At 34.7% G+C, this 144179-nt stretch overlaps 2 protein-coding genes and 4 pseudogenes across 2 annotated transcripts; 1 reads left to right on the top strand and 5 right to left on the bottom strand.

The window, feature by feature from the left end:
• Positions 1-45264: 45264 nt before the first annotated feature.
• On the top strand, positions 45265-46230 carry LOC100731089 (olfactory receptor 52N4-like). Its single transcript, XM_063255678.1, has one exon. It carries the CDS (start codon positions 45265-45267, stop codon positions 46228-46230), a length of 966 nt encoding a protein of 321 aa, XP_063111748.1.
• A 10276-nt stretch (positions 46231-56506) lies between these two features.
• Positions 56507-57443, bottom strand: LOC100731361 (olfactory receptor 52E4-like; annotated as a pseudogene).
• A 7099-nt stretch (positions 57444-64542) lies between these two features.
• Positions 64543-65524, bottom strand: LOC106026614 (olfactory receptor 52E8-like; annotated as a pseudogene).
• A 25569-nt stretch (positions 65525-91093) lies between these two features.
• On the bottom strand, positions 91094-92047 carry LOC100731915 (olfactory receptor 56B1-like; annotated as a pseudogene).
• An 8811-nt stretch (positions 92048-100858) lies between these two features.
• On the bottom strand, positions 100859-109821 carry LOC100732185 (olfactory receptor 52N4-like; annotated as a pseudogene).
• A 22330-nt stretch (positions 109822-132151) lies between these two features.
• Positions 132152-133136, bottom strand: LOC101787779 (olfactory receptor 52P1-like). Its single transcript, XM_005001675.3, is given in 2 exon segments — positions 132152-132337; positions 132339-133136. Coding segments are annotated over 2 exon segments (966 nt in total). The 5' UTR covers positions 133119-133136.
• Positions 133137-144179: the final 11043 nt, after the last annotated feature.

Below are 144179 nucleotides of genomic sequence, written 5' to 3'. Positions count from 1 at the left end.
AGAGAGAAGGGATAAACTCTGTTATCCCTTATTGGACCAGGTACTTGATGTACATAGTTACTGGAAGGTAAGTCTAGAGAAGAGGCTTGTCTATTGTTGGAGCCCAAAGGTGTTTCTTCCTCACAATGTATGAGGCTTTAAGAACCTAAACAATACCAGAAAGCCCATATATGTTGGTAAACAAGATCAACTGTCAATTTTTGTTACTGATTTCACAGACATACAAACTAACGAAAGAAACAGAGGTTGGTGGCAGTCACAGCTCAGAGCCAGTAAACCCTATGACAGTTACAGAAGAGAGGGGTAAGTATTAGTCTTAGCAGGCTTGCATATGAAGAGTCTTGAAGACTGATATGTGAGCTTATACCTGGGAATGCAGAATAGCAGTGATCTAAGTTTTCAGGTAACCTAGCTGAGGTCCTACTTTTCTTTAAAAAAATAAAAAAAGTAAGGTGCAAGTTTTGACTCTACTCTTCTTGTTGTGATTTGCGTTTCCTGGACTCCCACTTGATTTGAGTTAAGAGTGTACACCACATCTAACACTTACTTTCTCATATTCCTTGAGGATCCAAGACATTTCAAAGGAGTAGAATCTTTGAGTTTTTATGGCATCAAGGTAAAAAATAAGTTAAAACCACAAAACTGAAAATAAATCTGTGTTTCCCTCTTTTGGTAATGTTGGCTTGAACAAGTCAAGATTTTCTGGGAATGCTATATTTTCCTTATCTACCCAAAAGAAATAAACTTTTTTCAATGTTGTAAAAACTTCAAAAAAGTACCTAAATTTATTTTTGGAGCATAGAAGATGTTCAATGCATTGCATGTCTTATTACCACCATCTTCGTTTAACAAGGAAATAACGACATATTCAATACAGAATTCTTTCTGTAGTTTCTTAACCAATAGAATCTAGTTTTAGCTTTGCAGTATATGTAATAAAAACTAGTTTATACCTAATTTAATTTATTCCATTGTAGGGCAAACTTCTTTAATTTTTTTTCCTGTAAGTCTTTCAGAATCAGATGACAATAATTAGAGACTGGAAATCCACTTTCCTGAACTCTTGGAATTGAATTAGATGCATTCAGTTGTTCATTTCATGATTCAGCTTTGTTTATTGAGTTAACATGAGACTCTGCTCAACATAGATAAAAATATCTTGGTTATGAATACACCAACAGAGTGATTCCCATTCACTACATTTCTTGCCACTACCTGGTCTATTTACATGTCTACAGTTTTCAGTCGCTCATTCATAGCTAGGAGGCCTAAATGGTAATTCTTCAAGGTACCATCCTGCCCTTTAGGTCTCTAGTTCTATGCTTTTATGACTTTTATTTCTGTCATAGGTATTTCACTCAATCATTAATGTATGTTGCAAAAATTTGTGGTGCTGGGGAGCAAAAATGACACATAAAGTGAGTATTACGAATGAAAAACAAGACACAGCAAGCAGAATAGTATATGACATTATAAAAACAATCAAAATAAATATAATATTAGATTAACATTATGCTTTTTGAAAAATAGTAAGTGGTGGCAGATACTTGTGGATTAAAAGTGAGAAATGTGTGATAAATGGCAAAATTTTGAAGCATCTCTTAGTGCTTCTAAATCAGGAATATAAAAGAATCTATTATCACTCTACATGCTTTGGGAATTTTACTGGGAGTTAGAGCCACGAAATAAGAAAAAAACAAAGAAATATAAATAATATGACTATAAGGGAGTGTAAGAGAATCTACAAAGATTTGTTAGACTAAAGGATCTAACAAGATTATTATATACATAGCATAAACAGGTAAAAATTACAGAATGAGAAATTTTTATGAGTTGGATATGTGTCATAAAAGAGGTCATTGCATATATATATATATATATATATATATATATATATATATACCTGAATGAAAGATTTAATTCCATGAATGTATCAAGTCCTTCAATAAATTCATACATTGGATGTTACTCCAATTAAAATCCCAAGAGAAATCAATACTACTTGAATAATAACATTTATTTTTTTTTAAATGAACTTTAAAATGTTTAAAATACACTCTCAGAACAAGGTGGAGAATCTTGCTTCACTCCACTTTCTGAATTATTAAAATATATGTTTTTAAAAGTATTATGAGAGTAACACCTGATAAAAATGAAAAAAAGGCTCAGAACCAGGCTCATATATTTATTTGACATAGACATCATCACTAATCAGAAAAGATACAATAAGCTAATTATTAGTTAAAATTTACATTGATATTTACATAATAAAATATCATTTCATGAATATGATCATTTCACTGGAACTGGGCGTCAGGAAGTGAGTGTCAGTGCACCATCCCAACACCCAGGAGTTTGGGATCATCACTCCCACCCATCAAGGAACTTCCAGGCTTCCTGCCACACGTGATCAGCTCCCCAGGTATTTGGCCAGCCTGCAACAACTTCCCAGGTCCCTGCCTTGTTAGACCGGCTTCACTTGTCTTGGGCCAGCCTGCCCACTTGATCCTGGAAACTGAGCAGCTAGAGGTGAGTGTCCCTGCACCATTCCAAGCCCCATGAGTTTAAGATTATTGCTCCCACTGGCCAAGGAACGTCCCAAATCCATGCTAAACTCAACCAGATCTGCAGGTCCTCAACCTGCCTGCCCCACCCACAGTGACCCTGTCTCAATTCGGGGAACTGGGTATCAGGAGTCCCAGGAGTGGAGAGCATAGAAGACGATTGCCAACAGGCCTTGGGGAAGCCTTCAAACAACACTTGAAATGTGAAAAAATGAGAAAATGACAAAATGAAAGACCAAAATACAATCTCAAACTTCCAGCCCATCCAAAGAAACCTTAGGAGCTATGTACATAGAAGGAAATATATTCCATACACCTGAAATACCTAAATAAGAGCAACTAAATTGAAGAAGCTCAAAGAAGCTTTAAAGGAATTCAAACTGGAAATGATCTCCCAGGTAGAAGAAGAAATGATAAAAGTAATGAAAGAGATGCTGAACACATCTAAAGAAGACACAGTTTAAAAATTAGAGGAACAAAACAAAAAAAAAATAGAACCCCTGGATGAATAATATAAGAAAAAATCAGAATACATGAAGCAGATTCAAGAGATATACAAAAATCAAAAATTACATTGAAAGTTATCAAAACTACCTCAACAAAAATGAAGATAGAATATCAGACCTCGAAGACAATATTGCATCTAGTGAACAGGAAAGGAAAGATCTCTTAAAAATAACAAGGAATCAGTTAATAACAATCCAACATCTGCAAGATGACTCAAAGAAAAACAACATAAGTTTGATAGGGATAAATGTAAAAGAAAGAGACAACCCAAAGGATATCAAGAGGATATTTAGAGAAATAATAGTTGAAAATTTCCCAAACATGAGAATGGAAACTGACATCAGGATCAGGGAAGCATATAGAACTCCAGATAGCCATAACCAAAATAAAGCTACATCCAGACACCAGAAATCCAACAATAGAATAGAATATTAAAAGCTGACAGAGAGAAAAGACAGATCACCTATAAAGGAAAAGCTATTAGAATCACAGCAGACTTCTCAGCACAAACAATAAAGTCAAGAAGAGCATCGAATGAAGTATTTCAGATCCTAAAGGAAAATGATTTTCAACCTAGACTGATGTACCCTGAAAACTGTCCTTCAAAATTGATGGAGAAGTAAGATACTTCCATGACAAAGAACAGCTGAGGAACTTCATGATCACTAAGCCAGCCCTCCAAAGAATACTGCAAGAAAGTTTACATAGACTTAGGAAAAACACACTAAACAAAGCAGACAATTAAACAGAATGGAAAGATAAAGATGCAACAGCAAAAAATGTCAACAATAACCAATATACAACAGTTATAACCATTAATGTAAATGGTCTCAATGCACCAATTAAATGAAAGAGACAGGCAGAATGGATCAAGGAACAACATCCAACATCCTGTAGACTTTCTACAGGAAACCCATCTAACCCAAAAGGATCCTCAAAGACTGAAAGTCAAAGGATAAAAAACAATACTTCATACAACAGGAACCCACAAAAAAGTGAGGGTAGCTATTTTTTTGCAGATAATGTGAATTTCAAACCAAGAATAAACAGAAGAGATAAAGAAGGTCATTGCATGCTGATTAGGGGAAAATTTGAAGAGGAAGAGATAACAATTTTAAATATATATGCACCAAATTCCACACAAAGCAATTATTAATAGAAATGAAAAATCACATAATACCACAATTAAAACAAGAGATCTTAACACACCATTGACAACCAGGGACATATCAAATAGACAAAAAGTCAGCAAAGAAAGAACAGAACTGAATCACACCTGTGGACTTGATAGACATATACAGAATATTCCATCCAACAATGTCAGAATACACATGCTCATCAGGAGTACATGGGGAACTCTCTAAAATAGACCATATTCTAGCCCACAGAACATATTTAATAAATGCAACAAAATTGAATTTATCCCTTGCCTGTTATTGGATCACAGCACCATGTAACTAGAAATTAATAATAAAAATTGCAAAAATCCCATGAACACATGGAAATTGAATAACACACTCTTTTAAAAATTTTATTTAAAGAAGAAAAGACAAACAGTATAAGAATACAAATAATACAGAATTTCAAAAAACTTGTAAGAAATCACTAGTTAATAGATTACATATTGTCATCTTAGAAATAGCTGTTCAAGTTACAGGATAAAAGCATACAAAGTGAACATTCAAACGCTGAGACTGCAAATAATTATGTTCAGTTATCCAACAAAAACTTATTAATATGGTCATCTATTTTAACACACATAAACACACTTGCAGTTCTATCCTTTAGAGCACTTTTTTCCTCTCTTTTTTACAACAGCATTTACACACTTTGGGTTTTATTACTCCCATAGTTCTTATTACTTTTTTGGAAGAGAATAAAACCAAATATGACAAAACAAAGCAGTCAGTAAAAGCAAAGCATGGATATAGTACATGGTATCAAAACAGAATAACATACTCTTGAGCAATCAGTAGATCACAAGGGAAATTAGAAAATAAATTGAACAATACCTACAAGCAATGAAAATACAAATACAACTTACTGAAATCTGTGGTATGCAATGAAAGCTGTCCTCAGAAGAAAATTTATTGCACTGAGTTCCCACATCAAGAAAACAGAATGAATACAAATAAATAAGCTGATGCTCCACGTCAAACATCTAGAAAAAGAAGCGCAAGTCAAACCCAAAGCCCAAAAGAAGAGAGGAGACTATAAAAATCAGAGCAGAAATTAATGCAATAGAGAATAAGAAAACAATCCAAATAACCAATGAATCAAAGAATTGGTTCTTTGAAAGAATAAATAAAATTGGTAAGCATCTACCAACCTTGATTTTAAAAGGGAAAAACAAGCTCAAATTCATGCAATAAGAAATGAAAAAAGTGAAATCACTACAGACTCTGTAGAAATACAGAAGATCTTCAACACCTATTTCAAAAACTTCTACTCTTGTAGGTTCCATATCACAGAAGAAATGGACAGATTCCTAGAAACATATGAAGTACCAAATCTGGTTTAAGAAGATGTAAAACTTCTGAATTACCCAATTTCTATTAATGGAATTAAAAAGGTAATTAGTCCTTACCTACAAAGAAGTGTCCATGCCCAGATGGATTCACTGAGGAATTCTATAAGAAATAGAAAGAATACTTAATACGGACACTCCTCAAACTCTTCAATGGAATTGAAATGGAAGCAACCCTTCCTGAGTCATTCCTGGAAGAAAATATTACTGTAGTACTAAAACCTGAGAAAGACCCAACTAAAAAAGAGAACAACAGGCTAATGTCCCTAATGAACACAGATGAAAAAATCCTCAATAAAATATTGGCAAATAGGATTCAGCAAATTATCAAGATTATACACCATGACCAAGTGGGATTCATCACAGGCATGCAGGGATGGTTTACCATATGTAAATCAATAAATGTAATCCACCACACCAATAAAGCCAAAAGTAAAAATCACATGATCATTTCTATAGGTGCAGAAAAAGCTTTTGATAAGGTCCAACACTAATTCATGATAAGAACCTTACAGAAAATTGGAAAAGAAGGTCTTTACCTCAATAGGATAAAGGCCATCTCTGACAAACCAACAGCCAGTATCATACTAAATGGCCAAAAATTGAAGGGCTTTACCTTAAAAATCAGGCACAAAACAAGGATGTCCCTTACAACTGCTCCTATTTAATATAGTACTGGAAATACTAGTGAGAGTGAGTGACGGGAGTGGAGCCATTCCATAAATAGCGGGGCTCCGGTGGACGACATTCTGGGACCAGGCTTGACTGGGAAGTACAATGGGCCACAGGGACTTCAGTCAGTTGTTCCCTTCCCAACCAAGATTGGTGGAGTGAGCTAGGCCTGGGTCACATGACCCAGCTGAGTCCCAAAGATTATCCGAGGTCAAGTCCATGAAGTGGTGGTGCACACTAACCACATTGGACCAGTGGGTCCTTGGAGGTTTGGCTGGTCCAGAGGGGAGGCACCACAAAGTAATACAGTAGTACAGGCCACAGCAGCTTGATTGATCTGGAGGGGAGGGGCCAGCATATGCTGTCTCTGTCTGCAACTCATTAGCACACTGCAGTGTAAAGAGTCATCTAGCCAGCGTGCTTCCGGGGAATTGTAACCAACAAAGAAAAAAACTGGGGCGTCCTTTAAGAAACAAAAAAGATGGGGGAGGAAGCAACAACAAAAGTCCCCAGGCCCCAACCCTGAGAACATTGAGCCAGGACAGGTAAATACAAAGGAGAATGAGAACAGCAAACATGCAATATCAGACACAAGCACCAGTGGACATAAAGAGATATATTTGGGACCTCATAGACGAGTTCAAAAGTGAAATATTTAGCCAAATAAAGGAAGATATAAGATTAATAAAAGAGATACTAAGGACCCCTCAAGCAGACACAGACAATTGAAGGGAGGAACTCAAACACAGGAGAGAACCATTTGGTGAAGAATAAAAAAAAATAGAATATATGAAGCAGATTCAAAGAGATCACCATGAAATTAAAAATTCTATGGAATGATTGCAAATCAGCTTAAAGGAAAGTAAAGATAGATTATCCAAACTGGAGGGCAATTTTGTAATGTGGGAGTATGAAAGGGAAAATTTTTAAAATAACAAGGAAACAAGCAGTAACAATACAAAGGCTAGAAGATGACAAAAGAATCTATAACTTGAGAATAAAGAATGTGAATGAAGAAGCTGAGGTACAAACAAAGGAACTATAAAGGTTATTCACAGAAACAATTAAGGAAAACTTCCCAAACATAGGAAAAAGAAATGATATTCTGATATATGAGACATGCATAACTCCAGTCACCTACAACCAAAACGAAGCTACACCCGTGCATATAGTAATCAAGATCCCAGAAATTCAATATAAGAACAGAATATTAAAAGCTGTTAGAAACAAGAAACAGATAACCTACAGAGGAAGGCCCATCAGAATAACAGCACACTTCTCGACACAAGCCATCAAGTTAAGAAGAGTCTGGAGTGAAATATTCCAATCTCTGAAAGAAAATAACCTCCATCCCAGATTTATATACCCTGCTAAACTGTCTCTAGAAATTAATGGAGAAACAAGATGCTTCCAAGACAAAGAGAAACTTGGGAAATTTGTAACCACCAATCCAGCTCTACAGAAAATACTACAGGGCATCATAGAGAGAGAGAGAAGTACTAGGATTCCAGGAACAATGGCAGAGAGGCCTCAGTGAATGGAGCAGAAAACAGAATGAAGAAGATAAGGAGACAACTGATGGCAAAAAAGAGCATAACAGAAATGTGGCAGAGAACATTTTACTCAAAACTGTTATGATTGATAGTATCAAGTCTGAGACTATAGGCAACTACACTGAAGATGACAAGACTCTACGATACACATTCTGGTTTGATAACTTCCAGTTTTTGAAGTTCTATACTATATACAAAGTTATGTTTTTATTAATACTGTTATGTACTGACATATTCAATTATACTATGTCTGATGATACAGCCAATTCTATTGAGGATAACAAGAGACAATACCAGAACAACGGTAGAATAATTTGTACAACAATCTTATATGTTTACTTTGTTTCATGTGTTTATAGGAATATATTTGTTTTGCCTTGTTTTGTTTCATCTCTCCCTATAATATAGAAAGAATAGAAATCCATGTTAAGACTCATGCAGGTTTAGAATCTATAAACAGTTTATGAGAACTGATCTTATGACACATGATGAAATGAACAGATACTTTGAAGAAAAAGAGATACTAAAATACCCAGTGCTGACCCTGGAGTGTCATAATGTGAAACCCAGCAATAGTATTATTTTTGGTTCAGAGTGATATTAGCCTGGTTGGGTTTGTTCAATCAAAACATAATTGAAGATATGGATAACTGAATGTATGTTTAAGTATATAGAATTAATGACCATATTTCTAAGTTTTTGTTGGATAGTAGAACAGAACTGGTTGAAGTCTCACTGTCTGAATCCCCACTTTATATCCTTTACTTTAGTATCTTGAATAACTATTTGTAAGAGGACAATCTGTAATCACCAATTAGTGATTTTTTACTGTTTACTTTTTTCTTTGAAAGTATGTATTATTTATACCCATTTTCTATTTTTTGTTTTGTCTTTCTTTAAATAAAATTTTAAAAATAAATAAATAAATTAACATGCTGCATTGATTGAGCAGTACCTTTCCTCCCATCAGGAGGATAAAGACTCCACCTGACCCTAGTTTGCCTCTTCTTTATTTTCTCATCCTCTCATGGTCCTCAATCCGAAGAACCTCAGGAGCCATATGGATCGCAATATATGGCACCAGAATATGGACAAGGTAAAAGACTGAGGGCAAGGGCATGTGTATGCAATTTGAGGGACAATTGCATTGGCATAGGTCAATAGTCATCACTGGAGTGTATTGACATTGGCTTCATCAGGTGTAAAGAAAGGCATACTAAAATTCCCTTGTTCTCTATGGCCAGTCACAAATGGTCCTGAGAGAAAGCACTTCCCTGGGAAAAATAATGAAGTATATTGATTATATCAGTTAGATAACTGTGCGGCAAAGTTATTCAAAAGATTCACAAATGGATAAGGAATTATTTGTTGTATGCTTGATTCCAGTATTTACATTCCTTCTATGGATCTGGATTAGACACAGTCTTAATAATCTTAAACTTCTTGAAACAAATACAAGGGATCTGGCTTCAGGCACTGTTTCAAAATCAAGTCCCAAGCAGGGAAAAGATGGTGGCATGACTGCCACCCTGATAACTTTAACTGAGCCACAAGTGGCAACTCCTGCCTCTTCAGCTCAAACAAATGTTCCTGCATCTCTGGTTGGTACTTTCACCTCTCAAGGAGTACAACTGTTTTCTCTGCCTCTCCTGTAGTTAGTACTAAAGAAAACCAGACAGGTGGAGGAATACATGGAAGGTTTTCAACATATCTATCCCGTTACAGAGCTAAGAGTCCCCAATAATCTGGGGCAAGTAATACACCACCATGAGGCCATACTCTTTAAATCATTAAAAGAATTATTTATCTTGGGTTTCATAAAGCCTCTAGGATAGCAAGTTATGGCCCCAAATGATTGGAAAGGCATAGCTAAAACATGTTTAAGTCTGGGGGATTATTTGTTATGGAAAGGAATTTTTTTTTTTTTGAATAGTGCACAGACCAAGCCATGCACAATGCTGCTCAGAACATAGCTATTACAAAAGATATGCTAATCAGGGAAGGTGTCTTTGCTGACACAGGCAATCAGCTTGCTTTTTATATGCAAGTGTATGACCAGGTTAGAGTAGCAGCCAGGAGAGCCTGAAGGGAGCTCCCTTCAAGGGTGAGACCTGCCTGGATTTGACTTCTGTTAATCAGGGTCCAGATGAACAATTTCAGGATTTTACTGCATGTTTATTACAAGCTAGTGAGAGAGTTATAAGTGACTAAATTAATAGTCCCACAACTGATTTTTGAAAATGCAAACAAATGGTGCAAAGAAGCCTTAGGAACCCACAAAATAAAGCTACACTGTCTGAGATGATTCAGATTTGGGTAGATATTAACCCCTCATATGTACGTGGGGCCACTTTGACAGCAGCTACCACTCAGTTCATAAACTGGCATCCTTAAAAAAGGGAAAGAGGGTTGGGGATTCAGCTCAGTGGCTTAAGTGCCTGCTGGCATAAGCGAGGTCATGAGTTCGATCCCGGGCAGCAAAAAAAAAAAAAAAAAAAAAAAAAAAAAAAGGAAAAAGCAGGGTTATCTGTTTTTGTTGCAGAAGGACATATTGCTGGAAATCATTCTGTTGCTGCACCTGTGAGGGCAGCACAACCCTTGCCTGTCTCTTCCATATATCCTCAGACCTGCACAATATGTCGCTGAGGATATCATTATCAGAAAAGAGCAAAACAGTAATAAAAATATTTGCCTTCAAAGAGATGGTAGAAGGAAGTAAGTCCCCCCTATTTGCTATGTCAACCTCCCAGGAGACACTCAGATCTCTGGTTCCCATTTGCTAATGCTGGAGGGGTGGGGTGGGGGAGAGAAGACGGATAGAGGAATGGGATATTTGGTTCTAGGCCATGCATTAACATCAGTAGGTTCACTATTGCTTTACAAGGGGGAAAGCTGGTTGTTTACTTTCACAGCATCCTAAGTTCCAACATGGTGTGGATCTCAAGAGCTGCTGCTGGTTCTCCCCATGGAAGGGTCACAGTTTGCCAGACCACCACCCCTTACCAGGGAGGAGAGGTGCTTGCTTGGCTTTCCAGTGTCCTAAGTTCCAACATGGCATGAATGTCAGGAGCTGCTGCTGGTTGTCCTCCTGGAAGGGCCACAGTGTGCCAGACCACCACCACTTACCAGGGAGGGAAGGTGATTGCTTGGCTTCCCAGTGTCCTAAGTTACAACATGGCATGGATCTCAGGAGATAATGCTGGTTCTCTTCCTGGAAGGGCTGCAGTGTGCCACATTGCCACCGCTTGCCAGAGAGGGGAGGTGCTTGCTTGGCTTCCCAGTGTTCTAAGTTCCAACATGGTGGGGATCCCAGGAACTGCTGCTGTTTGTCCCCCTAGAAGGGCCGCAGTTTGCCAGACCACCACCTCTTACCAGGGAGGGGAGGTTCTTGCTTGGATTCCCAGTGTCCTAAGTTCCAGCATGGCATGGAACTAAGGAGATACTGCTGGTTCTCCCCCTTGAAGGGCTGCAGTTTGCCAGACCACCACTGCTTACCAGGGAGGGGAGGTGCTTCTGTCAGGTGTTTTTAAATTATTTGTCTCCATGTGTTGTTAACTGTTCCGCTTTTAACTCTTTGTGCTAGGCTCAAAATTTCCATTTACAAAATGTTCTCTTGGTCATTTTTTCATTAATACTTATCTCAAGTCTCTTTTCTTCAAGTGTTACTTTCTCATCTCTCATGGCTGTCACCTTAGCCATATTCTCTGAATATTTCTGTTCTGCCTTCCTTGGGTCTCAAGCAGTCTCATTTCTGCCCTGAAGTAAGTTTCAAGATTTTGCATTTCTTAGAATACCCAAATCAATCAAAGACCTTATTGAGCTTCTACACCTTAGTGAGAATGACTTTGTGCTATTTTAGTTCCCTATCACATCACACTATTGCAGCAGCTACAATTGCAGCCTCCGGAAAGTGCAAGTTGGCCAACACCACCGAGTATGTGATTTACATTGGTCCAGAAATCAGTGAAGCACCCAGGAAATCTTCAGGGTTTGCAGCCTCCTGACTGAGAGTTCCTCTGCTCATAGTGAGGGCTGAGCAGTCCCTAACAGGGAAATGCATGGGAGTAATCTTGGAGCTGGTGATTTCATTTGAACACTGTGCACTAGATTTGGATTTAGAAAGGTAAAGGTGCATTTCACTACATTTTGTGACTTCTAGCTCATTTCTCTTGCTGCTACACCCTGATTGGTTTGCAGGAAATAACATAACATTTTATAGTAATAAAGCTCAGTTGCTTACTTGTGAGTGGCAAGATCTTCCTGTTGAGGGAATTTATTCAGGCAGACATTGGGCAACAAGCTTTTGTAAAACCTGTAGCAACTTTGTAGTGTTAATGGGGTTTGTATATGAATATTTTTGGTACTTTCCCTGGGTCAGAGAAGGGAGATTATTTTGAAATCTCTGTGCTACTTCTCCAAACTGGGATTTATATAGTTATGAGCCACACAGAAATTTGTGATGTGATTGTCTTATGTGTGGGTGCCTGAGGAGTTTTTCACAGAAGTTTTCAATTTCCTTTATTTGTGATAATATACTGTCTTATTGATCTATTGTGGATGCTTAACCAATACGTTTTCAGTGTTTATTTCTGATCTGGTCTCATGATTTTCTTAGTGAGCTATTGTAGAAGATTTTCTTGGGGTTAAATGTCAATAGCTGTAGGATCCTTAGCACTGTCTCTCTTATCTGTTTTGTCCTTACCCAATATAAAATGGGATTCAGGGCATGGGGACAGCAACATTCATATTAGCAAACAGTATGTGGATGTAGTGAAGATGCTGTGGCCAAGGCAATGTGTCATGAAGGAGAAGAGGGTTGGGAGGTAGAAAGCAAGCATGACACAGACATGTGAGCCGCATGTGCTAAGTGCCTTGAGGCTAGCATCCCAGGATGGGAGGTGGAAGACTGCTCAGAGAGGAAAATCTAATCACAGAGAGATCAATGTAGCCCACTGAAAAGGCAACTAATCCATAAATGACATTGACCCTAATACTGCCATGAGCTAAATTTGCCAAACCTGTGAGTTCATAATAGATGTGGGGAATAATTTAAACACCACAGAAAGGCAATCTCACAAAGACAAATATGAATGGAGTCATAAACACTAAGTTCCTAAGTATGATGACTGTTCTGAGGATCGCATTGTAGCCGTCTATAGGCATGACTGTCAGCACCACAGGCTCCCATCAAGTACATATATGGATGGTGCACATCTGTGTGATGCAGACACCAAACTCAATCTCCATGAGATTGAACTAGAAAATTCCCATGATCTTGGGGATGGTGGCTGTGGACAAGCCCAGATCAGTACAGGCCAACATGTTCAGGAAGTAAAACATGGATTGGTGGAGTTGTGATCTGTCTAGATCACAAACAAGAGAGTGATGTTCCCCAGGATGGCTATTAGATATTCTGCAAAGAAAAAGAAGCCAATCCAGATGTGCAAATGCTGAAGACCTGGAATTTCTATCAGAAAGAAGATAGATGATTATAACTGGTTTTTTGGTGTGGTGCAGATGAGAAGAATTGGTTATAGACTCATTTCTTGCAGAAATTTTCTTCCTTCCAGTGACAGGCTTTAGCTTTTTTCATAGCATGTTGTCTATTTCTTGAAGAAACAGAAAATCCATTCTTTAACTCAATAATACATTACTGGAAATGAAGTGAGACAATATAAGATGCATTTAAATGCATACTTTCTCTTTGAAGTATTTGCTTTTCATTTGTAGAAGCTTATGCCAAAATTTTTTAAATACTTCCCTGTCTTTTGTCCTTTCTGTTCCTAAGAAGGAATAAATTAGCAAATACTTATTGTTAACCACATATGCTAATCAGTAAAAGATAACATCTCTGTGTGTGTGTGTGTGTGTGTGTGTGTGTGTGTGTGTGTGTGTGTAAAACATTACTGGACTGGAACAGAGGTGGAGACGATAGCTCAATCCGTCTTGTGATTGAAGTGCATGAGATACTCTTGGAAAATACACCTGGTAAATTAAGGTAGTGCTGTATGGGCGGGAATCTACTAAATCCAGCATCTGAATCTGTGCTATGGAATGAAATGAAGAAATATAAGTAGAATTGGAGATGATTATATAATTCAGGCACAAGAACTTTAATATCCCATCATCCACCATAATATTTTCCCTCCCTGATAAGAAAACACCACATGGTCCTAAATATTTGCAGAAATTTTTGTGACTTGTGATCTTCTCTACCTTCTTCATGTTTCATTATTGTAATCAGATAATCTTTTCATGCTACCTGGCACTTGGCAGTACCAGTGTCTTTATATTTTTAAGATTACAGACATAATCAGGCCAGACACTTACCTTCACTTGAGAAAAGTCTTGTTCAATATCTGGTACCAAAAGAGAGAGAGAGAGAGAGAGAGAGAGAGAGAGAGAGAGAGAGAGAGAGAGAGAGAGAGAGAGAGAGAGAATCTCATTTGCGTTAATGCCATATTGCCTGCAATATAATGATGGACAATTAGTATGTCTAAACTGGCCATGGAGGGACTCAGGCAGCTTATTCACCCACCCTCTTGATAAGCACCTACAGCATAGGCCAGGAGGAGAAGAGATCTCCTGAGATCCAGCCATGGAGGGACTCAGGCAACTTATTCACCAGTCCTCTTGGTAAGCATCTGTAATGTGGGCCAGGAGGAGAACAGAGCTCCAGATATTCTTCCATGGAGGGACTCAGGCAGTTTATTCACCTGCCCTCTTGTTAAGCACCTGCAGCTTGGGCCTGGAGGAGAACAATTACATGTAAGCCTACTGCCACGTGGGCTGAAAATCAAGCACCCTTCTATCTTCTGTTCGAAGGCATAGGCTCTTTTCATTGTTTGGTTATGTTTCTTTTGCTCTATTCAGTATTCTCAATTGATTTTATAGTGTTCTATTTTTGGTTTGATTTTACAATAACTAATTGACTGGACAACTGTTGTTAAGTTAAAGAGATATACCATAGTACTTATTACTACTATCCCAGTATCCTACTGTGAAATCCTGTACCAATTTTACTGCATTGTCTCGATTGGCTATGTTCTGTCTTGTGCTGTTGCATGTTTACTACTTTCAAAATTAAAAAAAAAGAAAGAAATATATGTTAAGACTCATGCATGTGTAGAATCTATAAACAATTTATGAGAACTGATCTTATGACATATGATGAAATGAACAGATACTTTGAAGAAAAAGAGACAATAAAATACACAGTACTGATCATGGAGTGTCATAATGTGAAACCCAGTGATAGTATTATTCTTTGTTCAGAGTGATATTAGCCTGCTTAGGTTTATTCAATGTCAACATAACTGTAGTTATGGATAACTGCATGTATGTTTAAGTGTATAGGATTGATAACCATATTTCTAAGTTTTTGTTGGATAGCTGAACAGAACTGGTTGCAATATTACTGTTTGAATCCCAAAAATGTTATACAGATCCAGTGCAATCCCAATAAAAATACCATCAACATACCTTATAAATCTAGAGAAATCACTCATAAAATTCATCCGGAACCAGAAGAGACGTAGAATAGCAAAGACAATTCTAAGCAGCAAAGGCAAGGCAGGAAGCATCACAATCCCTGACTTGAAGTTATACTACAAAGCAACAGTAGTAAAATCAACATGGTACTGGAATCAAAACAGAGATGAAGATCAATGGAATAGATTAGAAGATACAACCACAACTACAAACACACTCAGTTATCTTTGATAAAGGACCCAAGCAGGTTCGCTGGAACAACGACAGCCTCTTTAATAAATCGTGCTGGAAAAACTGACTCTCTATTTGCCGAAAACTAAAGCTAGACCCATGCCTATCACCATGTACTAAATTAAAATCTAAATGGGTTAAAGATATGAATATTAAAACAGAAACATTAAATCTATTGGAAGACAAATTGGGTAGAAACCTTGAAGACATAGGGGTAGGTAGAGAATTCATTAACAGGACTCAAACCGCAAGGGAAATACTTCCCAGAGTCAGTAACTGGGACCACTTCTTATTAAAAAGTTTCTGCATGTCAAAAGAAATCTCCAACATAGTGAAAAGAAAACCCACAAACTGGGAAAAGATTTTAGTGAACTCTCTCTCAGACAAGGCACTCTTGTCTAAAACACATAAAGAATTAAAAAAACTCATACCCCCAAAATTCAAAGATCTAATCCAAAAACGGGCATCTGAGATGAATACGCACTTCTCAGAGGAAGAAATACAAATATCAAATAAATACATGAAAAAATGTTCAGCATAACTGGTCATTACAGAAATGCAAATTAAAACCACACTGAGATTCCATTTCACTCCTGAAAGAATGGCCAGGATCAAGAAAACCAACAACAACAAATGCTGGAGAGGCTGTGGGAAAAAAGAAACTCCCCTACACTGTTGGTGGGAGTGTAGACTGATACAACCTTTGTGGAGGTCAGTCTGGAGATTTCCCAAAAAGCTGGGATTGGAATTCCCATTTGTTCTTCCTATTCCACTTCTAGGCATATTGCCAGAAGAACTGAAAGCATCATACCACAGTGATATATGCACATCTATGTTTATAGCAGCACAATTTGTAATTGCCAGATCTTGGAAACAACCCAGGTGTCCATCAACTGAGGAATAGATAAAAAAGTTGTGGTATTTCTATACAGCAGAGTATTACTCAGCTATAAAGAAGGATCACATTGAGATATTTATCAATAAATGGGCACAGCTTGAGACCATACTCATAAGTGAAATAAATCTCACATGTGTGATTACCAAATAGTTTCCCTAATGTAAGTAATGATTCCAATATATAAAATATATGGTAATCATGATTCCCCATTATGTGGCCTTGAAGCCTTATAAAGTTTTCACTTATTGATTGGGATGGCTTTATTCTGGGCTTCTTGATATGGAAATATTTGAATCTATAATATATGAAGTTATATTCAAATATTTCAAGGAAAAAGAAAGACACTATGGTAACTACTATTAAGTCAGGTTATTTGGTGGTGAAGCACTAGGTTGCTGAAACAGTCATGCTTTGACCTGTATTGTTATGTTGTTATGTCCTCTTTTATCTCCATCTCTCATTTATTCATTAAAAAATTATTTAGTTATTTTTATGGTATTTTTAATTAAAGGGAAAAAGTAAAAAAAAATAGCAGGATATATTATACTAACTTTTTTGATTTCCTATTAACTTGATTTGAAGTCCTGTAATACTTCTATCTTGTTTTGACTGATTAGACTCTGTTCTGTTCTGTATGATAGTATCAAGTTTGAGGGTATAGGCAACTACTTTGAAGGCAATATGATTCACTAAGATGCCCATTCTGGTTCGACTATTATCTTCTTTGGAAGTCCTGTAATGTTTACAAAGTTTAAGTTTTATTGGTTTTGTTCAACTTTATAATATCTAATGAGATAGACAATTCTTTTTAAGGAAGCAAGAGGCATTATGGTAACCATTGTTGATAACCTTGTACTCTGTTTTTACATCATGTACTATGTCTATCCTTGGTTTTGACAGCTTTGTTTTGCCATATTTGACTTTATTCTCTTCCAAAAAAAAGTAATGAGAACTGAGGAGCAATAAAACCCAAAATATGTAATTTTGTTGTAAAAATGAGTGGAAAAAAGTGTTCTAAAGGATACAACTGCAAGTGTGTTTAGGGGTGTTAAATAGCTGACCATATTAATGTTTTTGGTTGGATCATTGAACACAATTGTTTGCAGTCTCACTGTTTGAATGTCCACTTTGTATGCTTTGATACTGTGACTTGAGCAACTGTCTCTAAGATGATAATGTGTAATCTATTAACTGGTGATTTATTACTGTTTTTTTTTTGTAGTTCTGTTACTTGTACCCTTACACTGCTTTGTTTTATTTTGTTTTTTTTTCTCTTTTTCCTTTTAAATAAAATTTAAAAAGAAGAATACCCACTTTATATGCTCCACTTTAATATCTTGAACAACTATTTCTAAGAAGACAATCTGTAATCCTCAACTAGTGATTTCTTAATGTCTATTTTGTATTTTTTTGAAAATATGTATTATTTCTACCCATTTTCTGTTTTGTTTAGTCTTTCTTTAAATTCAGTTTTAAAAAGAAGACACTGTAGTACCCAGTGCTGATCACTGAGTGTCCTGATATGAAATCCAGCAATACTATTATTCTTTGTTCAGAATAATTTTAGCCTGCTTTAATTTGTTTAATCTAAACATAAATGAAGATATGGATAACTGCATGTATGTTTAAGTGTATTGGATTGATAACCATGTTACTAAGTTTTTGTTGGACAGTTGAACAGAACCTTTTGCAGTCTCTCTGTTTGAATTCCCACTTTACATGTTTCATTTTTTAACTTGAACAACTATTTGTAAAACGACAACATCAACTAGTGATTTATTACTGTTTATTTTTTCTTTGACCGTATGTACTATTTCTACCTATTTTCTGTTTTGTTTAGTCTTTATTTAAATAAAAATTAAAAAAAAATAACCGATTACACAGAATCTCCTTTCTGTGATGAGAAATGGAAAAATTTAGGATGGGGAATGACCTCACTTATGCCAGTCAGTGAGTTGCCATCATTTTTCCTTATATTTGCCTCTCACATTACTTGTTTATATTTTTGTGTTGCCAAAAAGTACTTTGTTATTTTAAATATATTACAAGTTCAGAATGTTCTTTGTTAATAAACTTATTATCATCAGCAATAATAACTGTCTACTCTATTGCTGTTTCCCTTGCAACCCAGTAACATCACTGTGACCACTATTGATGCAACAACTTTCAGTTTTTATGGACTTAAAACTCATTTCCTGTTTAATCAGCATTTTTATGTATGCTTCTTAGGATCTTCTCCACATTAAGCTCTGATAGTTTCTCTTCCTTTCTCTTTTGGGTACCCCAATTTCCTTTCTGACACTTAGTTCTCTAGTCATCTGTGATGAGCTCCTCACAGAGACTGGTTGCTCTCTTTTGAGTCAGAATATTTAATAACCTCTCTATTCAGGCCTCTAGACTTCTCATCTGTGATCTCCCCTGCTCCTGATTTTCAGATGTGTTGCAACCTCTTCCACTAGGATGACTGATTACACAGAATGTCTCTTCTGTGATGAGAAATGGAAAAATTTAGGGTGGAGAAAGACCCCACATATGCCAGCCAGTGAGTTACCAGGATTATTTTTCCTTGTATGTACCTCTAACATTACTTGTTCATACTTTTGTGTTTTCATGTATTTTCCTGAATTTGATGAAATTTTTTTCTACTCATGACCATGGATGTTTGCTGTGTCCTTCCTGTTAGTGCCTGATTTGCAGCAGTGATTCCCAGTTATTCTCAACACTCCTCTCTCCTCAGCCCCTCGGATATGACCCTATGTTCAGAGACTCTAAGTTACTGGAGTTTTGTCAAGTCACCAATCATTTTCATGACTGTCACTAGGGTATTCTTTCAGTAAAACCTTGGAGCTGACTCACCTAGGTCTGCTCAGCATCAGAGAAACTGTTAGGGATGGACTGGATGCCACAGACTTCAACCACCGACATGGGGGATTGAGTTCTTTATAGCCAGGGCCAAGGAATTATAGAAGAACTATCATCTCCTCTGAATAGTCTCCACACAGTGGGCTGTGTTGCTGACCTGGGATAATGAATGGAAAATTTCCATACCCCTGAGGATAGAGCTCTCTGTTTTCTAGTCAGAGGCTTTATAAAAATGGCCTGCTATCTATGCTTCCTCCAGAGTACCTGCTTTGAACAGGCCTAGGCATCTAGTCAGAAGCATAGAACCCACAAAACAACAACACCCTAAATCTCACTGTGATGCTATGTGAATAGTTACTTTTGACAGAAAAGCAGTGAAGACAGGAAAAAAAAAAGCACTGTAGGAAAAACTCAGTACCTCCTCAAAGTTAGTTTACCAATATCGGTACATGCATAAGAGGCAAACACATGATAAAATTTCACATTTGCAAGCTGTGTGCTATACCTGTTATAAGAATTATATAATATGATTTTATAAGCATTTAATTCATCTAAGTATCTATTATTAATACAAGCATAAATATATTTATACAAAGTGAACATTTTTAATGTATACATTAATGGTATTTCTTTTGATCCACCTAATTGCTCTGTGATTTTAGTTAAATTGATATTCCTTTCTAAGCCTTAGCTTTTCACACACAAAATGAGAAAAAAGTATACCAGCTTGTACCATCCCTATGGTACAACTTAATGCCAAGAAATTGTTCAGCAATTATTTGCAAGAAATTGATTAACAAGTAAAGGCTGGTATTAAGTATCAAAAAAAGTTTCCCAGTGCAACAATAAACTTAGTGCTTTATACATGCTACTCAGGCATTCTACCTCTCAGCCGAAATGCTCAGACCCATTTTCTTTTAGGAATCAAGAATTTTAACTTTAAATCTTGTTAAATAGCTCAAAAACTACTTCTTAACTACTCATACCTCTTGCTCCTTTTTATAGATTTGCAGGAGTGGGAATAATGACTATATACTTTCAGGTGCGTTTGCTCAGAATTTAGTGAAATAATATATGTGGTTAAATCAAAAATGTTTTTAAAGACAGATTCAAACCATTATTGAAATGGGCATTACTTTTATTTCATGTAGATTTTATTGGTATTCTAGAATCAAAATATAATAAGAAATAGAACAACTGTAGTTCACTTTTTAGTTTCCTAGATTGCTGAAATAGTTGTTCAAGAAATGTGTTTGGTGTGACCACTAGATGTCAGAAGTGCTCACATACCAAGACAGCATTCTTTTTTAATTTTTTTTTTTAAAAAGTTATTTAAAGAAAGACTAAACAAAACAGAAAACTGGTAGAAATGGTACATAATTTCAAAGAAAAAATAACCAGTAATAAATCACTAGTTAATGCTTAAATATTGTCCTCTTATAAATAATTGTTCAAGATACAAAAGTGAAATATATAAGTGAGAATTCAAACAGTGACATTGCAAATAGTTCTACTCAATTATCAAAAAAAAACTTAGTAATATTGTTATCAATCCTATACACTTAAACATACATGCAGTTATCCATATCTTCATTAAGGTTGAGATTAAACAAACCAAAGCAGACTAAAATTTCTCTGGACAAAGAATAATAGTATTGCTGGATTTCACATCATTACACTCCTGGATCAGCACTGGGTACTGCAGTGCTTTTTTTCCTTCAAAATATTTGTTCATTTCATCATGTGTTGTAAGATAAGTTCTCGTAAACTCTTTATTGGTTCAATGAATGCATTAGTCCTAACGTGTATTTCTATGCTTTGTATATTAGAGAAGGGAACAAAACAAAGGACAGAGCAAAACGTATTCCTATAGACACATAAAATGAAAAAGACATATAAAACCACTGTACAAATTCTACCATTGTTACTGTGTTGTCTCTTGTTATTTTCAATAGAATTGGCTATATTTTCAGATATAGTATAATTGAATATATCAGTACATAAGAGTACTAATAGAAACTCAACTTTGTATATAGTGTGAAACTACAAAAAATAGGCAGTAATCAAAGCAAAAGGAGTATTGTAGTGAGTCTTGTCAATTTCTGTATAGTTGTCTATACTCTCAGAATTGATAATACCAATTATAACAGTTTTGAATAAAATCTGTCTATAACAAACAGCAATAAAATAAACCAGGTTTAACTAAGGTGAATCATGATATAACACTATAAATTAAAGATGATTACTGTGCTATATGCTGATATTTTGGGGATAGCTGCTTGTGCCTTCAGATCTAGTGCTTGTAGACAAACTGGGACAGAATAAGTTTTATCTAAGCAGAGTGGCATGAGTAATATGTGTTTTAATTCCTAATATACTATTAACAATATCTTATGTTGTCTTTCTTAAGACTATTCCTCTCCTGTTTCTTCCCCAGGGTATGTTGTGCATTTTTGGGTTTCACAAACATTCTCGGTTTTAAATTAGGGGGTAAACCTGCTATTTTCTTAAGTGCTTCCAAACCTTCTCCCTCCCAGACTTGATCTCTAGCTTTATTCCATTGCTAATTGAAGCTAGTCTTTCTGACTTATCCTCAATTACTAGTCTAGTTGCCTCTATTACTCTCTCGTTCCCTGTCACATAGAGCATTGCTTTTTCATATTTGATTTTTGGTCCATATACCCTTTTTCAGGTTAATTTTATTTCCTATAAAGAACATCTCAGTGGACCCTATCTCCTGATCTACTACGTCTGTGATTCTCTTTCTCTCTTTTTTTATTTAAAGAACAAAAAACAAAACAAAATGGTAAAAGGGTACAAGTAATACAGAATTTCAAAAAAAGTAAACAGTAAGAAATCACTAGTTAATGAATTACATATTAGAAATAGTTGATCAAGTTACAAAATTAAGCATTCAAAGTGGACATTAAAACAATGAGACTGCAAGCAGTTGTGTTCAATGATCCAACAAAAACTCCATAATATGGTCATCTATCATCTATCTTACACACCGAAACACACTTGCAGTTATGTCCCTTAGAGCACTTTCTTTTCTTCTCTTATTTACAATAACATTTATACATTTTGGATTTTATTACTTCCATAGTTCTTATTACTTTTTTTGGAAGAGAATAAAACCAAATGTGACAAAACAAAGCCGTCAGTCAAAACAAAGGATGGACATAGTACATGATGTAAAAACAGAATACAAGGTAATCCACAATGGTTACCATAACGCCTATTGCTACCTTACAAAGAATTGCCTATATCATCAGGTATAATAAAATTGAACAAAATATTACAGAACAAATCCAATAGAACCTAAACATTGGAGACATTACTGAATTTTAAAATAAGATAATAGTCAAACCACAATGGTCATCACAGTGAATTTTATTGCCTTCAAAGTAGTCGCCTAGCCGGGTGTGGTGGCGTGTGCCTGTAGTCCCAGCTACTCGGGAAGCTGAGGTGGGAGGATCGCTTGAGCCAAGGAGTTCTGGGCTGAAGTGCCAGGTGTCTGCACTAAGTTCGGCATCAATATGGTGACCTCCCGGGAGCGGGGGACCACCAGGTTGCCTTAGGAGGGGTGAACCGGCCCAGGTCGGAAACGGAGCAGGTCAAAACTCCCGTGCTGATCAGTAGTGGGATCGTGCCTGTGAATAGCCACTGCACTCCAGCCTGGACAGTATAGTGAGACCCTGTCTCTAAAAAAAAAAAAAAAAGTAGTCGCCTATATCTTCAAAATTGATAATATCAAACAACAGAATAGAGTAAAACCAGTCAAAACAAGACGATGAGAGAAATCAGGGCTTCAAATCGAGTTAACAGGAAATCAAAAAAGTTTCTATATATATCCTGCTAATTTAAAATTTTTTCCCTTAATTAAAATTTTTTTTTAAAAATTTAAAAAGAGGGAGATTGAGATGAAAGGGGACATAACAACATAAAAATATCGGTCAGAACAGAACAATTTAAACAACCTAGTGCTTCACTACAAGATAACCTGACTTAATAGTAATTACCATAGTGTCTCTTTCCTTGAAAAACTTGAGTATAACTTCATATACTATAGCATCTAACATATGAAGACAGTGTGAAACCATTCAAGAAGATGAAAGTATTGCAAGGTATTTAGAACCAGCTAACAGAAAATGAAAAATAGTTTCTATGTTATCTTTTGCCTATAAAAATTTTTGTGTATACTATCACATATTATAAAATCTAATAAGATACAACATGACAAAAGCAATGGAGACAGAGGAACAACAGTTTGGTGGGATTTCAAAACAAGATAATATTAAGTCAGCACTAGCTATTATGATATCTTGTTTTCTTCAAAGTAGCAGTTCATATCATCACAGACAATAATATCAAACAGCCCAGAATGAAGCCATTCCAATTAATGAGTGAAAACTTTATAAGTCTTCAAGGCCATATAATTGGGAATCATGATTACCACCTACTTTTATGTATTTTTATCATTTCTTTCACTAGTGAAACTATTCGGTATTCATACACGTGAGTATGATTTATTGCACTTAAGAGTATGGTCTCAAGCTGCGCCCATTTATTTATAAATATCTCAATATGATCATTCTTTATAGCTGAGTAGTACTCCATTGTACAAAAATACCACATCATTTTTAATCATTCCTCAGTTGATGAACACTTAGGTTGTTTCCAAGGTTGTTTCTGGCTATTACAAATTGTGCTGCTATAAACATGGGTGCATATATATAATTGTGGTATGAAGTCTTCAATTCTTTTGGAAATATACCTAGAAGTGGAATAGTTGGAACAAATGGGACCTCCAATCCCAAGCTTTCGGAGAAATCTCCACAATGACCTCCACAATTGTTGCACCAGTTTGCACTCCCACCAACAGTGCAGGAGAGTTCTTTTACCCATAGCCTCTCCAGCATCCCTTGTTGGTAGTTTTCTTGATCCTGGCCATTCTTTCAGGAGTGAGATAGAATCTCATTGTGGTTCCAATTTGCATTTCTCTAATAAGTAATGATGATGAACATTTTTTCATGTATTTATTTTCCTTTTGTATGCCTACATCTGAGAATTGTGGATTCATCTCATTTGCCCATTTTTGGATTTGATGCTTAAATATTGGGGATCTGATTTTTAAAAATCCGTTATATGCTTTAGACAGAATTCCTTTGTCTGAGGGAAAGTTCACTAAGAATTTTTTCCCAGTTTGTGGGTTTTCTTTTCACTATGATGGAGATTACTTTTGACGTGCAGAAACATTTTAATAAGATATGATCCCAGTTGTCGATTTTGGGAAGTATTTCCCATGTGGTTTGATTCCTGTTCATGAACTCTCCACCTACCTCAATACCCCCAAGGCTTTTACCCAACTTGTCTTCCAATAGATTTAGTGTTTGTGTTTTAATATTCAAATCTTTGATTCATTTAGATTTTAATTTATTACATGGAGATAGGTTTTTGGCATATGGAGAGCCAGTTTTTCCAACACCATTTATTAAAGAGACTTTCATTCTTCCAGTGTACATATTTGGCCCCTTTATCAAAGATAAGGTGGTTAAGTGTGTTTGTAGTTGTGGTTGTATCTTCTAATCTATACCATTGATCTTCAGCTCTGTTTTTATTCCAGTACCATGTTGATTTTACTACAGTTGCTTTGTAGTATAACTTCAAGTCAGGGATTGTGATGCCTCCTGTCTTGCCTTTGCAGCTTAGAGTTGTCTTTGCTATTCCAGGTCTCTTCTGGTCCCAGATGAATTTTAGGAGTGATTTCTCTAGATCTATGAGGTAAGTTGATTGTATTTTGATTGTGATTGCATTGAATATGTATAACAATTTTGGAAGGATGTCCATTTTGACAATATGTATTCTGCCTATCCATGAACAACTGATGTCTCCACTTTGTGAGATCCTCTTCAATTTTTTTGCAGTGTAACATAATTTTCCCTATATAGATTTTTCACTTTTTTTCATGAGGACAATTCCAAAACATTTCACTTTTTGTTTGCTAGTATGAAGGATGTGGCTTCTCTTATTTCCTTCTCTGTGATCTTATTGTTAGTGTATAGAAATGCTATTGATTTTTGAGTATTTATTTTGTATACAGCTACATTGCTGAATTTTTATATTATATTTAGGAGTCTTTCAAAGGAATTTTGGGGGTCATCTATGTAGAGTATCATGTCATCTGGAAATATTGATAATTTAACTTCTTCTTTTCCTAACTTTCCCCCTTTTATTTCTTCACTTGTCTAACTACTCTGGCTAATACTTCCAGTACTATATTAATTAGGAGCAGAGATAAGGGACATCCTTGTCTTTTACTTGATTTCAAGGAAAAGGCCTCTTATTTTTGGCCATTTAGTATGATACTGGCTATTGGCTTGTCATAGATGGCCTTTATCATATTGAGGTTAAAAACATCTATTTCAATTTTCTGTAAGGTTCTTATCATGAATGAATGCTGGACCTTATCAAAAGCTTTTTCTTTTTTTTAATTTTATTTAAAGGGAAAAAAGAAAAAAAAAACAGTGTAAGGGTACAAGTAATACAGGAATACAAAAAAAATCAGTAAGTAATCACAAGTTAATAGATTACACATTGTCATCTTAGAAATTCTCAAGTCACAGGATCAAAGGATACAAAGTGGACTTTCAAACAGTGAGACCGCAAACAACTGTGTTCAGTGATCCAACGAAACTCTGTAATATGGTCGTCTATCATAACACATCTAAATACACTTGCAGATGTATCCTTTAGAGCACTTTTTTTTCCTACCTTTTTTTAGAACAAAATTTACACGTTTTGGTTTTTATTACTCCCATAGTTCTTATTACTTTTTTTGAATAAAATAAAACCAAATTTGACAAAACAAAGCTGTCAGTGAAAACCAAGGATAGACATAGTACATGATGTAAAAACAGAGTACAAGGTTATCAGCAATGGTTACAATAATGCCACTTGCTTCCTTAAATGAATTGCCTATATCATTAGGCATAATTAAGTTGAACAAAACAGTACAGAACTAAACCAATAAAATATAAACATTGTAAACCTTATACGACTTCAAAAGAAGATAATAGTCAAATCAGAACGGGCATAATAGTGAATCTGATTGCCTTCAAAGTAGTTTCCTATACACTGAAACTTGATACTATCAAACAGAGAAGAACAGAGTCTAATCATTCAAAACAAGTTAGTGGGAGTAATACAGAACTTCAAATCAAGTTAATAGGATATCAAAAAATTGTTATAATGTATCATGCTATTTTTTAATTTTTTCCCTTAATTAAAAAATAAAAAAAATAATTGTTTTAATGAATAAGGGGGAGATTGAGATAAAAGAAGACATAGCAACGTAATAATACAGGTCAAAGCATTACAGTTTCAGCAACCTAGTGCTTTACACCAAATAACCCAACTTAATAGTAGTTACCATAGTATCTTTTTCCTTGAAGTATTTGAATACAGCTTTGTATACTATAGCATCAGACATATCAAGACAGTGTGAAACCATTCAAGAGGATGAAAGTATTACAGGGTATTTAGAACCAGCTAACAGAAAATGAACAATGGTTTCTATATTATCTCTTCGCCTATAAAAATTTTGTTTATACTATCACATATTATAAAATCCAATAAGATACAACATGATAAAACCAATGGAGACAGAAGAGCAACAGTTTCGTAGGGCTTCAAAACAAGATGATATTAAATCAGCACTAGCTATTATGCTGTCTTGTTTTCTTCAAAATAGCTGTTCATTTCATCACAGGCAATAATATCAAACAGCCCAGAATTAAGCCATTCAAATTAATGAGTGAAAGCTTTAAAATGCTTCAAGGCCACATAATAGGGATTCATGATTACCACATACTTTTATGTATTTGAATCCTTTCTTACATTAGGGAAACTATTCGGTATTCACACACATGAGTTTGATTTATTTCACTTATGAGTATGGTCTCAAGGAGAGTCCATTTATTTATAAATATCTCAATGCCATCCTTATTTATAGTTGAGTAGTACTCCATTGTATAAAAATACCACAATTTTTTTATCCATTCCTCAGTTGATGGACACTTGGGTTGTTTCGAAGATTTGGAGATTACAAATTGTGCTGCTATAAACATAGATGAGCATATATCACTGTGGTATGATGCTTTCAGTTCTTCTGGGAATATGCCTAGAAGTGGAATAGCTAGAACAAATGGGACTTCCAATCCCAGCTTTTTGAGAAATCTCAAGACTGATCTCCAACAAAGGTTGTACCAGTCTACACTCCCATCAACAATGCAGGAGAGCTTCTTTTTCTCCATAGCCTCTCCAGCATTTGTTGTTGTTGGTTTTCTTGATCCTGGTCATTCTTTCAGGAGTGAGATGGAATCTCATTGTGGTTTTAATTTGCATTTCTCTAAAGACTAATGATGAGTATTTTTTCATGTATTTATTTTCCATTTGTATGTCTTCATCTGAGATTGTGTATTCATCTCAGATGCCCATTTTTGGATTGGATCTTTGAATTTTGTGGGTCTGTGTTCTTTAAAATTCTTTATATGTTTTAGACAAAAGTCCTTGTCTGAGGGGGAGTTCACTAAGACCTTTTCCTACTTTGTGGGTTTTCATTTCACTATGCTGCAGATATTTTTTGACATGCAGAAACTTTTTAATAAGAGGTGGTCCCAGTTATTGATTCTGGGAAGTATTTCCCATGTGTTTTGAGTCCTGTTCATGAATACTCTACCTACCCCTGTGTCTACAAGGTTTGTACCCAATTTGCCTTCCAATAGATTTAGTGTTTGTGTTTTAATATTCAGACCTTTGATCCATTTAGATTTTAATTAATACAGGGTGATAGTTAATTTTTGGGAAATGGAGAGCCAGTTTTTCCAACACCATTTATTAAAGAGACTGTCATTCTTCCAGTGAACCTGTTTGGATCCTTTATCAAAAATAAAGTGGTCGAGTGTGTTTGTGGTTGTGCTTGTATCTTCTAATATATTCCACTGATTTTAGGCTCTGTTTTCATTCCAGTACCATGTTGATTTTACTATGGTTGCTTTGTAGTACAACTTCAAGTCAGGGATTGTGATGCTTCTTGCCTTGCCTTTGTTGCTTAGAACTGTCTTTGCTATTCCAAGTCTCTACTGGTCCCCGATGAATTTTAGAAGTGATTTTTCTAGATATGTGAGATATGTTGATGATAATTTTATTTGGATTGCATTGAATCTGTATAAGAGTTTTGGGACAATGGTCATTTTCACAATGTTTATTCTTCCTATACATGAGCAAGGCATGTCTTTCCATTTTCTGAGATCATCTTCAATTTCTTTTTTCAGTGTATTATAATTTTCCCTGTATAGATCTTTCACTTCTTTCATAAGAGTAATTCATAAGTATTTCATTTTTTGGTTGCTAGTGTGAAGAATATGGCTTCACTTATTTCTCTCTCCATGATTTTGTTGTTAGCATATAGAAATGCTATTGATTTCTGAGTACTGATTTTGTATCCAGCTACATTACATAATTTATTTAGTATATCTAAGAGTCTTTCAATCGAGTTTAGGGGGTCTTCTATGTAGAGTATCATGTCATCTGCAAACAATGATAATTTAACTTCCTCTTTTCCTATCTTTACTCCTTTTATTTCTCTCTTGTCTAATTACTCTGGCTAGTATTTCTGGTACTATATTAAATAGTAGTGATGATGAAAGACATCCTTGTCATGTGCCTGATTTTTAAAGTAAAGACCTTAAATTTTTGGCTGTTTAGTATGATACTGGCTGTTGGTTTGTTGTAGATGGCCTTTAGTATATTGAGGTAAAGACTATCTATTCCAATTTTCTGTAAAGTTTTTATCATGAGTGAATGTTGGACTTTATCAAAAGCTTTTTCTGCATCTATAGAAATGATCATGTGATACTTTTTTGGCTTTATTGATACAGTGGATTACATTTATTGATTTATGTATGTTGAACCATCCCTGCATGCCTGGGATGAATCTCACTTGGTCATGGTGCATCGTCTTCTTGATGATTTGCTGCATCCTATTTGCCAATATTTTATTGAGAATTTTTGCATCTGTGTTCATTAGGGAGATTGGTCTATAGTTTTCCTTTTTAGTTAGGTCTTTCTCAGGTTTTGGTACTAGAGTAATATTGCTTCCAGGCATGATTTAGGAAGGATTACTTCCCTTTCAATTTCATTGACTAGTTTGAGGAGTGTTGGCATTAGATCTTCTTTGTATTTCTTGTAGAATTCTGCAGTGAATCAGTCTGAGTCCTGCTCTTCTTTGTAGGTAAGGACTTAATTATATTTTCAATTTCACTAATAGAGATTGTGTTATTCAGAAGTTTTACATCCTCTTGATCTAGCTTTGGTACTTTATACATTTCTAGGAATCTATTTGTTCTGTGTTATCAAACCTTTGAGAGTAGAGGATTTTGAAACTAGGTGTTGATGATCTTCTATTTCTATAGAGTCTGTATTGATTTCCCCTTTTTCATTTCTTATTGCATGAGTTTGATCTTTTTCTTCCCCTTTTAAAAGAAACTGGGCTAGGGGCTTGTCAATTTTATTTATTCTTTCAAAGAACCAACTCTTTGATTCATTGATTCCTTGGATTGTTTTCTTAGTGTCCATTGCGTTGATTTCTGCTCTGATTTTTATAATTTCCTCTCTTCTTTTGGCTTTGGGCTAGCCTTGCTCTTCTTTTTCTAAATTTTTGAGGTGTAGCATCAGATTATTTCTTTGTAATTGGTCTGTTTTCCTGACATGGGAACTCAGTGCAGTAAATTTTCCTCTGGGGACGGCTTTCATTGCATCCCACAGATTCCGGTAAGTTTTATCTGTATTTTCATTTTCTTGTTTCATTGTTTAATTTCTTCTTTAATTTCCCCCATGACCCACTGATCACTCAAGAGTGTGTTATTCAGTTTCCATGTGTTTGTGCGATTTTTGAAGTATCTTTTATCATTAATTTCTAATTTCAAAGTGCTATAATCTGATAACATGCAAGGGATGATTCAACTCTTTTGCATTTATTTAAACTTTTTTGTGAGCTAATATATTGTCTATTTTAGAGAACGACCCATGTACTGCTGAGAAGAATGTGTCTTCTGATGTTGTTGGATGTAACAGTCTGTATATGTCTATCAATTCCATTTGTTCACAGGTGTGATTCAATTCTATTCTTCTTTTGCTGATTTTTTGACTGGTTAATCAGTCCCTTGGTGTCAATGGTGTTTTAAGTTCTCCTGTTACAATTGTGTTACTCATAATTTGATTTTTCATTTCTGTTAATACTTGTTTTATATAACTGGGTGCTCTGGAATTTGGGCAATGTATTTTTAAGATAGTTATCTCTTCCTCTTGGAGTTTTCCCCTAATGAGTATATAGTGACCTTCTTTGTCTTTTCTGATTATTATTGGTTTATATTTCACACTGTCTGCAAACAGAATGGCTACTCCTGCTTTTTTTTTGGATTCCTGTTGCATGAAGTATTGTTTTCCATCCTTTGGCTTTCAATCTGTGAGTTTCCTTCTGGGTTAGATGGGTTTCCTGTAAACAGCATATGGTTGGATTTTGTTTCTTGATCTATTCTGCCTGTCTGTTTCTTTTAACTGGTGCACTGAGACCTTTTACATTAATGGTTATAACTGTTATCCTTTGGTTTATGGTTGACATGTTATCTTTCTGCTGGTGCATTTTTATCTTTCTGTTCTGTTTAATTATCTACTTTGCTTAGTAGTTTTTTCCTTTGTGTATCTAAACTGTCTTTCAATATTTTTTGCAGGGTTGGCTTGGTGATCATGAAGTTCTTCAGCTGTTCTTTGTCACTGAAGTATCTTATTTCACCATCGATTTTGAATGATAGTTTTGCAGGGAATATCAGTCTAGCTTGGAAATCATTTTCCTTTAGGATCTAGAATACTTAACTCCATGCTCTTCTTGACTTTATTGTTTCTGCTGAGAAGTCTGCTGTGATTCTGATAGTTTTTGCTTTATAAGTCATCTGTCTTTTCTCTCTGACAGCTTTTAATAATCTATTCTTGTGTTGGATTTCTGTGCTGGTGATTATTATATGTTTGGGTGTAGTTTTATTTTGGTTATGACTATTTGGAGTTCTATATGCCTCACTGAACCTGATATAGCTTTCTGATCTCATGCTTGGGAAATTTTCAGCTATTACGTCTCTAAATAGCCTCTTGATGTGCTTAATATTGTCTCCTTCTTTTTCATTAATCCCTATCAATCTTATGTTGTTTTTCCTTTGCGTCATCTTGCAGTGTTGAATTATTTCCTGATTCTTTGTTATTTTTAAAAGATCTTTCCTTTCCTGTTCACTAGATGCAATCCTGTCTTCAAGGACTGAAATTCTATCTTCACTTTCATTGAGGCAGTTTTTACAGCTTTCAGTGGAGTTTTTGATTTCCTGTATATCTCTGTGCATCTGCTTTATGTATTCTGTTTGTTTCTTACATTGCTCATCTAGGGATTCTATCTTTTTGCTTAGTTCCTCCAATTTTTTAACTGTGTTTTCTTCAGATATGTTCAGGATCTCTTTCATTTCTTTTATCATTTCTTCTTTTACCTGGGAGATTATTTCGAGTTTGAACTCCTTTAAAGCTTCTCAGAGTTGCTTGTTTATTTCAGTAGCTATTATGTCCGATATTTGATGTGTATGGCATATATTTTCTTCTATATACATTGCTCCTATGGTTTCTTGAGATGGGCTGGAGGTTTGAGGCTGTAACTTGGTCTTTTGTTTTGTCATTTTCCTATATTTCTGTGTTTGAAATGTTATTTGAAAGTTTCGTCAGGGTCTGTTGGAAATCCACTTCTATGTTCCTAGCTTCTGGGACTCTGGCACCCAGTTCCCCCAGGCCGCTGGGTCTCTGGAACCCTTGACACTTGCCTGCTTGCTTTCAACTCTGCAGTCCCAACCAAGCTGGGCTTCAGGGACAGTGGGTGCCAGCCTGCTTGGCTTGGAACTCCACAGTTCTCCTAGCACAGCCAGAACAGGGAGGCAGTTGTGGGCACCTCCAACACACCTAGCACATTCACTGCACCTGGAAGGCTCGAGGGTCCCAAACAAACTGGGCTTGGGGGTCAGTGCATGGGGCACTTACCCCTGGATGCCAGGCCTCTGGAACTGGAGATGCTCACCTGCCTGCTCAGAAATCCACCAAAAGCTTTTTCTGTATCTATAGAAAGGATCATGTGATTCTTATTTTTGCCTTTTTTGATATGGTGGTTTACATTTATTGATTTATGTATGTTGAACCATCCCTGCATGCCTGGGATGAATCCCACTTGGTCGTGGTGTATAATCTTCTGGATGATTTGCTACACCCTATTTCCCAATATTTTATTGGGGATATGTGCAACTGTGTTTATTATAGAGATTGGCCTGTAGTTCTCTTTTTTAGTTGGGTCTTTCTCAGGTTATGGTACTAGAGTAATATTTGCTTTCAGTAATGACTGAGGAAGGATTGCTTCCCTTTCAATTTTATTGAAGAGTTTGAGGAGTGTCAGCATTAAGTCTTCTTTGTGTTTCTTATAGAATTCTGCAGTAAATCCATCTGAGCCTGGCCTCTTCTTTGGAGTTAAGGACTTAATTACATTTTCAATTTCATTAATAGATGTTGGGTTATTCAGCAGTTTTACATCCTCTTGACCTAGCTTTGGTACTTCATATATTTCTAGGAATCTGTCAACCAATTCTGTATTATCAAACCTATGAGAGTAGAGGTTTTCAAAGTAAGTGTTGATGGTTTTCTGTACTTATATACAGAGTCTGTAATGATTTCGGCTTTTTCATTTCTTATTGCGTGAATTTGAGCTTTTTCTTCCCTCTTTTTAATAAGGTTGGCTAGGGGCTTATCAATTTTATTTATTCTTTCAAGTAACCAACTCTTTAATTCATTGATTCTTTCAATTGCTTTTTTAGACTCTATTGCATTAATATCTGCTCTGATTTTTATAATTTCCCCCCTTCTTTTGGCTTTGGGCTTGACTTGCTCTTCTTTTTCTAGATGTTTGAGGTGTAACATCAGGTTACTTATTTATATTTGTTCTGTTTTCCTGATGTGGGAACTCAGTGCAATTAATTTTCCTCTGAGGACAGCTTTCATTGCATCCCTCAGATTCCGGTAAGTTTTATTATATTTTTGTTTGCTTATAGGTATCGTTTAATTTCTTTTTTAATTCCCCCTGTGACCCAATGTTTATTCAAGAGTGTGTTATTCAGTTTCCATGTGTTTGTGAGAATTTTGCAGCATCTTTTATTATTAAATTCTAGTTTCATAGCACTATAATCTGATAACATGCATGGGATAATTTCAATTCTTTTGAATTTATTTAAATATGTTATGTGGCTAGTATAAGGTCTATTTTAGGGAATGTCCCATATGCTGCTGAGAAGAATGTGTATTCTGATGTCATTGGATGGAACAGTCTGTATATGTCTATCAATTCCATTTGTTCCCAGGTGTGATTCGGTTGTGTTATTTCTGTGCTAATTTTCTGTCTGGTTGATCTGTCCCTTGGTGTCAATGGTGTGTTAAGGTCTCCTGCTATAACTGTGTTGTTACTAGTTTGGTTTTTCATTTCTATTAATACTTTATATACCTGGAACTCTGGAATTTGGTGCATATATAATTAAGATTGTTATTTCTTCCTTGTGAAGTATTCAGTGAGTATGCAGTGACCTTTTTTTATCTCTTCTGATCATTCTTGGTTTAAAGTTCACATTGTCTGCAAGCAGAATAGCTACCCCTGTTTTTTTTTTTTTTTTTTTTTTTTTTTTTTTTTTTTGGATTCCTATTGCATGAAATATTGCTTTCCATCCTTTGACCTTCAGTCTGTGAGTATCCTTTTGGGTTAGATGGGTTTCTTGTAAACAGCATATGGTTGGATTTTGTTCCTTGATCCATTCTGCCAGTCTGTTTCTTTTAATTAGTGCATTGAGACCATTTATATTAATGGTTATAACTGTTATATATTTGTTTATTGTTCACATCTTATCTCTCTGCTGTTGCATCTTTATGTTTCCATTATGTTTAGTTTGTTTTGCTTAGCGTTTTTTTCCTGATTGTATCTAAACTGTCTTTCAGTATTCTTTGGAGGGCTGGTGTGGTGCTCATGAAGTTCTTAAGCTGTCCTTTGTCATGGAAGTATCTTATTTCCCGATTCATTTTTGAAGGACAGTTTTACATCCGTCTAGGTTGGAAATCTTTTTCCTTTAGGATATGGAATACTTCACTCCATGCTCTTCTTGACTTTATTGTTTGTGGTGAGAAGACTCTGTAATTCTGATAGGTTTTTCCTTTATTGGTGATCTGTCTTTTCTCTCTGTCAGCATTTAATATTCTATTGTTATATTGGATTTCTGGGATGGTGATTATTATATGTCTAGGTATAGTTTTATTTTGGTTATGATTATTTGGAATTCTATATGCTTCACTGATCCTGATATCAGTTTACATTCTCATGTTTGTTAAAATTTCAGCTATTACTTTTCTAAATATTCTCTTGTTATCTTTTATGTTGACCCCTTGTTTTTCATTTATCCCTACCAATCTTATGTTGTTTCACTGCATCATCTTGCAGCTGTTGAATTGTTATTTCCCAATTCCTTGTTATTTTAAAAAGATCTTTCCTTTCCTATTCACTAGCTGCAATCTTTTCTTTGAGGTCTGAAATTCAGCTCCACTCTCATTGAGAAAGTTTTTACAACTTTAAATGCAATTTTTGATTTCCTGTATATCTCTTTGCATCTGCTTAAGTGTTCTCTTTGATTCTTATATTGTTCATCCAGAGATTCTACCTTTTCATTTATTTCCTCCAATTTTTTATTGTGTCTTTTTTAGATGTATTTATCATCTCTTTCATTTCTTTTATCATTTCTTCTTTTACCTGGGAGATTATTTCTAGTTTGAATTCCTTTAAAGCTTCCTGGAGTTGTTTCTTTATTTCAGTTGCTATTATTTCAGGTATTTCCGGCACATGGCATATGTTTTCTTCTATGTACATAGCTCCTAAGGTTTCTTGGGATGGACTGGAGGCTTGAGATTGTATTGTGGTCTTTCACTTTGTCATTTTCCTATATTTCTGTGATTCAAGTGTTATTCCAAGGCTCCCCCTGATCCTGTTGGAAATCCACTTCTATGCTCTCAGCCTCTGAAACTCTGCCCACCCAGTTTTCTGGATTGAGAGAGCATCACATAGGGGTGGGCAGGCAAGGCCAAGCCCTGCTGTACCAGTCCAGAATGGCAGGAAACCGTAAGTTAGTACAGGAGGATCCAAGCCCTGCTGAGCTTGTTCAGTGTGGTAGGAAGCCATAAAGTTCCCTTGCTGGTGTGAGCTAAGATCTTAAACTCCCTCCCTATGGCTTGGGATGGTGTGGGAACACTCACCCCAGGCTTCACAGTCCACAGTTCAGAGTGCATGCAGGCAGGTCCAATTCCCCAAAGCTGGTTGAGCAGGGCAGGAAACAGGAAAGTTCTGTTTCTGTATTTTTCTTTATTGTCTGAAGAGGTGTTTTGAGAAGCAGATTCTCTGGGCTCTGTCATGGTGGCAGCTTTTTGGGACTCTGGCCACATGAGCCTGGCAGTAATCAAGACACACTCACCTGCCCAGGGACTCAGGGGTGCTCTGGCAGCCGGCCCACACAGCACAGGCACCACAGCTTGGATCTTCCTGTGAACAGCGAGGTCGAAGGCTGCCATGCATCCCAGCAGCTTCAGTCCCATGCCTGCAGTGTAGCAATGTGCCTTCCTCCTCGTGCCCTTCGACCCAGCTCAGGGAGGTGGCAGAAGGAGCGGTGGTGGCAGTGGCAGTGATGGTAGCAGAGGTGGCAGGGCATGGGCAGCCAGTGGATGCCAAGTCGCTCTGCAACCCCATCCTCTGGCAGGCCCGCAGCGATAGAGTCGGTCGGAGCCCCACAGCTGGTTGTGGCCATGGGGGATAGCCTAGCAGGGTGCACTGAGGATGGCCCACAGGTGCTTAGGGCTGCATGTTGTCATGGCTGGCAGGGATTGCATGTTTGATTGGTCCTTCTCACCTTAGTTTCTTCTTGGGATGAGAGAATTCCTCTCCTCTCTTCAGGGCTTCCCAGGTTGTATTATGTTGAATTCTAAGTTGACTACCTCAGGGAGCCTCTGTAGCCAGCTGTTATCTATCCACCATCTTTCTTGGCATTTTATTTAAAGTTGAGTGTTAGTATTTTCTTTTCTGACAAACACGTTATTAAACCTGATAGCCTTTGCTTTGAATCTCTCAATAAGTTGGGACAACATATTCACTGGAAAAATATGATATCCTCCAATCCATGAATATGAAGTGACTTTCAGCATATTTTGATTTTCTTTAATTTCTTTCAATAATGTGCACTAGTTATGGTGGACAGATCTTTCACTGCCTTTGATGAATCGATTTCCATATACTCCATTGACACTGTTTTAAGTGAAATTGCTTTTTATTTCTCTTTATAAAATGCTTATTGGTAGTATATGAGCATAAAATTGACTTTTATGAGTTGATCTTTTGCAATAAAATTTTCTAAATATGTTTATAACTTATAATAAGATTATTTTTGATTCTTTAGAATTTTCTATATATAGGACATTGCACTAGTGAACAGAGATATTTCTGGGCTTTTCTTTTTTATTTGAGTGAATTATATTACTTCTTTACCTCTTAATTAATTGGTTGGATGCCACTTTTCATAAAAGGGTGAATAGAACTGGCTCAAGCAAATGTGTCAAAAATTGTTTTAGCTTTTAGCTTGGGAAATTTAATCCATTTGTGTTAGGTTTTATTACTCAGAAGCATGGGTCCAGTTCTGTCATTTTTCTATCTGAGGTCTAATGTGCCATTTGTTCAAAATGGAAAAAAAATTCTGAAATAGGTATTTTCCCCAAAGGAGATATACAACAAGTTCATGAAAATGTGCTTGATGTCATTAGCTATTTGGGAAATTAAACTTAAAACCATAATAGGATCCTCTAGGTTCTCATTCGCTGGACAACAATAAAAAAAAAAGAAAGAAAAAAGAAAAAAAAAAAACCAGAACTTCAAGAATTTGTACAGTTGGTAAAGGTGTACATTGATAAAGGGAACATATAATTACACAGTACCATGTAAAACATTACAGAAATTCAAAAAGTAAATGGAAAAATACCATGTCAGTCAGTAACTGAGACACTGTTGCTATGCCAAATAGAAAAGAAAAGAGGTCTTCCAACAAAACTCATTCACAATTGCTCATGAAATAATTATTCCAAAGCAAGCAACTATATGAGCATCAACTTCTGAAAACATAAAGAAACACAAGTATCCATTAAATAAATTATTAATCCAGGTGTGGTGCCTCATCCCTGTAATCCCAGCACTTGGGAGGTTGAGGCAGGAGAATCATTGTGAATTTGAGACCGTCCTGGGTCAAGACCAGCCTGAACTGCATATGATCCAGTCTCAAAAAGACTAAATAAATAATTATGCAGCCATAAGAAGAAAAACTAATACATAATAGAACATGAAAAAGTCTTGAAACTTTAAACTAATCTAAACAAGCCAGGCATGAAACAGAACATATTGGGCAAGTCTGTTTATGTGAAATGTCCATATGAAATGTTTCCATGGAGTGGAAACCAATTTAGTATTTGCCAAGGATTGGAGACTGTTCATAGTAGGAAATAAATATGGAGTTTATATTTTGGAAGGTAGAAACGTTTTGAAATTGTGATAATGGTTTCATACCATAGTGAATGTACCAGAAATCACTGACTTGCTTACATTTAAATGGTTAAGATGCTTAATGTGGTGTTATTTTACAGAAACACCAGCAAAAAATTAGAAATAAAATTTATATGCACGCATATTGCATTGTTACTTGTAAAATAAAGAAACTATGGGGAAATATTTATCTTTCAATAAGATATGACTCTGGCTTATGTAATAACCTACATAGTGAGTATATATTCAGTAACTTGATAGATTGGCAGATGATAAATAGGTGCTAGATAATAAAAAACCAGAAAGAAATATATATGCTTACTTCTACATTATAGATTTAAGTGTATTTTTTATTTACGCACTCCTTATCATTGTCATTATTATTACAAATGTTAGTATCTATTTATTCATAGCATGATATGAAAATGTCATGGATTTCATTTGTTTGTATGTTTGTTTTTGTTTGTATTTGTGTGTGTATGTGCATGCGTGTGTGTGTATGTGTGTGTGTGTGTGTGTGTGTGTGTGTGTGTGTGTGTGTGTGTTTTAGTAGTGGGGACTGACTCCAGGGAGCTTAACACCATCCCTAACCATTTTTACATTGAGACAGAGTCAGGCTAGCATTTTCAGATTGTAGTTCAACTCAATCTTCCTGTATCATCATCAATAGCAGCTGGAATCCCAGCATGCTCCACTGGGCATGGTATATTGATATTTTAAGGAACTTTTCCATAGCTATAAGAGTCATTGTCAATCTCACTGAGAAGCAAAGTGACAGAGAACAGAGCTCATATGATATGATCCTTTGATAGATTTCCTAGCCCAGCTTAGGAGGTACAAAAGGAATTCAGATATATAATTTAAATTAAACATGTGAAAATAAGTGAATAAAGGAACATATGCAGATGTCTTTGTGAGTGACTGAAACACACTATACATAAAGAACTCTCCACTTGCATGCTACTAGGCTCTACACAGAATGAATACAACTGCAGTAATTGTGCAAATCACAAATTTTCAATGAAAAGTTAGTGTTTATTCTTGTCCCTCCACATACACATGCTGTTATACAAACACAAGATAGAGATGCACAACATATGATGTGAAATCTTCACTTATGTATCTTCCACTCTTTTTCCTCATCTCATATTGTTGACTCCCATACCAGCACCTTTTCTGGGGTTCTGAAGTATTCCCTTGAGATATTTAACACAATTTTTCCTTTAAATACTCAGGTCAAAAGTAGTTATTATGTTATTCAGACACTGAGGATCATGCATGTACAAATATTGTAGTTTTTCTTCAAGGGAGATGCTGAACACCTGACCCAGACTACTTTCATATCAGTGTTTTGCATTCCAGAAAGTAGGTACTAAAAGACATGCAAAGGGGAGGTCATGGCAGTTGTTTTTAAGTTGCAAAAGGAGAGAGTCTGCTATTGTGTCTGAATAGCGGTGGTTGTCTCAAAGATATGAATGTGATTCCATTTACCATGTTTGAAAGCATAAATGTTCCAAAAGATTAAGTTTTCTTAAAACAATTTTTAAAATCAATTCTCAGTGGATGGATCAATTTAACTTTTCTGATATTTTGAATATTTCTGTCACTTTCCTATACAAATAGAAATCATCAATACTGTTTTGATGAAAGTTAGCTGGAAATCTCACCTGAAAAACAGATTTAGGGTTGCATGGTCACTAAAGAGTAGCCCAGCCTATTGCCTTTCCTTTTTTATTCCTCAGAATGACCAAAGTCTTACTTGGTTCATCTGGAGAAAGACTAAAGTGTTTATGTATTTCATTCTTTTTGGATAACAGCATCAACTTGAAGGAATCCACTGTCATATTTGGAGAAGAAAATGGATCTTAAAGACTTCCAGTGAATTTTATGAAGTAAAACAGACATCAGGTTATATCTGCTAAACTTTATAAATTATATTCATGAATTAATATTAGTATTTGATTATCTGTCTATGACATAGGAAACGTAAGAGTTCAATATCCTTGCAGCAACAATTAAATTATGGTATACTGAAATCATTTCAAATTGACTTTGTGCAGAAAAATCTAACCTTATTTTGTAGCTGATACTGTATTACTTTGGAATAAGTGTGGATCTCTTACTGAAAGATTTATGAACATATTCAACATGAAATGTTGTATAAGCCATTGTATTATAGCTATAACGACAGAAACACAGGAGATCTAAACAGGATACAGTGTTTTTCTTATATTTAGGATAGGAATTATTTAGCATATAACACATGAAATCTCAGAAGTATATTTTCTACTTCTGCTATACAGATTCTTATGCTTTCCCTAATTTCCCCATTTATTTCTATCAGATAGCTACATTAGTCAAGACTGGTTATTAACATGTATTAACGCAAAAATGAACAGTAGTTGTCTTTTGCTCAGTGACTTATGACAATGTATTTGATACGAACCAAACATCAAACAAGTCTCAAACTTTATTGTCCAGTAACTAATCGTATATAAATATTCATGTATTATGTACATGTGTACTTATACACATGTGTATGGGTATATATGAATTTTTACATTTTGTATTTTAAAAATAATATCTGAATATAGTTTTGTGTACAAATCTGAAGTACAGGTTTCTATTCCTGATCAAAAAATTGATGTCAGTGATTCATATAAACACAGTTATTGTGTAATAAACATAGTACTCTTTTTTTCAAAACGTAGTATTTCAAGGATTTTGTTAGCTTTAACATTATTTAAGAACAACCAATGATTTTAGAGAAGAAACTGAACATCAGCTAGGAAGCTATTTATATGATTTAAGTGATCAGTTCATTTAAAATCTTCACAGTATTAAGAATAAAAAGACACAGTTTTCTCTTTTTGAGACTTGTGTAGAAACTTTACCAACTGTAGAGATAAAATGACGCTCTACACTAGTATAAACTTCACTGTACTAAATGTTTTATTATTTCCAAGGGACCTTTATTTGACAGATTTTTTGCCTTTATTTCTGCAATGTCTGAAATTGTTATCTTACTAAATTTAGTAAGTTTTTGTTGTTTTATTATGTTTTCTGTCTATCCAGAAAACCTTGGTGGATATTTTAAGATTTTTTTCTACATATCTTTTTAATTGCATTATATTTCCTTAAATATCACTCTGAATCAGTGCTGTTGAGGAGTAATTCAAATAGCTTATTGCTCCTTTAAAAATATGAATCATCTGCTATATTATTTTGTCTTACTTTCTTGGAATTCCCCTTACTTGCTAAGACTTCTGATACATTTTAGGAAATTGCTGATTTTTGAGGCAGACGTTGTGGTTTTTTATCTTCTGGTGGTTCCTTTTATGCATTTAAAATAATAATATGAGGTTACAGCTTAATAATACTTGCATCAAAAATTAATGTGGCTATCAACTCAAAATTATTTATTTACATCTAATGTGTCAAGTGAATTGACATACTACATGCATTGACTATAAATATAAAAGGAAATCTATTTTAATATTAAGAGTTTTTAAAATTTAAGTTATTCCAGGAAGCCATGACATTTTACACTATCAGAGTGTTAAAATAACAAGAGATTGACTACATCATCTATTTTGTTTGTTAAGAATACCTATGATTGTCTTTTTACTATAATATTAATATAGCTTGGAAACTGGCTGTCTGTTCCTGCCTAAGACATCCCTGATATGTCTTGATGTGGATAAGACCCTAAGTAATTTTGCGGACAAAATGAGCAGTAAAGGAGATAAGATTGCAAAATTGCACAGCCAAACATACTAATATGCTATGAATAGGTAACAGGACAGTAAGAAGAAGTAATTTGCCTCTATCCATTTTGATCTGTCAGAATTGTAATCTTCATTTAGTCTGAATAACAATGGTGTGTTCCTCTTACAAACATTTCCTGGTTTGCCTCAAATTTTTCTTATTGAAAACCAACGTATACGAAATAACTTCATATACATGATAAATACAAATATAAAGCAATATGAGTGACTGAAGAAGATATTTTTGAAGAGTACAATTCTGAACATTACAAAAACAATTGCCTTCTTCAGTAAATACTCTGTTGTCCTTCAGTACAAACCCACAAATTTAAAACAAGATGTAGATAGAAAATCTGAATACAGAACAATTTGATCTCTCTGATTCATCCATCAACCTAAAAAATGTTAAATAACCTCTTATAACGGTTGGAATTTATTTTGGGTAGGAACTTTATCAACTATTTTTAATAAATAAATATTCAGTATGACATAGCTTAATGACAATGCACCCAAAAACTGAAAAATTGAATCTAATATTCATTATTAAGTGTCAGATCTTTGTAGTATGTAATTATTGACAGTAAGCGGGTTGTAGCATGTTGCAGGATGCATACTGATGATCTCTTTCTTTAAAAAATTCAAGGTCCTCAGCAAAGATCTCTTTTGGAAAAAAATCAAGGTCCTCAGCAAAGATCTATGAAAAATAAAATAAAAAAAATATGTCTAATGAAGTGATATTCCTACTTAAGCACTGTAAGCGATGATATGAATCAGTGCAATCCATTCTTCAGTGAAAGTTTCCAAACAGCTTTCCACAGTATCTCAGGTATGAATTAATAACCAAGCATTACACTATCTTTAGAAATGTTTTTAAAGTTTCTTCAAAATATAATATCCAAATGTAAGCAATAAATTAAATAATTGAAAGTTAGAACCTCTGGGTATAATTTACCTATAACCTACTAGTTTTGAAACATTATATAACCAATGTATTTAGTTGTTGCTCTGTTCACAATATTCAGAGAAAAATACATTTAAAATGGGGGATTATATATATAAGAAAAATATTTCAGAGACACGGTTGAGGAGCTGTTTAAGAAAATGGATCACAAAGTGATGCAACAAAATTTTTTTTTCTTAAAAAAGAAGAGTATAAGTGTATAATGTACAAAGTCAGAACAAAAGAAGTTGTAGAAAATGGTAGGAAAATGATTAAGAAATTTTTGGATGTTAATGGAAACTTTGCAAAATCAAGGTTGTCCAGATTCAAAACTTATTTTTAGATAGATAATTCTTTCTCTTTAACATCACCATTAAGTTTAAAGACATAAACACATGAAAGTTAAAAAAAAATAAGAAAAAGCAAAGGAAGCATAATTCACATAAAAAGGATCAAAATTCACATGTGTACTAGATACAGGGAGATCAATGGACAAATGATTTTCAAAGTAATAAGGGAAAAGAACATCTATCTTAGAGATATGCAACAAACCAATGAAATTTCAGATATGTAGGTGGTCAGAAATCCTCTTCCAACTATTAATGATGTGAGCAAAGAAAAATTGACAGTTTGTTATAACTATGAGGAAAATGATATTTATAATGTTTTACAGTTCTGACAAGTTAAAATGACTTGAGAATCTAGATCAATTAATAAGAAAAAATAAACAATATTAAATGTTGTAGAATGTAAAGAATTCTATTTAGGATAGGCATAAAATGTAATACCTATATTATGATAAATGTAAACATTAAATAGCAAGTATAAACATAATTTCACAAAGTAAAAAAGCTATGCTGTTCAGAAATGCAAAGTTTAGGGAAAAGAGTTAAACTATGCAGAGCAAATGAATGAAAGAATGAGAAATAATAGAATGATAAAATTGGATTTTTTATTATGGTTCTATATTTTTAGAAATTCATATTGAAACGTTTTATTTGTACTTGTTTGCAGTACATAGTTGGTACAAGTGCATAACACATTCTAATCTCATTTTTCATCCTTTTTCCTTCCTCTCCTTTCTCCCTCTTTCATCTCTATCCATTTCCAATTTATGAAAGGCCCATCTCCCTGCTTATTATCCATATTTTATTTTCACTTTAGTTATCAATTGGATTTTTCTTATATAATAAAGATTTTTATTTAATATAATTTAATATAATATATTATATTTAATATATGATATAATAATATAATATAATACATTACATTACATTAATCTATATTTAAGACTCAGTGCCTGAGTTTTTTCACTTAAAATTATACTTTTATTTGCCACTAAATGACTGAAATTTATCTTTCTTTGTGTGAGATTATATTCCCTGTGTGTAAATACATTTTTTTTGTCTGTTCATTGGTTGATGGACATTCAGGCTCCTTCCAAGATTTACTATGAATTGTGACGGTATAAACCACTGTACCACTGTAATATAGTATGTTTAAGACTTCTTGGGAAGATACCTAGAAGGAGAGTAGCTGGGTCAAAGGGAATTTCTAGTTTTGGTTTTTTGAGAGATCTCCATACTGATTTCCATAGTAGCTGTACTAGTTTACATTTGTACCAACAATGTAGAAAGGTTACTTTTCCCCTGCAGGCTCTCCAGAATTGGTTATTATTTGATTTCTTGATGATGGCCGTTTTTTTCTAGGGTAAGATGTAACCTCACTGTTGTTTTAAGTTGCATTTCTTTAGTGGCCAATGACATTGAACATTTCAGGTATTTGTTAGCCATTTGTAACTCTTGTGAGCAATTTTAGAGAAGTGTTAAACATTGGTGTTCAGACACAAAGGAGCTTCAGATACCAAGCACTTCCATTTACTTAATTATAAAGTGAAGACATAAAAATATTTCTGAGATTTTAGTGAATATTAAACTGACTGACTTTCTCCATAGAAATGTTAATATAGTACTTGGTATTCAGTAAGTATAAATATGACTTCCTAATAAAGAATAAAAACAAAAATAAACGCATCCAAATCATATCAGCTATTTTATTTCTAAGATATTCCATGAGCTTATTTTTTAAGAAGATATCTAAAATAGAGTGTGTTGAATCCTGAACCTTTATATAAAACAATGAAAATACTGAGATCATAACACAATTATACTTGCCTATATATTTCCAAATATGTATCTATACAACATTTCTTGTGTTTAAAATAACAGCAATACGGCTTAGCATATGCTAGTTGCTAAATATGTGTGCAGTATGTTGAAAGAATTGATGAATTAATGAACAAAAAAAGTTCAATTTAAATGAATTTTAAGAAAATATTCGCTGGAATTTTAAATCTGGTTGATATTAATATGCTCTCTTTATCAGATAAAAAGAAACAGAAAAAGACCACAATTGTAAATTTTATTTTTTTTCATTTTTCTTAAACTTGGATCAAAAACAAAAACAAACCAAAAGTAAAATCCCACAAGCAACGGAAAGACTATTTTGAGCTTATCATGCTGCTGCTGAATGAAACAAGTCTGACCCCAGCCTCCCTGATTCTTAATGGGATCCCAGGGCTGGAGGACATGCACATCTGGATTTCGTTACCATTCTGCTCCATGTATGTGGTGGCCATGGTTGGGAACTGTGGACTCCTCTACCTCATCAGCTTTGAGGACTCCCTCCACAGGTCAATGTATTACTTCTTAGCCATGCTGTCCTTCACTGACCTTGTCATGTGCACAGCTAGCATCCCCAAAGCCCTCTGCATCTTCTGGTTCCACCTAAAGGAAATTAGCTTTGATGAATGTCTGGTCCAGATGTTCTTCATTCACACCTTCACAGTGATGGAGTCTGGAGTGCTCATGCTTATGGCCCTGGACCGCTACGTGGCCATCTGCTACCCTTTGCACTACTCAACCATTCTCACCAATCCTGTCATTATAAGGTCTGGGTTTGCTACTTTATTGAGAGCAGTGCTACTCATAGTTCCCTTGATTTTCATCATCAAGCAACTGCCCTACTGCAGAGGCAATATAATACACCATACTTACTGTGACCAGCTATCAGTAGCTAAGTTATCCTGTGGAAATATCAAGGTCAATATTATCTATGGTCTCATGATTGCCCTACTGATTGGGGGTTTTGATATTCTGTGCATCACAATCTCTTACACCATGATCCTGCGGGCAGTGGTCAGTCTCTCCTCAGCAGATGCTCGGCAGAAGGCCTTCAGCACCTGCACTGCCCATATCTGTGCCATTGTTTTCTCCTACTCTCCAGCTTTTTTCTGTTTCTTTTTCAACCGCTTTGGGAGCAATGTCATCCCTCCATCTTGCCACATCCTTGTGGCCAATCTCTACCTACTCTTGCCCCCCACTATGAACCCAATTGTCTATGGGGTGAAAACCAAGCAGATACGAGACTGTGTTGTAAGGATCCTTCCAAGTTGCAAGGATACAAAACCACACAGCATATAAAAAAGCACATTTTACAGGAAAGCAGAAGAAATGTAAGAATAGGAAAATGAAGAAAATGAAAAGATAAGGAAATATAGGAGATGGGAATATGTATACAATGTTTTTTCTTAGCTGTTTGTTTCTGACAATATCTTCCTCTAAATCCTGTTTTACCATAATAAGAAATGATGTGAAGTGATGTATTTCTAATGTCTGTACTCAGAGTTCCAATGTCACTCTGTGTGCATTCTTTAATTTTGTCATATTCCCCAGCTGTTGTTATTCCTAACCCAATTTTCTATCAATAGCTTGAACGTGGAGTGAGTTAGCCAAAGAAACAAATTAGATGGAGGTCCTATAAATTGATGCTAATTTTTTCTATTTTTAATTAGTGACTGAAAAGTCCAATTTATTCCTTTCTTCCTATAATATATATAAGCATCACTAAATTTATTCTGTTTAATTACGCTATCTTCCTAATGATGAAATATAGATTATTCATGAGTTCATAATGTGAAATTTCAACTTTCCAATTTTTTTTTTTTTGGAAATGGTTACCTGACCATGTCTCCTTTATCCTTATGGATACAAAATGTTTTTCAGATTAACAGAGATACACACTTCTCCAGATAGCCTTCAAAAACAAATAAGCTGGAGAAATACATGTTATTTATGTTATTTAAGAAAAATAATAGTAAGTATTATTTTGTTGGCACCGAATAAGGAGAGAACCAAATGCTTACCTAGCTTTGCGCTTATTTGAGAGTGAAAGTAAAGAAATAAACTACAGTTTCTTAAATTTTTAAGTTTGTAACCTTTTAGTATTTAGAAAATATAGTGGTTTAATAGTATTGACATAGCAAAAATGTCAAATGTGATGCACAGTAAATTTCAATATTTAATCCACCAGCAGCAAATAATGAGAAATCCTCTCCCTTTATCCCTGTTCAGTGCATGTGTACCCAAGATTTTCAATTTGTGTCATCTCCTTCCACTCTCCTGGCTTTAAAATCCTACAAAGCAGCCTTCTCCACCCCAAAATAGTTTGCTGTATCATCCCTTTCTCTAAACAATTTAAAGGAAACTTTGTATAACAAATAGTCAGCACTAGCCTCTTCTACACAAAATGCCACTTCCTGAAGTTTGCTTACACACCCTTTATCATGAACAGCTTTTGTCATTTTTTCCAGTACCCGCATGTTAAACTGACTAGGTCACTCTATACTTTCATCTAACAGAACTTCCCTGAAATACTTAAGGTAACTCATTCACTCTTACTGTCTCCAAATATAATTTTGATTTCAGCAACACTACTAATTTCATTTGTCTTCTTTGATGAAGACTCAACACAGTATTATTATACGCTGATACTGAATATCTTTCCCTTGATTTTATAGTTTCATGATGGAGTGTAAAGAATTTAAGGTGAGTGTGAAACATGTTCTTTTTCTATACGCATAAATTTTATTAAGCTAAAATGTTTTTTACTATTTTACTTTTAAATCATTATAGAACTCTGTGAATAGTTTTCAAAAATTTAAATACATATTTAAATAACTTTAAATACATATTGCAATAACTTTGGAAAGATATAAATGAGCTGACGAGACAGGTCATGCATGTATCATTATCACGAATATACTTTAATGTTTATCTCAGTTTAGTACAGTACTGTTAGCTAAATCATCTATGATTTATATTTTTTATAAATTCATGAAGAGATTGTGAAATTTTTTGGTTTATTTCTTTCTGTAGTGAATCTATCTTTGAAATTAACAATTTATGTTTTTGGAAATATAGACTGAGCACCCTTTCCTATTTTATCAAGTTCTGAAATAATTTGCACAATTCAAGAATGATATTGAGCCAAGTGTGGTGGTGCACACCTGTAATTCCAGCACTCAGGAGGCTGAGGCAAATGGATGCTCACAAGGCTCAGCTACATAGTGAGCTCAAGGTCAGCTTGAACTGAGTAGTAAGACCCTGTCTCAGACAATAAACAAAAAGAATGATATTGAAATTCATCTTCCTAATAGGGCAATTATATAGGTTATTGAGTTTAAAGAATGGATAATACAAGTTTGGATATGGTGTTAAGTATATAAAAATGATTTCTGTTTAGTTTTTCACTCTTGTGTTAATTTTATTGTCAAATTTGTCTTTATCTATATATAATTTAGGGGACATTGTGAAATGAATTCATGCTTATTACTCATTGCAAATTGTTTTTGAAGGGTTTGCATTTGGCTTATTTTTATGTTATTTACTTTTGTTTTCTTCTTTACCAATTTACCAGCAGTATATTTTCCTTTAATTTTTTTCAAAATGTTAGGTTTTCTTTATAGTAATCTATTTTATTTTGTGTCTTATACTTGATTTCTGATACATTAATTCTAATTTAAAAAAAATAACAAATGTTTATTATGCAAATTAAAGTTTCAATGTAATTTTCTCACACATGGAAATTTCAAGTTGTGTTCAGGTCCAGCCTCCCTCCTCCTGTTGGTTTCCTTCCCCTTCTTTTCCTTATTTTATATTAGTTATTTCTGTGATTAACTTAAAATACAATAAGATTATACCTATACCTAACATAATTGAATTCCTCCCATTCTATTTTAAATATATCATTTTAAAATTTGGTACTTAATTTTCTGGATATTTCTCTTTTTCATGAAGCATCAATAGCTTTCAACATAGAACAATTTTGAGCACTGAGGAAAACACTTTGCAGAAACTCAAAAGTTAAATGGAAAACTTATTTCTTTGCTGATTTTCTGTCTGGTTGATCCGTCCCTTGGTGTCAATGGTGTGTTAAATTCTCCTGTTAGAATTGTGTTACTGATAATTTGGTTTTTCATTTTTGTTAATACTTGTTTTATATAAATGTGTGCTGTGGAATTTGGTGCATAGATATTTAAGACTGTTATCTCTTCCTCTTGAAGTTTTCCTCTAACCAGTATTTAATGACCAGCTTTATGTCTTCTGATTGTTATTGGTTTGAAGTGCACATTGTCTGCAAACAGAATAGCTACCTCCACTTTTTTGGGGGGTTCCTGTTGCATGAGGTATTGTTTTGCATCCTTTGACTTTTAGTCTGTGAGTATTCTTTTGGGTTAGATGGGTTTCTTGTAGACAGCATATGGTTGAATTTTGTTTCTTGATTCATTCTGCCAGTCTGTTTCTTTTAATTGTAGCATTGAGCCCATTTACATTAATGTTTATAACTGTTATATGTTAGATTACTGTTTTTCATGTTATCTCTCTACTGTTGCATCTTTATCTTTCTGTTATGTTTTTTGCTTTTCTGCTTTGTTCAGTGTTTTTTTCCTAAGTGCATCTAAACTGTCTTTCAATATTCTTTGCAAGTTTGGCTTGGTGATAATGAAGTTCTTCAGCGGTTCTTTGTCATGGAAGTATCTTATTTCTCCATCGATTTTGAAGGACAGTTTTTCAGGCTACATCAGACTAGGTTTGAAATAATTTTCCTTTAGATCTGGAATACTTCATTCCATGCTCATCTTGATTTTATTGTTTGTGCTGAGAAGTCTGCAGTGATTCTGATAGGTTTTCCTTTATAGAGGATTTGTCTTTTCTCTCTGACAGTTTTTAATATTCTATTCTTATGTTAGATTTCTGGGATGGTGATTATTATATGTCTGGATGTAATTTTATTTTGGTTATGACTATTTGGAGTTATATATGCTCACCGAACCTGATATCAGTTTCTGATCTCATGTTTGGGAAATTTTCAGCTGCTTCTTCTCTAAATATCCCCTTGAGATCATTTATGTTGTCCCTTTCTTTTTCATTAATCCCTTTCAACGTTATGTTGCTTTTCTTTGTGTCATCTTGCAGTTGTTTAATTGTTATTTCCTGATGCCTTGTTATTTTTAAAACATCTTTCATTTCCTGCTCACTAGCTGAAGTCTTGTCTTCGAGGTCTGAAATTCTATCTTCACTTTCATTGAGGCAGTTTTTACAGCTTTCAATGTAATTTTTGATTTCCTGTGTATCTCTTTGTGTCTGCTTTATGTATTTTGTTTTTTCTTATATTGCTCATCTAGGGATTCTACCTTTTGGTTCAGTTCCTCCAATTATTTAACTGTGTTTTCTTTAGATATGTCCAGCATCTCCTTCATTTATTTTATCATTTCTTCTTTTACCTGGGAGATTATTTCTAGTTTGAATTCCTTTAAACATTTGTGGAGTTGCTTCTTTATTTTAGTTGCTATTATGTCTGATATTTCAGGTTTATGTGTTATATTTTCTTTTATGGACATTGCTCCTAAGGTTTCTTTTGATGGGCTGGAGGTTTGAGATTGTAATTTGGTATTTTGTTCTGTCATTTTTCTATGTTTCTGTGTTTAAAGTGTTTCAAGTGTTATTCCCAGGGTTTCCCAGGGTCTGTTGTAGATCCTCTTCTATGCCCTCAGCTCCTGGGACACTTGCCACCTAGTTCCCTGGATTGAGAGAAGGTCATTGGGTGGGGAAGGTCGGCCACAACCCAGCCCCCAGAACTGATGGTGCCCACTCACCCAGAACTCTAGAGTCCTCTAAGCACAGCCAGGATCAGGGAAGCCACTGCAGGCCCACCTAGGTCTTGCTGTGCTGGTCCAGTGCAATGGGAAGCTACAAAATTCCCTCTCTGGGCTGAACAAGGGTTCCAAACTAGCTGGCTTTAGGGGAAGGTGCACGGGGTACTTACACCAGGCCACCCAGCCTCTGGAACCAATGGCACCTGCTTGCCTGCTCAGAACTCCCTCTCTCTCTTTTTTTATTTTAGTGTATCAATGTCATCTGTATTAGAGTTTATAGTCAACCTTCTCTACTTCATTTCTGTTGTGCTCTTTTTCTGTCATTAGTTGTCTGTTTGTCTTCTTCATTTTGCTTTCTACTCCACTCATTGAAGGCTCTCTACCACTGTTCCTTGTATCCTAAAACTTTTCTCTCTCTTTAGAATGTCTTACAGTATTCTCTATAAATTTGTATTGGTGGTGGCAAATTCCCCCAGTTCCTCTTTGTCTTGAAAGAATCTTGTTTGTACATTAATTTCTAGAGATAGTTTTGCAGGGTATATTAATCTGGGATGAACAATATTTTCTTTCAGGATTTGGAATACTTTGCGGTGGCTCTTTGTGATTTGATGATTTGTGTTGAGAAGTCTGTCGTTATTCTGATGGGCTTTCCCTTATAAGTAATCTATTTCTTGTCTCTGACAGCTTTTAATATTCTGCTCTTTTATTGGATTTCTGGGATCTTGATTATTATATGCCTGAATGTAGCTCTGTTTTGGTTGTAGGTGACTGGAGTTCTGTATGCCTGATACATCTGAATATCATTTCCTTTTTCCTATGTTTGGGAAGTTTTCCTTAATTATTTCTGTGAATAGCCTTTGTAGTTCCTTTGTTTGTACCTCTGCTTCTTCATTCACATTCTTTATTCTTAAGTTATAGATCTTCTTGTTGTTTTGTAGCACTTGTATTGTTGCTGCTTGTTTCCTTGTTATTTTTAAGAAATTTTTCCTTTCATGATCCCACATTGCAAACCTGTCCTCCAGTTTGGATAATCTGTCCTTAGTTTCTTTCAAGCAGTTTTGGCAGCTTTCCATAGAGTTTTTAATTTCCTGGCAATCTGTTTAAACCTCCTTCATGTATTCTATATTTTCTTTATATTCTTCATCAAATGACTCTCCAATTTTTTTGTGTTTTTCCATTCTTCCATCCATGTCTTCTTGAGAGGTGCTTAGCCTTTCTTTTATTAATCTGTTTATATCCTGATTTACTTGATTAAATATTTCACTTTTGAACTCTTCTGCTAGGTCCCAAGGATATGTCTTTATATCCACTGGTGCAGTGTCAGATATTGTATGTTTGCTGTCCTCAGTCTCCTTTGTATTTATCTTTCCTAGATCAATGTACTCACGGTTGAGGGCTGGGGACTTTTTCTTGATGCTTCCTCTTCTCATACTTTTTGTTTCTTCCATACAGGTGTATATAGGCAGCCCCAGTTTCTTTCTTTGTTCGTTACAATTCTTCTGAAGTGTGCTGGCTAGGTAATCCTGCCCTCTGCAGTGTGCTATTAAGGTGCAAACAGGGGCTGCATGTGCTGAACCCTCCCCTCTGGGTCAGTCAAACTGCTGAGGCCTTCACTGCATTAGTGTATGCTGGGTGTAGGGAGATAGTTTGGGATAACCTATTGGATCTCAGCCAGGGGTATGACCCAGGCCAAGCATACCCCACCAATTCTGCTTGGCAAGGGAGCAGCTAGCTGAAGTCACTGCTACTCCTTGTTCTTGCCAGTCCTGCCCAGTCCCAGAATGTCTTCCTTTGGATCCTCTTTTTCTGTGGAAGGGTTTTATTCCTGGCACTCACTGCAGTTTGATGCAGATTCCCCTCCAGCTCAGCTAGCTGTTTGGCTTGCTGACTCCCGACCTCAGTGCGACTGCGTTTCAAATGAGTCAAAGCGGCAGGATTTCCGGTGGCTCAGTAAGTTGCTGCTGCTCAAGTATGGGCATTGCAGCAGGAGCACTGAGCTTTAACTGTTCCAGTAGTAGCACTGGGACTGTTTTTTTGATTGGTTCTTCTCACCTTAGTTACTTTCTGGGTCGAGACGAGTCATCTTCCTCTGTTAGGGACTCCCCAAACTGTGTTATTTTGAAATCTAAGTTGACTATCTCAGGGAGCCCCTGTAGCCTGCAGTTATCTATCTGCCATCTTTACCAGAACAACAACATTCTTTGATCCAATCTATATTTATTGAGCTACTGCTGGGAGCTACATTATACAGCAAGTAGATGCCCAGTAAACACAAGATAAATAAACCAAAGTTTGCTTGCCATTTAAGGAGTATAGATATGTAATGATCATGTAAACTACTTTAGAAAATAACAGTACTAAAATTTTACCTGTGACTTATTACTGCTAGGTGCAGTTATTCAAGATATTAAAGGTATAGCTTTACTTGCATATATATAATATCGAAAGCACCTTCTCTTCAAGGATCCTTTGTTTATTTTATGATGAGTATAAAGGAGAAAATAATTGGTGACTTTCCTTGATGATTTGCCATACTCCCTGTAAAACTTGATATATCTTTCTTATATATTATTAATTTGATGCTTTGGAATTAAAATACCAATTAACATTTTAGAAAAAAATAATATTTTCATCAATATTCATGATTCATCGTAAACTAATAAATTGCTATATTTCTGGTTGATCTTTTTTAGTGTTGACCAAACCACTTCCTTTCACACAATGCCAGTGGGTGGGATTATGGAATGTGCTCGTCACAACTTGGAGTATGAGAAGAATGAGAAGAACAGTCTCATTTACTCAAGGCACTTCTGCTTGTTCTGAAAGTATTTAACATTAGTATAGGAAACAAGGCATCAGTGGGCAGAAAACAAGACATATATTGCTAGTGTTCAGTTGAATTATTGAACGTGGTCTGAAAAGGCATTTGGAGACCAGTGCAGCTCTCTCTGTGTGAGTGCCAGGCAGGTTAAAGGAAGCCTGCTGAGAGGCCAAGATGATCACTCTGGTTACCAGTTCCAGGATTGTGGTGGGAGAACGAAGTAAAAGATGCCTGTCGCTCCCACTGCCATTCTGGGCATTGAAGGTAAAGGCAGCGTGGGTATTTGAACACAGATGGCTCAGATTCAAGGCATAGACCTCACACATGGCTCAATCCCAGGTTTGGCAGTGGGCTTTTGATGACAGGAGGTCTGAATATATCCCATTTCTGACATGAGTAAAAGTTACCTCCAATCAGCATGTCAGCACCCTTTTTGTGGCCTCATCTTGTGTGAGTTCATGAAAAAAAGAAAACAAACCAAAAAACAAACAAACAAACAAACAACAACAAAAAACAAAAACAAAAACTATGCAGTCCAGAGAGAGTTTCAGCTGCTGATTAAGACACACTCTTGAAATCTGGTCTCAGCCATGGGACCCTAGGACAGACCATGGATATTGGCGGTTCTTAGGGAAAATGACCAGCTGCACACGCTGGTGTAAGTAGGAAGAAGAAAGTCACAGAACTATGTATAGAGGAGAATTAGAACTTTATATGTTTGGTGAAGGCTGAGACTCCCTTGCCCAGGGAGCCCTGCTGTTCTCAGCACCAGTAGTGGATGTAGACCTATTTGAGAAAACCATTCCAAAGCACAGAGGTCACCTGGCAAGAGAGTCCAGGGCAAGGACTCTGCTCACCCAGATCTAAGGTGGTACGGCAATTTGATTTTAAGCCACATCAGAGGCAGATTTGCTGTATGTTCTAATCCATAATATGCACAGTATTGTATTTATATTTAATCTAACTCACTCTCAAAAATATTTTTAACAAGAAGTTATCTTATGCTCACCATAGACCCCTTGACATTGTGTAGAAAGTTCACGTTATTTAGCATGTTTGTAAGCAGTACGGGTATTGATGACCAAGGTTTTTATTTTAGTATGGTTCATAAAGATAAAAAGTCACAAAGCTCCATCACTATTTTTGTTCTTCTTTCCCCTGCACCGTTTCTGTTGTCGCCCTTTTCTCATTATCATCACCAATCTTAGGCTAAACTCTCAGTCTTCTATTTTCTTCGACATTTCCACTGACTCTTACATATATTTTCTACCTGAATCTACCACAAGAGTTAAAAATTATTCATCAAAAGAATTTGTCTTTGTGATCTTTCTTCTCTTTTTATATGAAAATAATGTGATTTTGCTACAATTTATTTTTTTAGGTATACAAGTGACTATGTGAAATTTATTTTTATTTGCTAAATAAAGGATCTGTATCAGGTTTCCCTTTGTTTCCAACATTTGGATTTCATCTTCCCTAAAAATTTTAGGTTTATGTGGCAGAGGCTGTAAAATGTAAATTGAGCCTATACACATAGATACAGGAAATCCCACAAGGTGATAAATATAGAGGAGTTGTTCTTAGTCCATGTCAAGTTTCAGAACAAAGACTCCCAGACACACAAAAACTTAATAAATTTGCTCTTTGATAATTGCCACCATTTCCGTATACATTAACCTGGTGTACTTTGCAGTATTTCACATATTTTTAAAGATCTAGACAATGATTCCAAAACATAGGACGTGGGGGTCTAGGGATTTAAACCCAGGGGCATAAGCACCTGCCTGACAAGTACAAGGTCATGAGTTCGATATCTGTCACCAAAAAGAAAAACCAAAAACAAAATGAAACCAAAAACCCAAAAATAAACAAACAAAAAATATAGGACATAAGAGACACTTCTCCTGATTTCTAAGTAAGAATTCTCTGGTTAGTCATAGTTTAATTCAGTTATATTTTGACCTATTTTAAAGCAAATTACATTTCCCTAGCCACATCTTGTGTTTGTAAAACAGACTAAATATTGGAAATCTGTAATTGATAATAATAAATACTGGAAAGGTTTATATAATATTTTATATTTAATGACAATAAGTATCCAAAATCTATAATTAATGTGAATTAACAAAATTATAAATTATCCTGAATATATTTTGAGATGGATAATCTTGTCTATGCTTAGGCCAATCGAATGAATTTTATTTGCTTCTCTATGTTGTACGAATTACTGTACATTTGAAGCAAATGATGTATTTAACAAGATAGATTGTAAGATGGAATATAATTAGAATTACATACAGGCACATGTATTTATTCAGATCTAAAACGATTTTCCATTAAGTGAGCAAGAAGCATCATGTCTCCTAATGCCTATACTATTGTCTCTCAAAGTTTCCAGTCAACAAGATCTAGTTTACTGGGGAAAGAAGGAAGAAGGAAAAGGCTAGGAGAAGAATGGCATCAGAAAACAGAAAAGAAGTGAGAATTACATGAGAGATCATAAATATAAAAATGAAAGATTTTAAAGATGAAGACAAAATTTTGATTAGCATAAAAAACAGAAAGGCTATGGTGTGATAGATGTTCTAATTGATATACTATCATTAAATTATGGGTTAAGCCTTGTTTTTTCATCTATAAAACATGACTAGAACCCAAATTTTCTTAGACAGAAGGTACATGAGGAAATGAGAATTCTTATCCTTTGCTGCAAGTGTTTCTACTCGATCGCCACCTCCAGCATCATGTGTTAGTCTCTAACTTCATTCTTGTACATGGAGGAAAGTAGAAGAATGGACAGCAAAGACTGTTCTGTGTATCCGTCAATATTAAATCAATTCCAATAAAAATGATTTTCAGCATTACCTATGTTTATCAAAGTTTTAATAGGAAGCTAAGATTTTCATAACTTTGGTTGTAAGTGAATATGTTTACACAAATTTTATAGAGAATTATTATTTTGTGTAAGTACATTTACAACCCTATCTTGGATCTGTTTGGTCCTGACTCCGTAAATAATGGGGTTAAGGGCAGGTGGGACAATCATGTACAGATTAGCCAAAAGCATATGAATATAACCTGGAATATTTTTGCCAAATAGGTGTGTCATAAAAGAAAAAAAATGCTGGTGTGTAAAAGTGCAGCATGACACAGACATGGCAACCACTAGGACTGAGAGCTTTTAGCTGGGCATCTTGAGAAGGAAGGCAGAAAACAGCTCAAAAGATAAGCACATAGGAAGAGATGATCAGGATCAAATCCATCATGATATTAGAAATCACCATGAACTCATAGACTACGTTCACCTTGATGGGTGCACAGACCAATCAGCCAGATCCATGTGCTCACAGTAGGTGTGAGGCATGAGGTGATGCCCACAGAATGGCAGTCACAGAATGAGAAACACAAATGGTATCACAAGATACTTCCAACAACAACAGAGACTAGGATGCTGATCGTTTTACTTGTGAGGATGATTGTATACTGAAGAGGATTGCAGATGGCAACGAAGTGGTCATAAGCTATGATGACCAGTAAAACTGTCTTCATGCCTGTGAACATGTGAATAGAGAACATCTGAGTAAGGCAACCCCCAAAGCTGATCTTTTGAAGACTGAACCAGAAGATGCCCAGCATTTGGGGGATGGTGGACGTGGATAGGCCTCAATCAGAGACAACATGTACAGAAAATAGAACATGGGCTGATGGAGGCTGCGTTCAGTCTTGATCACCAAGGGAATGGTGTTGTTCCGCACAAGGGATGTGAGGTACACAATACAGAATGGTATAGCAATCCAGGTATGCCCAGTCTGCAGTCCTTATATGTCCAGCAGGATAAAGAAGGGTGGGTGGACCTGAGTATGACCAATGGAAGGCATTCTCCTAGCAAGTGTCAGTGAATTTCTGTTAAGTATGAAGCTTTATATTTTCATTAACACTTCTTATTAAGGCCATAGAGGGATGAAAAAATATCAGTAACCATGCAGAATATTATGGTAAAAATACTTTATAAGCATTATAAATTCTCTTGATTTTAAGGGTAATTGTGCAAATAATTAAACAAAGGACATTATTCTGAATCCATTAAAGGCACTACTGTTCATGGTTTCATTTTGTTCTAATTCATGTGATTTTCAGAAGTACTAGAAATATTTCATGGTGTAATGTGTACTCACGTTTTATCACACCGTCTACCATACTTTAACTTGGGAAAATTATCATGTCTAATGTTTCTCAAATTGTAGTCTGGTAGGAATTTATGCTTCACATCATCAAAAATATTTCAATTTGATATGCATTTAGGAATTTACATTTTGGATCTAAATAGTCACGTAAGGAAGATCAATCACATCTTCTGTCTAAGAATTTTCTCTAAAATAGCTCTGTGTCCATGTTAATCTGTTTTTTATATGAGAGAATATGTATTTTAAAATGTTTTCTCAGTAATAAAGTCTGGTTTGATAATGAAACTGCTTACTCTTCATGGATTCAGAATTACTGTGTGGTTGGTATTTCCCCTTTTTATGACTGTGTATATCCAAAGTGTATTGTGTAGATGGTCATTTTAATCATTCAGCCACCTACGTTTGGCTGATAAACTGCTTATACCGATACAGGAATGGTTGGGTGCTCACAGAAGGTCTGGGAAGGAATGTGTGTCTTGCATCAACAGCTGTCTTGTTTATGATATGTAAGTAGAATAGAGCAAATGTTCAAATATTTACTATTTTTAGTACCATTTTTCTAATTAAGCTAAGTATTTTAGAGGAAAAATATTTTCTCATGTTATGAAAGTTTTATTCCCAAACCTACAACTGCCAAATTATTCTACAGTGATCATATGATTCTAGAAAAGAAGCTTCCTATCAAATTGTTTTTGCCTTTGTCATAAAGGTATAACCTCATGCATGTACAAATCAAGCATTAATGAATTTTAGCAACACTAAAATTAAAATGATAAAGGGATAGTTTTAAAACTTTGAAAATGACAAAGAAAATTTTCTGCTTTTAACTTTGTATTTTCCCAGCATACTTTAAAACTCTTTAGCAACTCATAAAAGTTCATTAGTTATATACAGAGCAGCTGCTAAGCATAACAAAGGTCAAGGGGATATTAATTTTAATAGCCCTAATACACTGACATATGAGAGTTTGGCTCTGTGTGTGTGTGTGTGTGTGTGTGTGTGTGTGTGTGTGTGTGTGTGTAGGGGACAGAGGCAGAGAGTGAGGGAAGATTTTATGTTATACACAATGTTCCATACATAGTTTTCTGTAATATTGATGAGTACTTAGCACAGTACAAATTTCTAAACAAGAGAGGTAATGACTCATTGTTTTACAGAAGAAAAATAGTATCTTTTAACCCTAGAGAAGCAGGAGAGCTTCTCTTCCACATATGAGGAAGAACACTAGTTTTTTTTTTGTTTGTTTTTTGTTGGTTTTGTGTGTGTGTGTGTGTGTGTGTGTGTGTGTGTGTGTGTGTGTGTGTTTCGTTTTTATCGGTACCAGGGATCGAACTCACGACTGCATGCTGCTTGCAGGAGGCGCTTATGCCGCTGAGCTAAACCCCTAGCCCCAAGAACACTAGTTATGGATATTAAGCGTTAGATCCTACGCAGAGAAGTCAGTGTTCATGGAACTTGACTTAGAAAAGGCTGAGGAAACAGCTAGGATTATACATCATGGCATTTAAGTCCATACTCAGCTTCATCTTCGGGATTGTGGATTTCAACATGACACTTTACTAGAAGCAGCGATAGTTTCCAGTGCAATGGTATAAGGACTGGTCTTTCCTAGTACAGTTCAAAGCCATTAGGACACCAGCACTTGCAAGTTTCGCTGAAATGATTGCCTTCCTTCTATATACCTGTGTACCAAAAACAGTGCCAGGAAGTGTGTGATTGATAACCGCATACCATATGTGGGTGGCAAAATAAAAGCTTATTCTATTGTCGATGCGCAGTTTGATGAAGTTCTCAGCCCTAAAGTTCACTGTGAAAGTGAAGTAAATATTAGAGATTTTTTTTTGTACCCACCAATGCTCAGTTCACTGCATTTGTGATTTCTCTTTACACTGCTATATCTTTGTATGACTGGCTGTAGAAGAAATATTAAGAATGTCATATGGATTTTGAAATCATTTAGATTTCCTTTCTACATCAGGTTATTTTTCTGAAAAATTGGGAAAAATAAGTCTAAATAATCGAGTTTATTTACTAGACAAATAAGACTAAATTTTAGAAAAGATGTAGCATGTAGAGTACTTTTGCCTCCAAATAATTTTGTGTTTCTAGCCCAAGGTGCTAAGAAAAAAAAATCATCAAATATGTGAAATAACTGATTTCTCTTTCAAAAGACAACCATTTATGATTAAGCTAGCATTGCCGGTAACATGAAACAAGGAAGGTTTAGAAGAAGATTGAACAGAATCAGGCAACATGAAGGAGTGGAATGAGGGTGGCCTTTGTACTTTTCTTCCGACTTCTATCAATACCAGTATAATACTGCATTGCACAGCCTGAAGGGAAGCACATTCTCTCCTTATGCTCACAGATTTGCTGGGCTCCATGATCCCAAGGCAGTTGATGAGAGTGTGAAATAATCTCTGTTTATCTACTAGAGAAACAGGCTGGATCTGGCTGCCCTTGCAGGGGTATTGGGTTTACAATAACAAAAGCTGGTACATTATTCCATAACTCAGTAGGAACAAGGGACTTGAGATAAATCAGGCAACTCATAAGTTAGTAAGATTAGGACACATGGATAGGAAGAAAATAGCACAACTGTAATTAATATTACCTATGTCGTGATATTTGGATATTTACATCAGTCGCAACTCAATCCCTACTCAAAAATGTGACAGTGGCTGACAAGAGTTTCTTTCTCAGATGAGACTGAAGTCCAGTTGCTGGCCTTGTTATGTACCAACAAGATACTTTGGTACCTTGAACGGTTTCGATTCTTATTGACAGATGCTGTGGTCATGATTGTAAGAGTGTGGTTTTAGAGTCCTGCCTGGAACGTTGTACCTATATGAGTGTGTCTCTCTTTGAGGATATATGAGACAGAGAGAGAAAGAGAGAGAGATATTATTTGTGTATCACAGTCTTCAACTATGGCTGTCTGCACCATCTATACTGTGCTGTGTTTTTTATGAAAGGAATGGTACTTGAAACATACCTTCAGTGAAGACAAGACTTCAGTTCTCTTTTATCCTCACTTCCTATCTCGTTGCATGCTCTATCATCTCATCTATCCTACTCAAGGAATTTTAGCTTTCTAATCTTTTATTTTAGCTCTTATTTGGAGCAGAATCAGAGCATGCAATTGTTTCTTAGCAATAATGCCTGAGAGCATCTTGTGGCCTCTGGGCCCCAAATCTGCATAGTTAAATAGAGGAAACACTTTATAGTGAGCTATGAGAGTCCCACAATCCTTGAACTTACTCTTAAGAATCCCCTGGGATTACACCAAGTCCAGAGGTGAGTATTCTCTTTAACTCTTGGTTTTCTATACTACAGAGAAACAGTGCACCAGACATAAACTCTTTGCTCGGGAACAGACATATAATAATGAGGAAGGACAAGGTCCTAAAAAGAGATTAATGTCTTTGAAGGACAAAACTAAGTCAATCTTGCTTAGGACTAAATTAGTTTATGTCATTTTATCTTCAATATCTTGTTTCTTTGGAAATTGTCTTCATCAACTTTTATACTGTTTAACTGAAAGTTATGAATTTTGTCTCATTTTGGTATTGTTTTAGCTGGGGTCTCAAAATATGGAGAAATAAGAGACTTCTGAAAAAGATGAATTAGACTGTGGCAGAAGCTTTGTTTATTGAAAAAGTGCATGTCTGCACATGATGGCATTTGCTTCCTTCCACCCGGCAAGAATCCCCTTCTCAGTCTATGACAGTGAAGAGAGAGATCTCTGGGAAAAGGTGCATTTGCTCTTTTGATTTATAGTGTTAAGTTGTTTTATTGCCTTTTCCATCCAGAGCACAAGTGATGTATTCTAAAAGCCTCTGATGCTAAGTGAGAATGAGGTAGCCTGGTAATATATTGTAGGCATTGTTTTTCTTTACTATAGACCTATCTCTCCCCCATATGGTTCATTTCCCCACTGAATACACATTTATTTTCCAAAATCAAGCCTAATTCAATCCAGTATCTCTGCTTAAAATGTCTTCCTAGGACGCCTATTTTCTCTATTGTGTACAGCATTATTGCCAAGTCCTTCTTTACTCAACACCCAGGGAGTTCTCTAATTGTACTTCAACAATTTATAGCAAATATTTTTGGTTTTGTTGATCAAAGTCCTCTGTGTGAAACAACTATCACTCATTTTCACATTTATTTGAGTCCTCCCTGTCACCCTGGCCCCCATTATTTTATTTCATGTGAACCAACAAGATGTGATCTCTGTGTCTTTGTATTTTCATAACGTTACTATGTCCTGTATGCTTTGTTTGGTTTAGGTTTATTGTTTCTTGTCTTTTCCATCCTTCTAGGGAACTGATAATACACTGATGTTTGACTCAACTCTATCCTTCAATTTTGCCTAGCACAGTTCCTTAAGCATAGGAGGCACTCTGGTATTATTAATTACATTATTTCTTATTCAGGGAAGTTATCGAATACATTGGAGAATATTATAATATAAATCCTAAAATGTTCTTCGAGGTTGTCTATCCTATTAAATTAAAATATATTTTACAGCTTGAAAACAAAACCAAATAGACAGTTCCACAGAAATGTTTATTTCCTTGAATACATAACTGAAATACAGAGAGTTTTTAATATTGATTACTTCAAACTATCCAACTGCTCTATCTTCATATATTTAAAATTATTTTCGATAATACTTCTACTTTAGTTTGCAGCCTTATGAATTATTATAGATTTAGCATGCAATATCTTTTAATGCTGTTTTACAACATATTGGAAAGAATCTTTCCAGCTCAATGGCTGTATCCTAAGACATTTTCAGTGAATATGCTATTGTAGGTTGGTTTATATTTTTCCAACGGTTTTTGGAATGTCATTAATTGTATTTTTTATTTCACAGTTTCTTTTTTAGATTTTATTTTTAGTCTGATTTTGCTCACTTTAAGATTCTGTCTCCTCACTGACTGTTTAAAAGTTACTCTCTTTACCTATTTTCTAGTGGCTTTACTTTGACATTCCATGATGAATTTTTTATGAATCCTGAATAGAATTTTATTTTCATATTTGCCTTGATTTTTTTTCTTAAGCTTGATAATATTCATCCTCTAAGTATTGTTCCTGGCTTATATTTAACTTCTTTGGATAATAATCCAGATATATATATATATATATATATATATATATATATATATTCAATAATTTCCATATGTCCTATTTAAAATTTTTTCTATCAAATTATTTCTCTATGTTTCATTGTGAATATTTCCTTCTCATTAATATATGCTTATCATTTTTTATGAGTATAAATTGGTTCTATATCACCTATTAAATAGTTTAAATGAATGCAACATTTAAAAATAAATTTCCAACATTAGTATTATTTTCTAGTTCCTCCCTTAAATCTTTCATCTTATTACCAAATGTATTATCTATAATGATCATAATTATATTGTCTGTCTTTTGAATATTTTAATGTGATCTTTTATATTTGTTTGTTTTGGTAATTGCTACTCTTTCCATATCCATCTGTATATATGCATATATGTATATAAGTACACATGTATGTATTGGAATTTGTCACATTCTTAGGGAAAACTTGTCCAAATATGTTGGAGAAATTAATATTGTTGCCTATCAAAAAGAGTTTTAGTTCTATTTTTTGGTAGACCATTACAGTAACAATACTTTGAGCCATTTTACTAGGGAACTGAGATAATTCTAAACTAAGATACATACTACTTTGTGATGTTTGATCCTTTTTGATTTACTTCCATTCCTCAGGTTCTTCCATGGTATTGTTTCCTGTAATTCTTGGCAATTTTCATTGGTTAAGTAGCAGTGATTAGTCTTACTCAATTAATAGGCAGTCCCAGTATCACTCTCTCAGAGAGCTCCTCTAAAAAATATAAAATGCAATGTGCACAGTAAAGAAAGCAGGATTAGAGATAGGTTTCATTTTTCTTAGCTATGTTAGTTCCTGAGGCTTTGACATTTTCATCTTTGATGACTTTTACTTCTCCAATGCCTTAAAATGCATTTTAAATTTGTCTAAATTTTTAAAGTATTTTTCTTGACAGAAGCACTGATCTAAAATAAGCTAGCTTTGTTACTACTGGTTACCCTATTGTAAAAATCATAATACTCTGATCCAGTTATCAACAGTTGTTTAGACCTAATAATAACTTTTACTGCTTTTTTGTGCATTAATCATGTTTTTCATACTGTCTGATATTCTTTTAACTGTTCTCGAAAAATATTTTTCCTTTGGAAAAAAATTTATCATATTTTTGAAAATGTCTTCAATATTTTCTTTGTGACAGATTGTGATATGCTTCTCATTGTGAGATGACAGGGTTGTGAATATATCTGCCTCTAGTTTACATAATGCCACCTTAAATAAAAATATGATATACTATTTTCTGGGAGAATAGAAGAAGTAGTTACAATGCTTCTCTGTATATGAAAGACAAAGAAGAGTTATTTACCTATGTACTGTATAACTGAATGCACACATGTACTATTCTGCTTTCTGCTCAATGCACTGGTTGATCTGGAGTATGGAAATAATTTTTTCTCTCTTAAAAAAGAGGCTCTACTTACTCTAGACACTCTATTTCATTTGTATTAAGGTGTTGCCTATTTCTCAATAATGGTGCATATAGTATCTTATTTATACCTTGTTTTTCATTCAACATAACTTTGAAGGTGATTAGAAATAAATTTTTATGCTAGAAAATATCTTGAAAGTGAAATTATCCAGATTTTTGTCACAAATATTCATATATACATATATAGTCAATTTTGATAAAAATATTTTTATTAACTTAAAACATACTTTCATAATCTTAGTGAATTACTTTTTATTCAATATTTGTTTAGCAAAGAGATTCTTTACCTTCTCTTGGATCTGCTTGGTTCTAATTCCATAGATGACTGGGTTGAGGGCAGGTGGTATGACTACATAGAGATTGGCCAGGAGGCTGTGAATATACTGAGAGAAGTTATGACCAAAATGATGAGTGAGGAAGGAGAAAAGAGCTGGACCAAAGAAAGCTAAAATGATGCAATTATGGGAGCTACAGCCTTCAGGTGGTTGTCTTGGGAAGGGAGGTAAAAGACAGTGCATAAAATCCTAGCATAGGACATAATGATAACTAGCATATCAAGAAACAAGATGGAAATATTTCCAAAACCATAGTACATATTGGCACTGATGCTGGAACACGCCAGACGTGCTACTCCCATATGCTCACAATAGGTATGAGGATGATTCTATGTCCACAGTAAGGCAGCCTTAGGAGGAGAAAAACGATGGGAGCAATCATGCATACGCTTCTGAGAACCATGACTGCAACAATTACACCAGTGATTCTGTTGATGAGGATCATGGAGTACCTGAGAGGGTTGCAAATAACTACATAGCGATCAAAGCCCATTGCAAGAAGTGCAATGCTTTCCATGACTGTAAAAAAGTGAATGAAAAAGACTTGGGCAACACAGCACCCAAAGCACAGCTCCCGAAGGCCAAACCAGAAGATGCCCAGCATCTTGGGGATAGTAGCAGTAGACAGACTCAGTTCAATTGCTGACAGCATGAACAGAAAGTAGAATATGGGTTGATGGAGGCTATGATCAGTCCAGATCATAAACAGAATAATGAGGTTTCCAACAAGAGCAATCAGATACACAATACAGAAGGGAAAGCCAAGCCAGATTTGTGCAGCTTCCAATCCTGGAATCCCCAGGAACAGAAATGAAGAAGGGTGGAGCTCAGTGGTATTGGGAGAAAACATTTTTCTCCAGGGTGATGATGGTCATGGTATTAAAAGTCATCAATTGCCTCTGGGCAATTCATTCAGATTCAATGGACATTTACAACACTTTTTAAAATCCTGAAATAAAAAATTGATACCAAGAATCAAAGTCTAAAGGGCTTCAATTGTTTTCATTCCATAGCTCCTAGTAACACTGCTCATCTGTACTAAAAATATGATAGGCTAAACTGCCAGATAGAAGTTAACATCATGTTTATGGGCTGAAGATAAGTTAATGCACTTACTCCCCTCTACCACAAAACCTAGACATGAGGAAATAAATTGATAATAATAACCCCACAGTAATAATAGCTATCATTAATTTGCAATCTACTATTTTTCAGACATTATTTACTTGTATTATCTTATTTAGATCTCCATACACATTCTTGACACAAATTCTGCTGGTATGTGGTTTTATGGAAGAGAATTATTTTGATAATTTAATTAACTTTCCAATGCTTGAAATTGTTTTGCTAACAGAAATAATGAGAAAGAAATGTAAGATGTGAGAATGAATAAAAAGATCAGAACAATCAAAATTTCATCAAAGAAGAATAAACCTTCACAATTTACACTACGAGATCGTGAGACCTTATGTAAGACTTTATGATAATAACTTGTTAGTAGCAAAACATGAAAGAAGAAGGAGGGCAAAAAGCAGGAGCAAGAGAAGGAAAAAGAGGAGGCACATGGGGCACGGAACTGAGATTTTAAAAGTAAATCTGCACATTTCTTAGAGCCAAAATATCTAAAAGTAAGGCGTCTCAAAGTGGGAAGACAAATTTGCCAAGGGAAAAATGGCAACTTATAAAATGTCTTCCTTAGCTAAAATTCCTATTCTGTAGTATGTAGGCAAGGCTAATGATGCAATGTGATTTGAATATGTACCAAGATTGACTGATGGCACACAGCATAAAGATCTCTGCTCCAAGGGAAATGCTTGATTTTGAAGGAATGGCCATCTACACTAAAATCTGGTATTTCCAGTGCACATTTAAATGAAGACACTCCTATCAAGTGGGGTAAATTTGGCCTGATATGTCTGAAATAGTGTAAGTGCCCAGAAACTACTTTTCCTTCCAGTTAATTCTCAATCTAGTCCTCCTTTGGTCTCCTTTATACCAACAATATATACCATCTTATATCCATCTCTAGTGCTCTGGATCTTAACACAATTTCAATGAGTCCAAATTTCAATTCTAAGCATACATTGTGAAGACTAAATAAGGTTTCTCCTATGAACAGAGGGAGTCACTTAAGAACAGTTTGTTCAGTTTTAAAAATACGCAGAAATGGCTTAAAAGGGCCTTAATATATCCTAAGAGATATTAATAAAGTGCTGTGTGTGTGCTGGGATAGAGATTAGTAATATGGTCTCCAGGTGCCAGACAGTTTACCATTAAAACAAATATTGATTTCCTCTTGGCTTTATGCCAGTTGAAGAGAAGCTCTGGGGAAATTTTAGTGAACATTCTGCCCCATAACTTAGTTACCTGCCACCTTGTGATTGTATGTATTGCTGACAGTTCCTAACTTATCTTTTGTTATTTTTTCTTATCATTATATCACACAACCAATTGCTTGGTGTAATCCTTTGGGTTCTGTTGAGAATTGACATAACCATTAACTTTTTTTGTTGTTTATCTTCTCAAAAAGCAGCATAATACTTACCACTTTAAAGTTTAAAATTCAGGGACAGTAAGTTGACAGTGTTGTGTTATTATCACTGATATCTAGTTCCTGCAAAATTTCATCGCTCATCAAATAAAAAAAAGTAAACGGCATATCCATTAAAGAGCAGCATGAGTGGGGATTGTCCCATTCTTCCTTCCTTCTGGTTCCTAGAAACCATTATTCTCTTTTCTGTCTCTAAAATTTTTCTGTTCTTAATTACACTGTATGGTTCATACAAATGGAGTCATTCAATATGTAACTTTTTGTGTCTGGATTTTTTTTCACTTTGCCTAATGATTTCATTTTATGACCAATAAAATCCACTGTATGTATATTTATTCACATTTTATTTATACATGTATCAATTGATAAATATTTGAGCATTTCCATATTCCAGGTATTGTCACTAGTGCTTGAATGCATGATTTGATACAATATTTTGTTTGAATATTGTTTCAAAATTTTGGAGTTATATACTAAAGAATGGAATTTGGAATCTTACGATAATTTCAAATTTGGTTTTTGAGGAAATACTAAGCTATTTTTCATAGTGTCTATACAAGATTATACTGTAACAAGCAGTTATGAGGGTCCTATATTAGCCAGCTGCAGCAAATTGCCTAACACTTGCAACCTAAAGGAGCAAAAGTTATTTGATTTATGGCTTCAGAATATCTAGTCTAGGCAGAAGGATAATGGTGGAAGTGTATGGTAAAGCGAAGTTGCTCACTTTAGAAACAGGCACAACAGAATAACAGTGCCAGGAAGGGATATGCTTTCTGAAGGTGTGCTCCCAGTAACCCACCTCTAACTGGGCCTTGCCTCCTAACAATGCATTCAGCTATGAAAATCAGTTCGTTAATCAGCTGATGAGTACAGTGCTCTGTGATCCAATCACCTCTATAGGAGTCTCTAAATCCTGTAAAATTGACAATTAAATTTAACCATAGTTACCCTTTATTACACTCTTTGAAACATTTAAAATTTTTCAACTTTTAAATTTACACTAATCCTAGTCTGTGCTAAGTTGTGTCTCACTATTTTTCAAAATTGGATTTCCCTAATGGCTGATATTGTTGAACATCTATTAAAGGACACCTTGACCATTTTCACATCTTTTGAAAAATATGTATTGAAATCCATCTGCTTACTTTTGATTAAGTCAAATGTGTTCACTGTATTTTAAAAGTTCTTCATATATCCTGGATATTAGACTCTTAATGGGTATATGATCATTCAAAAGTTTACCCATCCTGTGAACTGTATTTTTACTCTCTTGAATGTGTTATGTGATTCACAAAAGTATTTGATCCTGATGAACTTTAATTTGTTTGTGTAATAGCTTTGCTTTTGATTTCTTGGATAAAGAACTATACATGCAGTCATGAAGAATTACCCCTCTGATTTATCCTAAGAATATTATTTATTTATATTTAGGTCTTTGATTTAATTTAAAGTGAAATATGGGTCCAACTTCACTCATCTCCAAGTGAATATTCTGTTACGTTGGTACTCATTATCAAATAGATTTTTTTTCCTCCACTGAAGAATTACTGTATCATTGTCAAAAGAATAATTACACATCATTATTAAAAATCAGTTTGTTATAGACATGGGTTTATTTCTCATAATTTTTTTCTATTAATATTTGGGTCTGTTCATGTAACAGTGTCACATCTTTTGAGTACTGTTGCATTATTTTAAACTTTGAAACAAATAAATGTAATTCACCTAAATTGTTTTTCATTTTAGATTGTTTTGGCTATTCAAAATATTTGTTTTTCCATGTAAATTTTAAGATCAGCTTTCCATTTTCTACAGAAATGTCTTTGACATATTTGTAGATATTGTGCATTTTACGTGGAGTTGAAGAGGGCAAATAAGTGGAAAAATGTACTATGTTCATGAGCTCGGAGAACTAATGTTATTGAAATGTCCATGGTTCCCAGAAAGATTTACAGAATCAGTCAAATTTTCAAAATTCTAATGATATCTTGCAAAAAAAGAGGAAAGAATCCTAAAGTTCATGTGGACCACAAAAGATTCCAAATAACCAAAATAATGTTGTGCAAAAAGAACAAACCTAGAGACATCTCACTGCCTGGTTTCAAAATATGTGATGCAGTTATAATCAATAAAAGAGCATGGTAGCAATATAGAACAAATGTATAGATCTGTGGAATATAACATATAGCCTATAAATAAAACTATTCATTTATAGTCAATTGATTTTTAGTAAAATTGCCAAGAACACATAGTAGAGAAAGGAGAGTCTTTTCAGTAATGATGCTGAAAATTCAGAGTACTCACATACAGAAAAATGAAAATGAAATTTCACCTCATACCCTATGCAAAAATAAAATCAAAATGTTAAAACCTTTAACATAAGACTCAAATGTGTAAGACTAAAAAATAAAAACATGTGGAAGAAACATTGGTCTTGACAATAATTTTTTAAAAAATATTAACTAATAAGTATGCACAACAAAACTGAATAAAAGGATCAATTGCATCAAAAAAAAGAAGTTTACTTTCAGAAAACAAAACTATTAACACAATGAAGATACAACTAATCAAATGGTAGAAAGTATTTGTAAATCACATGCCTGACAACAAATGTCTAAATTATAAGAAACTCAAATAACTCAATACCAAAAATCAGATTACTTAATTTGAAAATACAAGAAAGACCTTTCTGAATGAAAAATATATTAATGGACACATGAAAATGCTTAGCCTTTTAAACTAGGGAAATCCAAATTAAAACTATAATAAAAACCACGTTACTTCTGGCAGAAAATTACCAAAAAGACAAAAAAGATGTTGAGTAGGTGTGAGAAAAGGAAGCCTTTTTATACTGTTGTTGGGCATATAAATTCATACAAATTAGAAAGTAATATGGGGTTCATCAAAACATTAAAATGGGTCCACCATACAGGAGGATTGTTGTTAGTTTGAGACCAGACTGAGCTACAAAGTAGCTCAAGGCCAGCCTGAATTCAAAAAGACAAAATAACTAACTAAATACACAGCTATTTGAATAACTACTTTGAAGGTAACCATATATAATAAATTAACCATTGTTAATCTTATTTTATTTTCAAATTCTGTATTGTCATGTTTATTTTTTATTTTAAAACTTTAAAAAACGCAGTTACTCTGTTAACTTTTACCTGTTATATTTACCTCCCTCTCTCAGTCTGTATCTTCCAGTTTTCCTTTTCTTCTTCTATAAGAATACCATGTTCAGCTTTATGATCTTGAAATCTGCTATTCTTTGTTGTGCTCATGGTCTCTACCAACTCCACTTTCAGTCTTCAGCCTCATCAGAAACATCAGCATGTTCATGGAAGAAGTTGGATAACCACCCTTGAAAGTCACAGTGATATGACATTGGTAGGAAAGTAGCAGATTTGCAGTGCGGGATGTGTTTGTTGATAGAATCCATCTCTGTGGTTATTTTAACATCATGGTATCATAAATGTTCATGAGATATGATCACATAATACAGTGAAGACTTAAATTTTAAAAAGAAGGCATTTGCCATCAGTCCCCTCAAAACAATCCCTCTCACTTTAAACCCATTTACCTCATAAATATCTATGAGACATCTCATATCTCATCTTTGTCACTTTCTGTAGAGTTCTGGAAGTTCTCTTTGTGAGTGTTTGTAGTTGTGCTGTCATGACTGCCTTGATGTTCTGAATTAATTCAAAATGTCTGCCTTTGATGCTCATTTTGACCTTCAAGAAGAGCCAAGAGTCTATCCTAAATCTGGCGAGTCATTTGGATAAATATGACCCGTAATGTTTTTGTTTATCAGCAATTGCTCCAAATATTTGCAAGCGACTCAAGTTATTGAGGCACCATAAACAGGCACAATTATAACACTGGACTTCCTGACTATAGTACTTCAAGGCAACAATGAGGCAAATTGTGACTGTGTTTAAAGTTTGTGGAAGTATTATTACTGGATTAGTGGTGATGTGTTTATTTATTGAAGTAATTTGTTTTTTTTAACTTTTATTTAAATGTTCACTGTTTTGAAAACTGCACTTCCTTAATCCTTGAATGAACCACAAAGATACACAGCATTGAATATCTGGATGTTGAATTCATATTTATATTTGAAAGAACAAACTAAATATCTAGATAGATATTTAAATGCCAATAAATCCTTAAAATGAAGGCACAGAATCAATCAATAAATGAATGTAATAGTAAATTTTAAGAATTATTAAATTTATCCACATATTTATATCTGACAAAATAAAAATGTGTGCCTCATAAATCAGCACAAAATCTAAGTATCTAAATAAAATTCCCATTGTAAAATATAGGAAAAAAGAAGAAAAAAGGAAAACATCATGCCAGAAAAAAAACAATTAAAAACCAGATGTTTCAAAATTCATAAGCAGATAATCAGAAACTTTGGAAAACACCAACCACACAAACATATTAATATATACTAGAAAAATTGGAAGGAAATATCAATATAAGTCAAATTAGAAACCAAGGGTAGTAAATGTTGGCTCAGTTTCACTTTCAGAATCCATAAACCAAATTCTTGGCAGATGGTAATAAAAGATGATCGCAACAAGTTGTTTCTATGCCTTTTTTAGAACAGTTTTCATCAGGTAAAATATTGAAAATATGGAAATTATATTCTATGCTGTTTTGGGGGACTTCATTTAATCATTTTATGAGTTTCTCTTCAGTTTCCTATTTAAAACACAGAAAAAGACTTCATAATCGGAATATAAACAAAGCCCCTTATTTATAATATGAATATTAACATGAGTTAGTAAAACGAAAGTAGGGCAGGGCTCATCACTGAAAGTATGCTACAAAGCTGTTGTGATAAAAAGAGCATGGTATTGGAGAGGAAAAGATTTGAGGCTCTATGGAACAGAACAGGTCATCCAGAAATAACTCAATCACCCTCTCTTTGACAAAGGGACCACACAGCTCCACAGGAGGAAAGATGATTTCCTTGATAAATGGTCCAGGGGAAACTAAATTTCCACACACTGGAGTTGAAACTTAGATCCATTTCTATCACCATGAACTAAATTAAAATCTAAGATGTAAATATGAAAGCAGAAACATTTAATCTCCTGGAAGACAGAACGGATAGAACTCTTAAAAACATAGGTACAGGAAAAGACCTTATGAATGAAGCCCTAATTACACGGGAAATATTTGAAAGAATCAATAATTGGAATACCATCACAGTGAAAAGCTTGTGTACACAAAATGTCACCAGCAACAGAGAAAAGAGACAACCCACACGGTGGGAAAATTTTTTTACTAGCTAGAGCTCATATAAAGGAATAGTATCTAGAATATACAAATAATTTAAAAAATCAACCCCCCAGTTTAAAGACTCAGTTCATAAGTGAGCATTGGAAATGGGTAGATACTTCCTGGAAGAAGCAGTACTGGCATGGAATAATACGTGAAAAAGTGCCGAACACCTCTGGTCATATGAGACAAGCCAACCAAAACAACCCTGAAGTTCCATCTCACTTGAGTAAGAATGATTATCAAGAAATGCTGGTGAGGCTGTGTGGGTAAAGGAGCTTTTCTCCACTACTTGTGTGAGTAAAAACTGCTACAACCACTATGAAAATCAGTTTAGAAATTCCTCCAAATCCAAAACTAGAAGTTCCATTTGACCCAGCTATTCCACTTCTTTATACCTTCCCAAAAGAGTTAAAATATTACATCACAGTGATCTATGAACACTCAGGTTTTGAGCAGCACATATTGGAATAGCTAAATCTTGGACTCATTTGCAAAATTATTGCTCTTTTATTTTTTATTTTTGTAAGTGCATGCTTGTAGTATGTCATGATTATATTCATTAAAGATTGTGGGTACAGCACACAATATATGCCTCACATCGTAGTTTTTTAATGCCCCCTTTCTTCACGCTCTCTCCCTCCAACTCTTAAAAGTGTAGAAAAAGAAAAAGCAAATCAGAAAAGAGACCTTCCGTCCAAATTCTATAGAACAATATATAAAGAGTTTACAGAACGAAAGACCATTCAAGCTACTTGAAATAAAGGATAAGACATGTTGGGAAGAAATTGTAAGGGTACAATCTCTCTGAAGTGCAAAGCAAAGGTTTCTGATGAAGTATCAAGTCAGGTACATTTTTGTCAAAAGAATACTGATTTTAAAAAGCACAGAATATAAGCAGCATGCAGTGAATAAATATTTTTGTTAATGAGCTAGAAATCAGTGAGCAGGGCCTGATGTAAGTGAGTGCTATCTTGTTGATTTTGGATTGCTTGCCATCTGAAGTCAGCTGCTGTTGGCCAGGCAGACTACAGTAGAATAGTCTCACTGGAGACCCTCACTTCTGCCAGGTCAGTCAGACATTCTCAGCCCAAACTTCCAGGATGCCCCTGACTGGTTCAAAGACCGAGGTGGAAAACATATGTACATTTGAAAGCTTTTGCTTGTACCATTTGTTAAGGACCATTGAGGAATGCAAGTCATAGAGACAAGCTCAAGATAATAACAGGAATTTCACTTATAGGACAAAAGATTTAAGTAGATGAACGAATCACTAGTTGGTGGTCAGAGATGCAATTGACCCAGCACACAGAATGGGTTAATAAAGCCTCAGAAAGAATTTGAAAAAATGAAGTTAGGAATGTGTATCTTGAATTTAAGTGCAAAGAAGTCATTTGTAACGTAACGGAATTACAAGAATACACCGAGTTGAATTTAATAAGTAGAATTGGAACAGACTCACTAAATGTACGAAAACCATGTCTTTGCTGCAGAGGAGAGTACTACATTAGTTTCTTCTAAAAATGATTGAGAAGTAAACATATATAAATATATGTAACAGAAAGCAAGGAAAAGATATTCAGTGTCATCAGATAATAGTGTTGAATCTTCACCAAAGGAGAAGGCCTGTGAAATTAGTAGTGTTTCTAAAATCAAAATGATATTTGAAGGCAGCAGGAGTGAATGAACTACCTTCAGTATTTAGGAGAGGTTCCGTTAGATGAAAGTATAGGGTGACCTACTCAGTTTAACATGGCAGTACTGGAGAAAATGACAAAAAATATTCAAGGTAAAGGGTGTGTAAGCAAACTTCAAGAAGTACAATTTTGCATAGAGGAAGCTAATGTTGGCTGTTGTTTTATAAAGTTTCCTTTAAATTGTTTAGGGAAAGGGATGATACAGGAAAGTAATTACATTTGGGGGTGGAGAAGGCTACTTTTTAGGATTTTAAAGCGAGGACAGTGAAGGAGATAATACAATCCAATAGAAAACCTTGAGTACATGTACACTGAATCAGGAAGAAGACAGGATTTCCCATTATTTGCTCAGGGACATTAAATACTGAAATTTACAGTCCTTCCACATTTAATTTTACTGCTATGTTCTTAACAGTAAATCACTACTTTCTTCAGTATCTTTTCTAAATACTAAAATGTTATAACCTTACAAATTTAAGAGGGTGTAATTTATTTCTTTACTTTCACTGTCAAATAAGAGCAAAGCATATTATTACCTAAAAAACATAACAGGAAACACGACAAGATACAACACCACAATGTCTGTCTCATAAATCAGCAAATTTCATAAAACATATCATAAGTCTTAGAAAATAAGGATAATTCAAAGAACGTAGGACAAAATAACACAGTAGACAATTCACAATTTTTTTAAGTAGAGATAATTTATTTAAAATACTCTAAAAATTGGCAATAATTCAGAGTTATATTGAATGAAATATAATGCAATTTAAAAGAGATGCAAAAGAAAAATCATGTTCAAATATGCACAAAGATTTTCTGGATATATACAAAACATAATAAAACAGCAAAGACTTACTAAATCTAGTGAGATAAAAATTTTAAACACTGCCAAAATAAAGGCAAAAAACCTGTCAGATCAAGGTCCCTTAAGGCTTAGTACAATGCAGTTTATACTAACCTGGGGCACCATTTTATCTCAAGGTTTGGTAGCTTCTTCACAACAAGTATCCAAAAAAGCAAACTGATTCTTTGTCTTAGTTTGTTAATCATGGGAATTTTTTTAAAATGAGTTGGTTACTTAAATCATATAAATAGCTTATTTTCTGATGTTTAACTGCTTTAGCATCAGTGATTGGTCTTAATAACGTTGAAGTTAACAAAAGCTTTGAAATATGCATTTTGAAAAAAATAATAATAACTTTATTACACAGTGACTATGTTTATATGAATACTAACACCAGCATCAATTTTTTATGATCAGAAATAGAAGCCTGTATTTCAGTTTTGCATACAATACTATATTCAGACATTATTTAAAACATACAAAATGTAATCATTTGCATATATTCATACATGTACACAGGTACATATATGAATGTTTATATGATTTGTTACTAGAAAATAAAGCTTGAGACTTTTTTGACAAATGTTTGTCTAATATCAAATACATTGTCATAAGCTACTGAACAAAAGACTATTGTTATTCATTTTTGCCTTACTACAATCCAAAAATGTTGACTAATCTTGACTAATGTAGCTATGTAGCAGAAACAAATAGGGAAATTAGAGAAAACATAGGAATCTGTAAAGGAGAAGTAGAAAATGTATTTCTGAGATTTCATGTGTCTTATGCTGAGGAATACATTTCATAAATATAACACAAACACTAACCTGTTTAGATCTCTTGTGCTTTTGTAGATACAGCTTTAATAAAACTACTTTGTTGTACAGCATTTCATGCTGAACACATTCATAAATCTTTCAGTAAAAGACTCATACTAATTTTGAAGAAATATAGTATCAGTACAAAATAAAGTTAGATTTTCTGCCCAAAGTCAATTTGAAATGATTTCAGTACACCATAATTTAATTTTCTAACAACGATAATGTACTCTTAAGTTACCTATGGGCATAGAAAGATATTCAAATACTAACATTAATTCAAGAATATAATTTAGAAAGTATAGCAGATGTCACTGAATGTCTGTTTTCCTTCAAAAACTTCATTGGCAGCCTTTAAGATCCATTTTCTTCTCAAATAGGACAGTGGATTCCTTCAAGTTGGTGCTGCTATCCAAAATGAACAAAACACATTAACACTTTAGTCTTTCTCCAGATGAGCCAAGAAAGACATCGGGCATTCTGAGACACAAGAAAAGGGCAGGCATGAGGCTGGGATACTCTTTACTGACTGTGCTCCCTCAAATCTTCTTCCCAGAGGTGATTTACAGCTAACTTTCATCAAAACAGTATTGATAATTTCTATTGGTATGGGAAAGTGACAGAAATATTCACAATATCAGAAAAGTTAAACTGATCCATCCTCTGAGAATTGATTTTAAAAATTGTTTTAGGAAATAATCTTTTGTAACATTTATGCTTTCAAACATTGTGAATGGAATCACATTCTTATTTCTGAGACAACCACAGCTATTCAAATGGAATAGTAGACTCTCTCCCTTTACATCTTACTGCCTTAAAAATAACTGCTATGACCCTCCCCTTTGTATGTCTTTTAATACCTACTTTCTGGAATGCAAAACACTGAGATGAAAGTAGTCTGGTTCAGGTGTTCAGAGTCTCCCTTCAAGAAAACCTACAGTATTTGTATATGCATGACCCTCAGCATCTGAATAACATAATAACATCTTTTGACCTGAGCATTTAAAGGAAAATTTGTGTTAAATATATCAGTGGAATACTTCCAAGTATCAGAAAAAGGTTCTGGGATAGGAGTCCACACTATGAGGAAAAATGTGCAAAACACACTTGGAGATTTCACATCGTATGTTGTGCATCTCTACTTATGTGTTTGTATAACAGCATATGTACGTGGACGCACAAGAATAAACACTTTTCACAAGTAATCTGTGGTTTGCACAATTACTGCAGTTGTATTTCGTTCTGTGTAGGGCCCAGTAGAATGTAATTAGAGAGTTTTTTATTTAAAAATAGATTAAAATAAAAGAGGACATAACAAAACAGTTCAGAACAGAACAATTTAGGCAACATAGTGTTTCACTACAAAACAACTTAACATAACAGTACCTACCGTAGTGTCTCTTTCCTTGAAATATTTGAGTATACCTTCATAAACTATAGTATCAAATATAAAAAGACAGTGTAAAACCATTCAAGAGAAAGAAACTCTTACAGGGTTTTCAGAACCAATAACAAAAAATGAACAATGGTTCCTACATTATGTCCTTGGCCATAAAAATATTTGTTGATAATATCACATCTAATGAAATCCAATAAGATACCACAAGATAAAACCGATGGAGACAGAAGAACAAAAGCTTAGTGGGACTTCAAAACAAGATGATATTAAATCAGCACTAGCTATTTTAATGTCTCGTTTTCTTCAAAATAGCAGTCCATACCATCACAGACAATAAAACCAAACAACCCAGAATGAAACCGTTGCAACAGATGAAAGAAAGCATTATAAGGCTTCAAAGCAATATAATGGGGAATGATGATTACCACATAGTTTAATGTACTCTTACTGTTTCTTACACTAGGGTACCTATTTGGTATTTATACATGTGAATTTGATTTATTTTGCTTATGAGTATGGTCTCAAGACGTGCCCATTTATTTGTAAATATCTCAGTGTGATTATTCTTTATAGCTGAGTAGTACTCCATTGTATAAAAATACCATTTTTATCCATTCCTTAGTTGATGGACACTTAGGTTGTTTCCAAAATCTGGCTATTACAAATTGTGCACATAAATCACTGTGGTATGATGTCTTCAGTTCTTTTGGGAATATGCCTAGAAGTGGAATCCCTGGAACTAATGGGGACTCCAATTCCAGCTTTTTGAGAAATATCCAGACTGACCTCCACAATGGTTGTACCAGTCTACCCTCCAACCAGAAGTGCAGGAGAGTTCCTTTTTCCCCACAGCCTCTACAGCACTTGCAGTTGGTATTTTTCTTGATCTCGGCCATTTTTTCAGGAGTGAGATGGAATCTCAGTGTGGTTTCAATTTTCATTTCTCAAATGAGTAATGATCACGAACAGTTTTTATTGTATTTATTTGCCATTTGTATTACTTCTGAGAATTGTGTATTCATATCTGATGCCCATTTTTGGATTTGATCTTTGAATATGTTTCAGACAGAAGTCCTTTCACTAAGATTCACTAACTTCACTAGGATTTTTTTCACACTTTTTGAGTTTTCACTAAGTTCACTAACATTTTTTCCCAGTTTGTGGGTTTTCTTTTCACTATGCTGGAGTTTTCTTTGACGTGCATAAAACTTTTAATAAGACATGATCCCAGTTATTGATTCTGGAAACTATTTCTCTTTCAGTTTGATTACTGTATAGGAATTCTCTACCTACCCCTATGACTTCAAGGTTTTTACCCAATTTGTCTTCCAATAGATTTAGTGTTTCTGTTGTAATATTTACATCTTTGATCCATTTAGATTTTCTTTTAGTATATGGTGATAGGCATGGGTCTAGTTTTAGTTTTCAGCATATGGAGAGCAAGTTTTTCCAACACCATTTATTAAAGAGACTGTGATTCTTCCAGTGAATATATTTGGCCCCTTTATCAAAGATAAGGTGGTTGAGTGTGTTTGTAGTTGTGGTTCTATCTTTCAATCTATTCCACTGATCTTCGGCTCTGTTTTGATTCCAGTACCATGTTGATTTTACTACAGTTGCTTTGTAATATACCTTCAAGTCAGGGATTGTGAGGCCTCCTGCGTTTCCTTTGCTACTTAGAACTGTCATTGCTATTCGAGGCCTCTTCTGGTTCCAGTTGTATTTTAGGAGTGATTTCTCTAGATCTATGAAGTATGCTGATGGTATTTTTTTTGGTATTGCATTGAATCTGTATAACTGTTTTGGGAGAATGACCATTTTCACAACATTTATTCTTCCTATTCATGAGCAAGGGATATCTTTCCATTTTTGTGATTCTCTTCAATTTCTTTTTTAAGTTATTATACTTTTCCCTTTATACACCTTGCACCTTTTTCGTGAGAATAATTCCTAAATATTTCATTTCTTGGATGCTAGTGTGAAGGGTATTGCTTTTCTTATTTCTTTTTGTGTGATTTTGTTGTTAGTGTATAGGGATACGATTGATTTTTGAGCATTGATTTTGTATACAGCTACATTGCCGTATTTATTTATTTTATCTAGGAGTGTTTTACTGGAGTTTTGTGGGTCCACTATGTAGAGTATCATGTCATCTGCAAATGACAATTTAAATTGATAATGATAATGATAATGATAATTCTTCCTTTCCTATCTTTAACCCTTTTATTTCTCTCTCTTGTCTAATTGCTCTGGTTAGTATTTCCAGTAATATATTAAATAGGAGCAGTGATGAGGGACATCCATGTCTTGTGCCTGATTTTAAAGTAAAGACCTTCAGTTTTTGGTCATTTAATAGATACTGGCTGTTGTTTGTCATAGATGGCCTCTGTCATATTGAGGTAAAGACCATCTATTCCAATTTTCTGAAAGGTTCTTATCATGAATGAGTGTTGGACCTTATCAAAAGATTTTCTGCCTCTATAGAAAAGATCACATGATTCTTACTTTTGGCTTTATTGATATGTTGGATTACATTTATTGATTTACATGTGTTAAACCATTCCTGCTTGCCTTGGATGAATCCCAGTGGGTCATGGTGTATAATCTTCTGGATGATTTACTGCATCCTATTTCCCAATATTTTATTGAGGATGCTTGCAACCATGTTAATTATAGAGATTGGCCTGTAATTCTCTTTTTTCGTTGGGTCTTTCCCACGTTTTGGTACTAGAGTAATATTTGCTTCCAGGAATGACTTAGGAAGGATTGCTTCCCTTTCTATTTCGTTGAAGAATTTGGCATTGTGTCTTCTTTGTGTTTCTTATAGAATTCTGCATTGAGTTCATCTGACCTTTGACTCTTCTTTGTAGGTAAGGATTTAGTTACATTTGCAATTTCATTAATAGAAATTGGGTTATTCAGCGGTTTTATATCTTCTTGGCCAAGCTTTTGTAATTCATATGTTTATAAGTATCTGTCCATTTCTTCTGTTTAATCGAACCTAGGAGAGTAGTGGTTTTTGAAATAGGTGTTGATGATCTTTGTATTTTCTAGAGTCTGTAGTGGCTTTACCTTTTTCCTTCCTTATTACATGAATTTGAGCTTTTTCTTCCCTTTTTGAAATAACGTGTGCTTGGGGCTTATCAATTTTATTTATTCTTTCAGGTAACCAACTCTTTAATTCATGGATTCTTTCAATTGCTTACTTCGTCTCTATAGCATTAATTTCTGCTCTGATTTTTATAATTTCCTCCCTTCTTTTGGCTTTGGGCTTGACTCACTCTTCTTTTTCTAGAGGTTTGAAGTATAGCATCAGGATTATTTATTTGTATTCATTCTGTTTTCCTGATATGGGAACTCAGTGCAATAAATTTTCCTCTGAGGACAGATTTCATTGCATTCCACAGATTTTGGTAAATTGTATTTGTGTTTTCATTTGCATGTAGGTATTAATTTCTTCTTTAATTTCCCCTGTGACCTACTGATTGCCAAAGAGTGTATTATTCAATTTCCATGTGCTCATGGGATTTTTGCAATTTCTTTTATAATTAAGAAAACTTAATCTTTTGTAACATTTCTGCTTTCAAACATGGTGAATGGAATCACATTCATATCTCTGAGACAACCACAGCTGTTCAGATTCAATAGCGGACTCTTTCATTTTGCAACTTAAAAAACAACTGCCATGACCCTTCTCTTTGTATTACTTCTAATACCTACTTTCTGGAGTGCAAAACACTTAGATGAAAGTAGTATGATTCAGTTATTCAGAGTTCCCCTCCAAGAAAAACTATAATATTTGTACATGCATGACCCTCAACGTCTGAATAACATAATAACTTCTTTTGACCTGAGCATTTAAAGGGAAATCTGTGTTAAATGTCTCAAGGGAATTCTTCAGAATATCAGAAAAAGGTGCTGGTATAGGATTCCACAGTGTGAGACGAGGAAAAATAGTGGAAAATGCATAAATGGAAATTTAACATCATATGTTGTGCATCTCTACTTATGTGTTTGTATAACAGCATATGTATGTGGAGGAACAAGAATAAACACTGCCTTTTCATTGAAAATTTGTGATTTGCACAATTACTGCAATTGTGTTTTGTTCTGTGTAGAGCACAGTAGCATGGAAGCAGAGACTTCTTTATGTACAGTGTGCTTCAATCACTCACAAAGACATCTGCATTTATTCCTTTATTAACTTGTTTTCAAGTTACATTGTTACATTTTTGAATTCCTTGTCCCTCCTAGGCTGGGCTAGGAACTCTTAACAAAGAAGAAATCATGTGAGCTCTGATCTTTGTCAGTCAGTAACTCTTACAGCTACGTAGAAGTTCCTTAAAATATCATTATTCTATGCCCAGTGGAGCACATGCTGTGATTCCAACTGCTATGATAATGCAGGAAGTTTGTGAGTTCAAGCCCAACCTGAGAATTTAGCCAGATTCTGTCTCAATATAAAAAGGGTCAAGGATGGCATCAAGCTCCCTAGGGTCAGTCCCCAGTACTAAAATACACACACGCAAAAAAAATTTCAGGCTTATAATGTCTATATATTAAGCTATGAATAAATAGATGTTAACCACTGTAATAATAGTGACAATGATAAGAAGCAAATAGATAAAAATTACACTTAAGTTTATAATGTAAATTAAACATATATATTTCTTTCTGGGTTCTCATTATCTATCACCTATTTATCATCTGGCAATCTATCAAGTTGCTGAAAATATATTCATTATTTATGTTTTTATATAATCCAGAACCATATCTCCTTAAAAAGGAAGTATTATTGTTTCCCTATAGACTTTTTTATAAGAAAAATGCAATGTGCATGCAGAGAAAAAAATTTAGCTTAACTATTTACTTCTAAAATAACACCACACTAATCATATTAGCCATTTAAATGTAAACAATTCAGTGAATTCTAATAGTATGAAACTATCATCACAGTTTCAAAAAATTCCAACCATCAGATAAAAACTGCATATTTATGTCCTGCTACAACTAGTTACCAACCCTTGGCAAACACTAAATTGTTTTCCACTCCATGAACACATTTCATATGGACATTTTGCATAAAAAGAGTCATACCACGTATTCTAATTTGTGCCTTGCTTGTTTAGATTAGTATAGTGTTTCAAAAATTATCCATGTCATACAGCATGAATTAGTTTTTCTTCTTAGAAATGAATTACTTATTATTTAGACTTATTGAGACAGGGTCTCACTAGATAGTTCAGGCTGGCCTTGAGCTCACTTTTGTAGCTCAGACTGGTCTCGGATTTTCAAAGATCCTCCTACCTCAGCCTCCCAAGTGGAGGGATTACAGGCATGCACCATCACACTCGGTTTAATAATTCATTTAAAAGATACTTGTTTTTGTTTACGTTTTCATAAATGGCTAGTCACAGAGTTGCTTCCTTTTGAATAATAATAATGCCATGAAAAACTGCAAATAAATTTTATTGGAAGACTTCTCTTGTTCTATTTGGTATAGAGACAGTGTCACTTAATGATATGGCATATTTCCAATTAATTTTGTGAGTTTCTATAATGTTTGACACATCACTTTATGTTTTGCATCATCTTATGTTCCCATCAGCAATGTACACCTTGGCCAATGTACACCAACTCTTGGCATTTTTGTTTTTTTTTTTTTCTTTTTATTGTTACGCAGCTAATGAGAACCTAGTGGATACTATTCTCAATTTTGAGTTTAATTTCTCACATAGCTAGTGACATCAAGCACATTTTCATTAACGTGTTGGTCATTGTGTATCTTCTTTGGGGAAAATATGTATTTGAGCCCTTTTTTTTCATTTAGAAACAAGTGGCATATTAGAATTCAGAAAAATGACAGAAGTAGATCTATACTTTTGAATAATAAAAGCTAAAACAAAAGGATTAAATACACCAAAATTAAAAGCTAAAACAGTTATTTACATAATTCTTTCTTGAGCCAGTTTTATTCAGTATTTTCTGAAAGTTATCATCCATGCAATAAAAGAGGAAAAGAAGTAAATTACATTTAAGCAAGAAAGAGAAGCACAAAACTATGTCTATTCACTGATGCATTATCCTAAATGTAGAAAACTCTAAAGAATCAAAACTAATATTATGGTAGCTTATAAGAATATTTAACAAGTTTTATTATATAAGATCAACTCCTAAAAATCAACTTTATGCCCATAAACTACCAATAAGTACCCCATAAAGAGAAATAAAAAAGCAATATCTCTTAAAACAGCAACAATGGAGTAAATGGAAATATATTATACAAAGACAGTGAGAGTCCTATCTGCTATAAACTCGAGCACATTATTGGAAGAAATTTTAAAAAAATTGAAGCATCCTGAAAGTCATTTCGTATTCATGGATTGGAGTGTGTCATATTTTTCCAGTGAAAATGCTGCTCCAGGTTATTGAAAGATTCAAAACAAATGCTGTTAGATTTAACAACTTCTTGGTCAGAAAAGAAAGTACTGACACTCAAATTTATATAAAATGGCAAATAATCCAAAATAAATAAAAGATTCCTAAAGAAGAATAAAATTGCATGATTTATACTTTCCAGTTTCATAATTAATTATGAAGTTATGCAGAATATGGGGCTGAAATAAGGGTAGTTACATAAATTAATGGAGTAAACCCCTCATCTGTGGTAAACTGGTTTGACCACAGTAAAGATGTTCAGCATCATTATTCACTAGGGAAACACAACTAAAATCTACAGTGAGACTGCATGTCCCATCTAGAAACAGTCCTCTAATTTATAAACATAAATAAGATAATGTGGAGCAACAGAAATTTTCATACCTTGCTAGTAAATAGTAAAAATTTTGCAGACACTGTGTAAAATAGTTTGTAAGTTCCTTGAAAACGAAACAAAAGTAATTATACAACTTCAAAGTTTCCCTTACAGGTGTATAACCAGAAGGAATTGAAAGCAGTTATGATATAATTTTTTAAAAGGTAACTATGGAAAATTTTTATATTATGTGAGTTTTACCACAATATTGAGCAATGCTAAAATCTTTTCTCAAGAGATTGAGATATTTTTGCTTTGATTCAGGATTTCCCTAATTCCTAAAAGCTTTTAAGTAGTATCAAAATTTCTGAGAAAGTTGAATCTGGCATTGTTTCTGGGTCAAACAGAGCTAATCATCAGGTTTATTAAAGGGCATCTGGCATATTTGACTAAATTAGATTTTTACAGAAGAAACTGAGAAATGCACAGTAAGTTTGGAGGGCATGCTAGTGATGTCGAATTCTTGACATATGTATTAGGAACACAGCAATCAACAAGTTCCATTATTTTGGTGTGTGCTAAAGGAATGCTTCCAGAAAGATTTTATGAATTTTGCTTAAATATACAGCTTTTTAAAAACAAAACAGAAAATGGGTAGAAATATTACGTACTTTCAAAGGAAAAAAATAAACAGTAATAAATCACTAGTTGATGACTACATATTGTCCTCTTATACATAATTGTTCATGATACAAAAGTGGAACATATAAATGGGAATTCAAGCAGAAAGACTTCAAATAATTCTATTCAACTATCTAATAAAAACTTAGTAATACGATTATCAATCCTATACACTTAAACATACATGCATTTATCCATATCTTCATTTATGTTGAGATTAAACAAACCAAAGCAGACTAAAATCACTCTGAACAAAGAATAATAATATTGCTGGTTTTCACATCATGACACTCTGGATTCAGCATTGGGTACTCTAGTGCTTTTTTTTTCCTTCAAAGTATTTGTTCATTTCATCATGTGTCATAAGATCAGTTCTTGTAAACTGTTTATAGGTTTTACACAAGCATGAATCTTAACATGTTTCTATCCTTTCTATGTTAGAGGGAGAAACATAACAAAGCAAGATGGAACAAAACATATTCCTTTAAACACATAAAACTAAAAAGACATATAAACTGCTGTACAAGGAGTTCTACCATGGTTACAGTGTTATATCTTATTATTACCAATAGAATTGGCTATATCATCAGATTAAATAGACAGTTTTTACTATTTATTTTCTTCTCTTCATCTGGCAAATATTTATTTACAGACTCTGAGGCTTTATGTCAAAAAGATATTTGTGATATAGACTTCTAAGTGCTTGTTCTCACCCAGTAGAGAACAGGGCTCAAAGTAGGGAGCATGCACAGGTAAACATTGGACAGAACAATGCGGCATAATAGAGGGGTGGACAATCTTCAAAGCAATGAAAAAAGAAAAGAAGGTGAGGTTATGGATGGACACAATGGCCAGATATGGACAGCGCAGGTACTGAAAGTGTTCTGTCGTAGGACTGCTGAGGAGAAGACTGGTGTGCAGAATACCAAATTTTTGGGCTAAGCTTGAAAAAAATTGATCATAGATAGCACTGATTTGCACATTGCCACAGGATGTCTAAGTATGCTGCTTGTGTATTAAATTAGGAAAAATTATGTGCACATCCAAACTTTGCCACACTAATTATGACAATATGGATTTTTTTTCAAAACCTTGTTTTTACTTTATATCTATTTCCAGAAGATAATGAAATTGGGATGCTTTAAATTATTAACATGTGAAAAGGGATAAGAAAGTGTTTTACATGAAAGATTGGAAAACAACCATAGTTTTACAATTAAAACCTCAAGCTTGATTTTAAAACATATATATATATATATATATATATATATATATATATATATATGGTGCTGGGGTTAGGGCTGGGGTTAGGGTCAGGGTGGGGCAAGGGCCTGCCTGGCAAGCTCAATTTTGATTCTCAGTATGAATAGATATAGATATAGATATAGATATAGATATAGATATAGATATAGATATATAGATATATGAAAGTTCTAAAATGAATTTATAAGTCACAATTTAGCAAAACATCTTACATAACACAACATTCTATATTAGTTTACTATAAATATTGCTATATTATTAATCTTCAAAGTGAGTTCAGTCCCAGCAAATGTGTTAGTAACCTTTTCATCACTGTGATTACATACATGGCACACAGAGCCTTAGTGAATGTTTATGCCAGCTCAAAGTTTCAGACGTTTCAGTTGATAGTTGACTGGTTCCAAGGCATAAATTTCAGACCAGGAGGCCATGGCAGGGAAAAACTACTCACCTGATTGCTATCAGATAAGAGAAAAAGAGGATGTGCCAAAGAGAGTCAGAAAACACTTCAGAAAGGAATACACTCTTCTAGGTCATCTCCCAATCACATACTTCTAACCGGGACATAACAGCACATTCAGTTAGAAACTCACCACTGGTTTAATACACTGGCAAGGTTAGTATCCCTAATGAAGCAATCACTTCCCAAAGTTCTATCTATGAACACCTAAGCATTTTGAAAAGTATTTTTTTATCCAAATTAACAGAATAATTGCTACTGGATAAAAATATGTGGGAAATGTGTATAACTTCCTTAATCATAGCCTACTGATGTATAAAGAAATTCTTTTAAAGGAAAAGTTATGCTAAATAAGGACTACTGTACATGTCCCATCCTGGTACATAATACATGACACCTAAAACCTAAACAAGGAGGGGTTATATTTGCCATGCATCTTCAGCAGATTCAGGTTACAGTCTGCTGATTCCAAAAGAAAAATATTCTGACATAAGGGTGTGGCAAAACAAATATACTCAGTCTCTGGTGGCCACGAAACAAAGCAGGGGAATAGCACCATAAAGGAAGAGGCCAGGTTCACACATAGCACCAAAAGTCACACTTCCACGATGTATTCAGACATACAGAGTGTGCTTTGTGAATCTTCTTGATATTTATTAAGCCAATCACACTGACACAATTAAGGTTTACCATCACATTCCACCCCTTGTTGAATGGATGCTCAAATATGTCTGTCTAAAGCAATGATTAGAGCTGGGAATGGTGCTGTAATCCTAGCACTCAGGAGCTAAGGCAGAAGAGCAACTGCTAGTTTGTGGCCATCTTGGACTACATAGTACGTATGTAGTCACTGCTCACAGTTTTTGGTGAAACACTGTCTCAAAAAGAAAAAAAAAAACAATTTTTCATCTCCAAAGACAGTAATAAATTCATAATTCCACATAACATGATAGAAACATCCTGCATCCAAAAGAAACACAATAATTCCTTCCTATAATCTTAGCAATTCACTGTCCAAGTCAAAAGTTCCCTGTGAGACTGTAGGAACTCTAAATTGTGAACGTCTATTAAAGAAAAAAAAAAAAAAAAAGACAAGTTACACAGTGTTATGATATCGTGACACAAGGTAAACATTCTAATTGCAAAAGGGAGAAATAAGAGGACAGAAAAAAATCAAGACAAAGGAAGCTCTTAATCCAGCAGAGCAAGCTTTCAATCCAGTAAGCACATGATACTGTGATGTGAATTCTAGAATGATAAGGAAGCCCACCTCGATGATCCTGCTGAATGTATTCTGCACAATTTCTCTTTTAGACTTGTTCTATTCATTGCTTGCATCTTTCCTTAGCAAATTTCCACATTTTTGGCATAGCTAACTTTCTGGGTTCTCTATTCCACTTGTGGCTTCATTGTAACATACACATCACAACCACTCTTTCAGAGGATTTTGGCCTGATCTCCCAGGCCTCCTTTACCCAGGCCTTAATTTGATATTTGGGCTGAAGACTTCCAGACCCCCTCAATACATGGATGATGTGATGATTAACTGCCAGGAGCAGCAGCAGTCAGACCACCTTGGTCCTTAGTTGCAGTGGCTTCTGAGTGCCTGACTGACTGAGAAGAGCAAATTGGACCATTGAAAACCAAATCTGTAGGAGACCCTGCTGGAGCAAGTGTCATAGGGAAATGAAGTATGCTGTGCATACTTGACCTGCCTCCAATGTTTAGGTTATTCCTATTTTCTAAGATGCCAACCTAGCATCTTTCTTCTCTATACATGAGGATATTTATTTATTTTTTAATAACATTAATCTCTTCAGCAAACATCTTGCTTGGCATCTTTTACTTTTAGTTTTTTACTGGGATAAATTTGAAATTTTAAAATTTTCTTGCCTGCTTCTTTAACAGAAATCAATTAATTTAAAATTATATAAAATTTACAACCATTTTTCTCCAGTGTATAACATGTGTATCCTCTGTTCCAATTTTCAAAAGAATCCCCAATCTTAACTGAAATCCTAAATATCCACATTATTATCAATATTCTGAACCTCTTACCGGGTCAAGATTCACTATTAAATTCTGCTTACAACCATGTGAGCTTTACTCACTCTGATTCTCCCAAATTCTTTAACATGCTCCTACAAACTAATTCTAAATGTTTCTGAATCATGTGGTCAGGTATAATCAGAACCACAAACACTGTTCTCGCCTACCAATTTTCTGTATGAGTGAATTTTCCTTACTCTGGAACAGGAGAGAAAATAATCTGGTTCACATTCAGGAGATTCAGTGCATGGACTGTCTTTCCTATTTCTGACTCCAAGAGAAAAATAACATGACAGAGAGATGTGGTGGAGCAAAGGAGTTCACTTCATGGAGGCCAGGAGGCAGAGCAGGGGAATGCTGCCAAGAAGAAAGGAAACAGAGTCATATACAGCATGGCCCAGACACACATAGTGATATGGCAGGCTAATGCTCTGGACATTTCTAAAGCCAATCAAATTGACACAGTTAATGTCAACCTTTCCAATGGGTGTTAAACTTGCTTGACATTTCTGACCTGATTATCTGCTCAAAATAAATTCTTAATTATGTACTAGAATCTCACTTACCTCGTGCCATTACTTATTTGACCTTTTAATAATAGCTATCTAATTTAAATATGCTGTTGTACATTTACCAAGGATGCTATTTAGAAATTTTCTATTACTAGTCACAATACACTGTGAAGGAAGTTGCTTATATTATTTCTTTTGTAGGAACTTGATGATATTGTATATGCATCTTCATTAACAAGAATGTGATTGGTGTAATAATGATTGACATATGTTGCAGAAAGTTGAATACTCTGTTTAGAGGATAGATATGATATTTGTCATCATTTTGGTGATATAAAACAACACATTTTGTATCTTAAATATATGTAGTTTGCTTTTGTAAGTCTAACTTTAATTAAGCTGATAAAAACAAGATCAAAGGAGTATCATAAATACTACATTGTATATTAAGAAGTGATAAACACATTAAATGAATGAATCTGAAACCTGGACACAATTCCCACAAAAGATATTACAGAGATTTTTAAAAATCTAAAAATACAAGATAAATTAGATTATTGTAAAGTGTCAGTGCAATCTCTTTAATTTTGCTGACTATAAGACAGCAATATAATTGATATTATTTTTTCTTAGAAACTTCACCTGAAGTATTTAAGTGTGAATAGACATCATGCCCATGACCTATTTTCAAATAGTTGAAAAAAGTTTCACAAATGAGTATACATATCAAAAGAGAGAAAAATCGTACAATTACCTGCCCAAAATGTAAATATTCCATGAACCTCTATAAAGAATATACAGAATTTCTTATTCTACAGTTGTAACACTTCTGTAAATCTGAAATTATATCAATAAAACTTATTTTAACCTATATTTGAAGTAATTTATAGGATAGTAAATTATGTTAAATGTTACATAATTTTTCCGCATTCTGTCATATCTGCAAATTATCAGCCTGTACAGTGTGTTTCTTCTTCATTCTAAATTAATACATATTCTGGCATATGGTCACTATTATATATTTTGATATGAATGTAGAGTACCATGAGGTCTGGAGGAAGACTAAGCAGTCTAGGCCTGCTGCAAAATGGGGACTGCCACACAAGTGCATGTGACTGAGTTAGGCAACAGAAAATAAAAACACACTCAAACGTTTACGTGATTCTGTGTCTCTTCTTCAGGTTGTCCTGATCACAAGCAAACTTCACCAGTGAGAACTAGTGACAATATCCTATTAATGTCTCTAATATTTTAAGGCTTGCTCAAAGCATGTTCAAAAACAGAACAATTTATTGTGTGTGAAGTTGTGGACAACTATTTTGAAGAAAGCATTAGACATTATGGTAGCTATGCTGATTTCCTGTTGTGTTGTTTTGAAGTCCTGTGTGGCTTGCATTTGTTCTGTTCTGTCTTTTTTTATTGTCTTTAAAAAAGACACACCAATAGCTTTAACTGAAAAAATAAGCTGCGCTTTGTACTCTTTGTGCTACCTTTACATATAGGCATCTTGGTCTCTGTTCGTCTAAGCAGAGTCTTAACTGCTCAAGCTGCTTGCACCACTGCAGTGTGTGCTAGCAGTAAGAGAAACAGAGTTACAGCAGAGGTGATGGAGATTTACATCAGAAGCAAACTAGTCAGTTAGGGACTCAAGAAACTTGCAAGTAGAATTTTGAAGAGAATTTAATCAATTTACTGTTAAGTTGCTCTTGAGTAGTAAGTAAGATTAATAAAATTTAGGGACCCAGAGAATAATATAAAAAAACTTTAAATCTTTTACCCTGGGGTAACAGAAAGATGGAAGTGTCAGTGGATAACCATTGCTATTTTGCAACCCATTTGCTTGAGTTGCTACATGATCCTTCCATATGTTTGTCATTATTTGTATATTTAACTCTTGCCAATTTTCCAGTATCAGTGAAGGTTTCAGTACTTTTTTTCTTCATTTTGAAAACTTTAGCTGCTATCTATATGCATATATTAAAAGGCAAAATCAAAAGTGTTCACTTTTCCCTCTTCTCTTTGTGGAATTCTACATAGCACGACAGAAGCTGAATTTCATGTGCCTCATGGTAAAGGTTTCTTTTATATTATTTCTTTTGCAAACCGAAGCAAAACCACCTCCATAAAGCTTCCTTAAGCTCTTTGTTCCTAAGTGCATAAACCATAGGATTGAGGGAAGGAAGGATGACATTGTGCAGCATGTTGAGCAGAAGTGGAATCATGCACCTTTGTCTCTGAGAGGTGGGTTAATGAAATCACTACAACAACTGTGTAGATGAAGAGAATGAGGACAAGATGGGAGCCACAGGTGCTCAGTGCCTTGGATGCAGCTTCAGGCAAGTTCAAGCTGAGTACAGAGCGCAGAATCAAGGCTTATGACAACATAATTAGACCCACATCACTCCCCATTCCAACCCATGCCAAGACCAAATGCTATTTGCTCTCCTATCATCACAGGGCAGGCTGGTGACCAAAAGGTTAGATCACAAGCACTGTTCAGTTTCATTCCTGGAAATATAATTATGCTGGGCTGCAAGCACAGGCACTGGAATGACAAACAAACCATTTCTAAACACCATAAACAAAGTGGCTTTTAAGATGAAGGAGTTGGTTACAATTGAGGCATAGTGAAGAGGATGACAAATAGCTACATATCTGTCAAAAGCCATGCAGAGGAAGTTACCAGATTACATTCCAACAAAACAGTTAATGGCATAAATCTGAGCAAAACATTCAAGGAGACTAATGACCTTGGCATTGAACCAGAAAATGGCCAGGATCTTTGGCATGATGGTAGTGGCCTGCCCCATGTACACTATGGAAATGACTCCCAAGAAAATGTACATAGGCTGCTTCAGAGAAGGGTCTTGGAAGATGGTGATGAGGATGGGGATGTTTGCACCAATTGCTGAGCGATAGAGCAGAGCCAGTGGAACAGAAAGCCAGTGCTGCCAGCTGTGGATGCCTGGGAAGTCCAGCAGAATGAACTCAGACACCTGGGATTTGGAGCTAATGGAAAATTTCAGAGACACAGGCATATTTTCTAATGAGGAAAAATGTTTTCAAAGATGATTATCTGAGTATAATCTTCATGAAACATTATTTTAAAAGTGTCTTTATATAGTACATTTTGAAGGTATAATAAAATGGATTCTGTATTCCGCCCCCTATAATTTTTAAAGATGGGTCAGATAGTTCTGGAGTAGTAGCAAGCAGAAGGTAAAACAGAAGTCACAGTTATCTCTTTGGGGATGAAGCTTAGTGGTACAACTTTTCCTGGCATGTACCTGGTGCCGAGAGTTGATCCCAGCACTGTAGTGAATAAAACAGAGGGAGGAGAGAAGGATAGGAAATGAGTATGGGAGAGGGACAGGGAGAGCAGAAAGATGGGACAGGAACAGGGATGGAGAGAGAGAAGGGAGAGAATGGATCATACTCAACATTGTTGGAAAACCAGGAGAATTTAGCATAAATATCAAATCATTATTTTTATTATCTGCATTTATACCAGGTTTGAACTATGACATGAATGTGGTTGGCCTGTTTACAATCTATTCTTCATCTTTTCAGAAATCTTCTGCAATCAAGTGGATATACATTATTTCTTCATATTTTTCTCAATGATGGTTGACCCCGGCAGTTAGTAACTAGAAAGGATTATATGCTTTGACTACAGAATTATGAGAAATTCAAATGTATACATAAACCTTCTTTTCTAAGTTGATATCCATGTCAATTAAGGTTTTAGATAGATTGCCAGTTTGTTTTATCATGAAGTTTCAAATATTTCCAGAAATAAAATATACTGCAAATTGAAGGATAAACGCATTTTCATTGGTATTGTAGTAAATGTACACATTGAAGAAGTATGTGAAAGAATATCTTAACAAGAATTTAAGCAATATGGTTGAATTTTTCAACCTAAGGGTCATGCTATGCAGACATATCTTTTGATTTTTTTTTCCTAGTTGAATACTAGAGGACCAACAAAGACAGGATTTAGGAGTAAGTAATAAGATGCTTTTTGAAATTAGCTTGGTTCAATACTTAATATGAGATCTACTCCCCACAAAAATTTGTATCTGCACAAAATAGTATTTTCAATAGCATTTACAATATTATATAGCACATCTGTAGAACTTACCCTGTATAACTGAAACTCTATGGTCCCTGAACAGAAATACTATTCTATTTAGTACATAAGAATTTACTACCCATAATATTGAAAGAACTTTCATGGAATGCCCATTGTCATGTTTAAAATTAGACTCAGTATCTTTACTTATATTCAGATGATTTCATGTATTTTTTAGTCATTATATTATTCCTACCAGATAAACCTGGAACTATCAAGTCAGTCTTCCCTGTCCAGAGACAATCCTGTTCCTTATCTTAGTGATTTCACTCATTTGTACACCTTCTCTTCTGTACTACTGTTTTGGTAAACTGTTTCTCTGTGCTTGTTTTCGTTTTTCATTTCTTCATACTTTTTCTTTTTGTTCATAGTGTGATCTTTCTAAAACTAGTTTGTCTTGTTTACAGTAAGTTGCATCTAAATACTTTGATTTGAATAAAGTCCCAGTCTCTGAACTGTTAATTCGTGATTATGATTCTAGCCCAACTAAGTATGTTCTTTTGGCTTTAATTCCATTGTATCCTGTACTAAAAATGCACAGAATATCTCATTATATTCTGAATATTTGCTTTTCATGGAAATTATTGACTTTGCAAGATTTTTCACTCAAAATTTCAACATCATGGCATAATAATCATTTGAATTCAGGTGTGAATACAAAATAAAAAATCATATTCCAGTTCTTAAATGACATATATAAGCAATTGAATTATAACTCTTACAATTTATTATTTTTATAGTTACCACTAAATGTAGGAACAGCAGAAAGAAAATAAAATCTTCCTGTGGAACACCAGCAATACTTTACAACTAAATGCATTGCGTTTCTGACACTTCCTACAATATCCATGTTTGAATAAACAGATAACTCCTTGATGGAATAAATCATCTTTTGTTTATGAAGTATAAATTTGGAAAGCATAAAATTATCTAAACATATCGATAACATACTTTATTAAGTTAAAGTCATAAACAAGTTTGGAAATAAAGCTGAGGTCACTCTGGGTTCTTAGATGAGAGTTCCAAGAGGTGAATGAAATATCTCCATCTTAGGAGCTTGAAACCATGCAAGTCATTTGATAGTATTTGGCTTGGTGTTTCTATGAAATCTCAGTTTATTACTTTACAGCATAATACCGCATAAACTTTGTCTGATCTTGCCCTGTTCTTTCTTCTTAAGCTATATTTTTTATTTGCTTACCTCATTTTGGCAAATGATATTTGTATATACAGTATGTATGGTTATAGACTGATACTATAGGTTTTGAAAATGAGGTCAAATAATTAAATTAATTAATTAATGCACCCAGCACACCAAATGTTTAACACTTTTTGTGATTAGGGTATTAGAAATGTATTTTCTTAGTGAAATGTATTTTCTTAGCACAGCTTTCAATCAATAACTATATTCACGATTCTGTGTGATTTCTCTTAACAAGCTTTGAGTTATTGCTGTTACCCTTCTTAGGCTTCATTATTTTGATTATAACCTGTTCATTTTTCCAATTGTCCATACTCTTATAACCATCATTCTACTCTGTGTCTATGCTTCCATTATCTTAGATTCCACATATATGTAACATCATATAATATTTATCTTTCTGTGTTTAGTTTATTTCACTTAGAAAATTTTCTAATTTCATTCATGTTATCATAAAATGTAGATATTTTTGTTTTTAATGCTAAAAAAATCTCAGTGTGCTTGTGTGTGTGTGTGTGTGTGTGTGTGTGTGTGTGTGTGTGTGCTTCACATTTTATTTGTCCATTCATTTGCTGATGGATCTTTAGGTTGATTTCATAAGTAGATTATTATGAACAATGTTACAGTGAACACAATTGCTCCAATATCTCTCTGGTATACTAATTTCAAAATTTTTATAAATACCTAGAAGTGAGTTTATTGAATTGTATGGCAATTTTATACTTAGTGTTCTCTATTTTTAAAATATTTTTCCTCCATTGATATTTCAATGTATAGGATATGGATAATTAGTAAAAAGTAAGTTTCAGCTTACAGAAAAAGAACGGGTTTTGCTCTTTTAACTATTATATTCTAACATGAAATAAAAACGTGTTTTTCTATTTCTAAAAAGCAGTTACCATAATAATATGATAACTAATATAGAAGTTTTATTAAAAGAAAAATATCTTCTCAATTACCGCATGACTAGTATTTTTAAACTTTACCCTTAACATCTTTGGCAAAGGATTTAAGTCATGTATATTGCTTCAGCAGAGAAAGTGTCATTCTCTTCTGTAGGATTTGCCAATGTAATACTAACTTTAGAATGAGTTAGTACTCTGATTGTAATATTTAGCCAATACAACTTTGACAAAATCTTAGAACTTACTGTGCTTGTTATGAACAGACACTTTCAGTCTGCTATGTTTGCAGCAGGAGTTTTCTCCTGCACACCCAGAACATTTTGAGAAAGTAGCTTTAGCTTTAGAAGATGATGTGTTCTCAGAGGAGATATAACAAACAAATTACAAACTTCAGGAATTTATAGAGAGTTTCAACCATTTCAGTGAGCTAAGAAATAGAGGCTTCCCTGAGCTTTATGAGGAAAGAAAGACCCACAGAGAATACTCAATCCCTAGGACAGCAAATCCCAGAAGCACAGCAAAGCGATTAACTCTCAGATGTGTTCTATTCATGTCATCTGGAAATTTATTTAAGTGGAGAAAAACAGGAAAAGGGTCAAAACATTTTCTCCATTTTCCTTTTTGAACTGCGCTCTAACTGGTGCAATGTGAGCTTCTTGGGTTGTAACCACTTGGGTTACAGTTTTTGCCATTAGGACCTATGTCTTCATGTGATAGTAAACTGCATTTGTATGTTTAACTGGATTCCATTTTGTTGTTTTACACATTCACTTAGCTTTTGCAATGTGTTAAGTAGGAAAATCCATGTTTTCTGTATGAATATCAAGTAATTTTCATCATATTTATTGAAAAGTTTGCTTTTCTATATTGAGTTGTCTTCACACAAGTGGCAAAAATATTTGCCTACATGTACATGGCACTAGTATGGGAAATACATGTTATATGATCCATATATCTATTTGCATACTAATACATATTATTTGAATTATCACATCTTCATTAAATTTTTATTTATGATGTTCCAAGTGTTCCAGCTTGAATCATTTTTTCCAGATATTGGTGCTCTTTTGATTCTTTCGTTTTTTTATTGTATTACACTACTGGCTTTTAACCTTCTGATGATGCTTACTGAGATTTTGTTGGGTTTCCTTACACCTATAGATAAGCCTTTGAATAACTGAGCTCTACCAACTGCTAACTGAGCTCTACTAACTCTATTAACTGCTCTAATAACAGTAATACGTATTGATTTCCACACCACAACACCACTTCTATGTGAATGTTCTAAACATAAAATATCTCAAACTCCACAATGGAATATGAATTTGTTTATGACTTCTTGTGGTAACTAGCTGGCAGTTATACTTTCTATTTACATATTAAGAAGTAATTGTTGAGTAAATTGAAGATTTCTGGCTTCTGGTAAAGATGGCAGATAGATAAGAGCAGAATACCGAGGCTCCCTGAGACGGACAACTCAGATATAGAAATTACACATTTTGAGGATTCCCAAAACAAGGAGATGGATACACTTAACCAGGATGAAACTAAAAGAAGAACCAATCAAACACCCAGTCACGGGGCTACTATTGAGGCAGCTAGGATTCCGTGCTCTTGCAGCCCAATTTCTTGCTGCTTTGACTCATTGCAATGAAGTGCAATTGCACTAAAGTCAGGGGTGCCAAGCCCAACAGAGGATGGAGCCCAACACTGCAGTGAGTGCTGGGAACAAAACCCTTCCAAGGGAAAGGGGTACTAATGAGATGACATTTTACAATCAGGCAGGACTGGCAAGAACAAGGAACAGCAGTGACTTCAGTCAGATGTTTCGTTTCCCTGATGAGATTGATGGGGTATGCTTGACCTGGATCACACCCCTAGCTTAGACTCAATAAGTTGTCCCAAACCAATTCCTACATGCCTTGCACACTAACACCATGAAGGCCTCAGCAGGTTGACTAACGATGAGGGGAAGTGTCTGCCTACACCACCCCTGTTTGCACCTCAATAACATACTGAAGTGAGCCAGACTACCTAGCCAGCACCCTTCAGAAGACACATGACCAACAAGGAAAGCGACTGGGACCTCCTATATACGCATGTATGGAAGAAACCAAAAGCATAAGAAGAGAAAGCAACAAGAAAAAATCCCCAGGCCCAATGCTGAGAACATTGATCCAGGACAGGTAAATACAAAAACGACTAAGCACAGTAAGCATGAAATATCAGAAATGGTGCCAGTGTACATAAAGAGATATCTTTGGGTCCTCATATATCAGTTCAAAAGTGAAATATTTAACAATCAAGTTAAGCAAGATATAAGTAGATTAATAAAAGAAACACTAAGCACTGCTCAAGAAGACATAGAAAGAAGAATGGAGGAACACAAAAAGAAGGAGACAAATGTTTCATGAAGAATTTAAAGAAACCATAGAATACATGAAATATGTTCAAAGAGATTACCAGGAAATTAAGAACTCCACTGAAGCTGGCAAACCTGCTTTAAAGAAACTTAGGATAGATTATCCAACTGGACGACATGTTTCAATGTGTGATTATGAAAGGAAAAATTTCTTAAAAGTAACCAGGAAACAAGCAGTAACAATAAAAATGCTAGAAGAGAACAACAGGATCTATAATTTGAGAATAAAGAATGTGAATGAAGAAGCAGGAGTTTAAACAAAGGAACTACAAAAGTTATTTGCAGAAATAATTAAGGAAAACTTTCCAAGATAGGAAAAGGAAATGAGATTCAGATGTATGAGGCATGCAGAACTCCAGGCACTTACAACCAAAACAGAGCTATACATATAATAATCAAGATCCCAGAGATATACATATAATAATCAACATATGAACAGAATATTAAAAGCCATCAGAGATAAGAAACACATCACCTATAAAGAAAATCCATCAAAATCTTGGCAGACTTCTCGACACAGACCATCAAATCAAGTAGAGCTTGGAGCAAAACATCCCAAGCCCTGAAAGAAAATAACCTCCAGCCCAGATTGATTACCCTGAAAAACTGCCTTTAGAAATTAATGGAGGAACAAGATGCTTGTATGACAAAGAGGAACTGATGGAATTTGCGATCACCAATCCACCTCTGCAGAGAATACTGAGGGACATTCTAGAGAGAGACAAAAGAACCAGGATTGCAGGAACAGTGACAAAGAGGCCTCAGTGAATAAAGCAGAAAGTACAATGAAGAAGGAAAGCAAACAAATAATGGCAGAAAAAAAAAAAACACAACGGAAATGAGGCAGAGAAGGTTGGCTATAATCTTTAATACAGATGGCCTTGATACACCTTAAAAAAGAAAAGAAAAAGAAAAAAAGAGAAACACAGGCAGAGTAGACCAGCACATAGGGTCCCCCAAGATGCTCTTTCTAGAAAATACAATTACCCTGAAAAAGGGTTTATGGACCAATAATCAAATATGAGAAAACCATCCTCTATGTGACAGGAAACCAGAGAGTAATAGGGACAACTCCATCAGTATTTGTAGATAGGTTGAAAAGATAGGCTTTAACAGGTAAAGGGATACAAAATGAGATCAAATCCTGGAGGGAGATGGTTCAGAATCACTTAGGTAAGTAGTAGGTTGCCGCCCCCAATCTAATACCGGAGGGTGTTGGTGAGACCCAAAATGCACAGTGCACCCTGGGGGAGTGAAAGGGGAAGAATAGTCTTTTAAAAAGACAGAAGAGGATATTGTTAATAGTGTATCAGAATTTAAAACCCACATTACTCTGCTTAGATAGATTTTATTCTATCCCAGTTTGTCTACTTGCACTAGGTCTGAGGGCACAGACAGCTTTCCCAAAAATAACAGGATATAGTACAGTAATCATCTTTAATTTTCTATTAACTTAATCTGGGGCCCTGTATAATTTATACTTCTTTATCATGACTGATCTTAGTTAAATCTTGTTTCTTTGTTTGATTGCTGTTTGGTACCAAAAGATTTTATTCAAAACTGTTACAATTGTTAGTGTCAAGTCTGGACAGTATAGTCAGCTACACTGAGATGACAAGACTCACTACGATACCCATTCTGATTTGATTACTACCTGTTTTTGAAGTTTTACCCTACCTACAAAGATTTTTATTAATATTGTTATATACTGCTTATTCAATTATGCTGTCTGATGATATAGCCAATTCTACTGAAGATAACAAGAGACAACACAGTAACCATTGTAGAACTCCTTGTAAAGTGGTTTTATGTGTCTTTTTCATTCCATGTGTTTACTGGAATTTGTATTTTTTTCTTGCTTTGTTTCAGGTCAACCTCTAATATGGAAAAGATAGAAATAACATGGTAAGACTCATGTATGCATAGAACTATAAACAGGTAATAAGAACTGATCTAATAACGCATGATGATATGAACAAATACTTTGAAGAAAAAGAGACACTACAATACCTAGTGCTGATCCTGTAGTGTCATGATGTGAAATCTAGCAATATTATTATTCTTTGTTCAGAGTGATTTTAGTCTGCTATGGTTTGTTTAATCTCAAATGAATATATGGATAACTGCATGCATGTTGAAGTTTACAGGAATGATAACCATATTACTAAGTTTTTGTTGAATAGTTGAACAGAGCTGTTTTCAGTCTCACTGTTTGAATCTCCACTTTGTATGTTTCACTTTTGTATCTTGAACAACTATTTGCAAGAGGCCAATCTGTAATCATCAACTAGTGATTTATTTCTGTTTATTTTTTCTTTGAAATTGTGTATTATTTCTACCCATTTTCTGTTTTGTTTAGTCTTTCTTTAAATAATTTTTTTTTAAAAATGAAAGATTTTGGCAGTAATTAGAATATACATTGAAATTTTCAAGAGAAAATTTACAGTCAGAGAACAGGAAAATTTACTATTAGAAAACAAAGGAATTTAGATCATCTGGACCTAGTAATTAGTTTGGCTAGATTCCTTTATCTAAGTAATTAATCCAGTACCTCATTATGTTTTTACTTTTTGTTGTTGTGGTGACACAATACCTGATACACAGAACTAGAAGATTGAAAGTTTTATTTTGGTTAACAGACTTTAGAGGTTTTAGTGCATATTCATCTGTCTCTAAGAGCAACATGGCAGAGGGGCATCACAGAGGAGAAACAGTCCATGCCATGGCAGGCATGAATCAGCAAGGACTCAAGGGAGGAGGAAGAATATATATATATATCCAGGCCATGCATACAGTGATCCACCACTTTCTACCAGGTCTCATCTCCCAGCATTACACCCAACTCTAAGCCCGTCAGTGGACTAATCCAGTAAAATCACATGATATCCAGTGACCTTCCAAGAGCCCTAATGACGATTGCATAAGGCTTTGGGAGAACATGTAGATACAAACCATAACATAGACACTGAAAGGACATGAATTATACAGGATATGAGATAAAAAATTCTCAGTGCAGAGTAATTGGCATGCCAATAATTGTAAAGGTTTGTAAAAACGTAATGAGGTTGGACCACACCTAATGTATACTTGGAAAGGCCAGATGAATATTCCTGGAAAGCTTCATGCCTAAAAGGACAGAGAAATCTGTTCTTTTGTTTACCTTCCCATTACAGACAAGTAAGTTTTTTTTCACATGTTGTAAGATTTGACGACTTTAACACCTGAAAAAATCCTTACAACGCAGTCTCTTATCTGCTTCATTTTCACTCCATAGACAATAGGGTTCATGGTGGGAGGCAAGAGCAGGTAGATATTGGCTACAATGATGTGACAAGATGGAGGAATTGTGTGATGTCCTAATCGATGGGGGAAAAATGAGAAGAAAGCTGGACTGCAAGACAAAAGTTTGGCACAGATGTGGGCAGAGAAGTTGCTCAAGGTCTTCTGCTGAGCATCTGCTGAGAAAATCTGCTGAGGAGAGGCTGACCACTGCCTGCAGGATCATGGTGTAGCAGACTGTGATGCACAGAATGTCAAAGCCTCCAATAAGGAGAGCAACCAACAGACCATAGATAGCATTGACCCTGATGTCACCACAGGACAACTTGGCAACAGACATATGGTCACAGTAGGTTTGAGGGATGATATTGCCTCTACAATAGGGCAAGAGCTTAGTGAGGAAAGTAAAAGGAATAATGAGCAACACTCTTCTCAAAAGGATGCAAGCCCAGACCTTAGAATCACAGGAGTGGTGAGAATGTTTGAGTATGGCAGAGGATAACAGATGGCCACACAGTGGTCCAAGACCATGAGCATGAGCACCCTGGATTCCATCCCTGTGAAAGTGTGGATGAAGAACATCTGGATCAAACATTCATCAAGTCCAATTTCCTTCAGATGAAACCAGAAGATGCAAAGAGCCTTAGGGATTGTACTAGAGTACATGATCAGATAAGTTAGAGAAAGTATAGCTGAGAAATAGTATATGGGCCTGTGAAGTGGGTCTTCATGATGAATGAGGTAGCGCAGTTCACAATCCCCAGCCATGGCCATGACATACATAGAGAAGAATGGTAAGGAAATCCAAATGTGCATGTCCTCCAGCCCTGGAATCCCATTAAGAATCAATGTAGATGGTGACAATTCTGTTTGGTTTAGAATTGCCACGGTTATGTTAGTGTGATCATTAATCACCTTATAGCACTGGTAAACTGTGATACAGATGCAGAAGAAAAAAATCATGATTATATTCACTGTCAGTTTCTTTATCTTTTTACCTCAAATGACATCTGCATGTTCAAATAACTAACTTGTTTTTCTGATTTTGAAGGAATATTAGCAAAGTCACGGCTTAAAATAAATAGTTTTTGCTTGTATATTATTTTTAAATGCATTCACTTAGCAATATATTCTATAAATAATTTTTGGTTTTCAGTACTTGCACAGTCCTTTAATGGGTAAATAATATTCCTTAACACAGATTAAGTGAATATAGTTTTTCTGAAAGTTTTCTTGTTGGGACTTATTTAAATATTAATAGGTACACTCAATTTTTGAAGAAAACTCAACATGCAAATCAACAAACTTTAAACAAATCCTATTTTTAGAGTAAAAATATAGTAATATCTTTTGAATGAACCACCTGGTAATGGAAGGGAAATAGCACAGGACCAGATTCAACCAGACAATGCATGCCTCATATCATACTCTTAGAATATTATGATCTTCTTAAAGAATATCAAGGCCTGGAGATTTAGCTTAGTGGCATAAGAATCTGATTGGAAAATACAAGGTTGTGAGTTTGATTCCCATTATCCCCCCCAAAACCCCAAGAATATCGTTTAGAGAATGTATTTAAGTTGCAAGATTTCAGACATGATTTTTAGCCATAATTTTTAAGAGTGTAAGCCAATTGAATGCTCTACAATTTATTAAAATATAAGTTAATAACAATGACTTGAAAAACACAAAATTAGCTAATGAGTAAAATTAAAGCATAAATGCATAAAATAAATTAAGTAAAATTCTTATCACAAAATTAAGATATCAAAAGTTTCAAGCTATATTAATAAAATGTTAAAGTGACAAAAGTCAGATCAAGTATATTGATTTTAAAGCTGAACATGGTGGCACATGCCGGTAATCCCAGCATTCAAGGGGCTAAGACATGGGAGTTACTGCAAGGTTGAGGTCATCCTGGGCTACATAGTGAGTTCAAGACCAATCAGAACTGCATAACCAGATTCTGCCTCAAAAAAAGAAGTATTAGAATTTGTGATGTTAAACTAAAATACTGAATTTACTCTTGAAAAGACAATATCGATCTGTTAATTACAATTCAAAATTATGTAAGGATTATAAATGGTTCTGCTATTAAAGGAAAACAGAAAGTGAAATAATGCACAATTACCAAAGAAAACATGCACAGAATTTGGAGAAGATTTTAGATGAAGTAAAAATTAAAGCAAGAGAAATTTGGATAGAATTTTTTTTTAATTCCAGCCAAAAGTTGTAGTAAAGATATAATTAAAATTTCTTGTATAGGATGATAGTTGTATGCTATTTTTGATTCACTAGTCTCCATGATGCTAACATAGCAATCACTGAATTTCTCTTTTTTAGTTTAATAATCTACAGTAGACAGAAGCGTTAATTAACAGGAGAAATTTTCAAATTCAGGTCTTATAAACGTTCTGATCTTCAATTCAGTGTTACTGATTAACATTTAAGAGACTATTTAGCTTTTTAACACTAAAAGTTGTATTTATATATACTTTAGATAAACAAAATATAGTAGTCTTAGTTTTAGCGACAGCATTTTCTACAGGCTCAATTAGTAAAATTTGTTTTAAAATGTGTACATTATACACTTCAAATGGGTTTTGTATAACTTATTTACCAATATATAGATTTCTCTGTTTATTTTAAAGAAAAAACAGAAAACTCAAGAAGCAAATGAGGCGGATCCGGAGTGTCTGCAGAAGCCCCTTCCTTTGTCTGAAGGACTGAATATTTCTGCAAGCAGGGAGGGATCGCAGGTTCCTGAGGCACCTCAGCCTGTGGTGAGTGCCCAGCACAGTCTGCCCAAATCTCAGACTGTTCCGGACCCCCCAGGCTTCTGGGTGCAGTGAAGTGGAGCAGTGGGTTGGAGGCCACTACAGCCCCTCCCCATCCCTCCCGGCTACACTTGGAAGTCTGCTGAGCTCCTGACGGATGGGCAGGCCTACACTAACCCCATAGCCCAGGCGCACCTAGCCATCTGCGTGCAGAGGAGGAGCTGGGCGGATCCAGAGTGCCTGCAGAAGCCCCTTCCTTTGTCTGGAGGACTGTGGATATCTCTGCAAGCAGGGAGGGATCACAGGCTCCTGAGGAACTGCGGCCTGTGGTGAGCACCCTAACCCGGCTGCGATTGAAGAGCTGTGGATCTTCCAAGGGGCAGGTGGGCGCACAGTGTGCTGAGGCCCAGCTTGTCTGGAACTGCGGAGTTCTGAGCAGGCAGAGGAGGGCCACTGGTTCTGTAGGCCCAATGGCTTGGGGTAGTGCAGTGTCAGAGTCTCAGTAGCTCCAAACATAGAAGGGGATTTTCAACAGATCCAGAGGAAGCTTTCAAATAACACTTGAAACACAGAAATATAGAAAATGACAAAACGAAAGAACAAATTACAACCTCAAACCTCCAGCCCATCTCAGGAAACCCTAGGAGCGATGTATATAGAAGAAAATATATCCCATCCACCTCATATATCGGACATAATATCTACTGAAGTTGACAAGCAACTCCAGGAAGCTTTAAAGAAATTCAAACTCGAAATAATCTCCCAGATAAAAGAAGAAATGATAAAAGAAATGAAAGAGAATCTAAATATATCTAAAGAAAACACAGATAAAAAATTGGAGGAACTAAACAAAAAGATAGAATCCCTAGACGAGCAATATAAGAAACAAACAGAATACATAATGCAGATGCATCGAGATATACAGGAAAAAAAAACTCCACTGAAAGTTGTAAAAAACGCCTTAATGAAAGTGAAGATAGAATTTCAGACCTTGAAGACATGGTTGCAGCTAGTGAACAGGAAAGGAAAGATCTTTTGAAAATAACAAGGAACCAGGAAACAACAATTCAACAACTGCAAGACGATGCAAAGAAGAATAACATAAGAATGATAGGGATTAATGAAAGAGAGGGAGACAACATAAAGGATGTCAAGAGGATATTTAGAGAAGTAATAGCTGAAAATTTCCCAAGCATGAGATCAGAAACTGACATCAGGATCAGTGAAGCATATAGAACTCCAAACACTCATAACCAAAATAAAACTATACCCAGACATATAATAATCACCATCCCAGAAATCCAACATAAGAATAGATTATTAAAAGCTGTCAGAGAGAAAAGACAGATCACTTATAAAGGAAAACCTATCAGAATCACAGCAGACTTCTCAGCACAAATGATAAAGTCAAGAAGAGCATGGAGTGAAATATTCCAGATCCTAAAGCAAAATGATTTCCAACCAAGACTGATATATCCTGCAAAACTATCATTCAAAATAGATGGTGCAATACGATACTTCCATGACAAAGAACAGCTGAAGAACTTCATGAACACCAAACCAAACCTGCAAAAAATATTGAAAGACAGTTTAGATACACAAAGGAAAAAACCACAAAGTAAAGCAAATAATTAAACAGAACAGAAAGATAAAGATGCAACAGCAGAGAGATAACATTCCTACAATTAACCAGCATTTAACAGTAATAACCATTAATGTAAATGGTCTCAATGCACCAATCAAAAGAAACAGACTAGCAGAATGGATCAAGAAACAAAATCCAACCATATGCTGTTTACAGGAAACTCATCTAACCCAGAAGGATACTCACAGACTGAAAGTCAAAGGATGGAAAACAATTCTTCATGCAGCAGGAATCCAACAAAAGGCAGGAGTAGCCATTCTGTTTGCAGACAATGTGAACTTTAAACAAACAATGACCATAAAGGACAAAGAAGGTCACTACATACTCGTAAGGGGAAAACTCCAAGAGGAAGAGATAACTATCTTAAATATATATGCACCAAACTCCAGAGCACCCAGTTATATAAAACATTTATTAACAGAAATGAAAACTCAAATTATCAGTAACACAATTGTAACAGGAGAGCTTAATACGCCACTGACACCAAGGGACAGATCAACCAGACAGAAAATGAGTAAAGAAATAACAGAACTGAATCACACCTGTGAACAAATGGGTTTGATAGATATATACAGAATGTTCCACCCAACAACATCAGAATACACATTCTTCTCAGCAGTACATGGATGATTTTCTAAAATAGACCATATATTAGCTCACAGAACATATTTAAACAAGTGCAAAAGAGCTGAAATCATCCCTTGCATGTTATTGGATCATAGCGCTCTGAAATTAGAAATTAATGATAAAAGATACTGCAAAAATCCCACAAACACATGGAAACTGAATAACACACTCTTGAGTAATCAGTGGGTCACAGAAGAAATTAAAGAAGAAATCAAGCAATACCTAAAAGAAAATGAAAATACAGATACAACTTACCGGAACCTGTGGGATGCAATGAAAGCCATCCTGAGAGGAAAATTTATTGCACCGAGTTCCCACATCAGGAAAACAGAACGAATACAAATAAATAACTTGATGATACACCTCAAACAGCTAGAAAAAGAAGAGCAAGTCAAGCCCAAAGCCAAAAGAAGAGAGGAAATTATAAAAATCAGAGCAGAAATCAATGAAATAGAGACTAAGAAAACAATCCAAAGAATCAACAAATCAAAGAGTTGGTTCTTTGAAAGAATAAATAAAATCGATAAGCCCCTAGCCAATCTTATTTTAAAAAAGGCAAGAAAAAGCTCAAATTCATGCAATAAGAAATGAAAAAGGAGAAATCACTACAGACCCAATAGAAATACAGAAGATCATCAACACCTATTTCGAAAACCTCTACTCTCAAAAGTTTGATAACACAGAAGAAACAGACAGATTCTTAGAAGCATATGAAGTGCCAAAGCTAGATCAAAAGGATGTAAAACTGTTGAATAATCCAATCTCTGTTACTGAAATTGAAAATGTAATTAAGTCCTTACCCACCAAGAAGAGCCCAGGCCCAGATGGATTCACTGCAGAATTCTACAAGAAATACAAAGAAGACCTAACGGCGACACTCCTCAAACTATTCAATGAAATTGAAAGGGAAGCAATCCTTCCTAAGTCATTCCTGGAAGCAAATATTACTCTAGTACCAAAACCTGAGAAAGACTCAACTAAAAAAGAGAACTATAGACCGATCTCCCTAATGAACACAGATGCAAAAATCCTCAATAAAATATTGGCAAATAGTATCCAGCAAATCATCAAGAAGATTATACACCATGACCAAGTGGGATTCATCCCAGGAATGCAAGGATGGTTCAACATACGCAAATCAATAAATGTAATCCACCATATCAATAAAGCCAAAAATAAGAATCACATGATCATTTCTATAGATGCAGAAAAAGCCTTCGATAAGGTCCAATATTTATTCATGATAAAAACTCTACAGAAAATTGGAATAGATGGTCTTTACCTCAATATAATAAAGGCCATTTATGACAAACCAACAGCCAGCATCATACTAAATGGCCAAAAATTGAAAGCCTTTACTTTAAAATCAGGCACAAGACAAGGATGTCCTTTATCACCACTCCTATTTAATATAGTACTGGAAGTACTAGCCAGAGCAATTAGGCAAGAAAGAGAAATAAATGGGGTAAAGATAGGAAAAGAAGAAGTTAAGTTGTCATTGTTTGCAGACGACATGATACTCTACATAGAAGACCCCCTAAGCTCCATTGAAAGACTCTTAGATACAATAAATAAATTCAGTAATGTGGCTGGATACAAAATCAATACTCAGAAATCAATAGCATTCCTATACTCAAACAACAAAATCACAGAGAGGGAAATAAGAGAAACTGGACTATTCACATTAGCAAGCAAAAAAATGAAATATTTAGGAATTACTCTTACGAAAGAAGTGAAAGACTTATACAGTGAAAACTATAATACACTGAATAAGGAAATTGAAGATGATCTCAGAAAATGGAAAGACATCCCTTGCTCATGGATAGGAAGAACAAACATTGTGAAGATGGCCATTCTCCCAAAACTCTTATACAGATTCAATGCAATCCCAATAGAAATACCATCAACATACCTTATAGATCTAGAGAAATCACTCCTAAATTTCATCTGGAACCAGAAGAGACCTAGAATCGCAAAGGCAATTCTAAGCAGCAAAGGCAAAGCAGGAGGCATCACAATCTCTGACTTGAAATTATACTACAAAGCAACAGTAGTAAAATCAACATGGTATTGGAATCAAAACAGAGGCGAAGATCAATGGAATAGATTAGAAGATACAACCACAACTACAAACACACTCAACCACCTTATCTTTGATAAAGGAGCCAAGCAGGTTCACTGGAAGAACGACAGTCTCTTTAATAAATGGTGCTGGAAAAACTGGCTCTCCATTTGCCAAAAACTAAAGCTAGACCCATGTCTATCACCATGTACTAAATTAAAATCTAAATGGGTCAAAGATCTGAATATTAAAAGAGAAACACTAAATCTATTGGAAGACAAATTGGGTAGAAACCTTGGAGATGTAGGAATAGGTAGAGAATTCGTGAACAGGACTCAAACTGCACGGGAAATACTTCCCAGAATCAATAACTGGGACCACTTCTTATTAAAAAGTTTCTGCATATCAAAAGAAATCTCCAGCATAGTGTAAAGAAAACCCACAAACTGGGAAAAGATTTTAGTGAACTCTCTCTCAGACAAGGGACTCTTGTCTAAAACATATAAAGAATTAAAAAAACTCAGACCCCCAAAATTCAAAGGTCCAATCCAAAAATGGGCATCTGAGATGAATACGCAATTCTCAGATGAAGAAATGCAAATGGCAAAGGAATACATGGAAAAATGCTCATCATCATTGGTCATTAGAGAAATACAAATTAAAACCACACCGAGATACCATCTCACTCCTGAAAGAATGGCCAGGGTCAAGAAAACCAACAACAAATGCTGGAGAGGCAGTGGGGAAAAAGGAACTCTCCTACACTGTTCGTGGGAGTGTAGACTGGTACAGCCTTTGTGGAGATCTGTCTGGAGATTTCTCAAAAAGTTGGGATTGGAAATCCCATTTATTCCAGCTACTCCACTTCTAGGCATATTCCAAGAAGAACTGAAAGCATCATACCACAGTGATATATGTGCACCTATGTTTATAGCAGCACAATTTGTAATCACCAGATCTTGGAAACAACCCAAGTGTCCATCAACTGAGGAATGGATAAAAAAGTTGTGGTATTTCTATACAATGGAGTATTATTCAGCTATAAAGAAGGATCACATTGAGATATTTATCAATAAATGGGCGCAGCTTGAGACCATACTCATAAGTGAAATAAATCAATCTCGCATGTATGAATACCGAATAGTTTCCCTAATGTAAGTAATGATTCAAATATATGAAAATATGTGCCAATCATGATTCCCCATTATGTGGCCTTGAATCCTTATAAAATTTTCACTTATTAACTAGAAAGACTTTATTCTGGGCTTCTTGATATGAAAATATTTGAAGCTATAGTATATGAAGTTTTATCCAAATATTAAAAAAAAAAGAAGCAAATGAACCTAAAAAACAACAACAATGAAAGCAAAAAGAAAAAAGCAACAAAAAAAACGAATAATCGCTATATAGATTTTCAAAACCAAATGATAAGAATTTAACGATGGTTGTTATACTGCATATTGTTATCTTCAAAATAGTTGCTCAGGAATAATGAAGCAGTAAAATGGAACAAAACACTGGATTTCAAAAGGAAATCCCCCACAGTTGCCACAATGCACAATGCCAGCCTCCAAATAGATGCCCAGACCACCAGCCCCAGGCCTATAAGATCAATCAAAAAACACAAACATCAAAATATTCCTTTCACTTCAGCTGCTATCATCTCACCTTGCGTTCCTGAATCAGTCAGGTGCTCACCAAGGCAAAGGGGAGCTTCTTCGGTTTTCCCAGCCCATGTGCCAGCTGGTTCACCAGAAGACATGGTTCACCTCTTTCCTGAGTCTTTTCTGACTCTCCAGGGCAGATCCTGGCTCACAGGCAGGCATAGTTTGGCTTCTGGCTGAGTCTCTTCACACTCCTACCCAAAATATAGATTTCCAATAGTTGAACAATCACTTGCAATAGATGAACAATCACTATATAGATGAACAATCACTTGCAATATTGGTAAGATTAACTCTGGAGATGCCTCCAAAAAATTCTGGCAATTCACATTCACTACTTTTTCAACTTAAGAACACACTTACTGTAGCCAGGTATGGTGGCACAAGTCTGTAATGCCAGCACTCAAGAGGCTGAGGCAGGAGGACTGTTGTGAGTTTGAGACCAGCCTGTGCTACAAAGTAAGCTCAAGGCCAGCCTCAACACAAAAAGATGAAATAACTAACTAAATAAATATACAGTTTCTATTTGAACAACTACTTTCAAGATAACCATACATAATATATTAACCATTGTTAATCTACTATTATTTTGTTTTGAAATTCGGTATTGTCATTTTTATTTTTTTTTGTTTTAAAATTTTAAAAAATGCAGTTACTCTGTTAACTTTTATCTATCACATTTACCTTTCTTTCTTAGTCTGTACCTGCCAGTATCTCTCCATACAGTATGTATGAATTTATGTGCCTTCATTTTTAATTTGAGCCTATCATGGCAATTCTGAATAATCTTCCTATCAATTCTGTGTTACTCTTTCCCTGATAAGAAAGAATAAAATAATTTACTTTATATCAAATTATATATCCTTGGCTCTACTGGATTTTAACTGCACGTCCATATAACAATGACCTGGAGATATTCCTGAAGCTTAGGAGTCCTCTAAAACGTGAATGGATAACCATAGGGATTACCTGTTTCTAACCTGATAAAGTCATTTACAAACTGAGAAACATAACAAACATAAATAAATATTCTGTCATACCCTTTTCTGTGAGAGTAGCACTACTTAAGGAATTGTTTAATTCTTACATTTAAACTTCAAGTCATAAGAAATCATGCAAATGCTGAACTAAACTGTAAGCTTAAACAACAGGACACAATACTATTTGCAAATTTAATCTGTTTTAAGATGCATTTTTGGTTTTATTTTTCCTAAGAGCCTAATTCATTGTCTCTGTTTAGGGAATTTTACTGATACGCTGCTGACGGTTTCTATTACAATTACAATTTTGTCATTTCTAGAGTTCAGTGTATCTCCCATTGACAGTCCTCACTTCCAAGTTTATAGGCAGTGTCTTTTTTTTCCTACTATATAATTCTAAGTTCTTATGACTCACAAAAATAGTTTCTATTGATAAGCATTGCCACAAATATATATGTATATGCATAACAATTTCTCCTGTTGTAGTGGCTCATGCCTATAATCTGAACTCCTCAGGAAGGGGAGGGAAGAGACTTCGTGTTCAAGGCCAGCCTAGGCAACATAGTCTATGTTCTCAAAATTTAAAAGGAATGGGGATAGGAGGAATGGGACTGAGGGTGTAGCTCAGTATGAGACCTGGTGTTTGATCCCATGATCAATTTTTTACCATCCCATGATAGCAAAAAATAAAAGGAAGAATTTCCTGCCAGATGCCTCCTACCAACTCAGGGAGACTAAAATTTATAAGAAGGAGGCAAAAACAGACAGGTATTGATTGAAGTCAAACATGATCCCTGTGATTTATATTTATTATCCATATATTTTCCCTTACTCTGTGACAAGGTAGTGATTTATTCCTGTTGTGCACCATTCCCAAAGTGAACAATCTGGCATGGTTAAAACAACTATTCATAGGGAAACATGGATATTATAATAATTTAAATTGGATTATAGTAGCAAATGTGGGAAATAAGGGTTTCCATTTGTACATATACCATTTCTGGTATTATATTTTAATTTAAACACGGATAATGGAAAAAAAATTCCTTTCTAAGGAAAAACAGTTATTATTCATCTTGAATCATTTTTTTTTCTTTTTAAATGAGATTCTCCTGTCACTGTTACCTAGATTATTAGATTTAAATACTTTAATTCTGAAAGACAAAACAATGAGGTAAATTATACCTGGTCTGAGTTCCAAAAAGCTTGTTCAGACATTACAGCTTGTTGATCTGCAGACTTTTGCCATGTACTAGAAGAAAAATAAATGTTATATGTCCCAAATATCCCAAGAGAACATTTTCAAGCATCAGGTAAATATTTCTGGAATTAGGATAATCTCCAGGGTGCTCAGTGATGACGGACAAACATGTAAATAGTATGTGTGAATAGAGTATCTCTATACGCGTTTATATACATATGAATATGTGTGTGTGATTTCTGTACATGCATTAGAAGTGGAATACTTTAATATAAAGTAATGATTTAAGTACTGAAGGTGCAGGTTCCTTTGCAATAAATTTTTGCAACATGGAAAGGAAATTACACAGGACAAGATTCAACCAGATAATTCATGCCTCATGTCTTCATCTTTGACTATTACAATCTTCTTAAAGAATATCAAGGGCTGGAGATTTAGCTCAGTGGCATAAGCATCTGCTTGGCAAGTACAAGGTTGTGAGTTCAGTCCCCATTATCCCCCCCCCAAAAAACCCCAAGAATATCATTTGGAGGATGTATTTAAGTTGCAAGATTTCAGACATCATTTTTAGACAGTATTTTTAAATTGGAAGCCAATAGAATGCTTTACAATTTATTAAAATATAGGTTAATAACATTGACTTGAAAAACACAAAATTAGCTAATGAGTAAAATTAAAGCATAAATGCATAAAATAAATTAAGTAAAATGCTTATCACAAAGTTAAGATATCAAATTTTCAAGCTATATTAATAAAATGTTAAAGTGACAAAAGTCAGATCAAGTGTATTGATTTGAAATCTGAACATATTGGCACATGCTGGTAGTTCCAGCATTCAAGGGGCTAAGACAAGAGAATTACTGCAAGGTTGAGGTCAGCCTGGGCTACATAGTGAGTTCAAGACCAATCAGAACTGCATAGCCAGACTCTACCTCAAAAAAAGAAGTATATTCATTTAGGATGTTAAAGTAAAATATTGAAATTCCTCTGTAAAAGTGGATATTGATCTGTTAATTTCAATTCAAAATTATGTAAAGATTATAGAAGATTCTTCAATTAAAGGAAAACATAAAGTGAAATAATGCACAATTACCAAAGAAAACATGCACAGAATTTGGAGAAGATTTTAGATGAATTAAAAATCAAAGAAAGAGAAAGTTGGATAGAATTTATTTTTTAATTCCAGGAAAAAGTTGTAGTAAAGGTATAATTAAAATATCTTGTATAGGATGAGAGTTGTATGCTATTTTTGATTCACAAATCTCCGTGATGCTAACATAGCAATCATTGAAATTCTCTTTTTTAGTTTAATAGTCTACAGTAGACAGAAGCATTAATTAACATGAGAAATTTTCAAATTAACACCCAGGTCTTATATATGTTCTCATCTTCAATTCGGTGTTACCGATTAACATTTAAGAGAACATTTAGCTTTGTAACACTAAAAGTTGTATTTATATACACTTTAGAAAAACAAATATAGTAGTCAGTTTTAACGACAGTATTTTCTACAGGCTCAATTAGAAAAAAGTGTTTTAAAATGTGTGTATTATACATTTGAAATGGCTTTTGCATAACTTATTTATCAATATATAGATTTCTCTGTTTATTTTAAAGAAAAAACAGGAAACTCATACAGCAAATGATCCTAAAAAACAACAACAATGAAAGCAAAAGGACAACAGGAACAACAACAACAAAAAAACCCAATAATATCTATGTAGGTTTTCAAAGTCAGACGATAAGAATTTAATGATGGTTTTTATACTACATACTGTTACCTTCAAAATAGTTGCTCAGAAATAATGAAGCAGTAAAATGGAACAAAACATTGGATTGCAAAAGTAAGACAAAAGGAAATCCTCCACAGTTGCCACAGTGCACAATGCCAGCCTCCAAATAGATGACCAGACCACCAGCCCCAGGCCTATAATTCAATCAAAAACCACAAATATCAAAATACTCATTTCACTTCAGCTGCTATTATCTCACCTTGAGTTCCTGAATCACCTAGTGCTCATCAAGGCAAAGGAGAGCTTCTTCTTTTTTCTCAGTAGGTGCGCCAGCTGGTTCACCAGAAGACATGGTTCACCTCCTTCTTGAGTGTTTTCTGATTTCCCAGGGTAGATCCTGGCTCACAGGAAGGCATAGTTTGGCTTCTGGCTGAGTCTCTTCACACTCCTATCCAAAATATAGATTTCCAATGGTTAAATGTCTGATGAATAATCACTTGTAATATTGAGAAGATTTACTTTGGAGATGCCTCCAAAAAATTCTGGCAATTTATGTTCCTATTGTTTCTACTTGAGAACGCACTTACTGTAGCCAGGTATGGTGGCACAAGTCTGTAATTCCAGCACTCAAGAGGCTGAAGCAGTAGGACTGTTGTGAGTTTGAAACCAGCCTGTGCTACAAAGTGAGCTCAAGGCCAGCCTGAACTGAAAAAGATGAAATAACTAAATAAATTTGAACAACTACATTGTAGATAACCATTCACAACATATTAACCAGTGTTAATCTCCTATTATTTTGTTTTGAATTTTGGTATTCTCATTTTTATTCTTTTTTATTTTAAAATTTTAAAAATGCAATTACTCTGTTAACTTGTATCACATTTACCTGTCTTTCTCTGTCTGTACCTACCAACGTCTCTCCATACAGTGGCTATGAATTTATGCAGCTTCATTTTTAATTTGAGCCTATCATTGCAATTCTGAATAATCTTCCTATCAATTTTGTGTTACTACTTCCCTGATAATATAGAAGAAATAATTTAATTTATATCAAAATATATGTCCTGAGCCTGGAAGAACATGGCAGATAGCAGCAGCCTTGGAGGCTCTCTGAGAAACTGCACTTGAAATCTAGGAATGGTGCCAGGTGGGAAGTTCCAGACAAGGGGGGATATTGTTTGCTGACCCAGGAATGAACTAAATTAAGAGAAAACATCTGGAAATGCAATCCTGGTGATACAGCAGGCACAGATAAGGTCTCAGCATGGAAGCCAGACCTGTGCCACTGGAAACTGTGATTTGAATTACCTGCAGCCGCTGTTGTGTCCCAATCGTCACAGTGGGGAGAGAGGTGTGAAAGCTCGGGGAGTGGGAAGCATTGAAAGGAGTTAGAAGCATGACTGGCCGGGTGCCCTGCATCAACCTGCAGTGAGTGAGTGAATCGGGACCCTTCCATAGAGAAGGAGGCTTCAGCAGAGGACATATTTGGGCCAGGCAGATTTCCCGAAATGAGAAGCTGCAGTGACTTCAGTCACATGTCCCCCTCTCAAGCAGGATTGGTGTGAAGTGCCTCGCCTGTGAGATGCCACTGGTTGAGACCTAATAGGCCAGCCCAACTCAGGTCCCAGCACCTGGAGGTGCAACCTAGCAGTGAAGCCTTCGGTAGGTTGACCTGGAGGGATGGGCCCAGCAGAGGCTGCCCAGGTCTGTGTCTCCCTGGTGCCACTGCAGTGGGCAGAAACAAGTAGCCAGCACAATTCAAACAGACTGTGGCCAACAGGGAAGGAAGCTCGGCTTCCTGTACATGCTTAAATATAAGGAACAAAGAACATGGCAAGAGGAGCAACAAGAAAGGGTCCTCAGCCCCCAATCCTGAGAAACACACATTAGCAGACACAGCACCAATAGACATAAAGCGCTATCTTCAGAGCTTCATGGATGAGTTCAGGAATGAAGTTATCAATGACCTGAAGCAAGACATAAACAGAATAGTTAGAGAAATGCTAATCACCACCCAAGAAAAAACAGATGGTGGAATGGAAGAACAGAAAAAAAGGGGAGAATTGTTTGATGGAGAAGATAAGGAAAACATAGAATACGTAAAGCAGGTTCAAAGAGATTACCAGGAAACTAAAAACTCTATTGAAAATTGGCATAACTGCTTGAAAGAAACTAAGGACAGATTATCTGAACTGGAGGGCAGATTTGTAATATGGGAGCATGAAATGAAAAACTTCTTAAAAATAACAACAACAACAACAAAACCCAAATAGCAATAGTACAAAAATTAGATAAGAGAATCTATAAGTTAAGAATTAAGAACATAAGAGAAGAAGTGGGGACACAAACAAATGGACTACAAAAGCTATTCACAGAAATAATCCAAGAGAATTTCCCTAATTTGGCAAGTGGTAAAGATATTGGGATATATGAGGCATACAGAACTCCAGCCACCTACACTCCAAACAGAGCTACACCCAAGCATATAATAATCAAAATTCCAGAAATCCAATCTAAGACAGAATATTAAAAGCCATCAGAGACAAGAAACAAATCACTTACAAGGGAACAGCCATCAAAATTACAGTAGACTTCTCGGCACAAACTACCAAATCACGAAGAGCATGGGGGGAAATAATTCAAGCTTTGAAAGATAATAACCTGCAACCAAGATTGATATATCCTGCACAACTCTCCCTCGAAACTGATGGAAAAACAAGGTGCTTCCAGGGTAAAGAGGAACTAGGGGAATTTGTAATTGCTAATTCAACTCTACAGAGAATACTGCAGGATAGTCTAAAAAAAGGAAAATACCAAGATTCCAGAAATAGTGGTAGAGAGGCCACAATGAATGGAGCAGAAAACGAAATGAAGAAGACAAACCAACAACAAATGACAGAAAAAGAGCTCAACAGAAATGAGGCAGAGAAGATCAGAAGGTAGGAACAGTAATTTTGGAGAAAACAAAACATCAAAGTAGCTAGTGCTGATTTAGTATCATCTTGTTTTGAAGTCCCATCAAACGTGTCTCCATTGGTCTTAAAAGGTTGTATCGTATTGGATTTTATTATATATGATAATATAAGCAAGAACTTTTATAGACAAGGAGTTTATATAGAAACTATTGTTCATTTTCTGTCAATTGGTTCTAAATACCCTGTAATAATGTCATTCTCTTCAATGGTTTTATAGTGTCTTGATATGTTTGGTGCTACAGTATAAGAAGTTATACTCAAAGATTTCAAGGAAAGAGACACTATGGTAACTATTTCTATGTCAGGATATCTTGTGGTGAAACACTATTTTGCTTAAATGGTTGATTTGACCTGTGCTGTTCTGTTGTTATGCCCACTTTTATCTCAATCCCCATTTTTTAAATTATTTACTTTTTTTCCTTTTATTTTTTTAATTAAGGGAAAATAAATAAAAATAGCAGGATACATTATAGTAACCTACTTTGATTTCCTATTAACTTGATTTGAAATCCTGTATTGCCCTCATCATCTTGTTTTGACTGATTTTCCTCTATTCTGCTTTGCTTGATAGTACCAAGTTCGAAAGTATAGGCAGAACTGTGAAGACAATAAGGATCATTATGACGCCCATTCTGGTTGACTATTATTTTCTTTTAAAATCCTGTATTGTCTCCATTGATTTGGTTTTATTTTTTACTGTTTAGTTCAATTTTATTATAACTGCCAATTCTTAAAATAGCAAGAGGCAGTATGGTAACCATTGTTGGTCACCTTATATTTTGTTTTTACATTATCTATCATGTCCATCCTTTTGATTTGACTGACTCTGTTCTGATATGTCACATTTGGTTTTACTCTCTTCAAAAAAAGTAATAAGAAATGTGGGAGTAATAAATCCTGAAATGTGCAATTGTCACTGTACAAAATAAAAAAAAAAAAAGAAAGTACTCTAAAGGTTATAACTTCCTATATGTTTAAGTGTATAAGATAGATAACAATATTACTGAGTGTTTTTTGGATCATTGAATGAAACTGCGCTCTCACTGTTTGAAAGTCCACTTTATATGCTTCAATTGTGTTAACTTGAACAACTATTTCTAAGATGAGAATATGTAATCTATTAACAAGTGATTTCTTACTGTTTATTTTTTAAATTTTGTATTGATTGTACCCTTTTTCTGTTTTTTCCTCTTTCTCCTTAAATAAAAAAAAATATGTCCTTAGCTTTACTGGATTTTAACTGCACATCCATATAACAATAACCTGGTGATATTTCTGAAGACTAGGAGTCCTCTAAAATGTGAATGGATAATTATAGGGATTACCTATATCTCACCTGATAAAGTCATTTCCAAGCTGAGAAACATAGCAAACATAAATAAATATTCTGTACATACCCTTTTCTGTGAGGGTAGCACTAATTAAGGAATTGTTTAATTCTCACATTTAAACTTCAAGTCATAAGAAATCATCCAAATGCTGAACTAAAAGTGTAAGTTTAAACAAAAGGTACTATTTGCAAATTTAATGTTTTAAGATACATTTTTGGTTTTATTTTTCCTAAGAGCCTAATTCATTGTCTCTCTTAAGGAAATTTTACTGACACACTGCTGAGGTTTTCCATTACAATTACAATTTTGTCATTTCTAGAGTTCAATATATCTCCCATTGACAGTCCTCACTTCCAAAATTTATAGGCAGTGACTTTTTTCCTACTATATAATTCTAAGTTCTTATGACTCACAAAAATAGTTCCTCTTGATAAACATTGTCACAAATGGTATGTCACATTTGGTTTTACTTTCTTCAAAAAAAGTAATAAGAACTTTGGGAGTAATAAAACCCAAAATGTGTAATTGTCATTGTACAAAAGAAAGGAAAAGAAAGTTCTCTAAAAGATATAACTGCATATATATTTAAGTATATAAGACAGATAACCATATTACTGAGTTTTGTTGGATTATTGAAGAAAACTGTTTGCAGCCTCAATGGTTGAAAGTCCCCTCTATATACTTTAATTTTGTAACTTCAATAACTATTCCTAAGATTACAATATGTAATTAACTAGTGATTTCCTACTGTTTATTTTTTCTGAAATCTTGTATAACTTGTACCCTTTTTCTGTTTTTTTTTCTTTTTTCTACTTAAATAATTTTTTTAAAAAAACCAAATATATATGTATATGCATAAGAATTTCTCCCTCTTGTGGTGGCAAATGCCTGTAATCTCAGCTACTCAGGAAGGGTAGGGAGGAGACTTCATGTTCAAGGCCAGCCTGGACAACATAGCCAAATATTCTCAAAATTTGAAAGGAATGGGGATAGGAGGAATAGGATGGAGGGTATAGCTTAGTATGAGACCTTGCGTTTGATCCCATGATGGCAAAAAATAAAAGGAAGAATTTCCTGCTAGATCCCTCCTACTAACTCAGGGAGACTCATAAATTTCTAAGAAGAAGGCAAAAGCAGACAGGTAATGATTGAAGTCAAACATGATCCCTGGGATTTATATTTATTATCCATATATTTTCTCTTACTCTGTGACAAGATAGTGATTTATTCCTGACGTGCACCATTCCCAAAGTGAACAATCTTACATGGTTAAAACAACTATTCGTAGAGAAGCATGGATATTATAAGAATTTAAATTGAATTATAGTACCAAATGTGGGAAATAAGTATTTCCATTTGTACCTGTACCATTTCTGATATTATATTTTAATTTAAATAAAGATAATGGAAAAAAATTCATTTCTAAGGAAAAACAGTTATTATTCATCTCAAATCATTTTTTTTCTGTTTTAAATGAGATTCTCCTGTCACTGTTACCTAAATTGTTAGATTTAAATACCTTAATTCTGAAAGACAAAACAATTATGTACCTGGTCTGAGTTCCAAAAAGCGTGTTCAGACATTACAGCTTGTTGATCTGCAGACATTTGTCCTGTACTAGAAGAAAAATGATTGTTATATGTCCCAAATATCCCAAGAGAATATTTTCAAGCATCAGATAAATATTTCTGTAATTAACATAATCTCCAGGGTGCCCAGTGATGACTGACAAACATGTAAATAATATGTTTGCAGAGAGTATCTCTATACGTGTGTATATACGTATGAATATGTATGTGTGATTTCTGTACATGCATTAGAAATGGAATACTTTAATAGAAACCAATGATTTAAGTACTGCAGGTGGAGGTTCCTTTGCAATAAAGTTTTGCAAAATTTCTGGGGAACCACATTGAATGCATTTAGACAGTGTGAGTGAGTTACTTATATAGTCACTTATTAAATACTTACTTTAAAATTACTTTTTAAAGATATTTATTTATCTTACCATTGAAGTAGTATGTGTTTCAAATTGTTAATAATGTATAGGTGCAGGTAAATTTTTTTGATAGAAATTGAATCATTGATTATATAATTACATTTGAATGTTTTTCCAGGTGGGAGTTTTTTTAGGCTACATAGAATTCTATCATGTAGACTAACAGAATTTACTTATTTTTGTATCTTTTCTATTATTTGATTTTTATGTAAAAACAACTACAGTAAACATAGTTTTTCATAAATCACATATTACATCTCAGATTTTATCAATTGTCCAAAATGAATTCCTAGCAGTATGTGAATCCTCATTCTGTTATGTCAAGAAATTAATAGATTCTGGGATGTAGTTCAGTGGCAGAGTGTTTGCCTAGCAAGTGTGAGATTCTGGGATTAATTAAAAAGAGCAAGTTTATCTTGAGCATGTATATACAATTTGATTTGGTAAAATAATATATAATTGATACTATTTAATTCATAGGTGATTAGTAAACTAAAGATAGTGACTTTTAAAATTTTTATCTTTATTGCACTCAGTTCTGAATAATTCTATTACTCTACTATTTAAAAGTCTTTATTTAATCCATTGAGGTTTCTTCTATTTTTTGGCCTTCCATAACTCCTGTGGGGCTGTAAATTCAAAAAATTTGTGAATGTTTTACACACACTAGAAAAAAAAAAGAATATTGTATGTTACCATGATACAAAGCACAATTTATTTTTTTTTATTTTTCAGTTTTGCCTATTTTTCTTTGAGTTCATATTGACCAAATTCTCCAACACTATTAGCTAGTGCTTTTCAAGTGCACATGCTTCTAATCCTAAGATCTGAAAATCTTAAATTTAGAATTCAATTTTTTAAAATGATGTTTAACCATAAATGTATTTTTTAACTTTATATCTTTTACTTCTTCATATTCTTTTGGTCATACTCCATGTTTTTAACTCAAGCACAGTAGAGGAAAGATAGTTTATTTTAAAAGTTTTAAGTCTAAGCAACTAAGAAATCATCTGTATCAGATGGATAGATTGGCAGATGGATAAATTTCAATGAAGATTGAAATGTGAAGGTTAGATTAAGAGTGCCAGATAGCCTTAAAGTGGTTTTTGGTGGAGTATCAAGGTGCAATCCTGTTTAAACAGGATTCAAGAGAGAAGAAAAGGAGAGAAATTAGAGACCAGAGAAAAAAACCACTGTCAGAATATAAAACCTTTTATATGAATTTGCCCCATTTTTAACTGTATGGTCTGGAGACGTTGCTCAGTGGTCACAAGGCTTGCTAAGAAGTGAAGTCCTGGGGTCAATTCTCAGCACCACAACCACCGCCACCAAAAAGATATTCACTGGACACTTGCTCACTTTGGTATCCTTTCTTCTCTACTTCCCTTTCATCTCTCTTCACAGTAAAGAAGATGAATACTATACACTACTACTATATGCTGTCACAGTCTTCCATATGCTTTGACAGATGACGTATCCAAAATTCTTTAGCTCAACATTTTTTCACAATTTCTGTTATTGATTTTTCTTTGATCATTGAATCACTGGGAAGTACATTTTTAAGTTCCCTAATGCATATTTCTTAAAAAGGAGGGAGTATCTTCCTTTCTCTTAAATAATCACTTAGAATACTTTTCAGAAGAGTACTTTTATTACGTAGTCTTTAAGTTCTTGCTTGTTTTTATTTCACCTTCATCGTTCAAATATATGTGTATTTAGGTGTACTACCTAGTTATTTTCACAGAGAAAAGCTATTCATGGGGACACACACTTGCAATCCAGGTTATTCTGTAGGCCAAGGAAGGAGTATCACCAGTTTAAAAAGTCAAGGGCACCTTGGGCAATGTAGTGAGTAAAGAGTCCTTATTTTAAAATGAATATTTTAAAAAGCTGGGCACTTATCTTCTGCTCAAATGCTTACCTAGCATACACCAGATCCTAGACTCACCTGCCCTACCACAAACACATAAACAAACGAAAGAAAAGACAATGAGAAAGATATCTTCAGGGCCAGGGATTTAGCTCAGTGGTGTAAGCACCTGCCTGATAAGTGTGAGGTCATGAGTTTCATCATATATAAATATATATAAATAATATAAGTATTATATATTAATATTAAAAATATTATTATATATAATAATATATAAATAAATAAATGTATGTATATGGTTATACATTCAATTTAATATATATTAATATTTAAATATATATTGAATAAATAGATTTATTATAAATTTATGTTAAATATATATTTTAATCACTTGGGTTTATCAATCTGTTGCTGGTCTTAAATTTATCTCTTTGAGAAGTTCTCATACACGTGTCACATGTCCAAATTCCCTAACATTTTTTCATTAGCCAGTGACTTTCAAGTTCACCTGTCATGGTTCTTGTCAACTGCAATGTTTCTTATATGGATTTTATTTGTCTTTGTCTTATTGAATCTTGCTGAATGTCTTCTATCGGTGAATTAACATATTTCATTAGTTTTAGAATTTTATCATATGTTAAAATATTTATTTTGCTTAATTTTATCTTTTTCTACATATGTGTTCCATATGTACTTTATTTCTTTTTTTTTATTTAAAGAGAAAAATAAAGGACATAAAAAACAAAGCAGTAAAAGGGTACAAGTAATACAGAATTTCAAGAAAAAATATACAGTAAGAAATCACTAGTTAATAGGTTACATACTGTCTTCTTAGAAACAGTTATCCAAATTATAAAATTAAAATACATAAAGTGGAAATTCACACAGTGAGATTGTAGACATTTCCGTTCAATGATCCAACAAAAGCTCAGTAATGTGGTTTCCATTCTACACACTCAAACATACATGCAGTTATATCCCTTAGCCCACCTTCCTTTCCTCTCTTTTTTACAATAACAATTACACTTTTTGGGTTTTATTACTCCCACAGTTGTTATTACTTTTTTTTTTTTAAGATAATAAAACCAAACGTGACTAAGCAAAACAGAGTCAGTTAGAACAGAGGGATGGGCATAGTACATGATGCAAAAATAGAATGCCAGGTGATCAAAAGTGGTTACCATGGTGCCTCTTGCTATTTTTAAAATGTGTTGCCTTTATCAATACAGAACAAAACAAACAAACAAACAAAAACTACACTGGAGACCTTACAGGACTTCAAAAGAACATAAAAGTCAAACCATAATGGGCACCATAGTATATCTTATTGCCTTCAAAGTGATTGCCTATACCCTCAAACTTGATACTATCAAAAAAATAGAATATAGTATAATCAGACAGAGCAAGATGGGGAGAGCAATACTGGGGTTCAAATCAGGTTAATAAGGAAAAAATTTACTATAATATATCCCCCTATTTTTTAACTTAGTTTTTCCCTTAATTGAAAAAAATGAGAAAAAGTAGATTAACTAAAAAAGGGGGGAGATTGATATAAAAGAGGACATTGTAAGAGAACAACACAGCTCAGAATCAAATAATTTAAGCATCATTGTGTTTCACCACCAGATAATCTGACATAATGGTAGTCACCATAGTGCCTCTTTCCTTGAATTATTTGAGTATAACTTCGTATGCTATAGCTCAAGCATATCAAGACAGTGTAAAGCCATTCAAGAGAATGAAAGAATTACAGGATATTTAGAACCAGCTAACAGAAAATGAACAACGGTTTCTATATTATCTCTTTGCCTATAAAAATTTTGTTTATACTATTGCATATAGTAAGATATAGTAAGATACATGTTAAAACTAGTGGAAACAGATGTACAACAACTTGATGGGACTTCAAAACAAGATGATATTAAATCAGCACTAGCTTTTATGTTGTATTGTTTTCTTCAAAATAGCTATTCATACTATCACAGGTATTAAAATTGAACAACCCAGGTGAAAACCATTGCAATTAATAAGGGAAAACATATGGTTTCAAATCAATATGATTGGAAATCATGATTACCACGTACCTTTATGTATTATCATCATTTCTTACACTAGGGAAACTATTTGGTATTTTTACATGTGAATTTGATTTATCTCATCAGTATGGTCTCAAGCTGCGTCCATTTATTTATAAATATCTCAATGTGATCACTCTTTATAGCTGAGTAGTACTCCATTGTATAAAAATACCACAACTTTTTTTTATCTATTCCTCAGTTGATGGACATTTAGGTTGTTTCCAAGATCTGGCTATTACAAATTGTGCTGCTGTAAGCATGGGTGCACATATATAACTGTGGAATGATGCTTTCAGTTCTTCTGAGAATATGCCTAGAAGTGGAATAGCTGGGTCAAATGGGCTTCCAGTCCGAGCTTTTGGAGAAATTTCCAGACTGACCTCCACAATGGTTGCACTAGTCTACTATCCCACCAACAGTGCAAGAGAGTTCCTTTTTTCCCGCAGCCTCTCCAGCATCTGTTGTTGGTTGTTTTCTTGAACGTGGCCATTCTTTCTGGACTGATATGAAATCTCAGTATGGTTTTAATTTGCATTCCTCTAATGACTAATGATGATGAACAATTTTTCATATATTTATTTGCCATTTGTATGTCTTCATCTGAAAGTTTTTTATTCAACTCAGATGTCCATTTTTGTACTGGGTCTTTGAATTTTGCGGGTCTGATTTTTTAAAATTATTTATATATTTTAGACAGAAGTCCTTTGTCTGAGGGGAGGTCACAAACAATTTTCCCAGTTAGTCGGTTTTCTTTTCACTATGCTGGAGATTTCTTCTGATGCACAGAAACTTTTTAATAAGAGGCGATCCCAAATTGACTCTGGGAAGTCTTTCCCATGCGGTATGAGTCCTGTTCATTAATTCTCTACCTACTCCTGTGTCTCAAGGTTTATACCCAATTTGTCCTCCAATAGATTTAGTGTTTCTGTTTTAATATTTAGGTCTTTGATCTATTTAGATTTTATTTTAGTACACGGTGATAGGCATGGTTCTAGTTTTAGTTTTTGACACATGGAGAACCAGTTTTTCCAAGACCATTTTTTAAAGAGAGTGTTTTTCTTTCAGTGAACATGTTTGGATCCTTTATCGAAGAGTTGTTGAGTGTGTTTGTAGTTGTGGTTGTATCTTCTAATCTATTCCATTGATTTTTAGCTCTGTTTTGTGTTCCAGTACCATTTTGATTTTACTATGGTTGCTTTGTAGTATAACTTCAGTCAGGGACTGTGATATCTCCTGCCTTGTCTTTGTTGTTTAGAACTGTTCTTGCTATTCCAGGTCTCTTCTTGCTCCAGATGAATTTAAGGAGTGATCTCTCAAGATCTATCAGGTATGTTGATGGTATTTTATCGGAATTGCATTGAGTCAGTATAACAGTTTTGGGATAAGGGCCATTTTCAGAATATTTTTTCTTCCTATCCATGTGCAACGGTGTCTTGCCATTTTTTTGAGATCATCTTCAGTTTCTTTTTTCACTGTATTATAATTTTCTCTGTATAGGTCTTTCTCTTTTTTGTGAGAGTAATTCCTAAATATTTCATTTTTTTTTGGTTGCTAGTGTGAAGGGTGTGGCTTCTCTTATTTTTCTTTCTGTGACTTGTTGTTAGTGTATAGGAATGCCATTGATTTTTGAGTATTGATTTTATATCCAGCCACATTACTGAATTTATTTATTATATCTAGGAGTCTTTCAATGGAGTTTTGGGGATCTTGTATATAGAGTATCATGTCATCTGCAAATAATGATAAGGTAACTTCTTCTTTTCCTATTTTTACAATTTTATTTCTCTCACTTGTCTAATTGCTCTGGCTAGTATTTCCAGTAATATATTAAACAGAAGCAGTGATAAGGGACATCCTTTTCTCATGCCTGATTTTAAAGTAAAGACCTTCAGCTTTTGGCCATTTCGTATAATATTGGCTGTTGGTTTGTCATAGATGGCTTTTATTATATTGAGGTAAAGACCATCTATTGCAATAATCTGCAAAGTTCTTATCATAAATGAATGTTGGACCTTGTCAAAAGCTTTTTCTGAATCTATAGAAATGATCATGTGATTCTTGCTTTTGGTTCTATTGATATGATGGATTACATTTATTGATTTACATATGTTGAACCATCCCTGCATGCCTGGGATGAATCCCACTTGCTCATGGTTATGATCTTCTTGATGATTTGTTGCATCCTGTTTGCCAATATTTTATTGAGGATTTTTGTGTCTGTGTTCATTAGGGCGATTGGTCTGTAGTTGTCTTTTTCAGCTGGGTACTTCTTAGGTTTTCGTACTAGAGTACTATTTGCTTCTAGGATTGATTTAGGAAAGATTGCTTCCCTTTCAATTTCATTGAAGAGTTTGAGGAGTGTTGGCATTAGGTGTTCTTTTTATTTGTTAGGGAATTCTGTAGTGAATCCGTCTGGGCCTGGGATCTTCTTTGTAGGTAAAGATTTAATTATGTTTTCTATTTCATTAATAGAAATTGGGTTATTCAGCAGGTTTTTTTAAGTAACTTCCTTTTTTTATTTAAGAGGAAAAAGAGAAAAACACAAAACAAAACAAAGCAGTGTAAGGTTATACATAATACAGAACTACAAAAAAAAACATAACAGTAAGTATTCAGCAGTTTTACATCTTCATGACCTAGCTTTGGTACATTGTATGCTTCTAGGAATCTGTCTATTTCCTCTGTGTTATCAATCCTTTGAGAATAGAGGTTTTCAAATAGGTGTTGATAAAATAGATCTTCTCTATTTCTACAGGGTCTGAAGTGATTGTACCTCTTTCATTCCTTATTGCATGAATTTGAACTTTTTGTTCCCTTTTTAATAAGGTTGGCCAGAGGCTTGTGAATTTTATTTATTCTTTCACAGAACCAACTCTTTGATTCATTGATTTTTTGGATTGATTTTCAGTCTGCATTGCATTCATTTCCATTTTGATTTTTATAATCTCTTCTTTTGGCTTTGGCCTTGACTTGCTCCTCTTTTTCTAGATGTTTGAGGTATAACATGAGGTTATTTACTTGTATTCATTCTGTTTTCCTGATGTGGAAACTCTGTGCAATAAATTTTTCTCTGAGGACAGCTTTCATTGCATCCCACAAATTCCAGTAATTTGTATTTTGTTATAATTTGTTTGTAGGTATTGTTTAATTTCTTCTTTAATTTCCTCTGCGACCCACTGATTACTCAAGAGTGTGTTATTCAGTTTCCATGTGTTTGTGGGAATTTTGCAGTATCTTTTATCCTTAATTTCTAATTTCATAGTGCTATGATCTGTTAGCATGCAAGGGTTAATTTCAACCCTTTTGCATTTATTTAAATATGTTCTATGAATTAATATACGGTCTATTGTACAGAATGACCCATGTACTGCTGAGAAGAATGTGTGTTCTGTCGCTGTTGGGTGGAATACTCTGTATATGTCTATTAAGTCCATTTATTCACAGGTGTGATTCATTTCTTTTATTTCTTTGCTGATTTTCTGTCTGATTGATCTGTCCATTGCTGTCAATGGTGTGTTATGATCTCCTGTTAGAATTGTATTACTGCTAATTTGGTTTTTCATTTCTATTAGTACTTGTTTTATATAATTAGGTGCTCTGGAATTTGGTGCATATATATTTAAGATAGTTAGCTCTTCCTCTTGGAGTTTTCCCCTAACCAGCATGTAGTCACCTTCTTTATCCCTTATGATCATTATTGGCTTGAAGTTCACATTGTCTGCAAACAGAATAGCCACCCCCAGTTTTTTTTTTTTGGGGGGGGTGGGTCCTGTTGCATGAAGTATTGTTTTCCATTCTTTGACTTTCAGTCTGTGAGTATCCTTTTGGGTTACATGGGATTCTTGTAGACAACATATGGTTGGATTTTGATTCTCAATCCATTGTGCCAGTCTGTTTCTTTTAATTGGTGCATCGAGACTATTTACATTAATGATTATAACTGTTATATATATTGGTTTATTGTTGACACCTTATCTTTCTGCTATTGCATCTTTATATTTCTGTTCTGTTTAATTGTCTGCTCTGTTTAGTGGTTTTTTCCTAAATGTATCTAGGCTGTCTTTCAGTATTCTTTGCAGGGTTGGCTTGGTGATCATGTAGTTTTTCAGCTGTACTTTGTCATGGAAGTATCTTATTTCTCCATCGATTTTGAATGACAGTTTTGCAGAGTTGCAGTTTTACATGAGTCTAGGTTGGAAATCATTTTCCTTTAGTATCTGGAATACTTCACTCCATGCTCTTCTTGACTTTATTTTTGTGCAGAGAAGTGTGCTGTGATTCTGATAGGTTTTCCTTTATAGGTGATCTGTCTTTTCTCTCTGACAGCTTTTAATATTCTATTCTTTTGTTGGATTTCTGGAATGGCCATTATTATGTGTCTGGGTGTAGTTTTATTTTGGTTATGGCTATTTGGAGTTCAATATGCTTCATTGATCTTAATATCAGTTTCCAATCTCATATTTTGGATATTTTCAGCTATTACTTCTCTAAATATCCTCTTGAAATCCTTTATGTTTTCCCCTTCTTTTCATTTATCCCTATCAACCTTATGTTGTTCCTCTTTGCATCACCTTGCAGGTGTTCAATTGTTATTTCCTGATTTATTGTTATTTTTAAAAGATCTTTCCTTTCCTGCCCACTGGCTGCAATCTTGTCTTCGAGATCTGAAATTCTATCTTCACATTCACTCAGGTGATTTTTACAATTTTCAATGGAGTTTTTGATTTCCTGTATATGTATTTGCATCTGCTTTATATATTTTTATGTTTCTTATACAGTTCATCCAAGGGTTCTATCTTTTTTTTTTTAGTTCCTCCAATATTTTAACTCTGTCTTCTTTAGATAAGTTCAGCATCTCCTTCATTTCTTTTATAATTTCTTCTTTTACCTGAGAGATTATTTCAAGTTTGAATTCCTTTAAGGCTTCCCAGAGTTGCTTATTTATTTCAGTTACTATTATTTCAAGTATTTCAGGTATGTGACATGTATTTTCTTCTATGCACATGGCTCTGAGTCTTTCTTGGGATTTGCTGGATGTTTGAGATTGCATTTTGGTGTTTCATTTTGTCATTTCCCCATATTTTCGAGCTTTAAGTCTTGTTCCAAGTGAGGAAGAGAGGTCCGCCAGCCTGGGATGGGGTTGTGTGGCTTGGCTGGACTCACTGTTCCTGGCAGGAGCCACGGCCTGGCTCCCCGTGAGGAGAGAGGTCTGCCAGGTTGGGACAGGATTCCCTGCCTCCGTCCAACTCAGGCCTGTTCCTGCCAGGAAGCCTTGGCCTGACCCCATCCCCCTGGTGAGGGAGAGAGTTCTGCCAGGCTGGGATGGGATTCTCTGCTTCTGCCCAACTCCTCTCCTTTATTTCTTTCATCATTATTTTCTCTGTGCCTCAACTGGGAGATTATCTATACTAACTACGCTTTTTTCATTAAACCATCTCATTAAGCTCTGTTGTTGGCATCTGTTTACAGGAATCTGAAGATAGCTATGACATTCATGAAAGACATTTGGAAATCAACAGATTCAGATTCAAACTGTAAAAACTTTTCATCTGATATACTACCAGAAATCAGGGAGATTGAAAGGTAATAAGAGTGAGAAAGAAAAACATCTGGATCTGTTTCTGCTATTTTGGATGGAGTCTCTATTGAGTGATGATCACAGGAATTTGAAGTTTTCAAAGATGTGATATTAAACATTCTTTTAATTTTCAAAAGCAAAGATTCTACTTTAAAAATATGAAGCAAAAGATGAATGTATGTGTTGTTAAATAAAGTATATAAACAGGAATAGAAATATCTTTAATCATTAATGAATCCAGGTGTACAGATAATAGCACCAATTTATATTTGTCTATTTATTTTTATGGGGTTTTTTGTATATTGATGTTAGTTACAGAGAGCATCTTTCCAAACACAGCAAAATGGACAACACCCTCTATATTTATATACTGTCAGTTATGCAGGACCAGTTACAAAGATTCCTGAATCCCAATGTTTGCATTATAAGAACAAACATGAAGGCCATCATTGAAATCTCCATCACCGAAATCATGGATTCATTCCTGTACCAATCTCAAAAGTCAATAAAGGGCACGTTTCCATTCCCTGTCCCCCTTGGAGTCAAACAGGACCAAACCACGGAAAAGCAACAGTTACGCAAACAAAAATTGTTATCAATACCTAATCTTGTAAGGAACAGATTTCAAGTAGTAATATTACCCAAGCCTGCTAAAAGTCAGGTGAAGGTCACGGTGTTATCATGATGATGGTGGGCTGGGATCAGCTGAACACTTCATAGGTCATGTTTTAAGGAAGGAATGAAAAAGTTAGAGAAGTTCCCCAGTGCAAAGAAGATGCAGGACCTTCTATTATGTAACTAGGTGGGGCCACTCGGAAGCCTTCTGCTTGACTCTATGCTGAACACTCTCTGCTTCCTTCCATGATCTTCACTACTATGGCCAGAGATTGTATGAAGTGAGAAGCATCTAGAGGAACCTCAATAATCATCAACATCTAAAAATCAGGGTCAAGAAGAAAAATTAAGAAAATAAAGAAAGTATTTCAAATATAGAAGAATTGTCAGGGTTTTTTGAGATCGCAGAAATCACAATGGGCAGACATTGAAGAGGCAGATCACAGCAAATGGTAAAACAGGTTGTAAGACGATTACCAGTCATTACTAGTAAGAAATGACAGAGGTTTCACTAGAAGTTTCAGCTTCTGGTTGAATCTAGAAGATTTAATGTAGAGAATAAATAGGAATAAAAAATAAAAACAATTAGTTCCAAAGACATTATTCATATCTTTATAAAGAAAAGATGACTAAAGTCAAGGGAAATTTTTTGTATGAGGTAAAAGTGTCAGTGAATGCAAACAGATTGTGAAGACAAGAGATAGAAGGGCATCGACCAAAAGCATATTTTTAGTAACTTTCTTTAGAAAAAAAGTAATTAGTAATAAATCAATGTAGCTTGATGTCTAAATTTTGTATGAAGGTTTGAATATGTGAAGCTTTACTTCTAGACACTTCATTTACCCTTGTTGAAGAAAAACTTATGTAACATTTATTGTGTAAGGAAGTGCAATGTAATAAAAACGTATAAAGAAGCAAAGTGATAAAAGCACATTATTACAGTCATTAAATAAGTGAAAGCACAGGCATCCAGCACTGAGAACCCAGCTAAAGTGAGTACTTTTTCTTATGCACATTTGTAGGTTTTCTTTCCGATCTGTTCCTCACATTGAAGTAGGTAAAGCATGGCACAGAAGACAGATTTGCTCCAGGGTTGGTGTTGTAGGTCATTGATCTGGCAAGATGATCAATTTGGAAAATAGAGAGTCAATTTAGTTGAGGAACTGTAATATTTAGATTTAACTGTAATTCTTTAAAAAGTTGTTAAGAATATGTCAATTAAAGAATTAACATTAGAAATTAAAACCAGCATTGGTTCGTGTATTGATGATCTTCCCATAGAACAGGGTAATGGTTAAACTTTCATTGAAAAACAGACTGTGGCCAGCATATTTTATTAAATTGGAATATATGCAAATTATTTACATCTGGAACACCTTCCCACTGATATGAATGTGTAAAAGTGCTTAAAAACTGCTTGCCAGGAAGTGATATCCAAGTTATTGGAACTTAGATCAGTTTTCTAGAGACTGACCATAGAAACATATGTGTATGAATGGGAAAGCTCATCCTTAGAAATGAAGAGCTCTTCCTGGTCTCTGTAATTCCATCCACAAGAGTCCTATCACTTAATGCTAAAGTATTTTAGCTTTTAAGCATTTACAGTGCTCTTAAGTAATATTGGGAGAACATGTGAATTTGTCTTTTCTGTTTTGAAATCCTGATGAAGAAATATAGGACTTACACAGAAGCATAATAAAATCCTTGCAATTATAAATTAACTGTAGTTTTATTGTCCTATCTATTGGTACATACATATGGTAAGAGAGCACAAAGAAAAAGTATGAAATTAGAAATTCATGCTGGTAGTGGTAGGAGGAGCCAGGAAGGGAGGGCCAACTCTGTCTGCAAAGTCCTGAAATGATCTAATTTGGAAAAGTCTTCCAGTGCTTACACTTTTCTGAGTGGAAGAGTGCTGAATGTCTTTGTTCTAAGATTCTTGGAAACAGTTAGGTGTGTTCTGCAGAGGACATTATTTCCTTATTAAAATCTCTTCCCAGTCTCAAATAATGAGAATTTCTTAATCTCAAAAAAATTTCTTGATTAAATCATTTTGTATACTGCAAAATCACTGGGTTACCTTTACCCCAGCTCCTTGTCTCCTTTGAAATGCCCTCACAACCCTTTCACGAATCTCCTTGGTCTTAACTCCATAAACCACAGGATTAAGAGCTGGTGGGAACAGAAGATACACATTGGCCAATAGAATATGAATATGAAGTGGAACATGGTGGCCAAAACGATGTGTGAAAAAAAGAGAAGAGGGCTGGTGTGTAAGAGATGAGGATGACACAGACATGAGAACCACAGGTCCCTAAGGCCTTGGACCGAGCTTCATGAGATGAGAGACGAAAGACAGCTTGAGCAATGAGGGCATAGGACAGACCAATTCAAAACAAGTCAACTCCAATAACCAGCAGTGCTGCCGTCAGTCCATAAACATGGTTAGGCCTAGTGTCCCCGCACGCTAGTTTCACCACAGCCATGTGCTCACAGTATGTGTGTGGGATCACATGGCTTCGACAGAAGCGCAGACGCCCAATAAGGAAGGGACATGGGAGCATGAGCAGGGAGCCTCGGACCATAGCTACCACTCCAATGCGGGCAATGATGGTGTTGGTGAGAATCGTGGTATATCGAAGGGGGTGGCAAATGGCCACATAGCGATCAAAGGCCATGGCCAGCAGCACAGTGGACTCCATCATGCAGAAGGCATGAATGAAGAACATCTGTGCCAGGCAGGCAGAGGCAGATATATATCCAGCTCCACACCAGAGGATGGCCAGTAGCTTGGGCACTGTTGAGAGGGAAGCAGCCAAATCGATGGTTGAAAGCATGCATAGGAAAAGGTACACAGGCTTGTGCAGAGCAGGTTCAGAGGCAACAACAATCAGGATGGTTAGATTGCCCACCATTGTGGCTGTACCCAGGCAGCATACCGGGAGTGAGATCCATGAGTGGAATTGCTCCAGACCTGGAATGCCCAGGAGAAAGAAGATAGAAGGGTTCATGTTGGTGTGATTAGGAGATCCCATGGTTTTGCTGACAGTGCTGCACACCGCTGGTCAGAAATCCCTGCACCAAATCACACTGCCTGAAGAGACAACACAGAACAGGGATATGAGTGAGACTGCAGCAATGGTTATTAACTATAGGATGTCTGGCAAGCTTTATTATCCTTATAACAGCATTAATTAGATTACCAATACCCAGGGTTAAGGAAAGGACATGGGTTAATACTTGCAAAAAGTTTTGCATAGTGTCTAATGTATAACACTTGCTTAGTAAATAAATATGAAGAACTCAAATATGCATTGAAATGAACTAGGATTATCTCCTACCTAGGGGCTCTGCAAAAAAATATTTAAAAAGAGAGATATACTCTATTTTTCTTCTCAGGAACATGCTTGAATTCTCACATGTTTTTATGAAATATAGAAGAGATAATTTGGAACTATTAGTGTAGAATGTAAATTGCAAACACGGTTCACTGGATAAAGTTGGATGTAGTTTTTCATGATCTATAAGTTAGAACAGGTTCTGACTAGGAAACTAATTCTTAATAATTGCTCCTTTTCATTTTCATTTTCATTTTGATTTTTTACATTTTATTTTAATATCATCCTACTACCTTCTACTCTTTTCATTAATGAAGAGATATTTTCAAATATTCCTGATCACTTTTATCTGAAAACTTCATATGAGTGCACCCAGACTTATGACATTACCCAGTTTCCTTCACCCCGTATACTGAAATTAAGCCTTTTTAGACATCGTTCTATTTCTAAAAGAGAAACTTTTGATATTTCTTTTCCTCTCTTGTGGCAATCCTTTATTGATATTAAATCTATAGTGCTTGGTGGTTTCAAAGAAAGCATATGATCAGATGTGTCTCTTTACCCTTCCATGAGGATGAAAAGTCATTTTATAAGATCACATTAAGATGTACCTACACAGTAATGCTTCATCTCTTGTCAGGGAAAAATCTCTTGTTTGCTTTGTCTTTGCCAAACTGTTAGCTACTGACAGAACAGATCCATAGTGAGGGTGTACTTAAGCTAAAAGTAATCATGCAGAATATGGAGAGCAACAGTTAGGGGAAGATGCAGAGGAGTAATCATTAGTATGTAAGTTTAGAAATCATTTGAGCTGTATGTCTTCAAAACACAAAGGAACACATTACTCCTTGGAAGTTTATATTCATTTATTTAAACAGAAATTCTTCGTAGATTTATCAGATTTATCTTAGAAGCTATTCATGAATCATAATGCATACATAATGTAAAGTCAGTATAAAAGGACTAGGGAATTTAGAGAGCAATAAAATAGTTATCAAAAAATAATCCATTGCCATAATTCTTTCTCATTCTCAGTGTGTACATGTCAAAAGAGAGAAGGGATAAACTCTGTTATCCCTTATTGGACCAGGTACTTGATGTGCATAGTTACTGGAAGGTAAGTCTAGAGAAGAGGCTTGTCTGTTGTTGGAGCCCAAAGGTGCTCCTTCCTCACAATGTATGAGGCTTTAAGAGCCTAAACAATACCAGAAAGCCCATAAATGTTAGTAAACAAGATCAGCTGTCAATTTTTGTTATTTTTTTCACAGACATATGAACTAACAAAAGAAACAGAGGTTGGTGGCAGTAACAGCTCAGAGCCAGTAAACCATATGACAGTCACAGAAGAGAGTGGAAAGTATTAGTCTTACCAGGCTTGCATAGGAAGAGTCTTGAAGACTGCTCTGTGATCTTATACCTGGGAGTGCAGAGTAGCAGTGATCTAACTTTTCTGGTAACTGATCTGAGATCCTACTTTTCTTAAGAAGAAACAAGATAAGCTGAAGATTTTGACTCTACTCTTCTTGTTGTGATTTGCGTTTTCTGGACTCCCACATGATTTGAGATAAGAGTGTACACCACATCTCACACTTACTTTCTCATATTCCTTGAGGATCTAAGACATTTCAAAGGTGTAGAATCTTTGAGTTTTTATGGCATCAAGGTAAAAAAAAATAATTTAAAACCACAAAACTGAAAATAAATCTGTTTTTCCCTCTTTTGGTAATGTTGGCTTGAACAAGTCAAGTTTTTTCCTGGAATGCTATAGTTTCCTTACCTACCCAACAGAAATAATAACATTTTTCAAGATTGTGAAAACTTCAAGAAAGCACCTAAATAAATTTTTGGAGCACAGAAGATGTTCAATGCATTGCATGTCTTATTACTACCATCTTCACTTAACAAGGAAATAACCACATATTCAACATAGAATTCTTTCTGTAGTTTCTTAACCAATAGAATCCAGTCTTAGCTTTGCAATATATGTAATAAATAACTAGTTTACACTGAATTTAATTTATTCCATTGTAGGGCAAATTTCTTTATTTTTTTTCCTATAAGTCTTTCAGAATCTGATGACAATCATTAGAGATTGGAAATCCACTTTCCTGACTTGTTGGAATTGAATTAGATGCTTTCAGTTGTACATTTCATGATTCAGTTTTGTTTATTGAGTGAATATGAGACTCTGTTCAACACAGATAAAAATACCTTGGGTATGAATACACCAACAGAGGGATTCCCATTCACTACATTTCTTGCCACTACCTGGTCTATGTATGTGTCTACAGTTTTCAGTCTGCTCATTCATAGTTCAGAGGCCTAACCTGATAATTCTTCAAGGTACCATACTGCTCTTTAGGTCTCTAGTTCTATGCTTTTATTCTTTTATTTCTGCCACAGGAGCTGGGCTGAGCATAGATTACCACATATTACTTGACCAAATAGGCAGCTTATTTGACTGACATAACTGAACATTTTTTACAAGTCCTGTAGTATTTTCTTCCTAAAGAACCCCACTTTGTACACAATCTTCATAGGGTCATGCACCTTTATCCTATTATTCACTTACATCATTATTATTGCACCCAACTCCAGCTTTGTGATTTCATGTATTACTTGTACAAAATATTTAAACTTTTGTTACCATTCCCACTTACACTTCAGTTTTAATTTATAACTCTGATCCAGTCACTAATCTACTCTTAATGGGACATTAAAGCTAATACCTTCAGAAAAATTTGTCACACATGGAGCAACTGGGAATGGAAAACACTTACCACATCTTGAAACTACAGACTCTGCCAGCCTTAATAAGAGCACAGCTAAACTTGAACTCATTCCTGTATACTGAGAAACTACTGATGGAGGCTCTTGAGGTTATCAGTAAGACTGTGCTGATTCCTTCTGCTCAAATCTTTGCTGTTCATCATTACAGTGTCTTTCTTTCCAGGCACATAAGTTTCTCTTAGGTGCATAATGAGGAGTTATTTCTCATTAGTTATTTCAAGAACTCTTGGTAAATACCTTAAACTGTCTTCATTGTGCCTCAATTTCCCTGGTTTAATTTAGACACCACTGTTTATTACTTTATTGGGAGCTTCCTGACTTGCTCTTCCTTCTTACTGTCAAACCATAACCCTTGTTTTAGGAATTTCATCAAAACCCCTATTTTAGAAAGCTAACAAAAACTCTAAGTCAAACTACACAGAGGTGTTATTCAGCAAAATTTCTTTCCCTAATATTTGAATCGCTTTGAAGTAAACTTCTCATAATCAATTGTACTTCTCCAGAAGGCTAAGAAATGCCTTTTCAAGGATCTTTTACTAGCCCAAACTCACATGACTCCAAGATAGCAGAAATGAAAAGACAGCACTGTAGTAGCATCCTTGGAAGATCACAAGAGCTTTACTAGTCTCCAGCCACTCTGTTATTTGAAGATGATATGCAGAGGTTGTTATTCTGATGAAACCTAATTTGTGGCCTCTGGAGAGTTAGGTGGGTTTCACTGAGGTCAGGGTTATGCCATTTGTGGAGCATCTGTGTTTCCTAGGAAATGAAGCTTCCAACTTTCCCTTTTCTGGTTGAGCACGTCAGAATGTAGGGATGGAGAGGTTTCTGTTAAAGAAGCAAAGAAGGTATAATTATAGTCTATTCCCTTGAAACTTTGACTTGACTATTATAGACAAGCTACTGCATATGTTCTTAGATTTGTCCTTTCACGAAGCTTTTACTGGCTTTGTAAGATGAGATGCCTTCCTTTTATTTTTATACTATCTGCACAAGTTGGAAGAAGATAGTACTAGGACCCAATAGAAAATTGCTGTACAGTTATGAAATATTTAGGGAGTATGATTTGCTAACGGCAGTATTTCACCATGAGATGATAATTTTAGGAACTTAGACAAATTTATACACTAAATATTACAAAATCAGTATCTCCTGCTGTCCTTTTCTGGAAACCTCTACATTGTTATTATCTTAATGAATTGTATTGTCATAGAGTCCTTTTGAATTAGACCCACAACCCGGTTTTCTATGCTATTCGTTTATTCTTAGTACCAATATATCCATACACAAAGTTTTTATTTAGTACAGACATACCACTAACATAACCTACTCCAACATCAGTCTACTATTCTCAGGTTATCAAAAACAGAATCTGCTGTTAGCTAAGATGAAACATTATACAGAGATACTTATGAAACTTGTCACTCTAGAGTTATGGTTCTTTTACACATTTGTTTGTATTTGGTCTCTTCACTACCTGTCTCAGTGGTTTGATGGTTTTACTCACCTCATCCAAGAATATCCTTGTTGTGTGCCTTTCTTGGACTAGGGCTAAAGCGGAAACATGATCAGCTGTGATATGTGATGTCAGATCCTGATATTTTCTCTAAGCTAGATGTGTGAGAAAAAATTAGTGAAATAAAAAATTACCTGTAGCTCTTGTTAAAACACAGATTCACAACTGACACACACCTCTAGAGTTCCTGACTTAGTAAGTTCGAAACATAACCACAAAACTATCTATTCTAACAAGATTCCAATCAATTCTGTTGATTTTAGGCAAGGAATAACACTGGAAAAACTATTCTAAGAAAATGAATACTTAAAATAATTTTGAATGAAAGTTTCCTCTCCAAATGCTATCTTGTCTTCAGTTTTTGTGAGTTCTACTGGACAATATTGATCTAATTGTTTTAAAAACCTAGAACAGGAAAGTTATGCAGTAACTTTCCTTTTGCAGAAACCTGCTGGGAAAATTCTTACCTGTCTAGAGTTTAGTGTGGTTCCAGGAAGCCTTTAGTCTACCTCATTGCTATTAACTAAAGGAAGAAAAGAAATAAAACAATGAAGGAATAAACTTCTTAAATCCCTCTGTTTGTTGTCTCTATACAAGTCTATTTCTCAACAGTTCTGGAAAAAGGGCTGTCTGGTACCTTTCCTGAAGGATATAATATTTCTTTGGTCTGACACCTTAGCCAGGCTGAACTGAATACCCTTTCTATTTTGTGTGTTCATGAGAAAGGCATGAGGGATAATCCCTGTGGGAGCTGAAGATGGAAGGGAGATAGTAAGCATTTTATGGCACACACACCACTACTACTTACTCACACATTAGTACAGATGATGCTGCAAAGAGATTTCAGATGCACTAGAGAACCCTAGTCATTTGAAGTTCAGATGGATGAGCCTGACTTAATTAAATGTAAGTCTGTGAAAGGGAGCTTAAGACTGGCTGCACCTATAGGTACCAGCTTTGTTTCATGCCTGGACAGGCCTCAACTTGCCAGTGATCTTTCCTTCCTAACTTTTGCTTTCTATGGATTTGGTCTGCTAACCCCTAAAATTGTATAGGCCAATCTCTTAAATGTATATGAATGTATGGATACACTAGGGTATATTATTATTATTATTATTATTATTATTATTATTATTTATATATCAAATATGTTTTCATAATTTATTTCACTGAATCATTAATGTATATTGCAAAAGTTTGTGGTACTGGGGAGAAAAAATGACACATAAAATGAGTATTATGAATGAAAAACAAGACACAGCAAGCAAAATAATGTATGACATTATAAAAAGAACCAAAATAAATACAATATTAGATTAACATTATGCTTTTTGAAAAATAGTAAGTGGTGGCAGATACTGGTGGATTAAGAGTGAAATGTGTGATAAATGGTGAAAATTTTGAAGCACTTTTTAATGCTTCTAATTCAGGAATATAAAAGAATTTATTATCATTCTACGTGCTTTGGGAATTTTACTGCAAGTTAGAGCCACAAAATAAGACAAAAACAAAGAAATATTAATAATATGATTATAAGAGAGTATCAGAGAATCTACACAGACTTGTTAAAGTATCTAACGAGGTTATTATAAACATAACATAAACAGGCAAAAATTACAGAATGAGAAATTTTTATGAGTTGGATATGTGTGATAAAGGAGATCACTGCAGTATACACCTGAATGAAAGATTCAGTTCCATGAAGATATCAAGTCATTCAAGTAAATTCATACATTGGATGTTACTCCAATTAAAATCCCAAGAGAAATCAATACTACTTGAAAAATAATATTTATTTTTTAAATGACCTTTAAAATGTTTAAAAATACACTCTTAGAACAAGGTGGAGAATCTTGCTTCACTCCACTTTCTGAATTATTAAAAATATGTAAATTTTTAAAATTATTATGAGAATAATACCTGATAAAAATGAATAAAAAGCTCAGAACCAGGCTCATACATTTGACATATACATCATCACTAATCAGAAGAGATACAATAAGCTAATTATTAGTTGAAACTTACATTGATATTTACATAATGAAATATGGTAATTTCACTGAATATGATCATTTCACTGGAACTGGGTGGCAGGAGGTGAGTGTCTGTGCACCATCCTGATACCCAGGAGTTTGGGATCATCCCTCCCACCCATCAAGGAACTTCCAGGTTCCTGCCACACTTGACCAGCTCCACAGGTATCTGGCCAGCCTGCACCAACTTCCGAGGTTCCTGCCTTTTTATACCAGCTTCATGGGTATTGTGCCAGCCTGAACCCTTGATCCTAGAAACTGAGCAGCTACAGGTGAGTGTCCCCACACCATCCCAAGGCCCGTGAGTTTAAGATCATTGCTCCCACTGGCCAAGTAATGTCCCAAATTCGAGCCACAATCAACCAGCTCTGCAGGTCCTCAGCTTGACTGGTCAACCCCCAGTGATCCTCTCTCAATCTGCGGAACTAGGCATCGGGAGTCCCAGGAGTGGAGGCCATAGAAGACGATTGCCAACAGGCCCTGAGGAAGGCTTGGAACAAAACTTGAAACATAGAAAAATGGGAAGATGACAAAACAAAATACCAAAATACAATCTCAAATTTCCAACCCATCCAAAGACAAGTTAGGAACTATGTACATAGAAGAAATTATATGCCATACCCCTGAAATACCTGAAATAAGTGCAACTGAATTAAAGAAGCAGCTCCAAGAAGCTTTAAAGTAATTCAAACTAGAAATATCTCCCAGGAAGAAGAAGAAATAATAAAAGTAATGAAAGAGATGCTGAACACATTTAAAGAAGACACAGTTTAAAAATTAGAGGAAGAAAACAAAAAGATAGAATCCCTGGATGAATAATATAAGAAAAAACCAGAATACATGAATCAGATTCAAAGAGATACAGGAAATCAAAAAGTACATAAAGTTGTCAAAACTACCTCAACAAAAATGAAGATAGAATTTCAGACCTTGAAGACAATATTGCAGCTAGTGAACAGGAAAGGAAATATCTTTTAAAAATAAAAAGGAATCAGGATATAACAATCCAACAGCTGCAAGATGATTCAAAGAAAAATAACATAAGATTGATAGGGATAAATGTAAAAGAAAGGGACAACACAAAGGTTATCAAGAGGATATTTAGAGAAGTAATAGTTGAAAATTTCCTAAACATGAGAATGGAAACTGACATCAGGATCAGTGAAACAAATAGAACTGCAAATAGCCACAAACACAATAAAGCTACATCCAGACATACAATAAAGCTACATCCAGACATACACCATCCCAGAAATCCAACAAAAGAATAGAATATTAAAAGCTGTCAGAGAGAAAAGACAGATCACTAAAAAAAGAAAAACCTATCAGAATCACAGCAGACTTCTCCACACAAACAATAAAGTCAAGTAGAGCATGGAGTGAAGTATTTCAGATTCTAAAGAAAAATGATTTCAAACCTAGACTGATATATCCTAAAAACTGTCATTCATAACTGATGGATAAATAAGATATTTCCATGACAAAGAACAGCTGAGGAACTTCATGATCACCAATCCAGCCCTGCAAAGAATACTGAAAGACAGTTTAGATAGACTTAGGAAAAACCCACTAAGCAAAGCAGACAATTAAACAGAATGGAAAGATAAAGATGCAACAGCAGAAAGATGACATGTCAACAATAAACCAATATATAACTGTTATAACCATTAATGTAAATGGTCTCGATGCACCAATTAAATGAAACATACTGGTAGAATGGATCAAGGAACAACATCCAACAATATGCTGTCTACAGGAAACCCATCTAACCCAAAAAGATCCTCACAGACTCAAAGCCAAAGAATGAAAAACAATACTTCATGCAACAGGAACACACAAAAAAGTGAGGGTAGCTATTTTGTTTGCAGACAATGTGAATTTCAAACCAAGAATAATCAGAAGAGATACAGAAGATCATTACACACTGGTTAGGGGAAAATTTCAAGAGGAAGAGATAACAATGTTAAATATATATATACACCAAATTGCAGAGCACCCAGTTACACGAAGCAAGTATTAATAGAAATAAAAAATCACATAATACCACAATTAAAACAAGAGACCTTAACACACCATTGACAACAAAGGACAGATCAAACAGACAAAAATTCAGCAAAGAAAGAACAGAACTGAATCACACCTGTGAACAAATGGACTTGATAGATATGTACAGAGTTTTTCATCCAACAATGTCAGAATACACATGCTTATCAGGAGTACATGGGACATTCTCTAAAATAGACCATATATAGCCCACAGAACAGATTTAAATAAATGCAAAACAGTTGAATTTATCCCATGCATGTTATCGGATCATAGCACCATGTAACTAGAAATTAATTATAAAAGAAACTGCAAAAATATCATGAACACATGGAAACTGAATAACACACTCTTTTTAAAATTTTATTTAAAGGAGAAAAAAAACAAAAGAGTATAAGGATACAAATAATACAGAATTTCAAAAAAACAGTAAGAAGTCACTAGTCAATAGATTATATATTGTCATCTTAGAAATAGCTGTTCACGTTACAGGATAAAAGCATACAAAGTTAACATTCAAACACTGAGACTGCAAATAATTGTGTTAAATTATCCAACAAAAACTTAGTAATATGGTCATCTATCTTAACACACCTAAACACACTTGCAGTTGTATCATTAAGAGCACATTTTGTCCTCTCTTTTTTACAACAACATTTAGATATTTTGCATTTTATTACTCCCATAGTTCTTATTACTTTGCTTTGGAATAGAATAAAAATAAATATGACAAAATAAAGCACTCAGTAAAAACAAAGGATGGATATAGCACATGATGTCAGATCAGAATAACATAGTATTGAGCAATCAGTAGATCACAGGGGATATTAAAGAATAAATTAAACAATACCTACAAGCAAACAAAAATACAAATACAACTTACTGAAGTTTGTGGAATGCAATGAAAGCTGTCCTCAGAAGAAAATATATTGCAGAGTTCCCACATCAGGAAAACATAATGAATACAAATAAGTAAGCTGATGCTACATCTTAACATCTAGAAAAAGAAGAGCAAGCAAGCCCAAAGCCAAAAGAAGAGAAGAAATTATAAAAATCAGAGCAGAAATTAATGCAAAAGAGACTAAGAAAACAATCCAAAGAATCAATGTATCAAAGAATTGGTTCTTTGAAAGAATAAATAAAATTGATAAGCCTCTAGCCAACCTTATTTTAAAATGGGAAGAAAAAGCTCAAATTCATGCAATAGGAAATGAAAAAAGTGAAATCACTACAGACTCTGTAGTGAAATACAGAAGATCATCAACACCTATTTTGAAAACCTCTACTCTCTTTTTTTTATTTAAAGAAAAGGAAACAAAAGAATACATGGATATAAACAAAGGGTAGAAATAATACAAACTTACAGTAAAACAAATGGTAAGAAATGGCTGGTTCATAAGTTACACATTGTCATCTTAAAAATAGCTGTTCATGTTATAGAATTAAAGTATTTAGAATGACATTCATAAAGTGACACTAGAAACCATTCTGCTCTATGATCAAACAAAAGCTCAGTGATATGGTTATCAGTCCTACACATTTGTTTTACATCTCAAAGAGGGTAAGATTAAACATATTAAAACAGAACAAAGCAGTTAAAGAAAACAATTTAAAGAAATACAGATTTCGCAGCAAGCCCACTGGAGATCTTCATTGTCTATCTAACTGTCTCTAGTTTCCTACAAATAGTTGTCCCCATCTTCACCCACTTTATATACTTATTGCATGTTATAGAACTAATCAAATCATTGGAGGCTTTTTAGGTCCTCAAGTTCCAAATTAGGGAAGACAATAGTAACTACCATTGCATCTCTCATTCTCTTTGTGATAGCTGTCCCCATCTCTACATATGCTGAAATTGAACTCAAGAAACCAGTCCAATGTCATTCTAATCAGCGAACAATAGTATTGCTAGAATTTCTATCATAATGCTACAAAATTAGCCTCTGGTTTCTTAGCGTCTCTTCCTCAGAGTATCTGTTCATTACATCTTGCATTATATAATCTGTTCCCGTAAATAATTAAAAAAAAAAAAACCATGTGTGAATTTCTACATATATATCTATCCTCTCTGTATTATAGGGAATACCAAGTCATAGCAAGACAGCAAAACAATTTCCTAGAAAAACATGCAATGGATAAAACATATAAGACCATAATATAGATGATCTTCCGTAATTACTATGTTTTCTCTTGTTATTTTCAATAGATTTGACCACAACACTGGCTTATTATAGTTAAATATAGTATCACCTATTTTTATAAAAACTTAACTTTGACAGCATTGTAGGATTTGAGAGCTGTTACTAATTAATACCAGTATGGATATCCTTTGCATCTTGTCATCCTCAGAGTAGTTGCCTCTACTTTTAGGGT

Source organism: Cavia porcellus, unplaced genomic scaffold, assembly GCF_034190915.1.
Source record: "Cavia porcellus strain 051 isolate PalLab524CR breed Dunkin Hartley unplaced genomic scaffold, mCavPor4.1 scaffold_9, whole genome shotgun sequence".
Taxonomy (NCBI): Eukaryota; Metazoa; Chordata; class Mammalia; order Rodentia; family Caviidae; genus Cavia; species Cavia porcellus.
This window is presented reverse-complemented; position numbering and strand designations above follow the sequence as displayed.

What these genes read in the sequence shown, in the direction of transcription:
- LOC100731089 (XM_063255678.1), top strand. Translation starts at nt 45,265, where the DNA reads ATGCTGCTGCTGAATGAAACAAGTCTGACCCCAGCCTCCCTGATTCTT.